At 39.4% G+C, this 100,936-nt stretch overlaps 6 protein-coding genes across 15 annotated transcripts; 3 read left to right on the top strand and 3 right to left on the bottom strand.

The window, feature by feature from the left end:
- Window positions 1–2,237: 2,237 nt before the first annotated feature.
- Window positions 2,238–6,886, bottom strand: LOC146640974 (uncharacterized). Its single transcript, XM_085399008.1, has 12 exons — window positions 6,747–6,886; window positions 5,258–5,441; window positions 4,955–5,097; window positions 4,785–4,876; window positions 4,220–4,646; window positions 4,055–4,108; window positions 3,885–3,947; window positions 3,576–3,659; window positions 3,387–3,478; window positions 3,242–3,300; window positions 2,960–3,103; window positions 2,238–2,864 (listed from the first exon to the last, which is right to left on the bottom strand). Exons 1-12 carry the CDS (start codon window positions 6,771–6,773, stop codon window positions 2,692–2,694), a joined length of 1,542 nt encoding a protein of 513 aa, XP_085255134.1. The 5' UTR covers window positions 6,774–6,886; the 3' UTR covers window positions 2,238–2,691.
- A 9,537-nt stretch (window positions 6,887–16,423) lies between these two features.
- On the bottom strand, window positions 16,424–17,891 carry LOC146640973 (chemokine XC receptor 1-like). The gene is made up of 2 exons (XM_085398478.1): window positions 17,754–17,891; window positions 16,424–17,657 (listed from the first exon to the last, which is right to left on the bottom strand). The coding sequence occupies exon 2, from the start codon at window positions 17,638–17,640 to the stop codon at window positions 16,663–16,665; it is 978 nt and encodes a 325-aa protein (XP_085254604.1). The 5' UTR covers window positions 17,641–17,657; window positions 17,754–17,891; the 3' UTR covers window positions 16,424–16,662.
- Window positions 17,892–30,286: 12,395 nt separating this feature from the next.
- Window positions 30,287–31,724, bottom strand: xcr1a.1 (chemokine (C motif) receptor 1a, duplicate 1). The gene is made up of 2 exons (XM_085398422.1): window positions 31,679–31,724; window positions 30,287–31,580 (listed from the first exon to the last, which is right to left on the bottom strand). Exon 2 carries the CDS (start codon window positions 31,555–31,557, stop codon window positions 30,532–30,534), a length of 1,026 nt encoding a protein of 341 aa, XP_085254548.1. The 5' UTR covers window positions 31,558–31,580; window positions 31,679–31,724; the 3' UTR covers window positions 30,287–30,531.
- Window positions 31,725–37,922: 6,198 nt separating this feature from the next.
- fyco1a (FYVE and coiled-coil domain autophagy adaptor 1a) lies at window positions 37,923–55,715 on the top strand. Of its 5 annotated transcripts, none has more exons than XM_085398060.1 (19): window positions 37,933–37,994; window positions 38,713–38,760; window positions 39,683–39,794; window positions 40,475–40,581; window positions 42,587–42,712; window positions 43,790–43,896; window positions 44,507–44,650; window positions 44,791–44,884; window positions 44,998–47,451; window positions 47,960–48,052; window positions 48,673–48,791; window positions 48,873–49,040; window positions 49,674–49,826; window positions 50,008–50,237; window positions 50,608–50,755; window positions 52,291–52,377; window positions 52,598–52,808; window positions 53,441–53,550; window positions 53,698–55,713. In XM_085398060.1, the coding sequence occupies exons 3-19, from the start codon at window positions 39,734–39,736 to the stop codon at window positions 53,771–53,773; spliced, it is 4,488 nt and encodes a 1,495-aa protein (XP_085254186.1). In that variant the 5' UTR covers window positions 37,933–37,994; window positions 38,713–38,760; window positions 39,683–39,733; the 3' UTR covers window positions 53,774–55,713. The 5 variants fall into 5 exon arrangements, with proteins under 5 accessions (XP_085254188.1, XP_085254183.1, XP_085254184.1 ...); XM_085398059.1 differs by having other exon boundaries at window positions 37,938–37,994; window positions 39,680–39,794; XM_085398062.1 differs by lacking the exon at window positions 38,713–38,760 and having other exon boundaries at window positions 37,923–37,994; window positions 39,680–39,794; window positions 50,653–50,755; window positions 53,698–55,715.
- A 1,654-nt stretch (window positions 55,716–57,369) lies between these two features.
- On the top strand, window positions 57,370–82,633 carry ghrhrl (growth hormone releasing hormone receptor, like). 4 transcript variants are annotated; one of them, XM_085398782.1, is made up of 13 exons: window positions 57,370–57,505; window positions 67,418–67,523; window positions 68,074–68,181; window positions 69,588–69,679; window positions 70,498–70,601; window positions 71,484–71,616; window positions 71,798–71,951; window positions 73,699–73,759; window positions 74,055–74,124; window positions 74,300–74,391; window positions 75,109–75,238; window positions 75,538–75,579; window positions 81,252–82,633. In XM_085398782.1, exons 1-13 carry the CDS (start codon window positions 57,458–57,460, stop codon window positions 81,351–81,353), a joined length of 1,242 nt encoding a protein of 413 aa, XP_085254908.1. In that variant the 5' UTR covers window positions 57,370–57,457; the 3' UTR covers window positions 81,354–82,633. The 4 variants fall into 4 exon arrangements, with proteins under 4 accessions (XP_085254908.1, XP_085254910.1, XP_085254911.1 ...); XM_085398784.1 differs by lacking the exon at window positions 75,109–75,238; XM_085398785.1 differs by lacking the exons at window positions 69,588–69,679; window positions 71,798–71,951.
- A 1,540-nt stretch (window positions 82,634–84,173) lies between these two features.
- LOC146640969 (uncharacterized) lies at window positions 84,174–99,644 on the top strand. Of its 3 annotated transcripts, XM_085397256.1 has the most exons (23): window positions 84,174–84,398; window positions 84,602–84,716; window positions 84,828–84,959; window positions 85,052–85,118; window positions 85,245–85,421; window positions 85,862–85,987; window positions 86,132–86,272; window positions 86,450–86,575; window positions 87,305–87,427; window positions 87,603–87,725; window positions 87,821–87,943; window positions 89,471–89,593; window positions 89,907–90,029; window positions 90,406–90,531; window positions 92,215–92,343; window positions 92,450–92,542; window positions 92,711–92,806; window positions 93,074–93,169; window positions 93,351–93,446; window positions 95,219–95,320; window positions 95,398–95,503; window positions 98,486–98,602; window positions 98,941–99,644. In XM_085397256.1, exons 3-23 carry the CDS (start codon window positions 84,837–84,839, stop codon window positions 99,017–99,019), a joined length of 2,415 nt encoding a protein of 804 aa, XP_085253382.1. In that variant the 5' UTR covers window positions 84,174–84,398; window positions 84,602–84,716; window positions 84,828–84,836; the 3' UTR covers window positions 99,020–99,644. The 3 variants fall into 3 exon arrangements, with proteins under 3 accessions (XP_085253382.1, XP_085253383.1, XP_085253381.1); XM_085397257.1 differs by lacking the exon at window positions 84,602–84,716 and having other exon boundaries at window positions 84,175–84,398; window positions 85,248–85,421; XM_085397255.1 differs by lacking the exon at window positions 84,602–84,716 and having other exon boundaries at window positions 84,175–84,398.
- Window positions 99,645–100,936: the final 1,292 nt, after the last annotated feature.

Here is a 100,936-nt window from a genome sequence, read left to right as displayed (position 1 = left end):
AGCCACCTGCATTAAAAAACACAACACACCATGTAACAAAGCTGTTAACCTCAAACTTGTTTACTGTACTCAGATTGCCTCCACAGTTACCAAATCCTGATCCAGTCCAGGACTTTGAAGGTAAAAATGTTCTAAATGCAAGAATGTGTGGGGGAAAAGTGAACTTTCAGTTTTCATCTTCACACACTTGTGTTTTAAATTTACAGTTACAGAAAAAACATCCACAAATGTTTAGATTGATATCTACACAAATATACCGAGAGCTGCAAACTGGTAATTCAAATTAAATATTTGGGGGGATGTGATGAAATGAAATTTAGATTATGATAAATGTGTAGCAACTGCGTGAGGCTATGATGTTAATATGGACCAAAATCACAAAGAATTAAGACAGCAAGGACTCTAATAAAGCATCCACTGGGTGTAACCTGTCCTTCTGTTTACTAAAAATTAAAGTCTCCAGCTGTGAAACGAGGACTTGACATCTATTCAGCACATAAGAAGTCAAACATTTACTAAGCAGGAGTTACGACTCACTTCTTAAGAAACCCGACAGTTCAAAAGTCCATTTCAAGATTATGTTTACAGACACTGTTTTGTATCGATAACATTAAAATTAGGTTTGACACAAAGTATGAATATGTTTTTACATTTATTTAAATGTGTCCAGATGAAGATATACATTGTAGCTGCTAGAAGAGCATTAGTACGGCTCTAAGAACAGGAAGTTACAGCAAGTTTAAGCATTTTCTAGGCAGTTGATAAATGCATCTCTGTGTCTTGGCAGAGTTTAACTGAGTGAGTCACCAAATGGACCACAGACATAAACAAAGGCTACCTTTTACACAGCAGTGGGTTTATTGTTTTGAACTCAAAGTGAAATACCACAAAAGAAAAGCCATTTTACTGCTGAATCATGAGACATCAGTTTGCAGCTCATGCTGTAGTTTCATGGGGACGAAACTTGTGAGTGAGTGCTCCACTTCCACTTCCTCAAGTGGTCTTGATGAAAAGAGCATTTATTTGAAGTTTACACAGCTACATTCTGGCCTGAAAATATCGTAAGAGGTTTTTTTTGTGATCCAGACAGAGTAATATTAAAACTAAGTAGCTGCCGCCATTGTTGGAAACTGGAATTGGCTGAGCCGCGCTATGAATTCTGAGATATGGTGGACCACGAAGGATACACCCAACCCCTCCTTCAAACCTGTCAATCATACACAGTACAACATGCAGTGAAACGCTTACTGCTGTGCAATTCTCGACCATTAAAAATACAAGAATGACCTCAAATTAAATATGGAAATTAAAAAGGTTTGCAAATCAGCAGTGTGCAGATTTACAGTGAACAGTAAAAAAAATTATTGAAATACATTATTTTGTTATTGAGTGCATGTACAGTGATGTGATATGCAGTGTTGGGAAGGTCACTTTGGCTCTGGATGGTGAGTAGAAGTTCTTGAGCATCTTCAGAGTGTTTGTGTGACAGGTCCTGTGTGATGTCAAGCCCTGGGTATGTGAAATTGTCTTCTCTCTCCACTGTTAAATATATACTGCCTAATAATGTCTGTTCTGTGTGGCTTTTCATTAGGCTTTTTTTCTTAATCTGACTGCAAGAAAATGCCTCCAAGACACGGCAAGGCTTTGAAATGGCAATACACAGGTGGATCTAACTTCATCCTCGAAGTACTGCTTAACTTTGATGAGAATTAATTTAACCTACGTTAGGAAAACTTCCCTTGAAAATGAAAAACAAGCTATATAGTGTGCCAGGGGCGTTTTTAGCCCAAAGATTTACTTTTTTTTGCTGTTTGTCTGTCGCACTACTAAAAATATAAAAATATTTTAAGGACTCTTCTATTTTTGGAGTGTATTTTTTTATGTATCTGTATTATATGATACACACACATTAAAAGTGAATCTCTGTCCAGAAAATACACTCAGTTTACTTTTTGCTCACTGTGAGCATCATTCATTATTCTCCCCAGTAATTAAGGTTAGGATTTTTTTTTTTATTCCAATCCATTCTTCTTTTGCAGCATTTAAATAACCTTTATCAGATTTGTTACAGACATTTCAAAAAAGTGTTTTGCTTTTCTTTTACAAATGTGGGGATTAAATTGAGTTAAAATGTACAAAACAGTGATGTCATGTTTTGTGACGAGGACCCAGGCACAGAGAGACTTGATGAATTTAAGAATTTCATGATTTAATAAAGAAATTTGCAGACTTGCACAGAGATGGTAAAATTATGATGACTGATAACAGAGACGAAGACAACAGACGATGAGGACAGGGAGGAACAGGGGTTTAACTGCACCAAGGAGACAGTCAGAGAGAACTCGGGACAACTGGAGACATTTAGGGATGCAGGGACTGACAGAGACGGGGAAGAAGTCTCACTGTGACGAGTAAAGTTTATCTTGCCTGGCTGGGCAGCTCTCTGGGTGCTCAGCACCCCCAAAGCTCTGATCCTAGAATCGCCCCTGTAGTGTGCTAAAGCAATATGCAGTCTGTGTAGTCTGCCTGGTGTATTGAAAAATTACGAGATACAATAAATAAGACCCTCAAGCACTACTTGCATTAAATGAGGAAGCAGCAGGTAAACAGTGTGATATGATCAGTGTGATGTAACCATACTATATATAAACTGTAAGAGAAATCTGATTGTGATTCAAACAAACCACAAAACTATTGTTTCTGACAAGTAAATATACCAACAATGATGGCTATAGAAAAAGAAATGGCTCCAGCGAAGAGGATTACTGACACAATATTAACAACAACATCTCTGAGTCTCCTCTGGAAATGAGAAAAACAGACATGAACTTGCTGCTTGTTTCTCTCGCTCATTCCTAAATGGCCTGTAACAGAAAAATACTAATATTATTATTCCTCATTAGATTTGATGCTGTATCTGATGCAGATTTTTATATTCAGACAGGCACAAGGCATTCACCTCGTTTTTCACTGCTCAAAATGACAATCCAGATTACATTCAGGAAATCCCATACTGTGAAAGCAATCATCACTTTCAGAAGCCAAGAGTCCCTCACGTTATTTCCGCACTCATTCTCCATAACACCAAGAAATATGACAGCAACTGGCCCAAAACAAACATGGAAATAATATCAGAGCAATGTAAAGGCAGTGGCAACTACTTCCACAAAAAAAGTCCAAACTCTTTTTTGATGGTGTAAAGTTAATACTCTTAAATTTACAAGTATAAGAATTTTCTTACTTGTAAATATATTATGGATAACAAAACAAACATTGGCAGCGTATTCACAAATCTTCCTTCTTGAAGAGAACGTGAAAAATGAAATAAACATTTTGCACAAATGTCAGTTGATATGTTTGCACATGCAAAGTGAAGTTAAACGTACCTTTCAGGACCACTTCTAATCCCCAGAGACAAAATTACTGTTCCAGTGAAATTAATCACTATCATCACACACACAAGAGCAAAGAAGATGACCTAAAAAATACATAAACACACACATTAAAAATACATGTGGGAAAAATTAAACAGATGTTGTTAATGAGACGGGTTTTACACCACCAGTTGTTCTCACCTTGGAGGAATCACCGATACTAAACAAGATCAGGGATGAGATTTCAACAGCCACACAGAGGACGTTGCCTGCTACCTTACACACCTACAAAATTTAAATAAAAACAACAGTGCATATAATAAATTAGACAGCCTTGAAAGCCCTGAAAATCCATATTTTACCCTATGAAAGCAGGGGTAAGTTCCAGCACCCCGTGAACCCCCGGCTTTCAAACTAACTACATACTCAAAGAATTCTTGGAAGCAATACAAAGATGCAGGACAAGAAGAAAATAAAACACTGTGAGCACCAAAGGCCCCCAGCTCTTACCTTATTTATATGATGAAAAACAGCCTCACTGGCCAGTAAGACTTTGCCTATATTGGATATTACCTAACAAGACATGAAGTAGAACACAATTACATTTCTTTTTGTTCTTTTAAGGTGGGGCTGAATAGCATTTAGTGCGTGTCTTGAGTATCGTTAAATATGCTACTTACTTTCATCTCTGCCACCAAAACACAATCAAAACACATCAGTGCAATACCTGCTCGCTGAAAGTAAATCAGAAACAGGGAGCAGTGTTGTCAAAAAAAGCTCTTGCAAGGTTAATGAGTCACTTTGTGTACAGTGTTACAAAATCAAATCCACCTGTGGGTTCTTACTTCTTCTATGTTGGTGTTGCCCTTTGTGGTGCTTGGTGTAGTAGTTGTTTCCGGTGTAGCAGCTGTTTCCGGTGTAGTAGTTGTTTCCGGTGTAGCAGCTGTTTCCGGTGTAGCAGCTGTTTCCGGTGTAGTAGTTGTTTCCGGTGTAGTAGCTGTTTCCGGTGTAGTAGTTGTTTCCGGTGTAGTAGCTGTTTCCGGTGTAGTAGCTTTTTCCGGTGTAGTAGCTGTTTCCGGTGTAGTAGCTGTTTCCGGTGTAGTAGCTTTTTCCGGTGTAGTAGCTGTTTCCGGTGTAGTAGTTGTTTCCGGTGTAGTAGCTTTTTCCGGTGTAGTAGCTGTTTCCGGTGTAGTAGTTGTAGTAGTAGTGCGCTGAGGTAAGATGATATTCACATTTTCCCAGAATTTTACCCTTTGCTGAAGAAATGTTGCTCTGAAATATGTTAGAAGGGAATGAATGCTGATATAATTCATTTTCTGTTGCATTGTAATATTACAGAAATCTGAAGCAGGTCAGGTTCGATTTTCACCGTGGACGTCAGCCATAGAATATCAGAAATTTTAAAGTCACCTGAACATGATGTCCTGCTCTGCTTCTGTCGCAGTCCAGTTAACTCGGATCAAAGTTTTTCTGTGATTAAGTGTGTGACTAACAGCTGAATCCTGAGAAGAGTGGCAAAACATAAGAGAGCTTCAGATTTACAAAAAATGAAAACAATAAATCAAATTCCAACTACTTACTTCCAAAACACCGCATGTCAGGAGTTGAGTCTTGTCAGGCTCAAGTAGAACAAATCTTCCAGTAAGACGTGTTTCATCTGCAACCTCTCGAGCCTCTAACATAAACCCTCTAAAATATGTGGATTCCTCGCTCTTGAGCAAAACTTGAAAATTGTTTCAAAAATTCATCCGAGCAAAGATTTGGGAAAAAGAGAATGAAGAGAGATTGTAATAACTTGTAAAAAAAAAGGTAAATTACAATTACACCAGACATTGCTGTGATAAACAAATTTAACAAAATAAAAACTACAGCGTTCCCTGTACCTGTAACAGGCTCTCCAGGATAGCTGCCGGGCACATATTCAACCATGAAGGGGGGGTTTGTGGTTTGAGGAGCTGCACCATTATGATCGGGTAACATTGAGTCACATGCTTCTGGGAAGTAACCCCCTGAATACCCATGCAGCTTTGAGATGATGTTAAGACTAATCAGAATCCACATCCACATCTGTCAAATAAATATCACAGTGATACCCAGGTCATCCATTGGCACTCTAAATATTTATTTACTTCTGCAAGTATTCATATACTTCCAGCATGTAGACTTCTAGTGGCAGATTACACTGAAAGTGTTTGCTTTAAAGATGCTTGAGAGTATAATGTCATTGTCATTCATAGATTTGCGAGTATTGAGCAGCCGACACATTGCTGGACATAAATGTTAGGTTAAAACTTTTTCGCCTTTTAACTACTGTTTGATTACAAATGCAGTTTTGGTGGACAGAGCCAGCATGAGGTGTATGTGGATTTCTCTAGGAAAACTATTAGGGGGGAAAGCCGTTTTAGAGAGCTCTCAGTTTTATCCATTAAACTTTGATTTGATTTGATTTGATTTTATTGATTAGCATTCAAATTCAAATCTCAGTGAAAACAGTGAGAAAAAAAAAACAAAAACAAAAAACAGTGAAAACAGAACAAAAATCTACCATAAAGAAAGAAAGCATGAGACAAGGCTAATCAAAAGGTATTGGCTGAAGCATTTGCTTATTACGCCAACCCTTTTTACAAAATATCTTTTTGTATGCAGCTCCTGTACACAGGGCTTGAAGAAAATAATAAAACAAAGCAAAAACCAAACAAAGCAAACAAACAAACAAACAAAACAAACAAACAAAACAAAGAAAAAAAACTTTCCACCTTAGATAAGTAACTACATCAAAGTAAAGAATCAAGAGGTTGTTGTTTTTTTTCTCCTTTTTGTTCTTTTCATTCTTGATATATATATTTTTCTAATACTCTATTTTTAAACATGTTTTTAAACAAGGAAAAATGAACTCCACCTTTTTAAATCACTGTCATAACTATTCCACAGGTTAACTCCTCTAACAGAAACACATCTCTGCTTTATATTTGTCCTCATCTTGTTTTTCTTAAAGAAATCTGTTCCCCTTAAGTCATATTGACTCTCTCTGACTTTGAACAGCTTCTGAGTACTGGGGCAAAGCAAGTTATTTTGTGCTTTATACATTATCTGTGCCATTTTATATTCAACTAAATCATAAAATTTCAGGGTATTCAGATTAATAAACAAAATGTTAGTTGGTTCTATATAGTTTGATTGGTTTATAATTCTTATAGCTCTTTTTTGTAACTTGAAAATATGAAGAGTGTTCGTTTTATATGCATTACCCCATATCTCCAGACAATAAGTCATATATGGTAAGTCATATAAACTTGAAAAGGATTTCAACATTTCTCTGGCAAATATTAAACACAGACTGACAAAAACAACTGAGTAAGAACAGTTTCTTACCTTAAAGTAAATGTTTGCACACCACATCTAATAATGTGAATCAGAAAGCTAAGAGAATCAAAATAAACCTGAACATCTGAGTTGACAAAGAAAAATATCTCCTCTTTGAAAGTCCCTCTAAGAGAAATAGAAGAAACCCTGCAAATGTCTCAGAAGAAATGAGTCCACCCTCCAGGACAGTTACAGTTGTTGCAATGTGTGTTAGTGGGCGGTGCTACAGCTGTAATTGAGGAAGCTGGAACATTGTGATAAACAAAACACATTTCCCTTCACTTGTGAAATGAAAGACATATCCTGGATTATTTTCCTAGTCTCTTACTTCCTCTGTGTGTGTCACCATCCATATCACTAGTTCAATTAATCTGGCTCAGTGAGCAGATATACTGTGATGTGTAAGGCTTTGGATTGACGTTATTCAGTCCCATTGTCTTTAGTGGACCCTACTGGTCTAGGGTCCATATATATTGTGCTATTGTACTACAACCAATCAGAAAATTATGAAGGATCTGAGCTATGTAAATGTTGTCATTGTAGATGTGAGTCAGCCAGATTATGATTATCAGTGTGACTCATAGTTAATCATGAACAAAGACAGGACCATACAGGTTTCAATCTGAGGTACATGAAGCTTCTTGATCCACACCTCAGATCAAGCAGCCGTCCAGTTTAAAGTTAATCCACAAGAAGAAAGAACAAACAAAAAGAAACATCAAAAAATGTTTGGCATGAAATTTCCTTTATAACAACCCAAACATACACCGAAGCATTTTCAGGAATACAGCAGTGCTTTAAATCATAACCCATCTAAAGCAGCGGTCTCCAACCTTTTTTGCGCCACGGACCGGTTTATGCCCGACAATATTTTCACGGACCGGCCTTTAAGGTGTCGCGGATAAATACAACAAAATAAAACCAGTACCGGTACCGAAAAAAGAAAATTTATTCATAACACACGTGAAAAGACCCAGGAAAACCGAGTTAACGATAAAAACGATAACAAAATAACACTGAAAACCGATAAAACCCTGAAAACTATACATTTCACACCTGAGCCTCAACTCTCGCGGCCCGGTACCAAACGACTCACGGACCGGTACCGGTCCGAGGCCCGGGGGTTAGGGACCGCTGCTCTAAAGGTATTTTTCATGATGTGGTAAAACATGAACAAAGGGCAGAAAAACACACAGATTGCATTTTGTTTGTGATGTGGAAGCATAATAGTGGTCAATCAAAAGTGATTATTGTGCAGTCGAATTTCTTTGGAAAGGGTGTGTCGAGATCATAATGAACACTGAGCTGTGACTTGAGATGGTGCCTTCAAATGCTACAACATGCCTCGGTGTTCGCCTCGGTGTTTGGGGGTGACATCCCTTGGCATTGCTGACTGTGGATATGACATCCTCGACATTTTGTGGGTGATGCCTGTGGAGGTCATGCCGCTGCATTTGTAGATGATACCACGGGTGTTTAAAATGGTGCCATTATGTTTGGGGATGATCCCATTGCTCTTTAGGGTGATGCCACAACCTGCTGCAGTGTTTCGAGGTGAAGCTATGAGCTGCGTCTTTAACGTGATGACACAACATACCATTGTTGTTGGTGCTGTGACTTTCCATGTCTGTTTGAGTTGATGTCACAACCTGCAGTTCTCTTACAAACAGAAGTGACCTCGTTTTCTCATATATGCTACAAATACTGCTAAATACTGTCACAGAGTGTCACAATCAAACCTCTGCCTGAAAAAGCCATTAATATTTTTTCTCTAAATAATTTAGTTGCAATGAATATTTAATTTTCAAGACAGCCAGATGCAGTGCCATGATTTGTGTTATTCCTGGCAATACTTTTATGCAGTTATAGTGTCTTTTAAACAGAAATCTAGATCCACTAGAGAACCTTTGTGAAGGTAAAAATGTTGTAAATGGTAAATATTTGTATAGCACTTTACTAGTCCCTAAGGACCCCAAAGCGCTTTACATATCCAGTCATCCACCCATTCACACACTGGTGATGGCAGCTACATTGTAGCCACAGCCACCCTGGGGCGCACTGACAGAGGCGAGGCTGCCGGACACTGGCGCCACCGGGCCCTCTGACCACCACCAGTAGGCAACGGGTGAAGTATCTTGCCCAAGGACACAACGACCAAGGCTGTCCAAGCCGGGGCTCGAACCGGCAACCTTCCGATTACAAGGCGAACTCCCAACTCTTGAGCCACGATCGCTGTAAATGTGAGAATTTATTTTTAAAATTTCACTTTCAATTTTCATCTTCACACACTTGTGTTTTAAATTTACAGTTACAGAAAAACATTCACAAATGTTTAGATTGATATCTAAATATACTCAGAGCTGCAAACTTGTAATTCAAATTTTACTCATTTATTTTTTGGGGGATGTGATGAAATGGGAGATTTAGATCACGACAAATGTGTAGCAACTGCGTAAGGCTATGATGTTAATATGAACCAAAGTCTCTGTTACACGCACCTTGTTCAGTCTGTTTCACAAAGAATTAAGACAGCAAGGACTCTAATAAAGCATCCACTGGGTGTAACCTGTCCTTCTGTTTACTAAAAATTAAAGTCTCCAGCTGTGAAACAAGGACTTGACATCTATTCAGCACATAAGAAGTCAAACATTTACTAAGCAGGAGTTACGACTCACTTCTTAAGAAACCTGACAGTTCAAAAGTCCATTTCAAGATTATGTTTACAGACACTGTTTTGTATCGATAACATTAAAATTAGGTTTGACACCAAGTATGAATATTTCTTTACTTTTATTTAAATGTGTCCAAATGAAGATATACATTGTAGCTGCTAGAAGAGCATTAGTACGGCTCTAAAAACAGGAAGTTACAGCAAGTTTAATCATTTTCTAGGCAGTTGATAAATGCATCTCTGTAGCTTGGCAGAGTTTAACTGAGTGAGTCATCAAATGGACCACAGACATAAACAAAGGTTTCAGTTTGCAGCACATGCTGTAGTTTCATGTGGATGAAACTTGTGAGTGAGTGCTCCACTTCCTGTTTACACCATTTATTAATACTTGAGTTATAAGTGTTTGTCTAACCACACCGTGACTTTCAGAACATAGAGATGGGCTGGCTGTTATAGCTAGAAACTCCTTAAACATGTCATCTAGTGAAGACCCCTTCTTTTAACTAATTTGATATTCAGATGAAGAAGACAAATAGCACTAACCTTTTCTATCTGATATTAATCTATAGACCACTTGGATTAGCTAGGATTTTCTTTGTGGAGTTTGGGGACTTTTTATTGTCCACCATCAAGCTGGAAAGAATCCTGCTGCTAGGGGATTTTAATTTCCATATTATTAAATTTAATTTAGTGACAGAATCAGATTCACAGAATCATCTGATTATGTCACCGGCTCTGGATATCAGACCACTCTGTCGTGAGGACATTTTTATAAGCGATCATAAACGTCTTTTATTTGATCTCTACTTTATCTGTGATCTGAAGAGAAAGAAGGAAAATAAAAATATATTTCTATTTCCTGTGTGCCCTTTGTTCATGTGAAGCATTTACAACTAATTACTGACTCTGTGGTGAAAGAATTTGGAATTATTTGATAATAATCTACCTGAAACTGATGATATGGAACAGCATGTGGCCTCCTTCAGTTCACAATGTCTAAAAATTCTTGAAATCAGGAAAGGTGGCACTGTTAAATCCCCACCCTGGTTCACAGAAACTATCCCCAGCTTTAGGTTAATTTGCTGTAAAACTGAGCACCAGTGGAAAGCCACAAAACTTGAGGTTTATAACCTCCACTTGAAAGAACTATTATCTACCTTTAACGACATAGTGAAAGATGCAAGAGCCACTTATTTCTCTAAATAACCTGCAGTAGGAAAAAGAAACCCTAAGGTTCTCTTCGATACAGTGAAAAACATCATCTCTTCTCCAACTCGCAATGACTTTTTAAGCTTTTTTCAAGATAAGATCAGTAGCCTGACAGGACATTTTACTCCCTTAGATAGCCCCTTCAACTGTGATCTCCCAAACCCCACAATTATGGAATCTTTTCACCCAGTTTCTTTAAAGCATCTATTGAGTACTTACTCAAATGAAACTTTCAACGAGTCTGAAGAAGATGCTGAAACATTTTTCTAATTTTTAACCTTAGAGAGCTTTGTATCACATCTTGTGAGCATCTTAACAACGGAAAATGATGAAAACCAAAAATCCCACTGTTGACATTTAATCCTGATATTATATACTTTTCTTTTTCATTTTAGTTGTTAAGGGTTCGTGTTTTCCTTATAATCTCTCCCAAGTATTAGTTCATCAGTCTGTGGTTGTGGTTTCCACATCAATGGAAAAGCCATACACAAATCAGTCAAATCATATCAACCCGGATTCATACATATACACATTCAAAACAACAACAATAAAACCCATCACAGCATCTCATTATTCAGTATGTGGGGAAATGAAAGCTAAGTTAGGACTAAATAAACATGAAACCGATACTGATCTGGTGATCATATTTTTAAAACTATATTAAAGCATTCCAGGGTCTCGACTATAATCTTTAAGGCTACTGTGAATATTTGAAATGAACTTTGACTGTACTGTTAGACTTTAGTGCAACCACTGCTTGAATTGTAAATGATGAGTCAGTCTTACTCGAATCAGGCAAAAATTCCTTTTAGACCAAAGTTCTATGAGAAGGTTCTCATTGTCCTTCATGATCACCATCCCAGTTCTGTAGGCCCTTCAGAGTTTGTCCCTCTTTGTGATAGCATAACAAGATGTTGGTAATTTTCCCATTAAAACAGTTATTTTAGCGACAGCCACGCACACAAAATTTCCTATTATTTTGACTTACTATCTAATATTTAATATATAACAAGTTGCAACAAATCTCCTGTCAGAGCTCCAACAGTATATTCAAACTTCATGTGTCCCTTGAGTGCAACAAAGCTTTCATGTTTTCTATATTATCCTTTTTTACATTTCTGTATGTTTAACATGTTCTTTCACTTTGGCATTATTAATAATTAATTATACTTTACATGCAAGACATGCTTCTTGCAAAATAATCACTTAAAAAAAATCATGTAAGCTAGCCTCAAGGGTTACCATTTTATTTTAAAATGTCTTGTTTCTGCTCAACTTCCACCAGGTGTCACCTTTGAGCACGACAAATGAGCTCTGCAGCAACAACAACATTGCAGGTGTTGTGCGTGTCATTTTAACAATAAAAGTGAATATTTTTTTCATCAAAAGAGGTTTTTTTTGTGTTGCAGAGAAAACATTAGTGTTTTTAGTGGGAGAAATGTTTTGTCACTCATTCAAGAGACTTATTCACTCTCAGCAGACTGCAGGTTTCCCCAACTTTATAAGCTTCAACTGTGGCTTCTTCCCAGAGTCTGAGACATGCGTGGGATTAGGTTAATTGATGATACTAATTTAAGGATGAATAGTTATCTGTTTCTATATTTTTATCTAATTTTTTTTAAATCTTTGATGCTTATATACCTCATTATTTTATATTCATAATTGCCACATCTTTTTTAATCACACATTAATATTCTATCTTTTATTACACAAATATGTATTATACTTTATTCTTTCATGAGTTACTTACAAGTTTCTCTTTGTTCACAGCCATTGACATGTTGAAGAGGTTAACACGTGAGAAGCAGATCAAAATTGTGTTGATATCTGGTGAACGCAGTAACCGGGTCATTGCAGCAGATTTCAATGCAAGACACCCTACGAGACCACCCATCTCCCATGCTACAGTCAGCAAACTGCTTGCTAAGTTTCGTGAAACTGGTTCAGTGTTGGATTTGCCAAAATGTGGACGCAAGAAAACTGTCACTAATGAAGAAACATCAGTGGCTGTCCTAGCTTCATTCAGCAAGAGCCCACAGCGTAGCACTCGCCGCATGTCACTGGAGAGTAGCATTAGTCGAACATCCCTTCGGCAGATATTAGCTACTCACAGATGGCACCCTTACAAACTCCAGCTACTGCAGCATCTCAACGAGGATGACCCAGATCGGCGCACAGAATTTGCAGAATGGGCAAAACAAAAATTGGAACAGGACCCTCAGTTCACGCAGAAGATTTCGTTCAGTGATAAGGCAAACTTTTATGTGAATGGTGAAGTTAACAAACAAAACCACTGCTATTGGTCTGACACTAACCCACATTGGATGGATCCCTCCAAGACTGTTGGACCAACAAAAGTGATGGTTTGGTGTGGTATATGGGGCACAACGATAGTGGGTCCATCCTTCATCAATGGAAACCTCAAGACCACTGGATATTTGAAATTGCTACATGATGATGTGTTTCCCTCTTTATGCACTGAAGCTGGCACGTTCCCTGAGTTTTTCCAGCAGGATGGTGCACCACCACATTATGGGTGCCAGGTCCGAGCATTCCTAGAAGAACAGTTTCCTGGAAAGTGGATTGGTCATCGTGGGCCAGTTGAATGGCCCCCAAGGTCTCCCGATCTGACCCCCTTAGACTTTTATCTTTGGGGTCATCTGAAGGCAATTGTCTATGGTCTGAAGATATGAGATGTGCAGCACCTGAAACTACGGATACTGGATGCCTGTGCTGGCATTTCTCCTGTGGGGTTGCTATTAGTGTGTGAAGAGTGGAAGAAGAGGGTTGCATTGACAATCCAACACAATGGGCAGCACATTGAACACATTTTATAAGTGGTCAGAAACTTGTAAATAACTCATGAAAGAATAAAGTTACGTTGAAACCAAGCACACCATTATTTTTCTTGTGACATTACCAATAAGTTTGATGTGTCACATGGCCCTCTTCCTATTGAAAAAACAAAAGTTGTATCCAAGATGGCCGACTTCTAAATGGCCACCATGGTTTTTGATTGATTGGTAATTTATTTCAACATGTGAACAATATACAAGTACATTTAGAAAAGAAATGAGAGAAAAAAAATATACTATACAAATTACATACAAAAAAACATTCTGATTAATTTACATGTTGAAAGGGAGTGGGAAGAAGTATACACTTATTTAATCCCACCCCTGTCCCATAAATTATCAGTGAATATTTAGTCAGCTTCCTTACTGATATAATTTGTAATAAAAATAGTGAACAGATTTCTGATATACTATATACTATAATATCACATCATGAATTTTTTGTTTGTTTGTTTTTAAATAGAGACATTCACTTAATTTAAATATTTTCCTTTTCTTTATAGATCGAGAAGATCATATTTTTATAACTCTTTTTGAACAGTTTTATGTTTGGACATTGCTTTAATTCCATATTCAGTTTGTTCCATAGTTTCACTCCTTGAACAGAAACACAAAAGCCTTTTCTTGTAGTACGTACCTTCATTGTTTTGAAGTTACAAAAACCCCTTAAATTATAACTTCCTTCTTTCAAAAAAAACATACTCTGAATATTACCTGGCAGTTCTTTATTTTTTGCTTTGAATAGAATTTGTTCTGTTTGGAATTTCACTATATCGTCAATTTTCAATATTTCATACAAAAATAGTGAGTTTGTATGTTCCCTATAACCTGCATTGTGGATGATTCGAATTGCTTTCTTTTGAAGAGTAAAAAGTGAATGTAATGTGGTTTTATAGTTATTGCCCCAGACCTCTGCACAATAGCTTAAGTATGGTGAAACCAGTGAACAGTAGCGAATATGAAGTGATGTTCTGTCGAATACCTGTTTTGCCTTGTTTAGTACTGCAATGCAGATGTGGGTTTAAAAAGTTTGTTATTTACAGTTTTCAGTTTTAAACAAGTTTTTTTGCTACAGATTTCTAAAATATTTGTGTTTTCTTGTTTTTATGACTGGTAGTCTATTGCATTAGTTAAACACGCTACTAAACTCTGTGTTTTTTGTGTTTATCAATGAATATTTCTGGAAAGTTAGATATCATTTGAGGGAAATCTGTGTAATTTTATTTATTATTCTAAATCATAGATATAATTGACTGACCTACACAGGATTTCAGGACTAACTCTAACCCCCGGCTTCATCACACTCATTTTAATTTACCTTTTGACTTTTTGATGAGCTGCCTCAGCGATGTACACTTGTAATAAAATTATGTCTGTAAAAACAAACAAAAGAACAAACTAAGGTATATGTAAACATTTGATGGTTACATTCACGTGTTCCTACATTTCTAGAGTCTGAACCGACACACGTATTGTCTGTCTCACACAAAAATATGTAGAATCACTTTATTTCTTTCATGTGTCACCAATAGGTTGGATGCCAGTTTATTTTCAGGGACAAGAAGTAAATGTGCTGAATGCTTTACCTCTCTATGGTGAAAATGAAAAGTATTTTTCGGATATCAAAAAATGTTCTGTGTGATGATGTGGCAAATGTATTTATTTTTTCTGTGGATGAAAATACAGTAAAATAACTGCAGTGCTACAACAACAACAGTCTTTTTAAGACTCTTTTTTTTCCCACACTCTTTCGAACAGGAAGTCTGCAAATCTTGAGATGCATCACCTTTCAAAGGTTAACTGTATACCACAGACTTCCTGGACCTGAGAAAGGGATGCGTACTTGACTCCACAAAGTGCTGAGATCACTTCCACTTCAGTGCTATTATATTGACTTTTCCTAGACTCTGAGATTCAGCTCATCAAGCTAAAGGATATTTTGGCCATGGTCTTACAATTTTGTAATACTGAGAAAATACAGATATTTGTGGATAGTGGTTTAGCAGATATAATAACAGAATATATTATGTATATATATATGATAAAAACAAATATATGATTAAAATAAAGAATTATATTGGTTAAACATGAAATAACGTAAACTGTTTCATGGTAAATTAGTATGAGATCACAAATTATAACAATACCAAATGAAAAGCTAATGTTGACTCAACCTAACTTTGTGTCATGGTCCTGAGTCTGTTGAATCAGTGTTTTTGTTTGGATTAAGAGTGTCTTATGTTATGGATAAATTCTTATTCGGAATTGCTATTACTTAGGTTCTGGTTTCTGTGCTCCCTCTGTTTAGTGTCTGTGTCTCTGTGCCTGCACTGAAGTTATCCCTGTCCTTGTGTTCCCTGTGTACTGTGTCAGTATCGGGTCTCTGAGTCTGTAAGTTCTGTTGGTGTGCTTCCTGTTTTACTTTGAAGGTACGTGTCTGTATTCTGTGTTGCTTCCCTTGTCTCATCCTGTGCAATTAGTCCCAGCTGTGTTTCCTTTCTGTGTCCTGTTTGATCACCCCACTGTGTATTTTAGTCCCGTCATGGCCTGAGATTCAGTTTCAAAGCTGCTACTACATCCCTTGAGTTTTTGCAGCCTCAATAAAGCTGCCTTCTTTAGTTCACTCCTTCATTGTCCATGAGTCCAGCATTTGGGTCCAATCTCCTGCCTGTCACACAGCGATTCATGTCCCTTTCTGTCCAATTGTTGTGTGCTTTTCATTGTATTCCAGCAGATTATTGTTTTTCACTTTATATAATGTCTATTCAAACGGTTTTTGTTTTTTGTTTTTTACAGAAAAGATGTTTCTACATGACCATCGGTCATATAAAAAGTTTCTGGGCAACTGCACCTCATTGTCTTAACTGGGGAGATATGAGTCGGAAATTTCACTAAGAAACAAAACACAAGGATACAAAATGCAATAACTAAGTTTACTAATAAACCCCACATCATAAAAACAACACAGGGACAAATAATTACTTCACACTGTGTGACACACGCACACACACACACGATAAAAGCCTTGAAATTGATTGCCGGGTGCAACATATGACACATGGAGCAGTTCCTATTTTTTTTTTGTAATTAGATAAATTTGATATGAGATATGCAATTTTACTAAAGGCACACTGGGAGAGAAAAACAATTAACAGGGCAAATAACATATGCAAGAAAATCAACTGAGTAGCTAGTACATTGTTCTACGTGATATGAGGTTTTCCATTCTAACCTGCAATAACTTTAAATGACTCCTAAACTTCACATCAACAAATGCATAACAGATGGGATTCAGGCAACAGTGGGAGAAAGCAATGAGCCTGCAAGCATAGAATGCATAGTCAAGCTGGGTGCTTGCTTCACATTCAACTAATGACGGGACCACATGAGCAGGCAAGACCCTCAAAAAGATTACAACATTGTACGGCACCCAGGCACTGAAGAATAGAGCAACTCTGCAGAAGACTAATTTGACTGCTTTGTTGCTTGTGTGAGATCTTGTTCTTGTGATTCTCACAATTATTATGAAGCAAAAAGTCATGACTGCAAAAGCAACTAGGAAGAAACCATTCTGTTGGATGACACCAATGGTTTCCCACAGTGGATCAATATATTCACAGCCCTGTGACTCTTTATCTTTGTGGTGGACCTTGGTGATTGAGCTGAAGAGGAGGGAGGGCATGGCTGCTCCAGTGCTGATTATCCAAATCAGGACAGACAGAAACACCCCGATGGAGTGTTTCGGTGTGCTGAGGTCAGACAGAGGATGGACCACAGCCAGGTATCTGTAGATGGTCATGATGGTCAGGAAGAGAATGCTGCTGTAAAACCCAGTGAAGAAGCTAAAAGTCACAACTTTGCAGAGAATTTCAGAAAACACCCATCCCTGGACGTGGTAAATGGCCCAGAAAGGAAGACCGATGGTGAAGACGAGGTCAGAGATGGCCAAGTTGAGGATGAAAATGTTGGTCAGAGATTTAAGTTTTTCATACAAAGCCAGGATTATGAGGACAAGAATGTTCCCGACCAGGCTCAGTGTGATCACAACAGAGAAAATCGGAATGGCAAAGGATCCAAATATCACCACTCCACTCTTATCACAGATTTCATCCTCGTAGTAATAGTCATAGCTGAAGTTACCATAGGTTAAATTGGCTGGATTTGCCATTTCTGTCACACAGGAATCTAGGAGACAAGGGTATGACTTTAATGACACGTTGCAATGGATTTCTCTTTATAAATACAAAAGAGTATTGTAAAGACAATAAATAAATAACGTACCTCTTGCTTGATGAAATGCCAAACGTCTGTTGGTTGAAACGACTTCTGCGGTTATTTTATTATGTATTTATTTATTTTTTGCAGTAGTACGTTGGGATGAGACACTCGATGCTGACGTTTCTGCAGTGTGTCGAGCTACTTAAGCGCCGATGTTTCTAAACACTACTTCCAAGTGTGAGTCAAACACCCGCATCACGTGACCGTGTGGCGACGTGGTGCTAAACGCAGATTTTGGTGCGTTTACCCAGGCTTTCAGCAGATGACTTACCTTGACATGAATGACTGAATTCACGTTTTAATACCATCTCAACTGTTTGCACACGCGCATGCATAAGGGTAAATAACTGTGTCGTTATCATTTTTGCCGTGTTGTGAAAACTAGTGTGGACTTTCCGCCCACTTAATTACACAAATTAGTACAAATGAGAAAAAGAGGCGAACTGCTGGGTGAGCGGAACGAACTCAGATCAGCGGAGAGAGCGAGAGCGGCACATTCATTAAGTTACTGTAATAGAAACCTGCTGTGCTTTCAAAGAGCAAAAATAAAGCAGGAAATCATTTTCAGCTCTTTATCCCATCTATTCTCTTTTTCTCGACTTTCAACAGAAAATATAAAATATTTTGCTGCATTAAGCGACTTCATCTTGAGCCAGAAACTGTTGGAAAAAAGTGTGAAAGCCTAAAGACAATACAAGAAAAGACACATTAACCTTCACATACACCTCCTTTTTTAATTGTCACTGACACATGTGTTGTAAATATCTCACAAACAAAGGTAGGTGAAATCAAAACCTGAAACTCAGACTGAGTCTGGTACAGCATCCGCGGCAACAGAAATGACAAATAAAGTGAGGGGAGGCTTCTTTATCCTCCGATGAGCCACTTCTGCACCATTCAGATTTAAAAAGGAATTGACCAGTGTGAAATGGACTGTTGTAATTGGTCAGAATAAGCATACCATAACATAATGAAACGGATCTTTTAGTTATTTAGAAGGAAAGCAAATGTAGTCTTGTCTATTTAAATATTTATCTTTGAAGAAACTGTGACCAAACCAATAAAACCAAAAAAATAAAACAACAGGGCAGCTTCTAGTTTTATTTAACAGTGTGAGGAACAAACCTAACGAAACTACCAGAAAGCTTCAGTTAACCATTTCTTTGAGGATTGCAAAGTTCGGGAGTTAACAGCTGAAATACTGTTTTTTTTTCTATCACAAAACATATAGCAGTGTTTGTGCAACTGAATTACTAAGCGACTGAAACAGCCTCTAATAGCGGGAGAAAATAGTATTTCTGATGCACATTTTCATTACAGTCACAGTTCGTTTTCTTTAACAGTCTCATTGTTTGGTGCTTCTCCAAAACATCTGTCAATCGTTATTATTTAAAGCCTGGTTTTTTTTTGTTGGGTTTTTTTTTTTTTTGGGGGGGGGGGGGGGGGGGGGGTTAGCCCTCTTTAGAATTATGCAACGCTTAAAAACCACACCTGTGTAAACTGAAAATTCTAATTGTAACTCTTAAGCGTATATTTATTATTTTCTTCTCTTTTTTTTTTATATCTAGCTTGTTTTGCACTGATGTAACCGGAGGCTCGTCATCTCGTCTCTCTGTATGCTGCACTGGATACAGCAGAGATGACAATAAAGTTTACTTTGACTTTGACTTAGCTTGTGTGTGTCATTGCTTCACACAGCAAAACTGGCCAGTAGGTGTCACTGTGGAAATTGATTTCAGATATTTGGGAAACCTGGATACAACTTTAGCTTTAAATGTTTCGTTGTTTCACAAAGTCTCTCTTTGCCCATCACTGCTAGTTTGATTCTCATGGCCACACCAGCTTTGCCTCCAATCCAAAATGATGATAAAATCAAATTTTCTTGTATGAAAAATTAGGCATATATGGTGGTGCTGCTTTGTCTTCCCATATGGAGTTTTTGGTAGTTTTTCGATTTATGAAATTAATCATCCTCAATTTGCAAACACTGAACACATTTTAATGACCACCAAATGACTTTTATTTTTAGCAATAATTAGTTAATACAACTAGTTTTTGTGTATTTTGAAACTGTTTTGTTATATTGTAAATAAGCCTGTTTCTAATGCAGTTTGGATCAACATTTGCCATTAAATGTGGTACAGGCTATAAATAAAAACAACAAAAAGGTTTTGACATTTTTCACAATGCATGTTTGAGGTATGCTTTATTATTTTCAAATAAATTATTTTACTTCACGCATACTTCAAATGCAAGTTGCTATGTACAATGAGATGGGAGGCCATTTCCATCTTCTTTTAATGTAAGAAATTTTTACTAAAGGCACATGTTGGGAAAAAACAAAAAACCAATACATGCAAGAAAACAAATGAGCAGGCAACACCCTGCTCATTTGGTCATTAAAATGTGTTCAATGCAGAGAGAACTATTAACTTATAGTGAGAAAGGTGACTGGAAAGGAAAAACGCAATGCATCATGGGAATCCCCGGCAGCCTACATCTATTGCAGCATAACTAAGGGAGGATTCAGGGTCACCTGGTCCAGCCCTAACTATATGCTTTAGCAAAAAGGAAAGTTTTAAGCCTAATCTTGAAAGTAGAGATAGTGTCTGTCTCCTGAATCCAAACTGGAAGCTGGTTCCACAGAAGAGGGGCCTGAAAACTGAAGGCTCTGCTTTTAAATACTCTAGGAACAACAAGTAGGCCTGCAGAGCGAGAGCGAAGTGCTCTAATAGGGTGATATGGTACTACAAGGTCATTAAGATAAGATGGGGCCTGATTATTTAAGACCTTGTATGTGAGGAGCAGGATTTTGAATTCAATTCTGGATTTAACAGGAAGCCAATGAAGGGAAGCCAAAACAGGAGAAATCTGCTCTCTTTCTAGTCCCTGTCAGGACTCTTGCTGCAGCATTTTGGATTAACTGAAGACTTTTCAGGGAGTTTTTTGGACTTCCTGATAATAATGAATTACAGTCGTCCAGCCTGGAAGTAATAAATGCATGAACTAGTTTTTCAGCGTCACTCTGAGACAGGATATTTCTAACTTTAGAGATGTTGCGCAAATGGAAGAAAGCAGTCTTACATATTTGTTTAATATGTGCATTGAAGGACATGTCCTGGTCAAAAATGACTCCAAGGTTCCTCACAGCGTTACTGGAGGCCAAGGTAATGCCATCCAGAGTAAGAATCTGCTTAGATACCATATTTCTAAGATTTTCAGGGCCGAGTACAATAACCTCAGTTTGATCTGAATTAAGAAACAGAAAGTTAGCGGCCATCCAGGTCTTTATGTCTTTAAGACATTCCTGCAGTTTAACTAATTGGTGTGTGTTATCTGGCTTCATGGACAGATAGAGCTGGGTGTCATCTGCATAGCAGTGTAAATGTATGCTATGTCTTCTAATGATGCTGCCTAAGGGAAGCATGTATAATGTAAACAGAATTGGTCCTAGCACTGAACCCTGTGGAACTCCATAATTAACCTCAGTGTGTGAAGAGGACTCTCCATTTACATGCACAAACTGGAGTCTATTAGATAGATATGATACAAACCACTGCAGTGCAGTACCTGTAATACCTACAGCATGTTCTAATCGCTCTAATCGATTATAGTCAACAGTATCAAACGCTGCACTGAGGTCTAGCAGGACAAGCACAGAGATGAGTCCACTGTCAGAGGCCATAAGAAGATCATTTGTAACCTTCACTAAAGCTGTTTCTGTGCTGTGATGAGCTCTGAAACCTGACTGAAACTCTTCAAATAAACCATTCCTCTGCAGATGATCTGTTAGCTGTTTGACAACTACTCTTTCAAGGATGTTTGATATGAAAGGAAGGTTGGAGATTGGCCTATAATTAGCTAAGACTGCTGGGTCTAGAGATGCTTTTTGAGTAAAGGTTTAACTACAGCCAGCTTGAAGGCCTGTGGTACATAGCCGATCATTAGAGATAGGTTGATCATATTTAAGATTGAAGCATTAATTAATGGCAGGACTTCTTTGAGCAGTTTTGTAGGAATGGGGTCTAAAAGACACGTTGATGGTTTGGAGGAAGAAATTATTGAAGTTAACTCAGAAAGATCAATTAGAGAAAAAGAGTCTAACTTAACATCAATGGTACTAAGAGTAGCTGTAGATAATATTACATCTGTGGGATGATTACTGGTAATTTTTTCTCTAATGATAAAAATTTTATTTGTGAAGAAGTTCATGAAGTCATTACTAGTTAAGGTTAAAGGGATTGTTGGCTCACAAGAGCTCTGACTTTTTGTCAGCCTGGCTACAGTGCTGAAGAGAAACCTGGGGTTGTTCTTATTTTCTTCAATCAGTGATGAATAGTAAGATGTTCTGGCTTTGCGGAGGGCTTTCTTATAAAGCAGCAAACTATTTCTCCAGGCTAAATGATGATCCTCTAAATTTGTGACACGCCATTTCCTCTCCAGATTACGAGTCATCTGCTTTAGGGTACGTGTTTGAGAATTATACCACGGAGTCAGGTACTTCTGATTTGAGACCTTAGTTTTCACAGGAGCTACAGTATCCAGAGTCGTACGTAGTGAGGAGATGAAATTATTAACAAGATGATCGACCTCTGTTGGAGCAGTGTTCAGATAGCTGCTCTGCTCTATGTTGGTACAGGGCATTGGAGATGATAACAGTGGGTGGATTATATTCTTAAACTTAGTTACAGCGCTTTCAGAAAGACATCTACTGTGATAAAGTCTACTCTCCACCGCTGTGTAATCAATTATTGTAAATGTAAATGTTATCAGGAAATGATCGGACAGGAGAGGGTTTTCAGGAAACACTGTTAAATGTTCAGTTTCTATGCCATATGTTAAAACAAGATCTAGAGTGTGATTAAAGTGGTGGGTGGGTTCTTTTACATTTTGAGAGAAGCCAATTGAGTCTAATAACAGATTAAATGCCACGTTGAGGCTGTCATTCTTAGCATCTACATGGATGTTAAAATCACCCACAACAATTATTTTATCTGAGCTGAGAACTAAATCAGATAAAAAGTCTGAGAAATCAGACAGAAACTCTGTGTAAGGCCCAGGTGGACGATAGATGATAACAAGTAAGACTGGTTTCTGAGTTTCACAGCTGGGGTGGACGAGGCTAAGCATCAGGCTTTCAAATGAATTAAAAGTCTGTCTGGGTCTTTGGTTAATAGGCTGGTGTGAAAAATTGCTGCCACACCGCCCTCTCGGCCTGTGCTTCGTGATTTCTGGTAGTTAGAATGACTCGGGGGTGTTGATTCATTTAAACTAACATAATCATCCTGCTGCAACCAGGTTTCTGTAAGGCAGAGTAAATCGATTTGTTGATCAATTATTAAGTCATGTACTAACAGAGACTTGGAGGAGAGAGACCTAATATTTAATAATCCACATTTCACTGTTTTACTCTTTGGTTCAGATGTGGATACTGTATTGTTCTTTCTTTGTAATTGTTTATGTTTAAGTTATTTATTGCTGGTTTTTAGTTTGTTTTTTGTCTGCTTGGGAGCTCTTTTCAGGAAGAGAATGCTGCTGTAAAACCCAGTGAAGAAGATAAAAGTCACAACTTTGCAGAGAATTTCAGAAAACACCCATCCCTTGACGTGGTAAATGGCCCAGAAGGGAAGACCGATGGTGAAGACGAGGTAAGAGACGGCCAAGTTGAGGATGAAAATGTTGGTCAGAGATTTAAGATTTTCATACAAAGCCAGGATTATGAGGACAAGAATGTTTCCTGTCAGGCTCAGTGTGATCACAACAGAGAAGAAAATCGGAATGGCAATGGATCCAAAATTCATCACTTCACTCATATTACAGATTTCATCCTCATGGTAATCGTAATAGCTGAAGTTAGATGGATCATAGCTGAAATTGACTGGTTTTGCCATTTCTGTCACACAGGAACCTAGAAAATAAACACAAGTGTTTGTTTAAGTGACATGTTACAACAGATTTCTGTTTATGAGTACAAAACGTTACTGTAGAGATGAAACATGAACGTACCTCCTACTAGATGAAATGGATAGGCTGCTGGATGAGACTGTAACTTAAAGCATGTCCTTATTTAAAATCTTTTCTAATTTGTCTGTTGTAAGTTTTCCCAAAGTCATCTAAAAATATAAGAACATTGTGTTGAGAAACAATTACATGTAAACTGCTTTGGTGTTGGAAAGGCTGTATGTATTACACACAATCTGGAAATATACACAGAAAAGGGTAAAACAAATGTAAATTAGGGTGTACCCCGCCTCTCGCCCTATGACAGCTGGGATAGGCTCCAGCGACCCTGAAAAGGATAAGCGGAAGCGAATGGATGGATGGACGATACTGAGACTGAGTTTATGTTTTCATTTATTTATTGCAAAGTAATAGGTTTATAGGTTATATAGCTTTATGAAACCTGAAAATAGGCCAATGCTCCCACATCTAAAACAGCTGGTCCTCTGATTACATCAAACAGAAAACAGACAACCGGGGTTTAGAAAAAAAAAAAGTCAGAGCACGCAAACCAGAGGCAGCCACATAACTTGATCAAGAACCCCAGGGCATGTGTAATAAGTATATTTATTTATTTCTTGATCATAGTGACTGTTTTTTATGCAGTTATATCCACATACCTAATTATGATTATCTAGATATCACAACTTGAACTAACTCATCTCATGATTACAAAACGTTTCATTAACAATTTTAAATTAGTCTTTTTCCATAAATGCATTTTGAAGAAGAATGTGATGTAGTAAAACTGTCACAAAGCGTCCTGGGTCCTTGATGTTAATCAAACCTGTTGTGGAATTGGGTGATTAAAATTTTGAGTTGTTTTGATACAGATTTTAGCAATTATATAAAACAGCATCAAAAATAACAAGAATATGACATCTGTGTTTATATCAACAGAAGACTCCATTGATCTAATTAAATATCCTTTGTTCTTTTGCTGTTGGTGTCTCTAATGAGGAAAAGAAAGAAATAAAAAAGCTCTTAAAGAAAATGTAATAAGACTGCCTCATTCTGCTGAGACCGTGGAAAGAGTCCCTTCACAGGCCGGTGGCAGTTGAGAAACCAAATCCCACAACTTCAGAGTCCTAGCTTACGCATTAATTTTTAACCATAATGGACACTGGGTGCCGTCATTTTGCCACGGCCCTGCTTCAGCTCCTCTGACCTTTCACCTTCTTGCACGAATGACGTGTCACTCCTCCACGTCACCTCCTGACAGCACTAAGTATGACGACACTTCCACAGTTCTGATTAAAATCCTCACCCAACCTTGGTCATACCAGCCATGACCATTGTTAGTGCTGTGGATGGCATGACCTAACAACCCAGGTTTAGGTGACCATTATATTAGGTGTGCTGGATGGAGGGTGTTTGTTTTTGTTTTTTAAAAGCTATGAGAAGTTGTTTGATAAAATTATGTTTTAAAATTAAGTAAACATGTTTGTTCAGTTGCTTTCCTTCACCTATTTTAATTAAATAAAATATTTTTATGTTTTTTTTTTTTTTTTTTTACCAGAAATGCAGACACAAATGGAAACAATCCTACATTACATCATTCTGTGATCAAACAAGACCTGATGTCCACTACATGCTTCATGTTTCTTTCAATCCCAATATTTATAAATCTATAGCAATAAAAAAAAATCAAAAAAGACAAAAAAATCTTCTGCTTTTTTAGAGACTATACCTTACTATACAACAGAGAAGATGTCAAAAACAAAGAGAGAATAACAATGCACGCTCAATCATCCAGGTAAAAAACAAAATCCCATAAGTTGATCCAGTTCATCTGGACGTTGTGTTTTCAGTTGGAGAAATGTTTTGTCTCTCATCCAAATGACCTGCTGTCGAAGAGAGGATAAAAGAACTGAGAGACACAAGAAAACAACCAAAAAATCTTCCAGGTGAATTAAATAACTTCTTCAATGAATTGAACACACAGAGAAAAAAATACTTCCTACTTCTTTGGCCTTGAAAGAACATGGCAAGAGAAAAATAGCATAAATGCTTTAACTATTGATAACCACGAATGTTTTGATCCACAATGAATCTCTGAATATGCTTTCAATTTCTTTTCTAAATTATTTTAACATCTTACTCACATGGGAAGACTTTTTACTTGATAGCTTTTAAACAACACATCTCTCAAATTACCAAAGAGTTTAAAGACAGATGGAAACCTGAGTTTTGCATGAAAGAACTGGAAATCAAACTCATGCCAGAATCTTTCAGCATGAATGGACAGCAGAGGGCAGCAACACCAGAGAGGGAAGAGGAAGAGGCGACAGATCCAGAGAGAGGAGAGGTGGCAGCCACTTTGGAAAAAAGAGAGTAAAGTGCTGTAGCTCTAAAGAGGAGGATGGTGCAGCTGCAATGTCAGGAGTCATAGCTTGTGAATGAGCTAAAACACTTTTTAGTATTGCTTAATGTTAAATTGCTTTAATGGCTGTTAAAGTGTAATTATTTGAACATATAGACATAGAGCACTTTTATTTAGATGTTTCCAATTCAGACAAAGACTTTGTTATGGCACTGATGAAATGGGCCACATCATGTGGTATTTCTATGAGTAAGACAGATTTGACAGTATCTGTCGTAGTCTAGTGCCTCAGGTTCATTGTTATGCTAAAAAATGAAGCCGTTGCCAATCATTCTTCGCTGCATACGAGCTGTCGCCACTGATTTCCAGTCCAGCTTCCTTGTTGAGTTGTTTGTTATGTGTAGAGAAAGCGCTGATTTACCCCCAGAGGTGCTGTTTTTATGCTTGGATGACTCATAGGTCAGAGTTAAGTGGCTTAACAGACAAAAAAAAAAACAAAGTCTGGCTCCTTGAAATAAAATATAAAGAAATGAGGGGTTTCTGGAGAGTTTTGCACAGTTTTGACTTTATAATGCAAGTTAAGCATTGGAAAAACTAACAAACAACCTCAAATCCAAAAAATAAGATGGAGGCCACATCAGCAAAAGTAGGAAAACCAGCTGACAGTTGATATTAATTCCACCAACTAGACATGAAAATCAGTGATCTATCTTTTTTTCTATTCTGCAACACAAAGTGTTTGATAAAAAAGAATGCATAACCAATGTCTGTTTTAACTTAATACACCCAAAGCTGAACACTGAATATTTGTGGCTTTGGTTTTATTTTTGCTTCGGTATATTTCGATGTCACGTACAAAAAACAAAGAGGCATAATGTTGCCATGGATACGGTGAGACATACTACTCAACCCCTGTTTTGTATCTTTTAATTAATTAATTAACATTTTGAAAATGTCAAAGATAACACAGTTTGAGAGGCATTAGTAAGAAACACGAGAAAATTCAAGACTTCAGGATTTGTACTGCCTTTTTAGATTTACTTAAATGAAGCGTTCAATGAATGATCATCATATAAGCCACATTGCTAATAATCCTTAGTTTACATGATGGGCAAACCAACAATTTTTACGTTAATTACGCAAGTAAAATACAAGGCTATTACATTAACAGAATTGGAAAATGATCCTTAAACTTTGTATGGTGTTTAAGGCCATTGTATTATTGTAGGCTCTACCTACGATATCAGAATCAGAATCAGAATCAGAATACTTTATTGATCCCTGGGGGAAATTATTTTTTGTTACAGTGCTCCATTTTAAACCAACATTAAGACAAGACAGACAATACGCTAACTAAGAATAGTACAATATATACATATATATACATACATACATACATAAGTCACTTATAAATATATATATATATATATATATATATATATATATATATATATATATATATATATATATATATATATATATATATATATAAAGCGCATTAAGACAACTGTTTTTGTGATTTGACACTGTATAAATAAAATTGAACATTCAGTGTATAAATAATTAGAGATTATAAAATAAGATATTAAATACATAAAGTAAAAAAAATCCGTCTGTTTAAAGTTAATAGGAACCCTTCGTAGATGATATAAAATACTGTGTGGTAAAAATACCCCAAACATTGTTTTTAGCAATATAACAGTGTTTTCTATTACAATACATGTAAACGTAGTGTTGCTCTTTATTTTGCAGTAAAACTTGAGCACAGGGCCATAGCAAAAAAATATTCATTTTTTTATTTTGAAAGCATGACTGTGACTTGTTTTGATCTTGATATTGATTCGGCTCTATAACAGTCATTAATGGACAGTCCAGTTTCTTTGCAAGTTCAGATTTGCAATCTGAATGTTCTAATGTGATGTATCTTCCCACCTGAAGATCCACAACCTGCAAATTAACGAATCACACATTACATCACACTGCATATTATGGAGTACTATTTAATAGGTTATTTTAAAAAATACTTTAATCTGACATTCAGTCCATGTCTTGTTATTTAAATATCTATGTCATGGTCCTGGGTATTTTGACCCAGTGTTTGAGTTTTGCTGTGTTTCTTGTAATTTTATATTATGTTTAAGTCCACTCGTTGTTCTAAAGGTTAATTCTTTAGAGTCTAGGTTATTCTGTTTAGATTTTGTTTATTAGATTTCCCCCTGTGTTGCTGCCCTCTGTGTGTCTGTGTTTATATAGAAGTGTAAGTCCTTGTGCCCTGTTCCCCCTCCTTGTTTTATTCCATCCATGTTTCCCTCGCTCTCTCCCTCTCATCAGCCTCTTCTCCACTCCCGCATCATGTTTCCTGTTTTATTGTGAAGGTCCCGTGTTTTCATGTTCATTCTGTTCAGTCTGGTTTCCCCGGTCTTGTTATGGTTACTAGTGTCAGCTGTTTTCGTCGTGCGTTCTCACTCCCTCGTTATCTTTCTGTGTATTTATATCCGCATCTCCCTCAGTTCCGTGGCGCGTCCTCCCTCTTAGCTGTGTGACACTCCCTGTTTTCTTACCATTAGTATTTTCCCAGTTTAGTTTTTGTAGCATTTTGCCTTTTTCCCAGCAATAAAACTGTGTTTTTGAGTTCACGTACGGTTTCCATGAGTTTTGCATTTGGGTCCTTCTCCTGCCTGCACACAGCTAGTTCATGACAATCTATAGAAGTTTATGTGACATAACTAAAGTTTTATCTGTCAAGTAGAAAGAAGAGTCTCACAAACATGCATTTTGCTTGTCTTTAATAGATACACATTAAAAAAATTAACAAAAAATATACTTTGGCTGTTAATACTTAATACACACAGAACTGTCCAAATGTTCAGCTGATCAACTCTTTGACAAAAGTATTATTATTATTAAAAAACAACAACAACAACAAAAAAACAACAATCGCTAACTAACAACTATGTACAACAGCTTTTATTTGCTCCTTTGCCCCAGGTGGTCACCACAGCTGGTAGGTCCATTTGTTTGATTTGGCAGAGTTTTACACCAGAAGCTTTCTTGACACAGTCCCAGAGGGATTTGTGAATCTGAATTTTTATGGCTGCTAAGCAAAGGTTTTAACCACTAAAACACTAGAGGTGCTAAATAAAAAATAAACAAACAAACACAAAAAAACCCCTAAAAATCCCACACAGAAAACTATTTGCTATTGTTAATATAGTGAAATGAATATATGAAGTGAAGTGAAATGAAACCATTTGATAGCAGTGTAGTAGTCGGGGGTTAGGTTTTGAAGAAGCCAAGTGAAAAACTAATCCTAGAATATGGGATTATACTCAGATCTTATTATACAGATACAATTTTTCTCATGCATATATGTGTGCATTTTTCATACTGTAGCATTGAAAAGGAGAGTAAACACTGAAGATGCCTTGCAGGATTTAGCTACATGTGTCAGAAGTAACAGTTTTTATGTGGTTGTTACTACACAGGAATAGAGCACAGCAGAGAAGCAATCATATGATAGCTGTTTAGACTGTGGTTGTTTGGAGCCTCTGCAAGATCTGTGCTGTTTTCAGTCTGTTGTGTTGGGACTAAACAGCTGATTTAGTTTTGAATGATAATGAAACATGAACAGGACTTTTGTATATCAGATAATTAAAACTGAGTTTGTGATTTAATACATGTAACTCAGAGGTCCTTAATGTTAGAAATGTAAAAATTCCCTGACTGTGTTAGAAATCTTTCTTTTTTTTATTCACTATGAGAGGGAGCACACTGTGTGACAGTGCATCAGTTAGATAACAACATACGTGTAGGTCTTGCTTGGCTTCCTCAAATTATCGCCCCAAAATAATATCGCACGACTCTACTGTTTGATAGAGACGTGTAAAGAAAGAAAAACAGGGTGGTTAATTAAAATGGTCACTGGTATTTGTATTAATTGCATAAAAACCCCTTAAAACACGAATCGACTGACTTTGTCTGTAGTTTCTATATGACATGATTTTCTGACATAATGATTATTGTAATTATGCACAAATTTGCATGTAAAATACCTGCTGATATTTACCTGCTGATCACTTTACTATTATTATATACAAGGATTTTTGCCAACATTACAGCACAAGGGTTTTAAACTAATCAACTGCATTAGCTTGTTCTATACAAAGAGTTATTGCATGCATTCAGTATTGGAGTATTAAATGCAACATCTGTTTGACTAAATTTATTTTACATAAAAAAAAAACACATTTAGGTAACTATCCAAGTACTGTATGCTATAATGAAATGTTACGAAATGTTAACACAGATGGACACACAAGTACAGCTTGCTATGTGCCGTGCTGTATAAAACAAAGTTCCTCTCTTCTGTAGATTCAATGAATTTTGTGAAATGCACACTGGACTTATAATTATATAATCAGTTATATTACAGTGAATGCAAGAAAATGAACTGGGCAGCTAGTACATTGATCCATGTGAGACTAAGTTTTGCATTCTAACCTGTTGTTCCTCGACTGGACTTTGTCGTCGGATGAATCGATGTAGCATTAACTTTAAATGACTCCTAAACTTCACACCAACAAATGCATAAAAAACGGGGTTGAGGCAACAGTGGGAGAAAGCAATGAGCCTGCACACGTAAAATGCATAGTCAAGCTGGGTGCTTGCTTTACATTCAATTAATGACGGGACCACATGAGCAGGCAAGGCCCTCAAAAAGATTACAACATTGTACGGCACCCAGCCAATGAAGAACACAGTAACTATACAGAATACCAACTTGACTGCTCTGTTCTTCGTGTGAGATCTTGTTCTTGTGATTCTTTCTAGTATTTGAATGTAGCAAAAAGCCATGACTACAAAAGCAACTAGGAAGAAACCATTCTGTTGGATGACACCAACAGTTTCCCACATGGGATGATTATATTCACAGCCCTGTGACTCTTTATCTTTGTGGTGGACCTTGGTGATCGAGCTGAAGAGGAGGGAGGGCATGGCTGCTCCAGTGCTGATTATCCAAATCAGGACAGACAGAAACACCCCGGTGGAGTGTTTCGGTGTGCTGAGATCAGACAGAGGATGGACCACAGCCAGGTATCTGTAGATGGTCATGATGGTCAGGAAGAGAATGCTGCTGTAAAACCCAGTGAAGAAGATAAAAGTCACAACTTTGCAGAGAATTTCAGAAAACACCCATCCCTGGACGTGGTAAATGGCCCAGAAAGGAAGACCGACGGTGAAGACGAGGTCAGAGATGGCCAAGTTGAGGATGAAAATGTTGGTCAGAGATTTAAGATTTTCATACAAAGCCAGGATTATGAGGACAAGAATGTTTCCTGTCAGGCTCAGTGTGATCACAACAGAGAAGAAAATCGGAATGGCAAAGGATCCAAATGTCACCACTCCACTCTTATCACAGATTTCATCCTCGTAGTAATAGTCATAAGTGCTGTTTAATGGATCTTGGCTGGAATTAGTTGACATATTCTTTTCTGTCAGACCACTACCTACAAAATAAAAATAAGTAGATGACTTTAGTGACATGTTACAATAGATTTTTCTCCATGAGTAAAAAACAGCATGGAAAAGATTTGAAATAAAGTACCTTCTGCTTGATGAAATCAATAGCTTCCCAGATGAGACACCTTCTGTGGCAGCTTAAAAAGAGAATCATTTATAAACTCGTGACATTTTCAGTTTCTGCTTCTGTTTTTGTGGCCACACCTGTTTTCGCATATAGTTTTTTTTTTTTTTTTATTTTGCGTTTACTTTTTTTTTTTTCTCATATAGTAAATAGGTGACCTGTGTGCTTTTTTGGTTGTAGCATGATCCACATATTTGTGAAATGAAATTTGCCGACTTTATAACGATGGAGCTCAAAATTCTGCAATTGTTTCTTCTGTGTCTATTTTCCCCCAGAATATATCATTAGGTAAAACAAGGAAATACACAACTCCAGGATACATTTGTTTTTTAGATTTTACAACCCCAATTCTAAAGAAGTTGGAACTGAAATGTTCAGTTCATTTTTATTTCAAACATGTGCGTTCACAATCATTACAAAATATCATTCTTTTGTTTGAAAAGGAGTAGGCAGACGTATACACCTCTGTTCTAGGATGCCCTCTGGACCCAGTGGAGGTGGTGAGTGACAGGAGAACGGCGGCTAAGCTGTCATCCCTGTTGGACAACGTCTCCCACCCCATGCAGCAGACTGTGACAGCACTGAGCAGCTCCTTCAGTGGGAGACTGCAGCACCCACGGTGTGGGACGGAGAGATTTCGCAGGTCTTTCCTCCCCACTGCTGTCAGACTCCATAATAAAGACTTTAACTGATCAAGCACACACATCCATACATATGCAATAATACTAAGTGCAATAATCCTTTCTGTCATCGTTGTATTTTTACTCAGTTGTATATAGTATTTGTATTTGTATTCTATTTTTATCTTATTGTATATTTATTTTATTTTATTCTACTGTATATAGTATTTTATTTTATTCTATTCTGTACAGTTGTGTACTGTATTTATTCTTATTGTATTCTAATTTTTGCCTCATAACTTTTGCACTGTCCACTTCCTGCTGTGACAAAACAAATTTCCCACGTGTGGGACTAATAAAGGTTATCTTATCTTATCTTATCTTACACCTATTAGTCCCTACCACCTCAGATTTGACCTCTCATTGATTTAATTTTCTTTTAGCCTTAAATTAAACAAACAACATATGAAGCAAATGTAAAGCAAAGACAAAACAAACAAATAAACAAACAAATAAATAAAACAAATAAACAAGCCCCACCACAATAATGTCAATAAAAGAGAATGCAGTTATTTGCATTCACAAATATATCTGAAGTGAATCAGGGGAACCAGGAAACACTGTTGGAACACTTTATTTTATTTATTTTTTTGTCTATCCTGTTACCTATTTAATATTACCTTATTGTTAGGGCTGTTTTTTGTTGTGCATCTGCACTTTATTGTTGTCAATGTCTACGCATGGGACAGTGTGAAACGTAATTTCAATTCCTTTGTATGGAAGTACATTTGAAGAAATTGACAAATAAAGTTTTCTATTCTATTCTATTCTATTCTATATCAAAGGTTTCAGACTGAGAAAATGTACGGTTCTAAGAAGAAAAAAAGGTCCCTTTGAATTTGATGGCAGCAATACATTTAACAAAAAGTTGGGATAGGACCATGTTTATCACTCTGTAGCACCCCTTCTTGTAACAGCAGTCAGTAAATAAGTGAACACTATGGAGACTAATTTCTGGACTTTTATGAGAGGAATGTTGTCCCATTCTTTTCTGATATAAGATTCTAGCTGCTTAACAATTCTGGGTTGTTTTTGTGTCATGATTGGTCAGATGTTTGGTGAAGGACCTGAACTGCAGGCAGTGTAGTTCAGCACCTGGAATATACGTAGATGTGGTTCATTTAGCATTGCCTCGCTAAACTTTTCCAAAACCTTCCCTGAGAAAAGATGTCAATTGTCTATGTCTTTTCCTTTCCTATCCCCCAGTCATGTCTGTTCCAGTTATAATAACTTAAAAGTTAAGAATGAATGAAGGAATAAATAAATATTTTTTAAATAAATAATAATAAACATCAATCAAGTGGACCAGTATGGTAAAGCCATACTTTTCAACTTGGAAAAATGAATCTGCTGGGCATTTTTCTTGGCCTGCAGATAATAATTCTGATTGCTCCAAGGCTGCCCGCTGGAATCGCAATGGAACGAGGCGCAACCTCTCACAACGAACGTAATATGGTCAACACCTTGGAGACGCTTACAGCTGCTGTGAAGGCTCAAAACAACACCATTGAGCGCATGGGGGGGATACATCAGAGAGAGGCCTGCTCAAAATGAGACCCTTGAGCGACAGTTGGAATACATCGCGGAACGGATCACTGCAGTTGTGAGGTCTCAGAATCAAAAGAATGACAACACCATGGAACAGAAGTTTGATACCATCATGGGGAGGCTCGCGACTCTCCAACGGGAGATTGAGAGACCAGCGTCGGAGTGTTAAAGAGCAGCCTGAAAATTCCCCTGGGCTGCTCGCATGGAAATTAACAAAATCAACATGAACATTGCGGATCCCCATCACGGCGCCAGCTGCAGGCCCAAGGCTGGAGCCGAACAATCACTCCCTGATAACGACTGTGTTACGGCTATTCTTCCCATCCCATGCAAGGACACCTGGATTGGCTGGAGGACTGTTTACTTAGCCTGATAGGCCGAAGGACACTGTCTCAGCTGAACTATGGACACGCGCACACACATACACTTACACTGATAGGCACTCACTCATCCCCCCTCCCTTTCCAACACCTTCGATGCTTGTTTCCTGCGAGGGAACACGGCGGGTCTGTGTGCCGCGCTGGAATGGTAGCGCTGTGCAGGGCGGCTGCTGTGTTCGCTTCGGATTACTCCTCACCCCCCACCCACCCCTGTGGCTTGTCATGTCTTCACAATGTTGTGCTGTGGACATTTATGTGCTTTTTTGTGCAGAGGAGTTTTTTTGTTTCCTGTTCTCATGCTGTCCTACCATGGAAGCACAGCATGAGTAGGGGTCTCTTTTTTTCCTCTTGTACTTTCCCCATTGTAGTGTACATTTCAATGTTTTTTCTCTGATTCTACCAATCTCCGACCTGTGTCCCCATGTAATGTTTGTGCTATATGTGTAAGGTCGGGGGGGGGGGGGGGGGGGTCCCATTTCACTGCAGGGCAACCTGCATGTGACGAATAAAGCTTTGATTGATTGAGGAGGTTCAAATAGGGATGGGTATCGTTTAGGTTTTATCCGATACCAGTACCAAACCGGTACTTTTGAAACGGTGCTGGTGCTTAAACGGTGCATTCTGGGGCAGCAGGTTCAGGGTCACAGATGCCGACAGACTTAACAAACTGATCCACGAGCTCAGTAATATTGTGGGGTTGGAGCTGGACTCCCTTAAGATGGCGTCGGAGAGGCAGATATTGTCCAAGATAAAGTCAATGCTGGACGATACCTCCAACCTACTCCATGACGTGCTGGCCAATCACAGGAGCACGTTCAGTGAGAGACTGAGATTACCCAAATGCACCACTGAACGACACAGGAAATCATTCCTGCCTGTGGTCATCTCTCTTTACAGCTCCTTGTGAAATAAGACCTTTTTCCATTGGTGCTTACTCAGATTGACTCAGCACAGTTCGCCATGGTTTTCAATTAGGTCATAGTACCTGGTACCAGGTACTTTTTTAGTAGCTGCTCACCCGGGTTCCAGGCGATCTAAGCAGGCACTTAAATGTGGTGTTGTCAGACTGCATGCCACCGACTGACTGGTCAGTGGTGTCACTCAACGAGTTATGAGAGCGTCTCATTCAGGAAAATCAAATCCGCCATTTTTGAAACCTGCACATGAGGGAAATGCCTACAAAAAACAACACAGTTTTCCCCCGAAAAGCCGCAGACTGAGCAGCCGGTATATTCTTGCCTCAATGTCCACATTTTTTGTAGTATTTCTGTCACATATGAATTAAATCGTGGGACGAGTCGTGGAGATCCATGGCGAGTCAATCCAAGTAGGTACTAATGGAAAAGAGTCTATAGTTACATACTTTTGCGCATGCTCTACAGTGAAAATAGCAAATAACAATGACAGGAGCACATGAGCAGGATTTTGATTGGTTGGCGTTTCTCCCTTTGTCATCCTGTGAATTCTCCCTTCAAGTTACCCTCACTCGTGTTCAGGTTTTGTTGTTTAAGTTTTAGTTTTACCAGTTTAGGTTTAACTCAGTTCTGTTTTTGCCACCCCCGCCTTTGTTGTTTTACCACGTCCCTTAAATAAAGCTTCCTCACCTCAGTTGTGCCGCATCTTGGGTCCTTTAATAAATCCATACGGCTCGCCTCGCGAACTGTGACAAAACGACACTTTTAGAAATGAGAATTGATACTCACTAAACTTTCACTTCAATGTTCAGGCACTTCTTGAAAGTAGTAAAATTAAAGCAAGTTCTCTGGCTTCTCAAAGAACAGAAAATCCAAATTTTGCATTCACAGCCATAAATAGGGAGACAAACCAGAATCTTCAGGGTTTTTTGTTTGTTTTTTGTTTTAAGATAAGATAAGATAAGATAAGATAACCTTTATTAGTCCCACACGTGGGAAATTTGTTTTGTCACAGCAGGAAGTGGACAGTGCAAAAGTTATGAGGCAAAAATTAGAATACAATAAGAATAAATACAGTACACAACTGTACAGAATATAAAATAAAATACTATATACAGTAGAATAAAATAAAATAAATATACAATAAGATAAAAATAGAATACAAATACAAATACTATATACAACTGAGTAAAAATACAACGATGACAGAAAGGATTATTGCACTTAGTATTATTGCATATGTATGGATGTGTGTGCTTGATCAGTTAAAGTCTTTATTATGGAGTCTGACAGCAGTGGGGAGGAAAGACCTGCGAAATCTCTCCGTCCCACACCGTGGGTGCCGCAGTCTCCCACTGAAGGAGCTGCTCAGTGCTGTCACAGTCTGCTGCATGGGGTGGGAGATGTTGTCCATCAGGGATGACAGCTTAGCCGCCGTTCTCCTGTCACTCACCACCTCCACTGGGTCCAGAGGGCATCCTAGAACAGAGCTGGCCCTTCGGATCACCCTGTTCAGTCTCTTCCTGTCCCCAGCAGAGATGCTGCCGCCCCAGCAGACCACGCCATAAAAGATAGCAGAAGCCACAACAGAGTCATAGAAGGTCTTCAGGAGTGGGCCCTCCACCCCAAATGACCTGAGTCTCCGCAGCAGGTACAGCCTGCTCTGCCCTTTCCTGTAGAGGGCGTCTGAATTATGAGTCCAGTCCAGTCTGTTGTTCAGATGAACACCAAGGTACCTGTAGCTGTCCACAGCCTCAATGTCCATACCTTGGATGTTCAGTGGTTGCAGTGGAGAATGCTTGTGCCTGCGGAAGTCTACCACCAGTTCCTTGGTTTTACTGGCGTTGATCTGGAGGTAGTTCAGCTGGCACCAGTCCACAAAGTCTTGGGTCAGACCTCTGTACTCCTCAACTTTTTTTACCTCAACTATAGTGATATCACCAAAATGTGTTTCTAATTATTTGTGCTCCTGTGGAAGCTGTAAAGGTTTAAAAAAATAGGGTGTAAATGCTAGAAACAGAAATCCACATTAGATGTCACAATATCTGTTCTGTGGCACACCAAATTATTAACAAATAATGGCTTTCCAATTTTTGAAAATTTATTTCAGAAATCACTCATGAATTAGAATGAAATGTATATTAAAAAATTACAAGCTTTCTGAAGGACATTCATATTGATTCATGCTATTAGATTCAAGAGTCATTTCATTGTCATTCAGCACAACCTCAAGGACGCAATGCAGGATGAAATTACGATGCACAAGCTCAGACTAAAACATATAGAAAAAAACTCAGTGCAAGGTTTAAATAGAAGTAATAAATATATAAATATAAAATATAAAAACAATGGTACATATTTAAAAACAAATAAAAATGAATCAAACATTGATCGAGAGATGTTGCAGTGCTGATTGCAAAGATTATTATTTTTCTGGGCAGATTTGTAGAGTATAATAATCTACCAAACTTTTTCTAATCACAAAGCTGCTCTGCTGACAAGTAAAGGACAAGTAAAGTGGGACACTCGTGGAAATAGGGACACTAGGTCACATGACCACACTGTTTGCTAGGCAAACAAACTATCCAGCGCTTATCTAGAGCCCGCCTACAAGCCCCGCAGTGATTGGTGGGGAGACCGAATGTCGCTTTCTCAATGGGGTGACTTCCTGTCAATCAGGACACTCCTAACACGTTTGTGTGGACGCATTAAACGCTCTGTGTTGGTTGTTATGGGTTGAGTTGAACCACTAAAAGTATGTTAAAGTTGTTGTTCTTTTGTTATTTTTATTAAGCAGCTATGTAGAAACATGTCAGATTATTTAAGTTAGCTTTTCCCGCTGATGTCAGGGTTATTTTTAAAATACCCGTTAAATGTGTCGAAGCGAAAGTAACGTCACCGTGACAAAAACACAAAGGAACGTGATTAAGAGTTTCATATATCAGCTGTGTGTCCTACGGTATGGTTATAAGGGGTTTGGAGAAGCGATAGTGAAGAGTTAGTTACAGCTGTTACCAGCGTTTTGAACGTTGTTACCAGGAGACTCACATTACCTGGTCAGGTAGCATACAAATGTAACGTTAAACCAAAACGTACGTTGACGCCACCACAAATGCTCGTCGTGCTATCATAATGGGTGTTATCTTACATTCCCAAGTTTTAGACACATACAATACTAATTACAAACCAATTAAGAAATGCCTGCTGTAACTAATACCCCCGACAGGATTATCACGTTATGTATTAACTTCCTTTGGTTGTGGTTTTCATGTATTTATGTACAGCTCAACAATTTTAATAAATACTATAAGCCGATATGCGTCATTTTCCAGCATACCACCCCAACGAGGTTTACTCTGTGTGTGAGCAACAATCTTGCCTTTACAGTTGATCCTTCAAATGTTTGTGCCTTTTTACTGTTTCAATTATCTGAGGCCTGCAGTATAAAATAGGATTATTATTTTTTTATTCAGGTAACTTCACTACTGCTGGACGGTTCCTCTGACCTCTGTCCTCCGATTGTAAGAGGCTCTGAAGTTTGTTTATAGCTTATAAAGTTTTTGTGTTTGATTTTTTTAACCTGATGGCTTCAAACAATTTGAAAAAAACAATTTTATTTTTCTGTAAGCCTTAATGTATGATCCTAAAACAGAGCAGCTGTTTGAACTTGCTGACCAAATTTGCAGATAGCCTGAACATATGCTTGAATTTTTTAAAATATATTTATTTTTTACTCTCAGACTGTTAAACACCACCGAGGCTGTAGGTTAAAGAATAAGAACTAAAACTGTACTTTGAAAATTAATTTAATAAAATACTCAGTTATGATCCATCAGATTCTCCTGTCTGTAATGACAGAAACCTGATTTTGATAAGACTGTTAACTTACACAGTCAACAATCTTTCCTGACTTCAACTAGGTTAAATGTTATTAATATAGCACCTCTTTTCTTTTATTCTTTCAGTCTGTGCTGTGTGTTAACCACAATGTATTTTCTCATAGTACAGTTTCATCTTACTTTTAATAATCAGCAGCTCTGTTGCCAGTACACTTATCAGCAGTTGTAACTGATTAGATGAGCTAACTTAGTGAATTAATAACCTGCTTATCCTGATTGATAATGTTAGGAGAAGTGAATCCAGATAACAGAAAGATACCGTCCGCGCATTAAACTTGCTTTGTAGTAGAGACCTATGAGGATGTATTTATGTTTAGCCTTTTGTTGAAATCTGATATCCACAGTAAATACTGTGCTCTGCCACAAACTATTGTACCTCTGTTAGATTGAATTTCTGGCCTAAACTGCATTTGCCGCAAAGATGTTGAGAAGTGTTCTCATCCTCACACACGTTTGTGTGGATCATATGTGGCCATAAGAGAATAAAGAGGGAGCTGTGATCCTCCTTTTGTTCCTAACTGGTTCTGATTTTCTGATTCAGCAGACTTTATACGACCCTGTGACCCCTGGTTGCCAGGGAGCGAGAGGTGGGGCCATGGCTGCGGGGACTAGGGTCGAGGAGAACCAGCTCCAGAGGATTATCCGAGATTTGCATGGTTTGTCAGCTTTGTGTGTGTTTGAATGTGTGTGTGTGTGTGTGTGTGTGTGTGTGTGTGTGTGTGTGTGTGTGTGTGTGTGTGTGTGTGTGTGTGTGTGTGTGCAATTACACTGGCAGACGTCAGTTGTTAACTGACATGGCCTCACTGAGAAGAAGAGAAAGAGAGTTAGCAAGCTGTGATTTCAGGATGTCTGCCATAGAGTCAAGTCTGAGTACAGTTTAGCAGAGGGAGACTGACTGACCCTTGCCAACAAACCATTTGGAAGCACAGGCATCTGACCTCATGTTTGTGTTGTAAGGGTGTGGTGGCAGCCTCTGTCAGCATGCAGCGAGACAGAGAATGCGTGCTCAGAGTGCATCCATCACGGGTGTCTTTCCAGTTTTTACGATGGATAAGAGGCAAGTTTTTATGTAAAAATCAGCTTTACTGGAAGAGCGTGACAGTGGAAGTGGTTAGAGTTATAGGTACCAGGACTATTTGAGTTTGTGTGTTACCGAAATGTACACTTTGCATTCACTCAGTTTCCTGTCTTAATAAATTAGCTGAATGAAGACATGCTGCTTCTTTCTGTTTTTAAGTTTACTTTATATAAAATGTATGAACAGTTCCCAGTTTTCCAACATAATCTACCTGCTTTGCCAGTGATCGGTTTGGAATTATTTTTGTGTCTATTTCAGAGTCTGTTGCAGAGCTTGCAAAGGAATACAGAGAAACTGGGGAGCCAATCACAGATGACAGCACCAATCTCCAGAAATTTGCCAACAAACTGGAGTACCTGCTGCAGGTGAGGTTACACAGCTAGCTAAGGAACAACACGTAGTTTCTTAGATGAAACAAAATTAAGAAAATGGACAGGAAGCTAATTAACTGGAGAAACACAGCATTTTACATGACACATTACTCAATGATCTTATTTGTCCTTAACTAGTGTCTGTAAATACTTACCTTCCTGTTTGACTTCTCCAGGCACTAAATTGAATCAAGAGTCAAAAACGCTTAAAAAAATTCTGCTGCCTTGATATAAAATATATCTATATATTAAAGAAAAAGTCTTCTTCAACAGGAAGTTTAGGTCCAAAGGGTTTTTTGACAGTGACAACTTTTTGTAATTTTCCATCTCTTTATTTCTTGAAGTGCAACCTTTCACCTTTAATTTATGGGATTTAACATAAAATTTGCATTAACTGTTTATCATAAATCATAGACCCCATTTTCAGAAGCTTAAAATTAACTGGACAGACTAACATAATTTTAAATATAAGGATTGTTTGTATTCTGATGAAATGCTTTCCCTGCCTAAAGTCTAGAACTCATGGACATCACTAAAAGCTGTGATTCCTCCCTTCAGAAGCTCTTCTAAGCTTTTATTGCAGCTATCCTACAGTTGTTGACGTTTGTGGATTTCTCTGCCTTCAGTTTTGTCTTCAGTTGGATATTGCATGCTCTATTTCAGGGGTTGGGAACTCCAGGCCTCAAAGGCCGGTGTCCTGCAGGTTTTAGATCTCACCCTGGGTCAACACACCTGAATCAAATGATTAGTTCATTGCCAGGCCTCTGGAGAACTTCATGACATGCCGAGGAGGTCATTTAGCCATTTAAATTAGCTGTGTTGGATCAAGAACACATCTAAAACCTGCAGGACACCGGCCCTTGGGTTCCCCCACCCCTGATCTATTGGGTTGAGATCAGATGACTTGACTTGACCTTTGAAGAGTATTTCCCAACCTTGAGGAAACCCTTGGGTTTCTTTTGCAGTGTCCTTTTGGTTATTATCCATTTGTACTGTGAAGCTCTGATCAGTTTTGGAGCATTTGGCTGAATCTGAGCATAGAGCATGGCCTTGTACACTTTCCTTCATTCTGCTCCTTCTGTCAGCCTTCACATCAACAAACATCAGTGTCCTGGTTCCACTGGCAACCATACAAAGCCATGCCATAACTCTGCCTCCTCCATGTTTGACATGTGATGTTGTATGCTCTGGATGGTGAGCTATTCGTTTCTTTCTCCATTCTCCATCTTGCCATTATTCTGGTATAAGTTAAATGTTTCATCTGACCAAAGACTTTTTTCCTGTTCCCTAGAACTGGACAGACCGTTTCAGATGTTTTCTGTTAAAGTCCAATCTAGCTGTTCTGTTCTTGAGTGCAACTAGTGGTTTGCTCCTTGTTGTGAACGGTCTGTATTATTAACATTTATAAAGGCATCTTCTGATTGCAGACTTTGACAGGGATACACCTACCTGTTCGAGATTGCTCTTGACTTACTTAGATGCTATGAAGGTGTTTATCTTATTTGTAATTCATTCATCATCCGCTTTAGTCGTCTTCTGTGGCCGTTCAGGCCTTTTGGTGTTATTGAGCTGGTAAATGCATTCGCATGTATTGGCAACTGTTTGGACTTCAAAGTTGAACAATTTGAATCAACTCCAGAACTTTTATGTCTAATACAGGCTTCATCTGGCTGTAAAACTATTTATCAGTCAGGCGCTCAATTACTTTTGAGCCTTGGAAACTATACACACAATACATAAAAGTGGCTTTAATTTGTTAATAGTTAATAAAATGCTTTTAAATTAAAGCTGAAAGTCTGCACTTTAATCATATCTTGATTGTTTGATTTAAAATTCCAGGATTTTACAGTCAAAACCACAAAAGATGTCTTACAGCCTGTGGACCTAACTTTATACTTCTTTCACCATTTTTGCTGCTGTGGAAATCTCATATAGACTTCAATTCAGGATAGTTTGGGTGCCATGTCGCTTTCTTACAGTTTCTGATACCTTCTTTCAGTTTGACCAGAAGGAGAAGACCACATTTCTTGGCACAAAGAAAGACTACTGGGATTACTTCAGTGAATGCCTGGCTAAGATCAAAGGAGCCAATGACGGTATCCGCTTTGTCAAATCCATCACTGAGGTGAGATTTGTTAATAATGATACCACTAAAGCCACTTTCCACAAATGCACTGCAGCTCTGAACTTTCCTAGACATCACCAGATTGAGGTGTCCAGCACTGTCGGGTCAGACCTTAAACCCCTATAACCCTTACAGTGCACCTGAGTGAGAATAGAGCAGGTAATAGTCATGAAAATGAGTGGGCGTCATGTGTCCTCAGGCGGCACATTAATCTCAACCATCTGAAGCTGACTATTTACGATTTTGTGCCAGGTGTGAGAAACAGTAATGAGATATGTGGAAACAGAGTAACATAGTTCCGGTTGCATGGTGACAATATCAGACAGACCTTTAAACATTCATGCTAGTTACATACTTCAATTTTTGCCTTGTTACTTAGAATCTGAAAAATCTAAAAACTGTGTTTATCCTGAGGGAAATTATTTTGTCATAGACATGTTCACTGCGGCAAGAGAGGAAAAAATGATTATACAAGAATAGAATAAAATAAAATAACTATGAATGCAAGTGACATAATGTCGGTGCAATGAATAAAAATAGAGTACCAGCATATAATGGGGGAATGGGAAAAACATTCAATAACATACAGATGAATAACGATAATAATAATAATGCACAATCTGAGTAAAAAGACATAAATTACATTAATATCAATCCTAAAAAAGTCGTCTACAGAGCGAGAAAGAGTTGTACAGTCTTATTGCAACAGGTAAGACGGATTTCCTGTGGGGGTCAGTTCTGCATTTAACGGCGATCAGTCTTTTGCTGTGTGTACTCTGTATATATATAAATATATAAAACTCAGGACGCATTTTAGTAGTTTAAGTGGCTTTAATTAACAACATATTGTGAATTTTTTTGTTTGCTTTTTAATGTGTTTCTTGTTGTCAGTTTTATATTATTTGTGCCTGTCTTTCAGTTAGATTTTGTATGGTTATTTAGAGACTAGAGTTGTTCATTTTGTTTTCGGAAAGGCTAAACAGAAAGATATTTTTCTTTGTAGTCTTTGACTCCCGGCAATGTCAGTACATGTTTTTTTAAGGACCATGTGTAATAATCTCTGATTTGCTTTAATAGCTAAAAACATCTCTGGGGAAAGGAAGAGCATTTATTCGCTACTCCCTCGTACATCAGCGACTGGCTGACACGCTGCAGCAGTGCCTAATGAACCAGAGAGTCACCAGGTAAGCCTGTCACAGCCCGATTATTTCTATGCTGACATTAAAAAATAAAAGAACACACATATTTGATTTAAATCGACAAGATTGTTAAATTTGAATAAAGCCCATGAAACACTGGCAGAAGTGAGCCAGCTGTTTATGGCTGACAATCATGGAAACTGAATCAGATGTTGATTTTTCTGTTTGATGTAGCGTTTGACGTCATTGTTTTCTGTTCTCTTAATGAACGTCCTAGAAGTAGCTCTCCTACGAAATAATAGTAGAGTATGTATAACAGTCTAGTTATAATGAAGTCGCTTTCAGTTCAGTCACTTACTTGAGTGAAATGAGTGTGTTTAGTGCGGTAGACTTATTTTAATGAATAGAAAAATGCAAAATTCTCAATCTTAATTTTAAAGAGAAATATGGTTGATTTTTGATGCTACAGACTATTTACTACAGCCTAAGAAGCTTAATGTGTGTGTGTGTGTGTGTAATTTTTCTAGGTGACATTTCCTTTCTTTAGTGTTTACTTTCAAAAGTATATTATTAAAGTTCAAATTTTAAACTTAATTTGTTTTTTGTGGTTTTGCTGTGTGCTGTCACGTTGTCTTTCTCACCTCTGTCCTCACAGTGACTGGTACTATGCAAGAAGTCCCTTCTTGAAGCCTCACCTTAGTGTGGACATCATCAGTCACCTGTACGAGCTCAACGAAGTCCAGTTTGACGTAGCATCAAGAGGTTATGACCTTGATGCCTCCTGGCCGACTTTTGCAAGGTAACAAAATAACTAATGAAAATAATGTAAAATTAAAAGAACATTAAAAGGTGATATATCTCTGCCTTTGAACCCACTTAGTCAGGTTGTCTGACATTAATCCATATTTCTCATTATCTGAATTGTTTTATAATTAACAGGAGGACACTGGGAAGTGCAAACTCACCTGGCCATATGTGGAAACCACCCAGTCGCAGTTCCAGTATTAACAGTCTGGCCAGCTCTTACTCCCAGGTAACTGATGTCTGTCTCTAATAACATCATTTAATTTTTTATTAACTTTCAAATGATTGCAAGATTTTCATTATTCCTTTTCTTCTTCCTTTGTTTCCCTTGAAATCATAAAGCAAGCATCTGAGTTCCTTTCCAGCCCTGACTATGGTCAGGGTCTGCTGAATGACCTGAATGAGTCGCTGCCTGCCTGCAGAGAAGATGTCAGTGAAGTTGAAGAACTTCGACTTGAGCTTGACCGTTCAGAATTGAAGCACCGAGAACTCCAAGATAAGATGCAGCAGCTTGGCGAGGAGAGTGAAGAGCTGAGAGGAGTTGTTGTAGATCTGCAGAGACAGCTGGATGCATCGCTTACACTTAATGAGCAACAAAAAGGCTTGCAAGAAAACTTTTATGCTCTGCAGCAGAGAGAGACGGCTTTATCCAGAGAGGTAGAAGCACTCAGAACTGGGGAACAAGCCAAGCAGGCTGAGCAGCTGCTGCTTCAGGAAAAGCTGGCTGTTGCTGAGGGGAAGAACATGGAGCTCATGGCCAAGATGGGCGGGTTTCTGAATGAGAAGGACCAGCAGACGGCCAAGTCCTTTGATTCTGCACAAAAGATACACGAGTTGCTGGACAGGTTGAAAGAAGCAGAGAAAGGGAAGTTAGAAGCAGTAGCTGAGGTTGAGAAGAAGAGGAGGCAAACAGAAAGGCTAGAGGAAGAGCTTAGAGTCAAAGAGACATCTGCAAAGGATGCTGAAACAAAACTCGGAGCATTACTTTCGTCTGTGTCTGAGGAGAAAGTCAAGTTGGAGGAAAAAGTGGAGGAGCAGTGCTTTACAGTTGACAAGTTGCAGGGGGCCTTGGTAGTGAAAGAGAAGGAGGCTAGCAACCTACAGAGGCAACTGCAAGACCTCCAACGATCTCTAGAGGAGAAAGAGAAAGAGGTAGTAGAGGTGAAGAAGAGGGCACAAGAAGATAAAGATGAGATGCAGAAAAATATTGGTGACTTGAAAGAGTCTTTAGAAGCAGAAGTTGCTTCCCTTATAGAACAGCTTAAAAGAAAAGAGGTGGAGCTAGCCTGCAGCGTTGAGACACTACAACAGCTGCAAAGCAAGAACCAGGGTCTGATCACAGAGAGAGACAAACTGAATACTAGGATTGCTGAGCTGGAGGAGAATGTCAGAGAACAAGCTACGAAGATAGAAAACGGCAAGACAGAGTACTCCGAGCTAGAAAAGGAGATGGCAGAAAACAGATCGGTGCTTGAGGCTGAATTAGCAGCTTTAAGAGCTTCTGAGAAACAACTTAGAAGCCAGCTGGATGACACCAAGGTGACAGTAGATGAAAAAGAAAAGCGACTGCGTGAAGAGAACTGTAAGCTGGATGAAAGTCTGCAGCGAGCCACCATGGCTGCAAAGCTCTCAGAGACCACATTGAAGCGTCTGGAGCAGGAGAATCAGAGTCTGAGGGAGGAGCAGAACACTGGGAAGGCAGCTCTTAACCTCATCCAGGCAGACTTGAAGAATGCTCATGGACAAATTGGAGAATTGGAAAAAAACTTAGGAGCTTCACGCAATAATGAAGCCAGTCTTCAGGAACAGCTCCAAGTCAAAGAGGCCCAGCTCGAGAGTAAAGAGACTGACCTTGTTAAGTTGCAGTCCAGGCTAAAAGATTTGGAGACCAAGGAGAAGGAACTTGAGATTGCCAAAGCTGATGCTGAAGCCACCTGTGCTAAACAGAGTGAAATGCTTAAAAGTGTGACCTCTGAGAAGCAGGTGATGGAGATGGCGCAGTTGGAGAGGAGTGCTGTCGAAGCCAAGGAAAATCAGGAAATAATCGGAAAACTAGCTGTGGTTGAAGTCCAGTTGGAAGTCAGGATGAAAGAAGTGTCCAGACTCCAGGCAGAAGTGCTGGACCTTAGGGTGCAGGTGCAGAGATCTGAGGAAGAAAAGTTAAAGTTAAAAGCACAGCTGGAGGTGACAGAAGCCCAAAGAAATGAGCTCAGGACCCTGACTGAGCAACTTAAATCCCAGACAGAGGCACTGAATCAGAAGCATGTTGCAGAGCTCGTGGAGTGCAAAAAGAAGGAAGAGGCGCTCATTGAAAAGCATGATCACGAAGTCGCTGCTCATGCCGAGCTAGCCATAGCTGCAGCCGCCATGCGAGAAGAGTTGTCTACCCTGAAGGCAGACAATAGAAAGCTAGCTTTAGAGAACAACGAGATCCGCGAGGGTTTGCACAGGGCAAACACCGAGATGGCAGAGCTGGGGATGACCATCTGTAAACTGAGTGCAGAAAAAGAGGAGGTCAGAGGGCACTGGGAAGGCGATTCTGGGAAGATTATAGAGCTGGAGAAAGGGGTTGAGCGACTAGAGAAGTGTATGGAAGAACTACAACTGGAGAATAACAGTTTAAGAAAGGAGCTTACACAGAAAGAGGCACTTCCGCAGACTATCGTGGAGCTCCAAGAAGAACTGGAAAAGACTAAAAACCAAGTGCAAACCATTAAGGACTCAAACAAAGAGGAGATGGAGGCCATCAAGTTCCAGATGAGCTCAGAGAGCATGAACTATCAAGTGCAGATAAAGGTGAGAGGAATAAATGTGTTAATCACGACTTGTCTTAAACCAGCAGTAATTAATTTTAATAACTGAACTCGGGGATAGACATCTCAGTCAGTTCATTGCTTTCACCAGAATATCTCAGAAAACCGTTCACGTGCACCAGTGGATTGAACCCCGGACTTTGTCTTCAGCAGCACCTGTTGTCATTGTTAATTCAGATGAAACAACTTCAGAATATTTGGTGTACATGTTTCCTTCTGGCGTCCTCTGGCTTTTTCATCTAGAGCCATGACTAGATAAAATTTCAGTTGGTCTCAGAGCTTTTGATTTATGATCAAAAACATTCAGCTCCAGCTGTACTTTGCGTTTAGCACTAATGAGCACATTAAACTTTTTTTAGGTAACACCCTAGAATAAAATGACGATCAGTAACAGCATGTTGACATTGTTATTATAATCTGTTAGCTCATTATCGTTTAGTTCAAAGACACGAGCATGGCTGTGAAACCCTTCTCTTACGCTCACATTTCAGAGTTTGAACGAACAGTTGGACAAGGTGACGGCCGAGCTGCAGGAGGAGCAGAGGAACAAGTCCAGCTTGCAGGCTAAAGTTTCTGAACTACAGGTTTGTATTTTTCAAATGCAGTCTAATCCAGCCATTTATGGCAACAACACAAGTAGATACAAAGTCATGTTGGAAAAATACTAGTTAGATCACCAAGAATTCTAATATTTAATATATAGCCTGGAGCAGACATCAACATTTTAATTATTTGCATAATGATTGGAGCAAAGGAAGCTAAACATTACATAAAATATGACAAATTCTATTATTTGTTTTGTTCCTCAGCAGATTTCCTTTAAGTCTCTTTTACTTTTATTCTTTTCACAGGTAATGACATGTTTATTGTAAGACCAATTTGTCTTTAGTTGTAAAAGTGGAGTAGATACACAAGCTCTGTGATCGTCATCAGATACATGGCTTACCTAAGTGTGCTTGAGGTCATATGTTTGTGCATGAGGTTAGGTGTTTTAATGCAGTTGTGGCCTTATATCATCAAATACTGGTTTAACACAGGTTTCTGTTGTTGCTCCCATTTATTTTTCTATACCCTCCTATAGAGCAAGAGGGCTTTGAAAAACAAACAATTATAAATAGGGTTGTTTTTTTTTTATATGGAAAAACCTTCTATAAATAACACAAAAATTGCTAATGGATACACTGCATGCATTTGTTTTACGAAGGCTGAGAATGAGGAATGCTTGCACCTAACGAGAGAGAAAGATGCTCACATCACCAAGACAGAAGCAACCATTCGTGAAAATGAAAGCGAGATTGAGCAACTCAAAGACGCAGCAACCAGGTACATTCATAATCAGTAATACTTGTGAATTCCAACTTTTAATGGAAAAAGGGATCTCTACTAATTTTCTCGTGTCTAAAGGGCTGAAGAAGCACTCCTGGCCGCACAAAAGACCTGCGAGGAATTAAAGGAGAAATTGAAGACGGCGGAAGCTGACAAACAAAGCAGTCATCTGAAGATGACCGCAGAGATCGATGACCTCAACAGAACCAAGACGAACCTTGAAGAGCGGCTCATCGAACTCTTAAAGTATGGCCATTGTCTCTTGTAGTTCTTTGCAAGACTGTCAACAAGGAGAGAAAATTTTAGTGAGGAAAGGTGTCATTAGGTCTGAGGAGCAGGTGAGGGGAGGCTTCTCTAAATGCTGAGCTAAATTACTGAGATTGGATTTGACAGAAAGACTTTGATGGAGACAAGAGCAGAAAATGTTGGTGAGAGACTCTACTGACATAAACAACAGCTTTTTGTGTACCATTATTCACTGTATTCAGAAACCTCAAACGCTTTCATACTCTGCATAGAATGAAACACAAAAACAGTGATTCATGCAACTCCAGTGGGATGTGCCCACGTTAGTTCTTCCATTTGTGCTCTTTTATTATGCACGTCTTCATTATTTGTCTTAGTTGCATCGTTTCAGAAATGGAGAGATATTCCATGTTTCAGTTTGTATGCGTTCTTTTGCATTAAAGCAGTTTATGAAGTCCAACTAAATGACAAATTTTGTTCAGCGAGTAATTGTTCACGATACTTCAACTGCTTTGAATATTGAGTTGATATTGAGAATTGAGCCAAATCCATCCCACGCAAAAAAATTTAAAGGCTAGACTGAAGACAAGACTGAAATCTGACGTTTCATTGTCATTTTTGTGCTTGAATCAGGGACAAAGATGCTCTGTGGCAGAAGTCTGATGCTCTGGAATTTGAGCAGAAACTGCGAGCAGAGGAGCGTTGGTGGCTGGTGGATCAGGAGGCCACCAACTGTCTCGATTGCAAAGGCCAGTTCACCTGGTGGCTGCGCAGACATCATTGCAGGTTTGGTTCTGCACCAAGGCCTACTCTCCTTTTCATGTTTGTGCATACCCTGAATTGATTTTCACACTGCATGTAACGTAGAATCAAATCCACTTTCACACTCGAGTGATGATAAAAATGTGGATTATGGGTAAAATATTTCTATGCATGTATGTTTAGTTATTTATTTGTAATGTTGTAGGCTCTGTGGCCGCATCTTCTGCTACTACTGCAGCAACAACTATGTTGTGACCAAGCAAAGTGGGAAAAAGGAGCGCTGCTGCAGGCACTGCTACACCCAACATAGTGCAGTGGTGGAGAGGTTCACGGCAGCAGAGTTAAGCCCCTCGGATGTGCAGCCTCCTCCACCTGGAGCTGGACCTCAACCACCTCCTGAACCAGCTTCATACATACCAACTCCCAGGGTCACAGGTGAGAAGAAGAAACATGTTTACTCACTAATTTCACAAATGTCCACATGCACCGATAGTTTATTGGTGTACGTATCTGACCCTCACTCTTCATGTAAGCAGAAGTGAAAGTTTAGTTGAGGAAGGAGGACAGAAACCTTTACTGTGAATTCCTGTGCAATAGACAAATGGGGAAGATGATGACATTTTCATTCAGAGAAAAACGCAGTTTGGCTCAAATTCAGAAAAAAAAAACCCAAACTGCGTCATTCGTCTCAATTCAGTCCTGTTACATTTTTCCTTTTTAATGCTTGCATGATTTTTTATTTACTCCAGACTGCACATTGTTCTTTGTTGCATTTAATCTGCTTTATTTACCTGTTCGCTCTCAGTGTCAGATCCTAGTAACACATCTGAAGCTTTTGACATCATCACAGAAGAGGAGGTAAATGGTGTGTACGACAGTGATACCACCTCTCAGACCACTGCAGGGTCCCTGGAGGGAGAACAAGACCGCAGGCATCCAGGAGCGCTGGATTTGTGAGTGCAGCGTCTATGGGCAGACAAAGCGGAGCGGATGCCGATGAGTCATTGCTCCGCGTGTTGTTTTCAGAGTCAGCGTGTCACTCTGTCATTAACTGCTCAGGGTCCTCAGGTGAAACTCAGCTGGAGAGATCAATCAGAAAAAACACAAGATACCACAGTGCTGAGCACCAGTAATTAAGCAGCTCTTAACTTATATTATTAACAGTAACATTATCGTTATCTGTTTAAAACACGTAACTGTTGTGAGTGTCTCGCTTTGCTCTTAGAAAAGACCATAAACGTGGCACCAGCCGGCTTGTTAATGTCGAGTTGATACAAAACTCTTCACAGACTTCAAAGCAAACATTTCAGTGTTGAATAACCATCGGATGGCGTTTTTGTCAAGGTCCAGTCCTGGTTTAAAAAAACCCACTGACATCACTTTGAGAGGCCTCGTGAGAAAGAGGCATTCAATAATTATTTTCTAGTAATCTTAGTTGATTAGAATAAAACAAAATAAAACATTGTCCACAGCAAGAATAAAAAGAACAAACATTTACCTCAGTGGTGATGAACAAGCCCAGTTCTTATACTACTGAGCTAATTGAGTTGTTGCTCAACTAGGTTATGTTCCCTGGATTTATTATGCTGACATCACAGATAGAAAAGTTAAATCCAACAGCAACAAATGAAACAGCAGATGGCTGCAAACATGAATGACCTAAAACTGTTTTGTTTTTTTTAAAGAGGAGACTCTGGTAATGCTTGTTTTTGTGCACAGAGACATGTGGCCATCTGTTCACAATCCTGCAATAAACAAATTAGCTGTCAGTTTCTAAAAAACAAAGAAAGACAGTTGCATTTAATTCCTTCGTTGCAATAATCTGAATAGATGTATCACTTTGTTAAAAACACTCTGTTCTACATGGAAACAGCGACAACATGTCTGTGGTTCGGTGTTTGCAGGCCTACCGCGACCGGTTGTGACCAGGGATGTTATGTTGGGGTTTCGATCGTGTTTGCTGGGTTGTGTTTACAGATAAGAGAAAAGAAATAAAGGAAGCGGTACCACCAGATTACTTTCATTTTCTGGAGAACACATGTTTGTGTACTGCTCTTAATAGTTCTTAAAATAAAGAAACTTTTATAACAAAAAAGTGCTTTATTAGTGTGAAACAGGTTACTTAACCAGCATCATCATAACATTTATGCAGCAAAGATGTGAGGTTGCTGAAAATCAATGTAATTGGCGTTTTTAACATTAAGCATTTGTGTTTGGGTGAAATGAGGTAAAACATGCAGAAATGATCCATTAAAATGCAAAAGTACTGACCCGTGGGTACAAATCTGAGTCCACTTCAAATGCATATGATGTTTGAGCATGTCCCAGCAAAATTTAAAATACAGATTAAAATTAGCTGCACTCTGTGTAGATGCTGTGGAGTTTTATGTTGATGTGAGTTATTTTGTTTAATAGGTCTTTGCCACTGAAGTGTTGCACAACAGTTTTCATAACGATTGTTCTCTGCGTCTCGTTTCGGATTTTGTAGAAGCACAGGAGAAGTGACCCCTGATGACGAGCAAGTTCCCACTGTTCAGGATTCAGAGATCAACCTTCTCAAATCAGGAGAAGTCACGTGAGTTTTCATGTGGTCTAAATATATATCATGCTTAAACTTAGCACAAAACATAAGGAAATTTGATTATTTCTTTGCTGTAACAATCCTTCTTGGCAATAAATCTTATATGGCTGGAAAACCTGAAGTCAGAAGTTTGCTATTAAAAGGTATCCTTTAAATATCTATGGGTTCTGGTTCTGGTCTCATCCCTAATCATAAACCTTCATTATCATTACAGGGTGGCTGTCCCTCTCAGTATTGATGATATCGCTAAGTTTGGTGAGAGTTCCCGGGAGCTCTTCATTAAGTCCAGTAGCTACAGTGTTATTACTGTTGCTGTGATTGATTCTGGGCCAACTATAAGCTGGATGTTTTCCTCCGAGCCCAAGAGCATCTTCTTCAGCGTGGTTTACCGGGAGTCCACTGACACTCCGGTGCAACAGTCAAAGGTACAGTTAACTTACTGTGAGCTCAGGAAATCTCTGTCTACCTTTTTTTTATATAGCCTCTTGTGTAGAGGCCTAAACACTGTGAGCATGTGTTGATGTGCACATCTTGTAAGTCTGCCACTGGCAGCGTCCATAAAAGCAACTGTTGCAGATTACATCATTTTAAATGGAAGGAAATCGCAAACCTGCATGAAAGGCTTTCCGGTTGTTGCCAAACTCAAATACCCCACACTCACAGGTGATGATTTCAAAGCAGAAGTTATCACCAGACCCAGTGTGTGCTTTCATGGTCACCCCTACAGACTGCACGGTCTTTTTGCTTTATTTTTCAAACATTATTGACTGAAGAAAACCACTGCAGGAAGCCATTGTTGCTCAGCAGGGTGAGCTGCACATTCTTTACTTAAAATGTCAGAGGTTTTAAATGAGTTGTGACCTTTCATCTGGCGTTCTATCAACTCCCTCCCTTGTCGGTATATCCTGATGTTTGTTTGTTTGTTTTTTTAATTTGATTTGGTTCAGTTTTGATGACCGTCGTATTCTTTATTTATATTTGTTATGAAAACCTGCGGCAAATCTTTCACCTGTGCACTGAGATTATTTTTAAAGGCCTGTTTCTGTTCTGTTCTCAGGTCCTGATTCCTCTCACTCGCTGCGTTTCCCATAAAGAAACCATTCAAGGACAGCTGAAAGTTCGGCATCCTGGTCTCTACACCCTTATCTTTGACAACTCTTTCTCTCGGTAGGTCACGATAGTTTAGAACAGTTTGTTCCTCTTTTTTTGCAGAAGTGTGTAAATTACAGAAATGCCATTATGTTTGCCAGCATTTGTGTTTGGCTTTTATGTAAATTTTTAAATTTCTTTTCAACCAAAACTATTCTTCAACAGGTTTATCTCCAAGAAGGTTTTCTACCATCTGACCATGGAGAAGTCCATAATCTACGATGGCAGCGACTGCCCATGAAACTCTCTCTCACTCTGCCCCCAGAGACGTCATCCTGATGCCACTGTCAAACCTAAAGGAGAACTGACATTATGGCTTATCACTAACCACTTCCACTTTTGTTTCCAAAACCAAGTATATTATTCCAAAAAATGCTCTTTACCACTTTAACAGTGCGGTGTTGGTGTTTTGAGGTATGTTTATTGGTAAACTGTGGCCTATGCAATATTGTCAAGAAAGGTTTTAGAAGGAAAAATATCTATGCAACTTTTAGGGTATTTAAAAAAAAATACATGCACTAAGTAATATTCATGGCTTTAGTTCAAGTATATTTAGTTAATTAAGCTGGATTTTTTGGGGGGGGTTTGCCAAGTTTGGTAGTTTTAGTTTTGCTTCTGTTTTAGCAAAAATGTTGTTGTGTTAAGGAACGAAGGTCACCGCAAGTAACACTAATATGACATTTGATAAGATTGTTCAGAAGCAACAAATACTTTACTATAAAAGTTGTCTATGAAGACAGAATGATTTTCTTTTCTTTTTTTTAAAATACAATTTGTGGTTATTTTTAAATGTTTCGTGCAATCTTTATGGTGCAAACCATTGGTTCACTTTGTCACTTTTTTGAACACTGTGGCAAGAAAGAAGCGAAGCAGAAATGTGTTTAGGGGGCCTGGAAAAAGCAGTTACTGCTCCACAACATGCCATAAGCACTTTGTGCAAATCTCAGGAGTTAGAAATGCAATTGTCCTTTAGGGGATGCGTGCCCCATTTTATGTTTTTGAAAAATGTATTTTTAAAAAATAGAAGACTGCCATTTTGCTCTCTTTGTATCCAGGTTATGGAATAAGATGAAGTATATCTTCCCAATTAGTTTGTTTTATAAATTACTTGCAAATTTTTATTTTAATTGTGTTGCTTTTATGAGTGAACTGCAGCATGGGGACGGGTAAGTCTTATGAGGTACAAAAGAAAAAAAAAGATTGAACTAAATTTATGCTGTTTCTTCTTTGTATCAGTATCCAGACTGAGTCTTTGCATGACTCTAACTTTAAATATGTTGCTGAGTAGTAACAGGCTACTGTACTTTCTAAGTGCCTTGTAATTCTAACTGTCAGGGATGTTTGATGTTCAAATTACACATTTTTAGTTGTGTTGTCAACTTAGAACACATCATCTGGTATGAATTGATATCACTCTGTTAACTGATACTTAACTAACTTTCTGTGTGAAATGGCATCTAAGTCATGTTCTGCACATTATACTATATTTTTTATTTTATCGGTGTAAATGTCTTTTTGCTTTTTTCCCCCTTATGAATCTCTGGAATCCTTTCATCTTTGCTCTGGATGATACATTTTTTCTTGTGATGAAGTAGGATGTTCATTTCTGGTTTTTGTTTGTTTGTTTGTTTGTTTCTGAGCAAGGCAATAAGAAAAAGCAACTTTGGTCACTTTTGAACACAGCCCTACGGTCTGGGTCAAGCAAGTATGCTGCTTTTTGTAGAGGCCTGTTTCCACTATAGTCAGGTCTCTTTTTATCAGCTTTGATGGGTGTAATTGATGCAAAAACTATGCAAAGGTGTTTTCTTTACAAAGCTGCACTTTGTGAAAAATATATTTAATTTGTTACAAATTAAATGAAAATCTGTTTTTATTATCTTTTTCAACAGTGCACACAGGGACAGATTTTTCTACTAGCTGGTTTTGAATGATTACTCTGGGGGAATAAATTGTGTGGTAACCAATGCTACAGAGACTTGAGTGTAACTAAGAGACCTGTCAGACAGCCTACAAACATGAATAAAATGAGAGAAATGATGTCTCTGCACTAATCTGTGTCTGATTTAGTATTTCAAGGGAACAAGATGAGCTCTTTAACGTGTTTCTTAACATTACATCCATGTACATTTGCTTTCTGTTGTATGACCTCCAAAAACAAGAAAGTTTTTTTTCTGTGTTTGATGAGTAACTGAGTTCAAAAGCTGCTAGTTGGTTCCTCTGTTGTAAATCCTATATCCTCTATTCTGATATGGCTTTGCAAAACAAAGAAACCACAGAGTGTTTTTCTCTGTTAAAGATGAAATACATAGCTCAAAAAAATTAAAGGAACTCTGAGTCACCACAGTTTTAATTCAATTCAATTTTATTTATACAGCGCCAAATCACAACAGCAGTCGCCTCAAGGCGCTTTATATTGTACAGTAGATCGTACAATAATAGATGTTAGGAAGCAGAGACCTATGCAGCCTAATCCTTATCTCTCTTGACTGTTTTTTTCCTCTATTTTTGTCTTTGATAATGTCACAGTGTAATTACTGGCTGCGTGAAATGGTACAGGCAGCCCATTCAGATTGCACAGGTGTTTCAGATCCCACAGGATGGCCCGTCAATATCTGCCATCACAAGAAGCTTTGCTGAGTCTTCTAGCAGAGCCTCAAGAGTGTGGAGGAGATATGAGGAGACAGGCTGTTACACTAGGAAAGCTGGGCAGGATAGTAGAAGGACATCAGCTAAGGAGTACAACCAATATCGACTCCTTTGTTAGAGAAGGAACATGAAGGGCAATGCCAGAGCCCTGCAAAGTTATTTCCAGCAGACTACACATGTCCATATTTCTGACCAAACTGTCAGAAATGGACTCCGCGGTATGACTTCCCATCCTTTACTGGGACCTGTATTACAGATGACAGCGAGTTCACACTGAGCATATGTGACAGGCATGAAATAGTCTTGTGAAACGATGGCATCTCAAGACTCCCTGTAGAGGACCTTGGGCCCTCATACCTCCCTCAGAGATTCTGCGTCTGACAGTTTAGCCAGAAACATGTACAAGTGTCCCACTGGCAAACTCCTGTGCTAGTAGTCAGAGAAAGCCTTGCAATGGCACGTATGGATGTGCTATACTGGAGAAGTTGGATTTCCTGTGCAATGTAAATGGGCTGCAAGTATCTCATGCTAAATCTAGAGAAAAGATCAGGAGGGATGAGGAGAGATTGTCTTCTCGTTTCTTTTCTTTTCTTTTTTGCAAGAAAACGTGATACAAATTATCAAGAAAACTTGAATAGAATAACCTTGAAGTTTAACTGACTTTGTGTTTATACTGTAAATATTAGAGCTTCCCTTGATTTTTTTAAAATTTATTTTATTTTTTAGCAATGTACAATTGCAATGTACTAAGTTTTTTCTCTCTCAAAACAAAAAACCTTAAGACAGCTTGATATGAGACACGCTGTCCAACTACAGTACGCAAGTGATATTATCAAAGCACACATTTATGCGTATTTGGCGACCCAGCCTGGCTCTGGAAGGCAGAGGAGCACAGCTCTAACTGCATCTGAGCTGTGAAGCTTGCAGCTGAAGCTGGGAACTGATGCTGCTTTTCAAAATAAAAGACAAGAACGATATGGTCCAAATTCGCCACACGTACCTGATACAGGTCAGTCTCCCCTATTCCTGCGTTATTGGCGTTGTTGTTGTTTTCATGGAGATGTGTGAAAAGTTGTTTATCCACAAGCATTACATACGAGAAGCCCAGGGGCGAGGCTTTTATTGTGAAAATGCATCCCGGAATCCCTACATTTATATTGTTGCCATATTGATAAAAGTATTTACACCTGGAAAGAGCGCAGCATCCCGTCCTCTTGCTGGAGAGTGTCTCAGGAAAGCAGTTTGGACTCAGCGGAGAGAAACCTACTGAGCGGACGACATGTACAGTGTCCGAGGGATTTTCCTCACTCTGTGTTTGGCTCCAGCTGTGAGTGTCTTTACTTTGACTGCATGTTTGTTGGGTTGTTTTTTTTTTTTAAAGAAAAGTCATGATGAACTATTTTTATTAAGTAATAATCAGCTGAAAAGCTTATAAGTCGCCGAATTTCCAGAGATAATTCTATTATTAAATAAATGTGTCTGAAGCAAAGCAGCAGGAAAACAGTGTAATTACACGGCTGAAGCGCATCAGCTCCAGGTCATGTTTTTAAACATTTTCTCTGACTGTGCAGATTGCATGATTTGGACTGCATTACTTAAAAGAAAAGCACATCGGTAACAAATCAATCCGCCTTTTTGAGCTTCTGTGTCTGTTTCCAGACAATTGTTCTTCACAGAGGTTTAAAGTATTTATTTTTCTGACGTGAATGTACACACTGATATACTGCGTTTCAGCTGCACACTGAAGGAGTTGAAATATTGTCACAATGTTAATGTACTGCTGTTGCTTTAAGACTATAGATTACAGAGAGCATCACGGATTACAGTCAGGTACAGTTTTAGGTGCCTGATGCAAATATCATAGCAATTCATTGTATTTAGGCATGTAGACATGGTCAGGATGACCTGCTGAAGTTAAAGCCCAGCTTTAGAATGAGGAGCAAAGGTAATTTAAGTGTCTGAGGAAGCAGGGTTGTTGGTGCCTGATGGCTGGGTATGTCAGAAGCTGCTGATCTGCTGGTATTTTCTCACATATCAGTCTCTAGGGTTTACAGAAAATGGTCCAAAAATGAGAAAATATCCAGTGAGCAGCAGCTCCCTGGGTGAAAGATTCTTGTCAATACCAAAGGTCAGAGGAGAATGGTCAGTTGAAGAAGAGGAAACTGAGGCTACAATTCGACAGCCTCTTTAAAATTGGACAACGGAAGATTGGAAAAACATTGGCTGGTCTGATGATTCTCGATTTCTGCGGCAGCATTTGGCATAAACGACATGAGAGCATCCAGCCTTGTATCAAACACTTGGGGCCCCTACATAGCCTACCTGAGTATTGTTGCTGACCATGTCCATCCCGTTCTTGTTGCTTCCAGCAGGATAAAGCACTGTGTCACAAAGCTCAACTCAGAATGTTCTCCTGAACATGACAGTGAGTTCATTGCACTCAAATGGTCTCCACAGTCACCAGATCTCAATGCAGTAGAGAACCTTTGGGATATGGTGGAATGGGAGATTGTCATTGTAGATGTGCAGCTAACAAATCTGCAGCATATGTGCGATGCTATCATGACATCACACATTTTTGCCTCAACACAGAACTAGCAAGGTGTAACTTTTTTTTTTTTTTTTTTTTTTTTTTTAAATGACATCAGAAACAGCAGTATGCGACATTACGTGATGGCAGAGCTTCAGTTCATCCTTTGTCATTTTTTTTTTTTTTTTTAATAAATAGGACAGGGGGAATGAATGAGAGAAAGAGGGGGAGAGAAAGAAAGAAAACCAAAGGGGAGAAGAGACGGTGAGAAGGGGGGGGAAGAGAGAGAGAAAAAAAAAAGAACTCCTGGGTCACCTGTATGGAGAAAAAAAAACAAACAAACAAAAAAAACAAACAGAGGAGACAGCAAACAACAAAGAGCAACATAATAATAGAGAAAACAAAGCACCATCACAATAAACTAGCTAGTCATAGATATCAATATTTACTAAATAACAAACGATATTGTGCAGCACGCAAGATAGACAGCGCACAGTGTGCTTTGAGGCAGCAGCCAAGAAAGCTTTAGTCCGCGTCTGTGAATACCCATGTGTGCATACCTGTGTGGATCAGCATGCTTGCATTCCAAAGGTTTCTCCATGTAATGATCTGCTAGGGAGTGTGGGGGGGCCACAGCCCCGTCCTCCAGGGTGTGAAGCGGGTATGGAGGAGATCAAAACTCCAGACATCCAGAGGCCCCCAGAACACAAGAGACCATGGAAGACCAACAGAGGGGCAGCCGCGCCACTGTTCCAGTAAGAGCTGAGGAGAGTCCCAGATGAGGGCTCGCCCAGCAGCCGCGGAGCAGAAGTCAGGGGGAGTTGCAGTGACGCGCCCGTGAGCTCCGCCGGCCCCCAGCTGTGCCTGAGTGACCGAGCCCCAGGCCGAGAGGCCGGGGGCACCCCACCTCCAAAGGGGCCCGAGCGAGCCCCAGGCCCCAGGCCCCGACAAGCGGCCGCCAAGGAGTGAGCCGGTGTGTACCCGGACGCCCACCCCCAGACACAAAGAACCACCAACACACCGACACCTGAGGGAGTCCGCCACCGGCAGGGGAAGTGGTGGTGGGTGGAGATAGGCCTCCAAACCTTGGAGGGCCTGAGGTGTCCCCAGAGAGCAAGGTGTAACTACTGAAGTGGCCAGTGAGTTTATATGTGCTTATGTGCGATTATGGGTTTAATATGGATAAGATGGAGGATTTCTGTGTATCTCTGTATATGAGTGGATGTTGTACATGTATTTATGGGTGAGAAAGTCAAACCTTTTCTTTTTCCAAATGTGAATATTTGCCAGTTTTCTTAGTTTTCTCTGTCTTTGGTCTGCCACAAAATGCCACATTCTAGACTTGCTCAGCATTTCCAAACTACAGGGTGGGCCATTTATATGGATACACCGTAATAACATGGGAATGGTTGGTGATATTAAAGTCCTGTTTGTGGCACATTAGTATATGTGAGGGGCCAAACTCCTCAAGACGGGTGGTGACCATGGTGGCCATTTAGAAGTCGGCCATCTTGGATACAACTTTTGTTTTTTCAATAGGAAGAGGGCCATGTGACACATCAAACTTATTGGTAATGTCACAAGAAAAACAATGGTGTGCTTGGTTTCAATGTAACTTTATTCTTTCATGAGTTATTTACAAGTTTCTGACCACTTATAAAATGTGTTCAATGTGCTGCCCATTGTGTTGGATTGTCAATGCAACCCTCTTCTCCCACTCTTCACACACTGATAGCAACACCGCAGGAGAAATGCCAGCACAGGCATCCAGCATCCGTAGTTTCAGGTGCTGCACATCTCGTATCTTCACACCATAGACAATTGCCTTCTGGATCCATCCAATGTGGGTTAGTGTCAGACCAATAGCGGTGGTTTTGTTTGTTAACTTCACCATTCACATAAAAGTTTGCCTCATCACTGAACAAAATCTTCTGCGTGAACTGAGGGTCCTGTTCCAATTTTTGTTTTGCCCATTCTGCAAATTCTGTGCGCCGATCTGGGTCATCCTCGTTGAGATGGTGCAGTAGCTGGAGTTTGTAAGGGTGCCATTTGTGAGTAGCTAATATCCGCCGAAGGGATGTTCGACTAGTGCCACTCTCCAGTGACATGCGGCGAGTGCTACGCTGTGGGCTCTTGCTGAATGAAGCTAGGACAGCCACTGATGTTTCTTCATTAGTGACAGTTTTCTTGCGTCCACATTTTGGCAAATCCAACACTGAACCAGTTTCACGAAACTTAGCAAGCAGTTTGCTAACTGTAGCATGGGAGATGGGTGGTCTCGTAGGGTGTCTTGCATTGAAATCTGCTGCAATGACCCGGTTACTGCGTTCACCAGATATCAACACAATTTCGATCCGCTCCTCACGTGTTAACCTCTTCGACATGTCAATGGCTGTGAACAAAGAGAAACTTGTAAGTAACTCATGAAAGAATAGAGTTACGTTGAAACCAAGCACACCATTGTTGTTCTTGTGACATTACCAATAAGTTTGATGTGTCACATGGCCCTCTTCCTATTGAAAAAACAAAAGTTGTATCCAAGATGGCCGACTTCTAAATGGCCACCATGGTCACCACCCGTCTTGAGGAGTTTGGCCCCTCACATATACTAATGTGCCACAAACAGGACTTTAATATCACCAACCATTCCCATGTTATTACGGTGTATCCATATAAATGACCCACCCTGTAGTTTGAACAATATAGCTTTCTTTACATTCTGTATATTCTGCATAAAACAATTCAGTCTTAATTTGATTAAAGAAAAAAATAGATTGATGATGATAATGAAAATAACAGTGTACCATTGCACTGAACACTTGTCGTTTTTGGTGCTATAGTAAGTATAACAAACAGTCAGGTAGTAATTGATGGAAACATGTATATATTGTGTTGCTGGTGTATTTAAGGGACTAAGTACAGTATATTCAGAATCAGAATCAGAATCAGAATACTTTATTGATCCCTGGGGGAAATAATTTTTTGTTACAGTGCTCCATTATAAACCAACATTAAGACAAGACAGACAATACGCTAACTAAGAATAGTACAATATATACATATATATACATACATACATAAGTCACTCATAAATAAATAGTTGGAAAAGAAACATGTGTAGTTGTAGCAGCAAACAGTGTGTTAAGTGGATGCGTTGTACAGGGAGATGGCCACAGGCAGGAATGATTTCCTGTGTCGTTCAGTGGTGCTTTTTGGTAATCTCAGTCTCTCACTGAATGAGCTCCTGTGACTGACCAGCATGTCATGGAGTGGGTGGGAGGTGTTATCCAACATTGTCTTTATCTTGGACAGCATCCGCCTCTCCGACACCACCTTGAGGGAGTCCAGCTCCATCCCCACAACATTGCTGGCCTTACGGATTAGTTTATTAAGTCTGTTGGCATCTGCGACCCTCAGTCTATTATATTATCAGATAATATATTATTATATATTATCTGATTTATCATAGTCACCACTAAAATTATCTAGTAAGATCAAAATAACTGAGTGACTTTTGTTTGCCAGTATTATTATAAATTATTTACTCTGTGTTTAGTGCTCAATTTGTTTTGTCTGGTCAACTGTGAAGGAGCAATACAGGCAACAAATCATACACACATCTGCGCACATTCATATGCCAACACTTCTTCTTTCCTAATCAACAGATTTTATGGGGATATTATTATAGGGCCACCTCGCTAATTTCCATAACGGACTAGAAATATGAAAAGCAGACAAACGGGTGGTGTGATGCTCAGTGTGGCAAAGAGAGAATGGGAACAGGGCAAACACTCATCCCAGTGTACCTCTTCATTCTCTTTCGCTACTCAGGACTGCTGAGAATCATAATGAACTACACACACACACATAGACGCACACAATCACGACAAACAAGACCAGTGCTACAGTACTGTATGGGAGGTCTGTATTCTGCTGAAAGCTCAGATATGATTGAAAATTTGCATTTTAATCAGGACGTGAGTGAAAAACAAATAGAAAGACAAAAGGGTGGAAAGGAACTCTAGTTTTGGCTGCATAGTTACATACACACATAAAAAATGTATGGCACCCCTTCTGAGGTAAACCATGTTCATTCTGCTATTAGATTGATTGCTTACGTGTAGATTTACATTCTATAAAAGAGAAGAGAAAATCTAGAACGGACTTTGTTTGATCCAATTATGCTAAACTACACCAGCTCTTTCGTTCATATCTATCTTACCTGCAAGAAAACAAAAAGGGAAAAAAAGTCAAACTGTTCCTTTCTGTTGACATAATCTGAACTTTAGAGGCTGACCTTGTTTGTTCTATCTTTCTGATTGAATGACGATGTTATGTTTTTGCACTGTGCCTGAGTACTGCGTAAAGCAGCATAAAAGTGCACCCCATTTGCTTTTGAAAATAGATGGCAGCATCTGCAAAGTGAGCCCATTCCTATGGCCCCTTTTTGGGTAGTTAGTGGATAATAGGCTTCACCTCTCAGGGAACATATTTTATGGCAGGCAGCATGCTAACCTGGCAACGCAAATGGACCACTGGCTTTGCATTTAGTTTCAAGGCTCATATTGTTCAGACTTACCTTGTGCAGCCACCCACCCATCTTTAAATCTCCCACTGTTTCTGTCTTTTAACTGCAGCATACTGTCTCCATCATGCTCTTGAAATGCATGAGCACGACATGCACCCTTGGTGCCTGTAACCATCCAGTCTTGACTTGCTGTATTCTTCACCCCCTGCATTCAAAACGGGTCTTACTTCCCCTAACCTGCACGCTACTCCTATAGAATAAATGTCCTCACAGCACCCTTTTGCATGAGAAACAGCTATTTAGTCATATTTATGATTTTTCAACAATGAATATAAATGCCCTAGAACTAATTTTACAATGAATTACCCCTGGTTTAGAAGGAAACAATTTAGCGCTATACAAACTGAAGCACAACACACTGCACAGTCTTTCTGTTTGCATTCATTATATCTGCAGAAGACAAGGGAAGCCTTTAAAAAAAAATCCCCTGCCAGCCTTTGAACGAGAAGAGTAGTAATTGTTGGGTAAAATTCACCATAACACCTCTCATTATATTATTAGCATTGCATTAGGAACAAAGAGGACTGGCAGGGATATGTATGCTCTGGTTGTTTCTAACATTTCCACGTATCATTGATGGAGGGGGGATAGTACTGAGTGCTTGCATGTTTGTTTCCACTTACTTAAAGAAAATGAAGAGGAAACAATTTTTGTGTCCAACAGTTGTCAGTGAGATTGTGTTAATTTCCAGCGAGTTTCCTGTATGTGTTTATTCTGTAGGTGGTTTTGGCATACATACTAAAGCGGTCTGTTATTTGTAAGACTATCATTATCTGTGTGTGTGTGTGTGTGTGTGTGAGAGAGATGATGAACTTGTTCACAGTGAGATGAAAATGGCTGAGATGAGTAATAGAAATGAACAGTTTCATTCCCCAAGTTTAGATATCTGTTTTTAAATAAATCATGAATTCTAAGGTACAGGTTTCTTCTTGTTTGGATAAACAACCTTCTGTTTGCCTTTGATAAGAATCTCAAAGGCAGACCTGATCATAAATATCTTATCTAACATGTAAAACTGACACTTATTTAGTGTTTGATAGTGAGGAGATTCATAACTGCACCATTTCACCATTTCTTTAAATGACAACTTTAGAATAACACGTATATATTAGATTTTTTTTTTTTTTAAATCAGGTCTTTTGCTACTCATTCATCATTTTATTTTCCATTTCCAAACCAATTTTCATGTCTTTCAGCAGAATTGGTGCAACAACCCTGAAAGTCAACCAATATTTTTCAGTAAAATGAAACTGCGGTGTTTTTCCCCCCGATAATTTTACACTTCACTGAATTCAAATCAAAGCACAGGTTTATGATATTAAAAACACTGTATTTGTGCACGAGTATGCACATGTAATTTCATGAAATCACTCCTGGTGGCCTTTCAAATGAGGCTGTTTCACCTACAGAAAAACCCGTCTTTTTAAAGGCAAATGCTTGTGGCACACAAACAGTTCATCCTATTGGATGGCACTCAGAAAGGTGGTGACTAATCAGGGTTCTCCACAGGAAGTCTTTGTCGTCCCACAGGAAGTCTTTGTCGTCCCACAGGAATTTAGCCTCTGAGGGTTTGTTTCATTAAGAGCTTGGTAGCATCTTGTCAGAAAGACACTTGTTTTCCCCTCAAGGATTTTTAAACTGAGATGGAAATGAGCTGAAACAAGGACAAAAGTCTTAGCAATATGTGTGTATCTGTAACAGATGTTTTGTGTTTTAGGGCTGTGTGACCTGCTGTCTTAATCTGTGGAGGTTAAATGGATTCAAAGTAAAGAAACAGCTCAAAGAGCTGCCCTGTAACTACTCGGCATTGGGTAGTTACAAATTGCAAGATAGGCTCAAAATGTTAAAATTAGAGGGGCGTTATGATATATTTGCCTCCGTTTTCTTGTTTTGTCCTTGTGCCATGTTTTAAACATACACACGTTTGTTTGATTATCTTTATGAGGGCATTCATTGACACAATACATTTCCTAGTGCCTTATCTTGAAGTTAACTATCACAAATAAGTGCTGCTCCCATCCTCTATCCTAACTCTAATATAAAACTAATTCTAGAATAAACTAAAAACAAGTCTTCATCTTCAACCAGTGCTTTAAAGCGGGTGTGAGAAAGTGAGGATAGGCCAAAATACCCTCACTCTGATGATTTAAGACTCAAACCAGCCCTCATAAAGATAGTTCTACTACTATAATCCGCACACACACACGAGTTGTATATCCATTAATTCAGAGAACATTATGTTTTGACTTGCTTTTATCCCCATAAGGAAAACACATCCTCATAAAGTTAAGATTAAGGTCAGCAAAACAAGAGCTGTACCTTGACCACACACGTGTAAGTCGTGTGACTTACCAGTGTTATTCCTGTGGACACGTACAGTGTCTGCAAGCGCCACACGGTCAGGTGGACTGACTCATTATCTCTTCCATCTGTGATATTTCTGCTTTAATGTTTTTCTTCTTTTATGGCAGATGCTCCAGATAATTTCCATTTCTAAATGGAAATAACCATATTGCTTTGGAATTAGTAGAGAGATTATTAAACTGAGGAATGTAGTAACTGACGTCAAGGAAGCTTTTACAGTAAGAGATTCTGTTGCCTTCATATGGTGAGGCACCATATTGAGCTATCTATGTACAGGTGGGTAGCAATAATATGAAGCACACTGTTGCAGTATCTTGTAACAGCTCAACAAGACCCCCTCTGCTGCTCTGACCTTTAGATTGAGACCACATAAGTTTGCTGGCAGGATAAAATAATGAGATATATAGATTTTTTGATTTAACCCATAGCTGTCACTGTAGCCCCCCCAAATCTACCTCAGTCACTGCCGACCATTTGCATTCCTGCAGAGAGAGAAATTGTTGTGCAGTATATTTAAAAAAATGTTCAGTTAAATTTATGTGTGCTTGTTTTGTAAGATAGATTATATAAAAAACATTAATGTTGACCCTAACTGGAGGGTCGGATGTTAGGCTATAAAATAATAGTGGATGTTTTTCACCCAGCATTGCCTATCTATGGTATGTTACCCATATCACAGAGAATGGTTTATTGTATATGTAGTGCGTTCTCAGTCCAAGGGGGTTGCATGTTGCATTTGTTCTTTGGAGTCTTTGCCCTGACTTACAGGTTTATGGCTCCCATTTTTCATTTTACAATGTGCAGGGTTACTGATATTAAAGAGTACTGCTATAAAGCAAAATGTAGCCAAAACTCTGATTGGTTAAACCTAACCAATCAGCATTTAGTGCCTAAACCATCCATCCATCCATTTACGTCCGATTATCCAGTTCAGGGTCACGGTCCATTCATCGATCTATTTTCCTAACTGCCAATTCAAGGTTCTGGGAAGCTGGAGCCTAAACCGGCTGTCATAGGGCGAGAGGCGGGATAACAGCAAAGTAAGGTGCAAAACGCAAAGCTCCAAAGCTCCAAGCAGCATGGGAACCACAATCCCCCGATGGATAAACAGTGACTTACCTCTCAAGCTGACCTTTGCAGGACTCAGCTGGACCCAGACAGCATCTGACAAAAGGATATTATTTGATGTGCTGGCATGAGAGCGCATTGACCTTTTAAAAAAAAACAAAAAAAAACAACCCAACAACAACAACAATGTATTTTTACAAAAATATATTTTAGTGCAACAGATTGCAGCAATACACACAAATTCATGCACTTTAAGTTTACAGTTTCATGCCACTCTGCTGCTTTCTTCCCTGCACTCTCTACCATCCAACACTTGCCTTACATCGACCCTTTACCCCCTTATTTGTTGGGCTCCCAAAAAACATCACAGTGAAAAATTAGGACACCGATAAAAAGAAGAATGTCTGAGTCGGAGCATGGATGGATAGTTGCTCATTTTCAAACGTCTTCTGTGTGATGTATTAAAAGATATTTTTGGTAAATGCCATCAATGGAAATAAGTATGTGTTTTGTTTTGTTTTGTTGTGTTTTAGCTAGAAAGTAAAATGAGTCACTGCTCTTTTAAAAGAAGGCGCAATTTTTTTTCACATACACGGAGTCTCTTTCATGTAATGAGACACTAACTTAGCACAGCTTATACCTCTCAGTGTACTAAACATCTCTCCCCTTGCCTTGTTTTGTACCTCTAGGCGTTCTCAAGTCTGCATCCTGAATGTGAATACATTTTTCAGCTGGAGAAAGAAGAGCGTCACTGCCTTCAGTACATTGCAGAACAGGAGAACAGAAGCACAGAAGGTGTGTTTTCCTTTTTGAAATCTAACCATCCTGTTCTCATCATTGCAACTGCTCATATGAATTCATGGGTGGTTGCAGTTGTGTTATGAAATATAGTAATGCTCACATTAAGTGCAGGGGTCTGAGCTGGAATAGAAGCTTCACAGAAAACCATCCATTATCGGGAAATATTCTTGTTGGCGTTCTAACTGCAGAATGAAAACAAACTAGGTGATATATCACTTTGATGCATCAGTAAATGAGACCAATAAGGATAGCAACATAAGGGTTTATGTATGTAATCTATCACAAGATAAGGCTTTTGCTTGGGGACCTACAGTACTTTTTTTGTCCTTATGAAATGTACAAGGAGGTGGGCGCTAGGCCGTTGAAGATTGCAGTTGGAAGCAAGCTCATGATTTACACCACTTGCTTTTACACTCTATCTATATATTTTTAACTGTGTATTTCAGATATGATTTATGGAATCTCACTGTCTTTCCTTCCGATTCAGCACTCTGATACTCACCTTTTCTAACCTTCTTTCTCCTCCTAAACCTTTGTCGAAAAGGTTGTTGGCCCTTCTGGGATGCGGTCACCTGCTGGCCTCATGCAGTTGTTGGGGAGACTGTGCACAGAGCTTGTCCTGCAGTCTTCTCCCTCTTCAGAAATAGCACAGGTGAGTGCCAGATCACATGCTGGAAACGGGCCATTATTAAGCTAAATTATTAATCCTCTGACGTCAAAGGGTGTTTTTTGTAATACTGATGTCTTCATAAAGTGCGTGTTTTTTTTCATTCGGTGATTAAATTGATCTTTTGGGCAGGCTATGAATTTGTGTTGTCACAGGAGACTGCAATCCAATTAAATTTTCACTAACAGATAAATAAGCAAGTTTGAAAGTGTGCACAGATAGTCAAACCCAAAATGAGCAAACAAGATGTACATACTCAACAGACTCTGACCACCACTAAGAGGCAGCAGCTCAGTGAAGCCATACTTAAGTACATTGATGCCCTGGGCAAAATTCAAGCACCATATTAACTTTATGTCAAGTCGGTGAGCAGGACTTTAACTTGCGAGCGAAATCTAACAACTGAAAAAGGTTAATACAATGACAGACATGAGGTTTAAAAGGATTGAAAACATCAGCATTTTCAGACATACAGTAGCAATATCTGAAATTTGATTTATTAGGGCCCGAGCACTCACAGTGTGAAAGCCCTGCTCTAACCCCAACAAGCAAACTCCTCCTACGGATTCAGTAGGATCAACCACGTATTTGGTCAGTCCCAGCTACAGACACTGCTGGTGCTAAACTGTGAAACCATTTTGTTTCCATTAAAGGAGGCGTCTGTGGCGCCAGTCATGGTGAATGAATTTGAACACATTTGATACGTCCCCCCCAGAAACTGACATTTTTTTAATAATAGTCATGTTTAACACTAGCAAATACTTAAGGAATTGATGTTGCTTTATTTTGAAAATGTAATCAATATATATGATATGATATAAACATATCAGTTTCGTTCTGTTCTTCACACTGTAAAATAACATGTGAACTGTGATCATCATAAGCTGGAGGAGCCACTATGTCGTTAGTGCACTGGTTTTCTTTAAAGGGGATTAATAGCAAAAGATGGGGAATTTTTTTTACCTCTATTAAACTTATTTTCAGCTCACCAATTTCTTGAATGATTTTTAAATTTGACTGATTTCACCAGATTAGCTTGCTTTAACTAGGCTTCAACAGAATTACGCACGTATCAGGATATGGTCAAATGAAACTGCGATACAATAATGCAGATGTTTGTATTGCAGTTTTGGTGTTTTCAGAATTGTCATGCTCCTGATTACCACTGCACACAAGCTACAGTTGAGAATGTCAGTTTTGCAGATGAAGTCTAGATGATGAGTCAGGGGGGTCAGCACTAAAGTAAGAAATTTTATGACAATCCACGAGAACTTTTTCTGACATTTCAGTCTGCATCAAAATATCACACATAAATATGTAACCCTGATTATTACTAAAGTCAGTCTCAGCATTGCACAACTGACTCTTGAGCTCACATCTTTCGTCTTTAGGGTCAGTGAGCCAAAACTGTACAAGTGGAGGTTGGTCGAGGCCATTCCCACCATACCATGTTGCCTGCAATGTGGATGATGACATTCCCGAGGTGAGAGTTGCTGAAGCGAGGCAGCTAGGGATGTCAGACTGAGGAATGTGAGACTAGATTGGGAGCACAGAGGTCAGGCAGAAAATTAGAAACAGGAGGAGAAGCACCAGGAACAAAGAGGCAACCAACAGCAATAAAGAGGAAAGAAAACAGAAGGACAGAAATGCACCTGTGGAAATAAACAAAAAAAAGCTAGCAAAATTATTAACATATTCCATGTTTCAGGACACATTTGGGACTGTAGTTGAACCACTGTGCATGTTCCTACTTTTGCTTCTTTGGAGATTCAGGTACAGCTAACACATGATAATTGGCTGTATGAAAAATCATACAAATATAAACACTTTTGCAGAATGAGTGGATCTAATTTGACCCGTTGCATAATAGCTCACAAAGAGAGCATGAAGTCTTTTCTTTTGGAAAGATTCCATATTTGATGCTAAAAAGAGCATATTTTTGTATTATTATTATTATTGTTATTTTAAAAAGACGTCTTAAATGTTCCAAATAGCTGAAGTAGAACATTAGTAATTAAATGTGACAGTGTATTGTAATTAAGTAGCTTTTTCATAGTAGATTTAGCTATGTGCTTAGCCAACTCTCTTTCTGCCATTAGGCTAAGACACAAAATATGGAAAGCTTTCTTGCAGTTATTCCACAGTCATCTCCTCAGTGCAGTTTAGTCTCAATCTTGCCTGTAATTTAGACTCATTTTAAGACATTACATTCATTTTGATGTCTGACATCATTTTGAAAAGCTTTGATATTTGAGTATAATTTCCTTTCATTCAAAATCTTCATTTTCATCCTGCTTCCAGATGGAGGAGTCTTACTTTGCCTCAGTGAAGCTCATATACACCATTGGCTACAGCATCTCTCTAGTGGTGTTGGCTGTTGCTGTGTTGATCCTGCTACTCTTCAGGTATAAACCGAAAATACTGATTTTTATTTAGCTTTTTGTCAGTAAAAAGCACATTTTGGGTGACATAAGCAATGGAAATAACAGCTCGAAATTCAGATGAACTGCTTTACAAAGGATGCAACTTTATTGTTCACAGAACAATAAAGTGGGATTGCTGATGGGTTCAAGGCACTCTCTTCAAGTCTGGGTTTATGAAAAACTTTTACCAGTGCCTGATACTCATCGACACTCACACAGCACATGGCAGTTTTGCAACTCTGCCACGTCTTTGTGTCCCCATTTGGAATTAGATCTGATGGAATGTGTAAGAGATAAGGGAGTTGGGAAATTTACACTCTTTGTAGGATTTAGATTACACAGCTGATAACACTGTGATGTCTGTACAGTGCATGTGGTGCCATAAAAGGCTCGTGTTGCATGAAAACTGGAAACAGATGAAATAACCTTCCTGGCTCTTTCCACATTTAAATAAGCCCACCGACCAACACCTATCTGTTTTGTAGGCCTGACACGTGCCTTAGTCTCCTCACCAAGTCTGTAACCAAATGCCAAGACAGCGTTTTGAAAACTTATGCACCAGCTCTGTGGGTTACAGTTTGTTTGTTCCTCTTTCCAGCTGATTGTTTATGAATCTAATCTGATTGCCAGTAAATTGCTTCACGAACAAGATCACTGGCATCAGTTACATCTCTGTCTCTTTTTTATTTTTGTTCTCTGCCACTCACATTTTTCTTTGTTCACTGATCAAAACTATGAACTAAAACCACAGACTGCGCCAGTTTGCACAGTTGTAGAAATGTGATGTTTTTGCATTTGCTGTTCATGATACAGTACAATGCAAAATCTCGTATTGGTTATAAATGTATTCCTGCTCTTTTACAGGAAACTGCGTTGTGCCAGGAACTTTATTCACATCCAGCTCTTTCTTACGTTCATCCTGAAAGCTGTGGCGGTGTTTATAAAGGATGCTACTCTGTTCTCAAGCGACGACACCAACCACTGCACCCTTTCCACAGTAAGATAATGATGCTCGGGACAAGTGCTTCTTGTTTGTATTAAGAAATTCCTCTGGGTGCATTTCCCTGATCTCATGTATTTATGCATAATCACATATTGCTTATGCACGCCTTACCACACTAATTCCTCCTTACACTTTGCTCTCTGTCCTTTCCCCTCTTCTTGTTCTTTCTGGTCAGTTTGCCTGTAAAGCCTCTGTGGTCTTCTGTCACTACTGTGTAATGGCAAACTTTTTTTGGCTCCTGGTGGAGGCACTTTACCTCAGTTCCCTGCTGCTCTCCTCTTTCTATCATAGCCGCCGATGCCTGTGGGGCTTCAGCTTGCTGGGATGGGGTGAGGACCTTGACATACAATTTCCCCAACATTTGCTACGTTGAGCCGCCTACCAAATTAAAGAACATGGCCCTACTTTGCAATATCTCAGATTTAACAATAGTGAGAAGACATGTATGATAACATTAGAATTTTCCAAAAATTACAGTTTTATAACTCATCTTTTTTTAGAGATACTGTAAAACACTTTAGAGAAAGAATCAGGTTAAAAAAAGTTTTACAATACTGTGAAAAGTCTTGAGCAATAAGTCTTCAAAAGGCTTGAAGATACCAAATATTACCTTTCGAGCTTGTTAGAACTCAGATTTGGCCTGAATTACCTTTTGTTCCATTTGTGTTTGCATGTTTCAGTAAATTACTCCACCTGTTTGTACTGTTGTATGTGTGTTTTTAAACGAAGAAAATACATGAATACAAACAGGAATCTGAAAAAAATCCCTGTTTTTTGTTGCTCTTTTTGGATTGAACAAATACTGGCAGTGGGGATTTTCAATTTTTAACTCCATCAAACTTGCAGGTAGTTTGGAGCATTTATTTCATTTTGGAAAACTTCTGCCTCGTGCTGTCATTTTTTCCCAGTTAATATTCAAGTGTCTGTAAATAAAGCATAGCAAATACCAAAATAACATTTTTACCTTTTACTTTCCCATTGGGATTTTATTTGGATCACACCTAAAGTGCTGATTAGCAAAGTTTCACAGCAGCCTTCAAGGTCAAAAAGAACCAGAAACGGTAACATCAGCCAACATGTGCATATTATTATAACAGCTAAAAAGTTTCCTGGTTCAGTGGCATGTGCAGCATTGATCTTCGGGTGGCTGTAGCTCAGGTGGCAGAGCAGGTCAGCCACTAATCAGAAGGTTGGTGGTTCGATCCCAGGCTGCCTCCTCGCTGCATGCCAAATATCCTTGGGCAAGATACTAACCCCGTGTTTGCCTACTGGTGGTGGTCAGAGGGCCCGGTGGCGCCAGTGTCCGGCAGCCTCGCCTCTGTCAGTGCGCCCCAGGGCAGCTGTGGCTACAATGTAGCTTGCCATCGCGTGAATGTGTGTGTGAATGGGTGAATGACTGAATGTAGTGTAAAGCGCTTTGGGGTCCTTAGGGACTAGAAAAGCGCTATACAAATGCAGGCCATTTACCATTTATCTATATTAACCTCCTAATACCTGGCGTCCACATATGTGGACATCACATTTTGGGTTATTTAGACCAAAATACTCAATTTTGCTCTACAAGGGCCTGATATCCACTTACGAGGACATTGTACTGCTACTGCTCTATCGAAATTTTAAATGAATATCCTCATAAGTGTCTCTCATTTTTCTTAGAAACAAAAATTAGGTAAAAAAAAAAATCCTGGTAATTCTTTGGGACCTGATGAATGTAAATACAATCAGCCCAAATATCAAAGAGAAATTAAAAATGCATGCTGTTCGGGTCTTAGGAGGTTAACGTTTATATTGATAATTTATTAGATCTGCTATAGATTGAATGTACCTGCCTCTCACACTATGAGATCTTGGATAGAATTATGTGGGTTCATTGTACTTACTGTAAGATGTACACTGTAGTGCACACAACCTTTAAAATAATTCATTTACATTTTATTCCTTCTGCATGGTGCAGATATTAGGAAAATTGATACTCGTCCAATCAGTTCACACACTGGTAGCTTCCTAACTCTGATTCAGCCATTTTCGTGTGTAATGATTGCATCTCACTGACACTAGTTTTGATTTCTGTAACAGGTGTGCCGGTGCTCTTCATAGTCCTGTGGATTGGATCCAGGGTGTATTTTGAGGACACAGAGTTTGTATAAACTTGAATTACAGCTTCTATAGCCACAATCATTATTATTTCTCATAAGCAGCAATAGGTGAAATGCTAAATTGTGCTAAATTAATGAAAATGATGCATATAAACGCATTAGAGGGGAATGTGAACGTGAGTCTACTGTACATAATATTGTAAGTGCATTTACATGGATAATTTGCACTCACTTTGTACTCAGCAGTAATTGTTGGGTGTTATTTTTAGGACGTCGATTAAATTTACTGCATGCAATGCTTGAAGAAATCTTCTAAAGTGCACATTTCTTGCACAGATGTTGGGACATCAATGAGGACTCACCCTATTGGTGGATCATCAAGGGGCCGATTGTTGTCTCTATAGCGGTAAATGCCACACCAGCCTAAGTTAATTATACGCTTGGCTGCTCATATTGTTGCCATGACATTCAATAATCATGTTGCTGAAAGCAGCATTTGATGTAATACTTGTTACAGTTTTTAAAATTTTTATTATTAGTATTAGTATTGATTTTTGCATTCTTGCTTTTTCTTTCAACAGGTCAATTTTATGCTCTTCATGAATATCATCAGAATTCTAATACAAAAGCTCAATCCACGTCTGATCCAGTTCAATAACTCCTCTCAGTACAGGTAATCCTTTAGGTGCAGACACAGTTGTAGACAATGGGAACTCGGCCGTGATACAGAATCTCATATTTTAGTCATTATTGCATTTTGAACACAGAAACGATCAAATTCATCTCGTTTCTGATACAAGACGTGTTTATCTTCAATTGGCAAACGTTTTCAGACATTTTGAAATACTTTTCTTCACTCACTGGTACTTTTTTACTCTGATAGTTACCGTTTGATGCTGAGAACATTGCAAGTTGTGCCAAAAATTAAAAACTATTGTAGGCCATGAATAATTCAGTAATTCAGTCTGGCCACGTCTGCAGTTCCGCTTACCAAGAGGCTCATTAGAATTTCTAATTGAAATAGACTCACTAATTGACTGAAAATGTTCAGGCACATCACGTAAATCCGGATCTCATAAAAGAAATACCATAGGTACAGTAAGTTAAATGATGCTTGACTTAATTGCACCAGTTAAGTTCACATGTTCCCTGACACATAAAGACATTATCTCTGCAGCTACATTTTAATAGCCCTATTTGAAATCATGCCCCCGCTGCTTACCTTTCCTCTTGTAAAGAGAGGCTGCATACAGAATGACACACACAAAGACAAAGATCATCTTGATTGGCATCTGATCATTACTGTGTCTGCATGCATGATGATATCAGGTGCAGCATTCAAATGAGGTACGTATAAGCAGACTCTTTTTCCTTTGCTTTTGTGCAACAGGCGCCTGACTAAATCCACCCTCCTCCTCATCCCTTTGTTTGGAACTCACTACATGTTCTTCAATTTTCTGCCCGACTACTTCAATATTAACCTGCGCCTTTGTATCGAGCTCTGTATGGGGTCCTTCCAGGTACACACATGGATTGCATCAACACTAATGGCACATACTGTACATGCTGTACCATAGTCTCTTCAGCATCCTGTGATAATCCTTCATGTTAACTTGGCTTCCACTGTTTGAGCATTATGGGTGTGAGACAGCATCTCGACGACATTAGATCTTTGTGTTGCAGGCCTAGAATTGAAAGTCAGTTTGGTTATTAGATCTGCTTCACTTTCTGTCCTTTTAGGCAGCATGTTCCATTTATTAATGAAAGTGTCACTTATTATTATCATAAATATTAATGATTAAACCCATCTCTTTCACAGGGGCTTCTTGTGGCCATTCTGTATTGCTTTCTAAATCAAGAGGTCAGTACACAAACCACACTACTCTAAAGTGTTCAGAAAATTGCACACACAATTTACACACACTGTGGTGCATAATTAGCCTTCACGTGAGACTCATACACATCAGCCACAATGCGCAAAACTGTCCCATGGTGTCTCAGAAGCATAGTATTATTGTTATTCTAGAAGCATGGGTCACACTTAGCGCAACCTCAAAGAGGCTCAGTTATATTGAGATGAGGAATGTTTGGAGGCCAAGTCAGCACCTTGAACTCTCTCGTGTTCCTGAAACGATTCCTGAACAGCTTTTTGCACTGCGACGGAGCATTTTCACTGGCTGAAAGAGCCCAATGCCATCAGGGAATAGTGCTGCCGTGGAGAAGTGTGACAGATGGTCTGCCACAATATTTAGGTATGTCATGCATGACAAAGGAACATGGGGAGTTTCCCAGAGGAACATTGCTTGTCTGTTTCTCACAATGTATCTGGCAGGCCATGGCTCATATAGTCAGCAAGCTGTTATGCGCTATGTATCCACTAGACCCCTATCATACCCATCATTAAGATTTTGAGCAGTTTGTGCTAAAGTAGCTGCTGTGTGGCAAGGCTTTGCTCCCCAGGCGCTTCAGTGAGCATTTTAATATTGTGGCTAATCTGTATTCCAGCAGGAGGTAACTGGTTTAGAGTTGTCAGTGCTAAAAATGCAAAAAATATTTTCCACTTCTCTTCCCAGCATTGCATAAGGAAAGGACCCAGCATGCTTATGTAACTGGCAAGATTAATGTAAGGCCAGCCTCCAAAAAACTGGGGGCAGAAGCAGACAGTGTACACTATATGACTCACATGCTTTAGAGACACGAGAAACACGTTAGAGTCACCGAATGGTCATGAGAATTATTTCATTTAATGTACTATTTGTATGATTACCTATGTAACCTATTTAATTGTTTCACTGATACACAGAATGAATGCATTGATTCTCAGCAAGAAATATATAAATATATACATATATAAAACACTGTGTTTAGCTTTCATCTGTCAACAGTGAGGTGATTCTTGTTTCACTTTTAAAGTATAAAAGAAATAGTCTGACATTTTGCTAAATATAGATGTTTGTCTTCTACAACTTTTTTATTCATTGGTTACTAAGAAAATTGATACAAGTTGCACCTCTGTTATATAAAACTACTGCAACCCTATCTTATCCTTGCACTAATTTAAAAACGTAATTTAATATTCTAGTTCATTTAACTTTGTTTAGTTCTGCAAAAATGTAAGCGTAGAAGCGAAAAATCCAGAATTATTTTTAATCCAAGCAGTTTGGTTACCTGCCTCTCCTTGCCAGCAGTAGGTTGGCATATAATGCTCCATAATGATGCAAACTGCAATCAGACTTGTGTTTTTTTTTTTGGTCTTTTTTGTTAATCATTAAACACATTGGATAAAAAAAATGCTGTAGGCAGGGTTTGCCAAGCTAGCTGGTACCTAGTCACTGTGGCTCAGCGATTGCTGGTTGTAGACATACAGGGAGTGCAGAATTATTAGGCAAATGAGTATTTTGTCCACATCATCCTCTTCATGCATGTTGTCTTACTCCAAGCTGTATAGGCTCGAAAGCCTACTACCAATTAAGCATATTAGGTGATGTGCATCTCTGTAATGAGAAGGGGTGTGGTCTAATGACATCAACACCCTATATCAGGTGTGCATAATTATTAGGCAACGTCCTTTCCTTTGGCAAAATGGGTCAAAAGAAGGACTTGACAGGCTCAGAAAAGTCAAAAATAATGAGATATCTTGCAGAGGGATGCAGCAGTCTCAAAATTGCAAAGCTTCTGAAGCGTGATCATCGAACAATCAAGCGTTTCATTCAAAATAGTCAACAGGGTCGCAAGAAGCGTGTGGAAAAACCAAGGCGCAAAATAACTGCCCATGAACTGAGAAAAGTCAAGCGTGCAGCTGCCAAGATGCCACTTGCCACCAGTTTGGCCATATTTCAGAGCTGCAACATCACTGGAGTGCCCAAAAGCACAAGGTGTGCAATACTCAGAGACATGGCCAAGGTAAGAAAGGCTGAAAGACGACCACCACTGAACAAGACACACAAGCTGAAACGTCAAGACTGGGCCAAGAAATATCTCAAGACTGGTTTTTCTAAGGTTTTATGGACTGATGAAATGAGAGTGAGTCTTGATGGGCCAGATGGATGGGCCCGTGGCTGGATTGGTAAAGGGCAGAGAGCTCCAGTCCGACTCAGACGCCAGCAAGGTGGAGGTGGAGTACTGGTTTGGGCTGGTATCATCAAAGATGAGCTTGTGGGGCCTTTTCGGGTTGAGGATGGAGTCAAGCTCAACTCCCAGTCCTACTGCCAGTTTCTGGAAGACACCTTCTTCAAGCAGTGGTACAGGAAGAAGTCTGCATCCTTCAAGAAAAACATGATTTTCATGCAGGACAATGCTCCATCACACGCGTCCGAGTACTCCACAGCGTGGCTGGCAAGAAAGGGTATAAAAGAAGAAAAACTAATGACATGGCCTCCTTGTTCACCTGATCTGAACCCCATTGAGAACCTGTGGTCCATCATCAAATGTGAGATTTACAAGGAGGGAAAACAGTACACCTCTCTGAACAGTGTCTGGGAGGCTGTGGTTGCTGCTGCACGCAATGTTGATGGTGAACAGATCAAAACACTGACAGAATCCATGGATGGCAGGCTTTTGAGTGTCCTTGCAAAGAAAGGTGGCTATATTGGTCGCTGATTTGTTTTTGTTTTGTTTTTGAATGTCAGAAATGTATATTTGTGAATGTGGAGATGTTATATTGGTTTCACTGGTAAAAATAAATAATTGAAATGGGTATATATTTGTTTTTTGTTAAGTTGCCTAATAATTATGCACAGTAATAGTCACCTGCACACACAGATATCCCCCTAAAATACCTAAAACTAAAAACAAACTAAAAACTACTTCCACAAACATTCAGCTTTGATATTAATGAGTTTTTTGGGTTCATTGAGAACATGGTTGTTGTTCAATAATAAAATTATTCCTCAAAAATACAACTTGCCTAATAATTCTGCGCTCCCTGTATATTTAACCAGAATAAACAGATATCTTTATATGAATATGCAGAACCTGTAGGCACTGAACATGATTTCCATTTGTAGTGCACATGCCATCAAAGCTTGCAGGTAAAAGGCTTGATGGAGACTAAATGAGGGATTGCTTTTGCCAAAATGCACTCAAGCCATCGGCATTGTCTGATGTCAGTTAAGCTTTTGTCTTGGCTCGGATATTCATGAGCACTGCCAACCACAAAAATGGTTGTTGTAATAAGAGGCTAAGTCAAAATACCAGATTATGGGTTCCCAGTTTGCCATATAGTGCTTAACAAATTTATTATACCATCCATCCATCCATTCGCTTCCGCTTATCCTTTTCAGGGTCGCGGGGGGCGCTGGAGCCTATCCCAGCTGTCATAGGGCGAGAGGCAGGGTACACCCTGGACAGGTCGCCAGTCTGTCGCAGGGCTAACACACAGAACCAACTGTCATAAAAAATAAAGGAAAATATTTTATAAATATGTGAAAAACTTACCTGCGCTTACCTGCTGCTCCTTGGCAGGTAGCTCCATGCCCTCCTGGGTTTTAATTGCACCTTAGAACACATATGCATCAACACTACAATGAGCGGGTGGAGGGAGGTTTGGAGTCTTCTCCCACCCCCATTCTCTGCGGCCTGCTGGAGCGGGAGGGCTAGTAGGAGGAGTTGGCCGTCCGACTGCGGTCTGGGGTGTGGGGCCTCCCTGCTGCTGCGGAGTCGGGGCGGTCTGCCTCTCCCCACCGCAGGGAAAAGGGTAACACCACCTGGGTCTGGGTGCAATTCCCCCCTCCAGGGGCAAGGGTACCTAGACCCGGTTTGTAGAGTACGCTTGGGGAGTGTGATTGTGTGTACAGCGTCTCTTTATGTCTGTCTCCACGTTGGTTGAGTGTGGAGTGAGTGCATATGAGAGCATGAGGGTGGGAATGGATGTTTGTGTCTGTGTGTGCCTGTATGTCTGTGTCTATATGTCAGGTTGGGTATCAGACGCCACCTCTCTGGGGACACCTCAGGCCCTCCAAGGTTTGGAGGCCTATCTCCACCCACCACCACTTCCCCTGCCGGTGGCGGACTCCCTCAGGTGTCGGTGTGTTGGTGGTTCTTTGTGTCTGGGGGTGGGCGTCCGGGTACACACCGGCTCACTCCTTGGCGGCCGCTTGTCGGGGCCTGGGGCCTGGGGCTCGCTCGGGCCCCTTTGGAGGTGGGGTGCCCCCGGCCTCTCGGCCTGGGGCTCGGTCACTCAGGCACAGCTGGGGGCCGGCGGAGCTCACGGGCGCGTCACTGCAACTCCCCCTGACTTCTGCTCCGCGGCTGCTGGGCGAGCCCTCATCTGGGACTCTCCTCAGCTCTTACTGGGACAGTGGCGCGGCTGCCCCTCTGTTGGTCTTCCATGGTCTCTTGTGTTCTGGGGGCCTCTGGATGTCTGGAGTTTTGATCTCCTCCATACCCGCTTCACACCCTGGAGGACGGGGCTGTGGCCCCCCCACACTCCCTAGCAGATCATTACATGGAGAAACCTTTGGAATGCAAGCATGCTGATCCACACAGGTATGCACACATGGGTATTCACAGACGCGGACTAAAGCTTTCTTGGCTGCTGCCTCAAAGCACACTGTGCACTGTCTATCTTGCGTGCTGCACAATATCGTTTATTATTTAGTAAATATTGATATCTATGACTAGCTAGTTTATTGTGATGGTGCTTTGTTTTCTCTATTATTATGTTGCTCTTTGTTGTTTGCTGTCTCCTCTGTTTGTTTTTTTTGTTTGTTGTTTTTTTTTTCCTCCATACAGGTGACCCAGGAGTTCTTTTTTTTTTCTCTCTCTCTTCCCCCCCTTCTCACCGTCTCTTCTCCCCTTTGGTTTTCTTTCTTTCTCTCCCCCTCTTTCTCTCATTCATTCCCCCTGTCCTATTTATTAAAAAAAAAAAAAAAAAAAAAAAAATGACAAAGGATGAACTGAAGCTCTGCCATCACGTAATGTCGCATACTGCTGTTTCTGATGTCATTTAAAAAAAGGAAAAAAATAAAAAAATAAAAAAAAAAAATATGTGAAAAACTTGCGTAAAACAAGACATTATGTTGTGTATAACAAATTGAATGCACATTTTTATACCCAAATATGGACTTCTATGAGAGACCGAGCACAGCAGTCAAACACTAAAACTTATTTTCCCAATCAGGAATGCAAGTAATTAACTTTAATTTGGCATGTCAATAAAAAAGAGTGTGCTTTACTTTTTTTCAACTATTTTTTTGTTGTTGTTGTTGTAAAGCTGTAAATTTGAAAATTCACGGTTAACTAAAATGAAACTACAATGAAAACCATTAAGAATTTCAAAGAGCTTACAGATACTTGTGATTAACCTTTACAGAAACATAAAAGATGATTTTGGTTATGACCATTACTATTAGTTTAGGGCGGCTTTGGCATAAACCTTACATTGAGTGGTGGTCTAAGCACTGCACATGTATCAAAAGGCTTTGAAAACAAATAAATGAATTTCCCAAAATGTTAAGCTATTGCTCTTACCATAATGATACAATCTAAACACTGATTTAAACAGATATTTATGCCTGTGTGTTTGCTTGATAGGTCCAGAAAGAGGTCCACATGCAGTGGTTGAGGTGGCAGGAAAGGAGTTACGGGGTAGTGTCTCCCGCTCCGAAAGGCAGTCAGATGGACACGCCTTTCTAGAAGCCCGAGATGCTTTTTGCTCCTTCCTGCAGAACCTTTGCTGAGTATTTGCAGAGAATTGCTTCTGTGCACATCATAATTTCTAACGAGCTGTACGTAGCACACACAATAAAAAGAGGTTGTCGAACATGCATCAGTGAAGCCGGGGCCTGGAAGTCATTTCAAGCTGATTCACTGACTGTTCTCCTTCAGTCAGATTGAATGAACTGGGGTGAACTATCAAAAGGAGAATAATTCTGAAATCCCTTGACATTTTACACATCCTACAAGCGAGCCTGTCAGTTTCCATCTGCATTTCCCAAAGGGCACTATGACAACTGAATTAGAATTTGAAACATCCCTGGAGGCATCAAAGGTCAAATTAAAGAATAATAATTTTGCATAGCCCATCAATTACGTAACCATCAGTTAGCAAGTCATTAGGTGTTGTTGTTGTTTTTATTAACCAGGAAACTACATATTATGATTAGCATTTGCATTTTAGATGCTTAAATAAGACCAAGTATATTGAAATCTGATAGCCTGCAGGACACTACATATGAAGCTGTAGCCTACTGCCAGCTGACGCACACATGACTCACCTCTTTAATCACTCAAATGACAATTAAAATGTCTTATTCTTAATGGCTTTCTTATTGTTCATTGGTATTTAAATATTATTCGGCACATGGGGGAGAGGTATTGTACAAGTTATGATTATTTCTTTGGTTTTTTGCCTCTTTCTTTTATGTATTCACTCGGCCTGTTTTTATTTAAGAATGAAAACCTGCACACTCAACCTTAAATGGCACGTCGTTGAAATGCACTACTCTGCAGACTTTGAAGGTTAAAGTTAATGCAGCATGTTGTGTTCTGCCAAGTTGTTCAGTCAGCCAAAGTGAACAAATGATCTGGATCTCCACTGCCATCTACTATCAGCACAAAAATGTGAAAAAAGCCTTTTTTTAATATAATGTTTAACTTTACATGCTAATGTATTGTCGAGTGCTTTCACCTACATGCTAAAAGAATAATATTAATACTGCACAAATAAATATGCTTTTTGCATCTTGTTTAGTGAAAAAAAAAATCAAATGTAAGATGAAAACATAATAATTACCGCTACTTTTCATGCCTGCAATGTGTACATTTTATTTTATGTAAATTAGCTCTTATCCTTGACGTGAATGTATAAACTGTGAGACTGTTCCTTTATCACCACCTCTTACTTACTGTTTCAACTGAGCCTCTTTCTGTGATCTTTTAAAACCTTGTACCATGTCTGACTTCTGTAGGTTACAGCATAAACACTTTTACTCTGTGTAATTATGACTCTGCAGTTTCTTTCATAATGACAGAAAACATCTGCTGCCAGCTACAAAATGTTTTAACACTTTTACGCCACTGCAAAGATGATGGGGTATCCACTTGCTTAAATACTTAAATAATTAGATCTGGTTTGCAGTGCAGCTTGTATGTTATGTCCTCACCTTTGTTATAATATAGCCATTAAAATGTGTAGAAGTATGTGTTCAGTTCACATGCGGGTGGAGAAGTGAATCAACAGAAACCATTAGAAAAATTCTGATGGTTTCCAGTTGGGAGAAACAATTCAAATAATCATGACCCATTAGAGGTTTCACATTATCACAGGCTGTATTGTGTTTGCTTTGATGGTTTCCATTATTTCAACTACATACAAAAGATGCAGTCCTTTCTACGCAGTGGGAATGGGTGAGGAGGATCCCAAATAATGGACTTTGATCCAAACACAGTTACGGCATCCTTGAGCAATTTAATTAATTTAATTTCACTAGCTGGGACTACATCCTCACTTGGCAGCATTTCCTGTAGATAATATATTGTGAATTAAGGCTGCAGTGTAGTAATGGCTTCAGAGAAGACTTGACTGGGCAGAAGCCTATGGGCTAATGAAAGGTGAATGAACGGAAAAGGGGAGGGACACAAAAAAAGAGAACAAACATTGTAGAGCAGGAGGGTCGTAGACAGAGAACCAGAAGGGGGGTGTATGAGGGGTGGTCCAGATAAGTTGTCTCCAATTATCGATATATAGAGATTTCTTTTAATAGAAAACACAACAGTTTTCTATTTTGTTTTTAAGTTAAAATATTATTTTAAAGTAACACCAAGCGTGAACAAAGTAAGAAACTAGGAGACAGTTTCTGTGATTCGTTAGATTCACCCTTTATTAAAGTGACTACTGAAGCAGGAACATAAAGGTTTTCTTTATCATGTCTGTCTGTCACTCACAGGAGAGACATTAAAGTAGTAGGTCTGATGTGAGCTACAAGATGAGCTCTGTAAAAATACGTTTTTTTTAAAGCTGTGACTGAAATGTGCACAGAAAAATAAGAAAAAAGCTTTATGGGAAAAATAACAATGAGTCAGTGAAATTCAGAGAACTGTGATTTGTGAGGGGTTTTTTCACTCAATATCCTGAAGGAAAAGGCTTTTTTAATAAGGGGGGGTCTGTGCTTCACTCTCCTGTGAGGTGCAGGGTGCAGTGGCCTATGTGGAATGCCCTGTAGGGGGTATTTTTTTTTACAGTTAAGCCAAATGATTAGACCCCTTGAGAACCCCACTTATCACAGTCCCAAGTTATGACAGAACTATTTCTAAACCATCTGATATTTGCATAAGGTGAGCTGAAGCGGTTGAGCTTTCATCTTTCGCTCTGATCAGTCTGATTCTACTTTGGCGTGTTTGTATGAACCGCCCAGGGAAGCTGAGCTGCAAGGATTTGGCCTCCCTTGTTCCGGGGCTCGTTTATGACATCCACGCCAGGGTTTAAAGCAGCCTCCAGGCCAGCCTTTTGCTGCCTGTTTGCGGTGATTTGGGATTTGTGGAATGGGAAGTGCAGAGCTCCGGGACAGGATGTGGAGTCACTGCAGGATCGTACAGCCCCCCTATTCTTGACAGAGGTGGCGTGCGTCTGCATGAGCACCTCGTCTCTGCAGAAGATACACTGTAGAACCGGATCGCTTTGTGGCCTCTGGAAACCTCAGTGTTCCCGAGCCCTCTACTTAAGAGTAAATCTAAACCCAGGTACGTCGATTTACGCGACTTCTACGCATCTTTTGCTTCGCACCAACTCACAGAAACAGTTAGTCCCGCATTTGTTTTTATCGCCTTCTTTTAGCTGTTCTCGCAAAGAGTTTCGGGATAATACAGATGCTGCCAAAACTGATCTTCTCAGTTAAATTAGACACATTTCAGTGTGATCTGTGATGTAAGTCTCTTTTGTTCAGTGCAGACAGCCTCGGGGGTTAACTTAATAACAGAGTGCTCTTTCCCCCCCTCGTGCTGTTGTTTTGCCTGCCCGGACATGCACTGTGTGTCTGTGTGCCTCTGTGTTTTCAATAGGTGAGCACCTTTACAGTAACTATGAAATGCTCTGTGTCATTTTATCTATTTTTAAACTCTGGTTTATTGATGGCTGAGTAACCTCATCTTCTCCTCTTCCTCTCCACACAGATTCAGGTGATGGCTCACCTCTGGACTCTCCTGTCAGCAGGCCTGCTGCTGATGTCCATGGCTGAACCTCTGAGCAGCCCTCAGGAAAATGACAACAAGTTAGTGAAACACACAGTGTTCACTAAGAGCCAGGCAAGTGGTTTAGGAAGGCTTCTTACATGTATGTTAGTCTGACAGCATCAGACTATAAATAAATCTCAGTTTGTTGCCTTTTCCTGCTGCAGACCCAGGTGAACGAGAGTGCACTCAGAAATGTCAGTGAACCAACACCAAGCCACACACCTACAACCTGTGAGTTTTTTGGGTTTTTTTTGGTCATTTTGTCTTTTGTTGTGTTTATTTTTTCTCTCTTTTGTTGTGCTGTGTCTTACATTTCAGCATTTCCTTTCAGCAGCTCCCTCTTTTTCTTTGCATTAGCAGCTCCTTTGACCACCACAACTTCCCCAAACTCTAGCCTTGCTCCACAGTGTCCAGGAAACCAGCTGATGCATGAGAGCAGCAATGTCTGCATCTGTCCATCCATCATGGTAAAGGATGGTGACAACTGTACTTGCCCCAAGGGCTTCACCTTGGAAGGAGCAGCTGAGTGTAAAGGTAAGAAGTGATCAAAACTGGGAAAGTGCTTTTTGTAGAATTGTAAAATCACAAAAAAAATAAAAATGCTTTTGACATCTTTGAGTTTTTAACATTTACAGCAATGCAACACAACATAAAGGTACGCTACGTTACATGAGCCCAGTGAACAAAATTGCACGCAGGCTCATTAAACCTCTCTTGGAAAATATTAATGTGTATTAGTATCACGGTTGTGTTTAAACTTTTAACTGTACTGCGCAAATTTTCAGAAGCAAGCATGAGTGATGAGAAACAAGCTACCAGCTGATCTAACTGCATTATAATTTATTTACAAAACTTTAGCATTTAATATTTCAGAGCTGTGTTATATATTATTCATATATTTTTGTCAGCTTGACATCACCATGTAAAACTGCAGGTGTCTGAGTTAGATTAAGCGTATTATCTCTGTTGGACAGATGTTGATGAGTGCGAAGGAGAGAGACCAGGACCATGTGACCTCCATGCCAGCTGCATTAATAACCCCGGCTCTTACTCGTGTAGCTGTCTCCGTGGTTACCTGATGGGTTCTGACGGGTGCCAGGGTTCGTCAACCTCTGTGTGTGTTTTTCTATTTGTGTGTGTGTGTTTGTGGGGGGAAAAGAAATGTCCGATGCAGGTTTTCAGAAATTTTTCACAGCGCCTCTTTAGTATGATCATAATTTACGTGTTTCTTATGGGTCTTGCAGATGTTGATGAGTGTGCTTTGGCCGCTGTGACAGGCCTGCAGGCCTGTCAAGGCGAGGCTGAGTGCAAAAACACACCTGGCTCCTTCACCTGTTCGTGCCATGAGGGATATGTAATGGCTACAAATGGGCGAGGCTGTGTAGGTGAGGTTAATGTTGAAGTCTGGTGTGCGTTTTGATAAAATATGCATGTACATCCAAATGTATATCAGCATAAAATACAGGCTGACACGCTACATCATAACCCGGGATGACTTAAATGTTTGCATCTGTTAAACTTGGCCATTTATCTTATAATTTATTGGTGTTACTCCTCTGTAGATGTGGATGAGTGCAGCTTTGAGGAGCTGTGTCGCCGCGAGCTGGGAAATGTGTGCGTTAACACTCCTGGCAGCTTTTCATGCCAGTGCCAGCTGGGCTTCAGAGCAGAGACTGCTGCCTGTGTCGGTAAATCATTAAACATCACCACGACTGAAAAAGGCCGATGTCCAGATTTGATCTGGTGTTTTGAATTTTTAACATACTTCATTTGAGTTTCTGCAAAGTAAGAACTTTGTCTGACAGAGAGAAATGCTTTGCAGCAAGATACAGCTTCAATCTGCTGCTTTGCCTGCTTATATATGCTCCTGTCCCTCTTTCACCCTCACGTTAAAGGCTGATTTCCTCTTTTGTTCTGTAAAGAAAAAAAAAGAAGTCTGTTCACTTTCTTTTCGACTTCTTTGCGCCCCTGGTCCTCCAGCACATCCTGTGTACCCAGGTTACTCTGTGTGCCAAGGCATGATGTGCTTTCTGTGCCTGCTTTTCATGGCTTAAATTTTCATAGTAACATCTGCGCTGTGCTTGATTATGTACTATGATTTTACCACTACTGTCAGAAAGTAGCAATGTTAAATGGACTAAAGGGGAATTAAAAGAAGAAAAAGAAAAAAAATCTATTACCACAGCTTCCCAAAGTGGTTCAGTGACAGTTATTTAAAACAAGGTTGTTGACATGAAAATGACTTCGTACCTTTATTGCTTGCCAGTAAATTAAGGGAGTGCTTTGCAGGAATTAAATTTCCTTTTCTCTAGATGAAATAATTTTTAATTGCAAATTGCGTCAACAATGCATAGAAGAAGAAGTCATATGTTGTATCCATGTCACTAAACTATTCTGTCCTTTTGTCTCTGTCCCAGATGTGGATGAATGTATAGAGAGTCCCGTGGCGTGTGATGGACGGAGCGTATGTGAGAACACGCTTGGGAGCTACGAGTGTGTTTGTCGACCGGGTTACCGGGGAAACGGCACACACTGTGAAGGTAAGCAATTAGTGCTGACGTCCCTCCGTGGAAAACTCTGTTTCCTGTGGACGGGGTCAGCTTCCTTGTGTGCGCGTGTTTTAATGCTTGCTGTTATCCCTTCCATTAAAATTATCCCAAGTGGTAGTACAAGCTTCACTGAATAGAAATGAACCGGCTCTCTGTCTGTCTTCAGATGAGAATGAGTGTGTATCTGGTGGTCACATGTGTGACGCCAACGCTCGGTGCGGTAACATCATCGGGTCGTATTTCTGTCAGTGTTACCAGGGCTTCAACGGCGATGGACACTCTTGTTTTGGTGGGTAAGGGGTGGGTGTGTGTGTTTGTTGTTACCCACTTGTATCATGTAAGCATTACTTTCTCTGTATGAGCATTACATGTGCTTGTTTACAGACATTGATGAGTGTGTTGTGAACAATGGTCGCTGTGAACACAACTGCACCAATGAGCCAGGAAGCTACAGCTGCCAGTGTGCCTCGGGTTACCAGCTGGACCCGGACAGACACAGCTGCACAGGTAAAAGGCAGGCTGTAGTAGGATGTTATTAAAGTAGGCATGAGTAAGCATGACTTTTTCTTATGTTACTTTAAAAAAAAAAAGTTTGACTTTTTAGAAAATAGGCTTCTTAATTCTTGCTGTGGGTTAACAGTTGTACAACTTTTATTATTGTGAAATGTGTTCTATAAATAATCAGAATCAACTCGTTTGTGGATCTACTGAAAAAGTAAGCACACCCTTAATGTAAATACTGGCCAATTCCTGAGATGTTACTCCGTAATGCACAGTGCCACATTTGGTAAAGATCAAACACACCATGTGTGCAAATGGCTAATACAAACTGTCAAGCACCATGGTGGATGGTGCTTGACAGTTGGTATACGTGAGTTGATGATTTAGGCTTGTTTTGCAGCCGCAGGACCTGAGTCGACCTCACAGCTAAAGCTTGGCTCAAATTAGGTCATGAAACAGGGCAATGATTCCAAGCAGAACAGCAAACCTACAACAATGGAGAGAAAAGGAGAGAATCGAGGTGCTGAAATGAAGTTATTGCTGCTAACAGCGGTTCTACAAGCTGCTGAATAATGGGGTTTGCTTACTTTTTCATTTGACTGCATAGTCTTGTGAAAATTTTATTTGTCACATGATTGTGTCTACCTGTTCCCCTCTGCTTATTCTCTAAAGCTCCATATAATCCAAGTATTGGTATATTGTTTGCATTAACTCTAAAATGTGGGCTTTGCTACTGTCAGAGGAGTTTATTTGTTATTGTGACCAAATGTAGTCCAGGACAAAATTCAGAAATTTAGGATGACCTCTGATGATGATGATGATGATATAACACCGTCCAAACCAAACAGATTAAGTGAACAAACGGGAATGGCAGCAGAAGCATGCAAAAAAATAGATCGGGAACTACAGCTATGGATCAAGACCTCTGTTATTACTATTATTGTTATTATTGTACAGTCTGTATATGTCAAATCTGATGTCATACACATTTTTATTAGATCCTTGCATCATATTTTTGCTTGCAGTAAATGTATGAAATTGCTAAAGTGTCACAGTGCATGGCTGTGAGACCTTTAAACTGCCTTTATTATTGATGAGTGAAGTAAAACAAACTGCAGTCTAAAATGTGCTGCACCACCCACCATAACAGCCAATCAGATGGGCAGTACAGTAGTTAAAATGTAACCGTCCTCTTCATTTTAATTAGTTACACACAGTAACCATTAAATTGAAACCTAAACACAGTTGCTGTATTTCCTAGGGACGAGGTTCTAAGGTCAAGTCATAGTGCGGCTAGTCAACAGAGGGCAGCAGAGATCATCTCTGTGGGCTTCTGCATCATTCTCAAAAGACATAGCCATTGTTGCTCTCTCCATTCAGTCACTCTGCACTTAGCTGGTATTCCAGGTTTGTGCAATTTTGTGCTAATAGAATTTCAGATGTTTATTTCAAGTCTAAATGAGTCCTTGTGCTGAATCTATTTCATGTTTTGCCATGGCGCAAGAGTAATCTAAATGTTGCTGATCTCTCCAGATGTGGATGAGTGTGTGGGACTAAATGGGACTTGCGAGCACATTTGCATCAATACTCAGGGCTCTTTCCACTGCTCCTGCAGACCCGGCTACCAGCTGCATATTGATGGCCACACCTGCGTGGGTCAGTCCCTCTTAAACACTCACTGCTGTTTACCCAATCATTTTCGGTCATTTAAACATGCCAAGCATCAGTAGTAATCTGCCATGAATATGTCTTATCTCTTGCTAATTATTTTGGTGCATGTGATTCTGGTTTTTCTTGTGCATATTTTCTGTGCAGACACTCTGGAAGTAGTTGTCCTGAGGGCACATTTTGGAAAATTAGTGAGATGAGAAAGCCAGACTGTGAGGAATCTGTTGCATGCATAAGAGAGAGCTGTCCAAACATGATGTTTATGATCTGTGTGTTTCTGTGTGTGGGTTTGTGTACATAGACATCGATGAATGTAAACTCCAGAATGGCTGCTGTTCCCACACCTGCACTAATTCTCCAGGGGGACATACTTGCCATTGCCCCCCTCCTCTGCTGTTAGACATAGACAACCTAAACTGCAGGAGTAAGTTTGATTACAGAGTTGACATTACAGTCTTTTGTGTACAAAAATATATAATTATTAAAAAAAAAAAAAACAGAAGGTAGGCACTTCTTTCAAATCTGAATAAAAAAATCTTATTAAGAACTCTTGTCCTGGTGTTTTAACACAGATTTTTCATCAAGATCAAATCTTTTAATGTGACATGACACAGCTAAATATGTTTTTTCCTTCTGATCAGCAGTCAAAACATTGCTTCTTCTATCAAAAAGAAGAAGCATAGCACCAAATTTCCCATTTTAAAAGCTGAAATAGCAAGTTCACGCAGTCTTCTTTATTGTTCAGTATTTCTGTGTACCAAGCTAAAAATTATTATTTTTTTTTTTTTTTACCCAAAAAGATGCTACATCCTGTAAGCTGAGAAATGGTGGTTGTGACCATATGTGCACTGTAAGGGCTGAGGGCCACGTTCAGTGCAGCTGTCAAGCTGGCTGGCAATTGGACGAAGACGCGAGGAGCTGTGTGGGTGAGAGTTCATGTTCACTGCCAGCACTTTATTATTAGCTGAATCACATGGCGTTACTATCAGCAAACGCACTCTCGAAAGCACCAATTTGTTGCGATCTGGTTTGTGTGCACATTCCTCTGCGCCATATCCTTCTGGGTAATAAGAAAATGATGTCATTCACATAGATTACAATTTCAAGTTACTTTTCTCAAAATCTCGAGTTTATAAGTCAAAATTTTGAGAAAGATTTTGAGTTATGGAAACAGGCTTCCATAGTTATGAGATCGTATCAGTGCAACAAGCCCTGATATCCTTTTTCATATAACGCCTAATATCAAAATAATAATTAAAATGACTTTACCATCTCTTGAATCCAGCAGAAATACACTCACCAGCCACTTTATTGGGTACACCTCTTTAACTGCCCATTAATGCAAATATCTAAGTGCTTCTAGGCATGTAGACCAAAGACTGTATAAGACATTTTTTACATTCACGGATGCAGATGTGGTCAAGACAACCTGCTAAAGTTCAAACTGAGCATCAGAATGAGGATGAAAGGTGATTTAAATTACTTTGAACATGGCATGGTTGTTGGTGCCAGACAGACTTGTCTGAGGGTTTCTTAAGCACATCCATCGCTGGGGTTTGCAGAGAAAGGTCTGAAAAAGAGAAAGAGGGTGACAGTTCTCTTGGCAGTAAAAATGCCACGTTGATAACAAAGGTCAGAGGAGAATGGCCAGACGGCTTTAAACTAATTGAAAGACACCAGTAACTGAAATAACCACTTGTTACAAACAAAGTATGCAGACGAGCATCTTTGAACAAACAACGTGTAACCTTGAAGCAGATGGGCTACGACAGCAGGGCATCACTCTGCCACTCCTGTCAGCTGACAACAGGAAACCGAAGCTAGAATTCCCACAGACCACCCGTCTGATAAATCTTGATTTCTGCTGTGAGTAATTTAGCATAAACAAGAGGAAAGCATGGATCCATCCTTGTATCAGTAATTGAGGCTGGTGACGGTGCAGTGGTGTAGAAGATGTTTCCTTGGCACATTTTGAACCCCTTAGTATTAGCTGAGCATTGTTTTGTATACCTGAGTATTTTTTCATGTCCATCCCGTTCTGACTACAGGCTTACCATGTTCCGATGGCTGCTTCTCATAGGATGATGCGCTATGTGAGAAAGCTCAGATTATGTCATGATACATAATCATAATGAATAGAGCACCTTTGGGATGTCGTGGAATAGGCCCTTCACATCAAGGATGTGCAGCGGACAATTCTTCAGCAACTGTGCAATGCAGTCATGCCAGTTGAGACCCAAAATCTCTGAGGAACGTTTTCAGCACCTTGTTGAATCTGTGCTTTGAAGAATTAAGGCAAAACCCAGTACTAGCAAAAGTGGCTGATGACTGTAGATTATCCACACAGCAATTTTGAAAAGGCTAAAGAGCCAGAGAGGCTTTCAGAGATTAGATCGGCTTCTCATTTGCGTTGCATTCACCATGTGATTTCTTTTCATGAAGCTATTCATAAAAAAGGAAATTTGATAGTTTGATAGTCTGTTATGGACTAACGACTCCCTTGAATGAATACAGAGGCGGGCATGCCTTGTCACTTAGCCAACCATAAATTAAGCAACTGTCACGTAGGTTTAATGTTTAATTGCCCTCCTTCTGTCTTCTGTCATGAGATGTGAACGAGTGTGAGGACTTCACTAATGGAGGCTGCGAGCAGCTGTGTGTGAATCATCCTGGTGGGTTTAACTGCACCTGCAAGGAGGGCTATATAGTTAGAAAAGATGACCCCACCAAGTGCCAGCGTGAGTCAAACATAATCTTATGTAGTGTTAAGGACTTTTTAAAAATCTAAAAATAGATTTATTTCAATTCCTTCACTTATCTTTATTAGCATCTCTGCCTTTCCAGCTGTGTGCGACCCCCCTTGTCAGAACTATGGAGTGTGTGTTGCCCCGAACATTTGCGACTGTCCTCCAGGCTATCCTGGAGTGGGCTGCTCAGGTACAATAAACGTTGCACATAATATATATATAATTAAAATGTTTTTTCACAGGAATATTAAAGTTAATTTGTGTCTCTTTTTTTGTGCACTTTTCGGTGTCCTTTGAGGTTAGTATAAGGTTTTAATGCAAAGAGGAGTATTATAGCCCTTTTCGTTGCATGTTTCAGCCATGTGCTCCCCTCCCTGCGCTCATGGAGGTACCTGTATGCGCTGGAACGAGTGTTTGTGTCTTCGCGGCTGGACAGGAGCAGGCTGCCACACAGGTACACTGCCTTTGGGGATCAGAGGGACAGGTGTTACATCAAATAAATAGAGTGGACAGTGTTTAGAAGCACTGTTTACATCAATGTGTTGCCCAGAAAATGCTTTTATAAGATGTTCTGCACTCACCTAAGACAAAGAGGCACTGGTACATATATCCATGCATGTATAAATGCATGTGCACAGGTGACGTGTGTGTCACAATGCCATTTTCTTCTGGATTCGACATCTGATTGTTAGCTTTGACTTTTCTTCGTGTCTCTTCTCAGCTGTGTGTGAGTTTCCTTGTGCCAACGGTGGTCGCTGTGTGGGACCTGACACCTGCCAGTGTCCCTCCGACTACACTGGCCCCCAGTGCCTCTTGCGTGAGTAATGTAATACAATAAATTATCCCAGGTGTGTAGGCACCACCGAGATCTACCCATCCACCTGCCTCCAAACAGTTTCTGGTAAAATATGGGCTATAGGATGGCAGAAAAACAAAAAAAGCATGAAGACATTTTTCTGCACAGACTGCGTGTTACTATATTATTTTGCATTTTGTAGCCCTTTGCACTCCTGCCTGTCAAAATGGGGGAAGATGTGTGGACGTCAACAAATGCACATGTGTTGGTGGATGGCAAGGAGCTCGATGCCAGATAGGTGAGATCAGTCATTCTCTGTTACTGTATCTCTGTGTAGCTTTTCCTGCATAATTAAAATATATTCAGACTAAAATATGATCAAACCATGTTTACACAGTAAGTTACAAATGATCATGGATGTAATTTTAACAACCACTTGTGTTTATTTAAAAAAAAACAGTAATATAAAGCTTCTCATGTCTTCGGATTACTTTCCTCTATGCAGTGAGTGGGATTTGCTTCTGTGCAGCTGGAGGCTTTAGTGTGATATTGGATGTGAAATTAGATGTTGACACCAGTGGATGCAGCATGGTTTCCCGTGGTTTCTTCTTCTCCCTGTTGCTTGCTGTTTGTTTCCATTGTTGCACTACTCTGCTGTTGTTGTTGTCGTTGACCAAATAAGATGAGATGTTTTTCATTCGATGTGCTTATGGGTGGAGAGAAGCAATCATGTGACGTATTTCTGGACTCTTTCTCTTATATTTGAAACCAGACACCGACAAATATGCAGCGTTTATTGTTCCATCCTGTTTTGTCACCTGGCATTTCAGAGCATATTCAGTAATTATTGAAAATCTTCACATTTTTCTTCTGTGTCAGTGGTGTAGAGCTAAGCCCTTCAATCATAACATGCGGCGGTGTCTGCCAGTGCATAGCTTCATAATCAACACGTTTCTAATGTCCAGACTTTCATCTGGAGCTTTTATTTCTCCAATCAGTAACAGTGTTTTTAAGTGGGAAAATGTCATTACTGTCATGGTCTCTGTGTCTACCCGGCCAGCCCTGCAAGGCTACATGTGTTTTGGTTTTGCTCACTGAGAGCTTCTGCTTTTGGCCCGCGCACCTGCTTCTAATCATGCACCGGTGATTCACCATTAGGGCTGGGTATCGTCACTGATTTCTAGAATTGATTTGATTCCGATTCACAAGGTCTCGAATCGATTCGATCCACAATTCGATTCAATTTGATTTGATTCGGGGAAATTTTGCCTCAGACAGTCAGAAATATAATAATTCAGATCATGCATCAGTACATTTCCAGATTTTTATATCTATAAAAAGAAAGCTGACATTTGTGAGACTTTATCAAAGGTGTGAGCATCACAGCAGATGCCTTTGTGTCAAAGTAGCTGAGGATAAAACACAGAAAAATAAATATAAAAATATTCTGCAGTAGATCAAAAACGAAAGAAAACCATTAATCAACATATGAACATTACCTGATGCTGCTGAAGTGAAGCAGAGCAAAGTTACAGAGGTTTTAGAGACACAGCTGAGCGTTTCGCAATTTTGCATAAGTTTAAATTTGTTCAGTATTGAACAGCAGAAATGAGGCTTTGTTTTCGGAAGTTGGTAAAAGGAAAAAAACAGCGGCCGACAGCCTGTAAACAACGGTAGACTTGTGCGAATAATGCAGGAAAAAGATTTGCATGAAGTGTGATTTTTATCGTGGTGGAAGCAAAACAGCAAAAGTCAGAGTGAATTCATGACGATGTTTATGTGAAGCGTAGTTTGGATCTTCTTTTGCTGCTGGTTCAGTCAATATTGTTTCAAGAGAAATAAAAACCTGCAGCTTCAGAATCAGCACAAAAAGGACGTAAACACAAAGCGCAGACCACTTCTGTGGAAACACCGTCCAGCCTTTTGTTCTTACACTGTTGTTGATAAATGTATGTTCTGCTCATTGTGTAATTTATAACTGCCCAAATCCTCTAAATAATCTATGCTCCATGTTTAATAAGAAGACTCAATGTGTTTGGATTTATGCATTCTTTTTTCTGTCTTGATCAGAGCCTGTTGTGTGCCAGAAACCTTGCATAAATGGTGGCGTGTGTGTGGGCCTCAACCGGTGCCGCTGTACCAAAGCTTTCACTGGAGAGCTCTGTGAACAAGGTTAGTCCATGAGTGTGGAATAATGTGTACATATACAGTATGTGTACAAAGGATCATGCTGTGTGCTGTGTCTGCAGCGGTGACTACACCCTGTGTGCCACCCTGTCAACATGGAGGCACATGCAGCCCTCACAACACTTGTACCTGTCCCAAGGGCACTGCAGGCCTGCGCTGTGAGAGACTGTGAGTATCAGTAACTTCTACAGCATCCATACATAACATATCTCACAGAGTGAAGTGCTTTAATTTACATGCTCCCACTGGCACAGATTATAAAGAACAACAAAATAAACTACCACAGCTATGCAGATGACACACAAATATATATCACAATGTCACCAGGAGACCGAGGCCCTGTACAGGCTCTTGGTAAATGCATTGAGAAAATTAATGACTGGTTGTGCCAAAATTTTCTCCAGCTAAACAAAACTGAGGTAATAGTCTTTGGCGCCAAAGAAAAACGATTACAGGTCACCAGAGAACTTCAATCTATACATCTAAAAACCACAAACCAGGTGAGAAATGTGGGTGTAGTGATGGATGCAGACCTAAACTTAGAAAAACACATTAAGACAATAACAAAGTCAGCTTACTATCACCTCAAGAATATATCAAGGATAAAAGATCTGATGTCTCAACAGGACCTGGAAAAACTAGTCCATGCATTCATCTTTAGTAGGCTTGACTACTGTAACAGCATCTTTACAGGTCTACCTAAAAAATCAGTCAGACAACTACAGCTCATTCAGAACTCTGCTGCTCGAGTCCTCACTAAGACCAAAAAAGTGGACCACATCAGTCCAGCTCTGAGGTCCTTACACTGGCTGCCTGTCCGTCAGAGGATAGACTTTAAAGTTCTGATGCTGGTCTATAAAGCTCTGAATGGTTTAGGACCAAAATACATCAGTGACCTCCTGACCCAGTATGAACCTTCCAGATCCCTCAGGTCATCTGGATCCGGTCTTTTATCAGTTCCCAGAGTCGGAACCAGACACGGAGAAGCTGCATTCAGCTTTTATGCTCCTTATATCTGGAACAAACTCCCAGAAAGCCTCAGATCAGCTGAAACACTCAGTTTATTTAAATCCAGGTTGAAGACTCACCTGTTCTCAGCTGCATTTGAATAAAGCACCAAATCCACACTTTTAAGCTTAAATTTCAAAACTTACATTTAACTACTGATTTTATCTACTGTTCTGATTTTATCTGTTTTGATTTTATATACTGTTTTGTTTGTTTGTTTGTTAATTAGTTTGTTTGTTTGTTTGATTGTTTTAATCAATTTTAAATCATGCTTTTATTTGTTTTTGTTTCTAATGTCTCTGTAAAGCACTTTGAATCACCTTGTTGTTGAGTTGTGCTGTACAAATAAACTTGCCTTGCCTTTAATGGGGTGATATGGTACTATTAGGTCTTTAGGTAAGATAAGGTCTGATTATTCAAGACCTTGTATTTTATGAGAAGGATTTTAAATTGAATTCTGGATTTAACAGGGAGCCAACAAAGAGAAACCATATGAGAGAAATTTGGTTCCTCTTCCTAGTCCCTGTCAGTACTCTTGCTACAGAATATTGTATCAACTGAAGGCTTTTCAGAGAGTTAATAAATCCATGGTCAGATGCAAGTCTACTGCAAGAAACACAGACACAAAAGTACAGCATTGAAGTCACTGCAGTTTCCCCACATATTCACAGCTAATTGTAACACCGGATAGAGAAGCTGCTATTTTGATTAACAACAGAATTAATTTCTCTCACAAAACTACAATCACAGAAAGACCCAGAAAGAAGATGTGTACTCATCAGCATTTATATTGAAAACATTCACCTCACAATTGGTTATTTAATTGACCCCAATAAACATGATTCCTCACTTAATCTACCCAGCACAAAACGGGGGCTGGGGGGCTGGGTCATCCTGTGCTGCTGGGCATGCGCCCTGGCGGCCTGGTTGTGCTGGCTAGTGTCCTTCCTGGTGTTTGGGTTTGTTTGCTGTCACGCAGATCCTCCAGTGTTATGGGGTCCTCTTCCAGCTTGTCTGTGCTATAACGTGATGCCACCAAATCACCTTCACACAAGCAATATTAAATGTCTCGGATTAACATTTCCCCCAAACTGTAAGCGCTGTTTAGCTTCAGTTAAAGTCTGTCATTCAAAGTGGTACAAGATCATTTACATTGTTGGTCAAACTTTCCTATTTTCCTTTACAAACAAAATATTAATCTTTCCTAAAATTAATTATTTTCAGTGGACCTAATTTGTCCAAACATAACCTGGTGCAAATTTCATAATTCGACATTATCAATATTCTTTTTGGAAAAACAAACCTCCCCATATAAAACTCAGCATTGCAAAAAAAATCGAAATCTCATCGAGGATTTGAAATCCCCAAATTTGAGTTTTACTAGCTTGCAAATTAGCCCCAAAACATCAATCAGTGCCTTGAAGTAATTAAACAATAATAAACACAAAAAACCAACAGGACAAAACTAAAATCATATGCAAAAGAAAGTTTTCACAGGACTCTGTGAACACAGAAATAAAATAAAAAAAGTAGTAGCCTGGCCCTGTTAATCAAAGGCCTTTTGATTAACTGTTAATCAGCGTTACCAGCATTATTGTCTGGAGCATTCAGGCATGTGTTAACACATTGCCACAATCTTCCCAGGAGTTATAGAAATTCATACTGAGGTCAGTCTGTGCATTTCTCAGAGCTTTAATGGGTTGATACGGTACTATAAGGTCTTTAAATAAGATGGGGCCTGATTATTCAAGCCCTTAAAATTTATGAGAAGGATTTCTCACATGGAGAGAAATGTAACCCTCTTTATGTCTGTTTCTTCAAAAAGTACATGGCAGCACGGCTTAGGTTTGCAAAGTTGCATCTGAACAAACCAGAAAACCTTTGGAACAGTGTCCTTTTGACAGACGATTTCAAAATGGAAATATTTGGTGATAATGCACCACTTTTGACATAACAATCACAGTGTATCAGAACAAACACGTGATACTGTCAAGCACAGTGGTGGAGAGGTGACGATTTCACCATAAACTTCTCTGTGTACCAAAGTGTTCTTGGGTCAAATGTGAGGTCATCTGTTGTTCTCAAGTTTTTCAGGTACAGCACTTTACTGCAATACATGTCTTGTGCTTATTTGTGTCCTAGGACATGCCCAGTGGTCACTACAGTAGTGAGTATGGCTCGAGGGGTGAGGAAAGCATTTAGGGAAAGCTACGTTGACCGCTGTGGACCTTTCGGAGTTCAGCTTTGTACTAAATACAGGTAAGCTGTTTTTCCTCCTGGATTCTCCAACACTAATTCATGAAGTATCTGGCAGCAGTTGCAGTTTTTCCTAATCACAACGTGGTTTAATTTCCTGTCAAAGAAATGAACTTTCAAGGACTTTACTGTCAGCTATTCTTTATGTAATTACTTTTGCACTTAACTGGATTAAATATGCTGTGAAAGTATTTTTAAAGCGTTTCCAATAACGCAATGAAAAGCGAGGCTTGACTGAGTTTAACATGTGCAAATGATTTAACATATGTTAAAGGTTGTGTTAATCCAGTTTGATTAGAATACAATATCACACAGTTGTGTGATTGTGGTTGTGTTTTCAGGATAAACCAGGCACGTGTATACTTGCAGGCCTACAGGGTGGGCTACAAAATCCAGTGTCCACAGGGGAAGAGCAGATAAGCAGCGCTGGATACAGTGAAAGTGGTTTGTCATAAGAAAATGTCATCCTCCAGACAATCTTTTGGTCAACACAGGAAGATAGAAACGGACTGATGTAACATCATATGTAAAGTGCTGAGGGTGTTGCAGCTTCTCTGGGAGAAGTCTTACCTGATTATCAGCCTCTGTGTTGAAATTAAATTACACTTCTGTCATAAAGAAGGTTTATAATGTCTGTGAAATCATGTCAGCGATTGAATAAAAATGAGTTCACATCAACAAATATTTGAAGATTTCAAGCACGTAGATGTTCGAACGGGACAGTTTTTCTGTAGTCATCTCAGAGTAGATCTCATGACAGCAGCAGTTTTATTGTAAGCCATGTTATCACTGTAGTACTGATAATCAACCTTTTATGAAATAAGCACAAGTTCAGTGTTTGAAATTCCTGTAAAACATTAATCAGCTTGAACGTATATTCAAACGAACCCAGTCACCTCCATGGATCGGTCACTACTCAGATAGCTAACATCCAGCCAGTTTTTTTGTTTTGAGCTCTACTCATGTTTTTTTTTATCTAGATTAACAATGATAGCAACATAAAAAATGCCTAAAGTGACAAATTCAAAATAAACTATTGCCTATATTACTGCTCCTTCTTTTGACAAAGGAAAGCATGTGTTTTATACTCCTAACTGATCAAAACTCCTAAAAAAATAATTAAATTAATGATTTTATTGGGATATTTGTGAAGTGTAGCAGAGGAGAGTGGAAAGTGCGGAGACGGCATAAACCCAGACGAGGAGTTCACCATTAACCTCTGTGTGTACCAAAGTATTTTAGAGTCAAATGTGAGGCTATCTGTCTGACAGATAAAGCTTGGCAGAAACTGGGTCATGCAACAGGACACTAATCTATAACAGAATGGCTATAAAAGGAAAGAATCAAGGTGTTGCAATGGCCTGGTCGATGTTAAGACCTGAACTTGACTGAATTGCGGGGGCAGGACAGATCTATGCATAAATGAATCCCTGCAAACTGAACTGAAGCAACACGGCTGGCCTCTGAGTGCTTTGACTGACAGCTGGGTCATCACAGACCCTCATGGTTGATTGCCACCTGCTAAGCTCGACCCTGCGAATATTGAACTGGACCTATCGACTGTGGTCTTGGTGCCTTTTAGTGTCTATTAGGGCAAGTAATAAGGCCTTCTGCAAGGAACAGCTCATCCAAGAAGTCTGTGCTCTATTCTGTTCCATGTAGATTCAGATTCAGTTTGCTAACAAAAGCAAGCTGAAGCTGCTTTAAATATGGTATGGCACTAAATATGGCACTAAATATGGTCAATGTTTGTGTGGGGTTTTTTTTAAATATATTTTTATATTTTTATATTTGATCAAATCTTACAAAAATCTTGCAAAAAAAAAACCAAACAAAAAAAGATTTGTTTTGAAAGTTTACATACAGATGCAAGTGATGATTATTGAAATATTCCATTAAAAGTAGTTAACATTTGACATTATCCACAAGAACTTTAACTGGATCGGCATTTGTGAGAGCATTTATGAATTTATCAAGGACTCTTTCTATGCAACAGAAAAGAATAGAATAGAATGCCTTTTATTGTCACTATACATACACATGTGCAATGAGATTCAGAGCAACTCCTACCCAGTACAGACATGTAGGGAAAAAAAAGAGGGGGGAAGGTGCACAGTTCTGCAGCACTATATAGACATCAACCGTTTCTGTGGCGCTATATACAAATATTAAAGAAATAAATAGGGTTATGTATTTACAGTGTGGGGTATTGCATGTGAATTAAATATTGCACAGTAATGATGGTAGTTTGCATAGTCTGTGTATAGAGGGAAGTCCTTGGGGGGTGAAACTGTTTTGTCAGTGCATGTGTGAGTTGAGGGCGGTTATTGCTTTAGG

The sequence above is a fragment of the Rhamphochromis longiceps genome, linkage group LG23 (genome assembly GCF_057381845.1).
Source record: "Rhamphochromis longiceps isolate RC_006_pf linkage group LG23, R_longiceps_female_GT1.1, whole genome shotgun sequence".
In the NCBI taxonomy this organism is placed as follows: domain Eukaryota; kingdom Metazoa; phylum Chordata; class Actinopteri; order Cichliformes; family Cichlidae; genus Rhamphochromis; species Rhamphochromis longiceps.
Note: the sequence above shows the minus strand (reverse complement) of the source record. Positions and strands in the feature narration are given on the sequence as shown.

Bases quoted from the DNA above. Each gene is read 5' to 3' on its own strand.
- LOC146640974 (XM_085399008.1), bottom strand. From the start codon at position 6,773: ATGTGGTGTGCAAACATTTACTTTAAG. The intron at 3,948-4,054 runs GTAAGTAGCATA...ATGTCTTGTTAG, and splicing joins TTTTGGTGGCAGAGATGAAA to GTAATATCCAATATAGGCAA. The intron at 3,660-3,884 runs GTAAGAGCTGGG...TAAATTTTGTAG, and splicing joins TTTTTCATCATATAAATAAG to GTGTGTAAGGTAGCAGGCAA.
- LOC146640973 (XM_085398478.1), bottom strand. From the start codon at position 17,640: ATGGCAAATCCAGCCAATTTAACCTATGGTAACTTCAGCTATGACTAT.
- xcr1a.1 (XM_085398422.1), bottom strand. From the start codon at position 31,557: ATGTCAACTAATTCCAGCCAAGATCCATTAAACAGCACTTATGACTAT.
- fyco1a (XM_085398057.1), top strand. From the start codon at position 39,734: ATGGCTGCGGGGACTAGGGTCGAGGAGAACCAGCTCCAGAGGATTATC. The intron at 40,582-42,586 runs GTGAGGTTACAC...ACCTTCTTTCAG, and splicing joins AACTGGAGTACCTGCTGCAG to TTTGACCAGAAGGAGAAGAC. The intron at 49,041-49,673 runs GTATGGCCATTG...TGCTTGAATCAG, and splicing joins CGGCTCATCGAACTCTTAAA to GGACAAAGATGCTCTGTGGC.
- ghrhrl (XM_085398782.1), top strand. From the start codon at position 57,458: ATGTACAGTGTCCGAGGGATTTTCCTCACTCTGTGTTTGGCTCCAGCT. The intron at 57,506-67,417 runs GTGAGTGTCTTT...TTGTACCTCTAG, and splicing joins CTCTGTGTTTGGCTCCAGCT to GCGTTCTCAAGTCTGCATCC. The intron at 74,392-75,108 runs GTAATCCTTTAG...TTTGTGCAACAG, and splicing joins AATAACTCCTCTCAGTACAG to GCGCCTGACTAAATCCACCC.
- LOC146640969 (XM_085397256.1), top strand. From the start codon at position 84,837: ATGGCTCACCTCTGGACTCTCCTGTCAGCAGGCCTGCTGCTGATGTCC. The intron at 92,807-93,073 runs GTACACTGCCTT...GTCTCTTCTCAG, and splicing joins AGGAGCAGGCTGCCACACAG to CTGTGTGTGAGTTTCCTTGT. The intron at 98,603-98,940 runs GTAAGCTGTTTT...TTGTGTTTTCAG, and splicing joins CAGCTTTGTACTAAATACAG to GATAAACCAGGCACGTGTAT.